This window comes from Gallinula chloropus, assembly GCF_964237585.1.
Source record: "Gallinula chloropus genome assembly, chromosome: 21".
Classification (NCBI taxonomy): Eukaryota; Metazoa; Chordata; class Aves; order Gruiformes; family Rallidae; genus Gallinula; species Gallinula chloropus.
In genome coordinates this window covers 9,976,264-10,113,568 of record NC_140106.1, presented here as the reverse complement: position 1 = coordinate 10,113,568, position 137,305 = coordinate 9,976,264, and the positions used below count along the sequence as shown (strand labels likewise).

The window sequence follows — 137,305 nt, the reverse complement described above, 5'->3', positions numbered from 1 at the left end:
TGAATATCAACAACTTTTTCCTGCAAGAGGAGGGGACTCCCAGCCAGAAGCTGTCCAACCTTACACACCAACTAAGGTTAGCTTCACCTCAATTTTCAATAAATTCAGAACACTCAAGGTGAACAACCTGACCTGCAACAGTACATCTGGAGTTTCAACACCCCCAACAGCAGATTCCAGCATCTGGCATCTCTGAACCTCAGGCACACAACGTGCCTAAATACAAATCAAGGCACCTTCTATGCCTGAGAATACATTTTTGGCAACAGAGACGTGACAGACAAGGACTTGGACTCCCTGCACATCAAGATATTTTATTGTTAAAACGTACCAAGTGTGAGCAGAGGATAAAGCCAGCTTTAAACCCCTCCTACCCAACCCTGTGAGCACTGCAGAGCTCTCTCTGGAAAGGGCACGCTGTAGACAGTGGCTACAGATAAACTCTCAGCTCCCCTGGCGCCGGACAGCTGTGAAGGGTTTATGCCAGTAGCAAACGCACCACGGTTGCTTTGTTGGGTTTAAGGAAGTGCCTTTAGGCCAAGCAGCTGATACCACTCCACAGCACTAGGGAGGACCTCTTAAAGAGAATCCCACAGGCTGCAGGACAGAGCTGCTTAGCTTGGTGGCCAAATGATGTTCACACCAAGAGACACGGGGAAGGGGTCGGGCAGACACCCAGCTTGGATCCGCACGGGAGTATCCAGGGAGGTGCAGATGGCTGCAGGATGGATGCCAAGAGATGAGGGAAGTTCTGAAAGAAACTCCTCGCTCAACCCCTGTACCAAACTGATTAGGGAAGCAGGAGTGCTGCTTCTGTGCTTTCAGGACAATTAAGGAATTTTGTGGAGGCTCCAATTAGAGAAGTTTACTTACAGGGTGCAACTACCCCTGGCCAGACACACAGTTCAGTACAAAAGCAAGGCAATTCCCAGTTAATTATGGAACAGCAGCTTCCTCCAAATTGCTCAGGGCTCTAGTTAAGCCCACTGCACAGAATTTCTGCACTGATTTTGTGCCACTGAGGTATTAAATAACAAAGATTCCTCTTCCTATTAGACACACCTTGCCCTCTGTGCATCAGGTGGGAGCTACAGGCACTGTGGTTTGTATTTGAATGTGTCCTCACTTTTACAAGTCCTGAGTTATGCTATTTTTAATACTAGAAGATAACTTTGAACAAGATTTCCCCCTTTCTCTCTCCAGCCTGCCTGCTGTAGCTGTTTATATCTGCTATTTAGCAGCAGAAACACGGAAAGCCTGACAAACTTATTCCTGGGAAACTGTTAGAAATGAAACAGTACATTACCAAGGGAGTTTAAAATAGTCGGACCAAGTTACAAAAGATCAAGAGAGGAGCAACTTTGTTATTCAAAGTTATCTCAACACGTTGCTTGACTTTTTTCCTACAAAGCACAAAGACCCTCCCGGTTTCAAAGGGTTCATCAACAAGTACCATCGGCGAGGCTAATAAAGCCCGACAAGTACTTCACATGATGCAATCTAAGTACTGTCTGCAGACCCGCAACCACAAGTTCAATTGCCTCACAAGCGCTGGTCACGAGTATTACATCTCCAGATCAGGGCTTGGATACCAGGTTCTCTACCCCACAGCCTGTTCCAGATACATTAATGTGCCCAAAGGGCATTTTTTTTTTCAATCTTCCAGGGGGTTTTGATCATCTTACAGACATGAAAAAAGCAGCACAGCACCCACGCTTCATCTTCTGTTGCTACATGTAAAAACCATCCTCCTGCTTTAGTTGTAAGTAGAGCTTTTCCTCAGGCTATTTTGACATCGAGCCTTTTTCATCTGAAAAATACTTGTGATTTGTCTTCACCAGGCATCTCTTGGACCCGGAGCTCCTTCCCATGGAATGAAATCAGACTGAGATGCTTACCATGCCCTTAAATGCTACAGAGAAGCTTTTCCCCCTCCACCCAAGAGCAAACTACATCCACACTTAAAGAAAACTACACATCGAATTCCTAATGCAACAAAAGGCCATCATATTTCCCTTTACCTGCTGTAGAAACAGATGAAGCACTGATTATTTTTTAAATGCCCAAACTTCCTAACTTCAAGGTTTTAATAAACAGGCACTTAAAGAAGTTTTGGTCCTCAGTCAACTTCTCACTTCACTTCAAAGTACATCTTCAAAGCGCAAACATATTCTTTCATTGTAGACACTAATGAATTTTTAAGTGGTTGGTATTTTGACTGCCATCCAGAATAGTATGTCTTAACAACTGACCAGCATTATTAGGGCATGCCTACACAAAGACACGCAGGAAAGTTATGCTGGGCTCAAACCTTCCGTTGATTTAAAGCACATTAACTAAATCTCATTAACTTCCTGTGTGAATGAGCCCGTTGAAAAGCAGACTTAAATCCAGCTGAATGAGATGTTTAACAAAGGATCACACAGCTTTCAAAAAAAACTACATCTGCTTACTCAAAGTGTTGAAAAAACAGCTTACTTAGGCTGTGATTCTGAACAAAAATAGCTGGAATATGGGTATTTCCAGTATTATAGGTCAGCCTGAAGGTGCCTTTAGTCAAAACCATCATTGGCCACGCTGTTCCTCACTCGTCTTTCACCCCATTACTGTCTCATTTTGTTGTTCAAATAAGCAACAGCTTTGCCCAATTTCTGTGCAGCATGTGCACCACCCTCTGTAAGAGAACCCATCGTCCCATACGCAGTGGTCTGCATTAACAGGTCCTAAGGAAAGGCCAAGAAAGCATGCAGAAGCAGCCAGAAGATTACATTTCAAAGGAATGCAAGCAAAATCTAGGAGATAAGAATTTTACAGCTTGACATCCAGTGACTGATATGGAATGACACCTACAGTGTTCTCCAGATAGCAATGACGCTCACGGTAAATGAAATGAGACAGCGTATCGCTGTTCTTCATAAAACCCATCACTACTTTATAGATTAACTTGCAGCCCAGTACACCCCTCTCAATGTTTGTGGTAGGCATTAACTTGGTTTATAATAGCACACAGTCCTCACAGCCTCCCCGTGGAGCATTAATAATCTAAGAATTCAGATACCTCCAGATTATTATGGATGTTAATACACAGTTCATTAAGCTCCTTCACGGCACTCAGAAAGCAACCTGAGCACACACTGGTTCTGTTCTCAGCTTTCTTTGTACTTCTAACTTGGCACTTTGATGAAAGCAGACTTTTTTTTCCAAGACCTTAATCACATTAAAACAAAGGTGAAGTTAGAGACTCATCTAACAAAAATTCCATTTATTAAGCAAATCAGGGTAATGTGCCAACTTTTCAACTCTGAATGCGAAGCTCCTTTCCAAAGGCTTAGGCATTCCTATGTCTATGTTTGAAATGGATACTCACTCCTTGCTGAAAGAGAACAATTTCAGTCCAGTAAGCAATCTAAAACCAGCAGCTGTCTATACACTTGAACAAGTTACTACTGAGTTGATCTGTTAGGCTTGTCTTGAAAGAAGTATTTCATTTCCATTTAAGATAACTTAATAAAAGATCAGGCATTCAAGAAACTTTCATAAGCAAGATGCTGTACTTTTGGGGTCAAGCATTCTTAGAACCTTTTTAGTACACAAACCTCATATAAATTCCTCCCAATTTAAAAATTAAAAGGAAGCTGAAGTTTACAGGTGGAAAGGAAAAAGGGTAAATATTTTTAAGCATCTCTTTAAAGTGGTAATTTTTAAATCAAAGCAATCAAGCTCAAAACTTTAAGGTACTGAATCTTATTAAAAACCTGAGTTTGTCAGGTGTAAGCTTAATGATGCCCACAGTGAAACAGTAGAATTTTTGTAATCATCCCCATTCCCATCTGAATTCCAAGCAGCTCTTACCTCCACAAACCTGCACCGACTTCTAGAGAGCGTCTCAGGCAATTCCCCCACCGCCTGCCTTCCAGCCTACGCTGGGTGCAACAGCCCGAGCTGCAAGCTGCAGCCTGAGAGGATGCAGACATAGCAAAGGAGGATTTTTATAATCTGGTTGGGCTCCCTACATTGTATAACTGTACCGTGTCCAATCAGAGTCTCTGTGCGTTACACAACGGCTGAGACGCAGGAAGGCACCACACGGTCATCAACTGTTACTACACCACACGCCTCTGCCATGGCCAGGAGGAGCGAGTGAAGGGCCGGGCTGAGGAACAGGCAGAGTGCCTCTGGATCGACCAGAAAAAACAAGGAGGCTCAAGTGCTTTACATAACCTGCCACACAACAGGGAGGAAAAAAAAACCAGCCTGGGTCCCCAGATTTAAGTTGCATAAATATTTACATGCCTGACTCCAACAACTGTTGGAGTTTGGGGTTGGGGTTTTCTCCACCAAGTTTGCATTTTCCTATAAGGCTCCGTTGTGCAACTTGCATGGAAATATTTTTTATTAGCAATTAAGCAGTTTTCAGGAAGTCCCAAGTCTCAAAGCTCTGTTCCATAAGACAAGATTTAGCAACCATAACCTCACCAAGCACTGAAAATACACAACATAACCAGCACGTGGCTTGCTCATTTGCCTAATGGAAAATGCTGCGTAAAAGTGATGTTAAGGGCTGGAGAGCAAAGTAAGCTGGAAAAGGAGGCAGGGGTAGAAGTGAGATACCAGAAACAACCACAAAAAGACAATTAACATGCAATCTTTCCACATGAATTCATTCTTCCCTCCTTGACCTACCTCTCTTTCTGCAAGAGGACATCACTGCCTTAAGGCTGCCCTTAATAAACATCACTTTAGAATTCATTACGTCACAGCTCCTGGCTCAAGTTACTGCTTGCCATCAAGTCTGTACACTGTCCCCTTGCCCCATGAGGTAAGCAATTACACAGCAGCCTCTCCAGATACATCCTATGCTTGTGGTATTAACAAGACACCATCATTTCTTCTACAATTGATACCCTAAGTGATAATTAAAATAGGGCACCAGAAAGTAGCACTCAACTACCAGACACTGCCACTTGGGTGCAGCTGAAAGGCAGCCAAGAGCATGGGGCTCCAGGACAGAACAATGAGCTTGCTTTACCTGAAAAGCACCTTCTGAACCCAAATTTGTGACAGCAAAAGACAGGCTGGTGGCGCCATCTAGCTCCCTTTGCTTAAGGAACAAAGTCAGCACCACGATGCCAGCTTAAGAGTTTGTCATAAACTCACTTAATTGTCAGGACCTGAAAGCTGCAGCTCATCAGCAGATCAGAAATCTGCTTGTTCCTGCATCAAAGAACAGAGCACTGAATAGGGCACATTGAGCCGACACTTGCTATGTGCAGGGCTCTTTACTCTCCATTTGCTAGGAATGCATGGAAGAAAGCCAATCATCTCCACTGCTTGTTTTATGCAATGTGTGCATATATAAAGCCACATTATAAAACCAGCATTTAATTTCCACAGCAAAGAGATGTTGAGAAGTTTCTTCTGCCACTTGCTCCTTTTCTAATTTTTCTTTCCTTTGTTCCTTATGTCTGATTTCCAAATGCTTTCACAAACAGCAGTACAGTCTGATTTCAATAAAGAGGAGGCTTAAAGCAAGCATCACTGTGTCTTGAGACCATAAAACATAAACTGCTGTACCACAGGTCCACAGACTACCTGTAAGATTAGTCATCCTCAATACTTCCCAGGAATATACACTGGAAATTATTTTAGATTGAAGGCATCTAATGTTCTCACAAGGAGCTGCAGGACTAGGTAATGATGGCAAGAAAAAGGTTTTGAATTAATTAAACCACTGTCTTTTTTTTTACTCAAATGTCCAGAACTATTTTATTTATTTGGGGTTTTTTTTTACATAGTTGCATGAAAATATTGCCAGGGACTCAAAGGCTGCTTGCCCAGCTTATCAAAGTTCAAAACTCAATGCAGGTTAGCATTACTTAAGTATCCAATTAAACAAGACTTGTCTCTTTACCTTACAATTAAGACTAATCACTCCAAAGTTCATTGCTGGTGACGGGAGAATTTCATCATTCAAAAGATTTATTTCTGATTACTTAGTATTTACACTCAATAATTTAGCTCAAATAAACCACCAACTAATCTGGATGCCTCCACTTAAGCTCCAGCTCCCGTGACTGACAGCCTGGACAGATCTAATCACAGGTTGTTTGGTTAAAACTCCTCGCAGTGAATAGGTACTTAATCACTGCCACACCTGAGATGAAGGTTAATTCAAGATATAACTCTTGTGACTAACTGAAGCCAGTGGAATATTTCACAGTGCATCTTCAAACTCCATCAGACTGTGAAAGCCAGGTGGGAATAAAGAGATGAGCTCTGCTATGTGTAGCTGCACTTTATAGATGCAAGTGAAATCACAGCAGACAATTATTTTGCTCTTTCAGTGCATGAAGCATTGTCATGATGATCCTACACAGCTACTCATCATTTTTATTACCTGCTTAATATCTGAAATTTAAACTGATGGGAGCATTTCTCTTGTTTGAGAATGATACTCCTAGGAGGAGTTTCTGATCATTAGGAGAAAATGCAGTTTTTTGCTGTCTTCTCAGACATAAAGCATTCAGTTTCAGGAGGAAGCAAATACATCAGAGTCAAATCACAAATGTTTGCTGCTAAACACACACTGGTAAACAGACAATTTACAGGCGAGGGTCAGAACCTGAATCTTTATTCTGAAGCCATCAGGTTTTACAGCACAAAATTCTACTTTGAAGTCACTGATTTTCACGCTGTCCTGAAAACAGTGTCTTTGTGCACAGGGCTGGCACACAATGGTTCTCTCATGATCAAAATCAGTAATAATGTGACTCGGTGACCACAAACACCTGGTAACTAAATCCCTCCCTTCTTCAACCTTCAGATGTTGCCAGGAAACAAGAAAAAACATACAACATAAAAAGGCAAGTCTGATGCAGTCACTGAAAAACTGTTCTGAGGTTCTGTTCCACAACTTCTCTAAAAAATATTGAAAAAAAATGCAGCTCTAGCAAGGCACCCTTCTCTGAGCAACACTGGCAGGAAAAGGCTCATCCTGGTTCATCTAGAGGGTGATGTGCAGGATGCCTCATTCACAACAGTCAAATGAGAGCCCCAACTACACTTTAGTAATAATTTCTATCTAAATATTCTTCCTACCAAGTTGATAATGTGGTGTTCCCCAGGGGCTGGTACTAGGGCCAGTGCTGTTCAACATCTTGATCAGATGGGATTGAGAGCACCTTCAGCAAGTTGCCAACACCACCAAGCTGTGTCATGAATGGATGGAGAGCAGCCCTGAGGAAGACTTGACTCTCTACTCTGGGGAGACCCCCCCCCCCAACCCTGCAGTGCTGCATCCCACTTGGGGGGTCCCCAGGACAAGGACATGGAGATGTTGGGGAGAGTCCAGAGGAGGCCACAGAGATGACCAGAGGGCTGGAGCACCTCTTCTCTGGAGACAGGCTGGGAGACTTGGGGTCGCTCAGCCTGGAGAAGAAAAGGCTCTGGGGACTTCTAAGCTTCTTCTGGTCCCTCAAGGGGCTCCAGGAGAGCTGGAGAGGGGCTGGTGCTGAGGGCAGGGAGGGCCAGGCCCAGGGGAATGGCCTTCAGCAGCTGGAGAGGGGCTGGGAGGCAAAAATCCTTCCCAGGGAGGGTGGGGAGGCCCTGGCACAGGGTACCCAGAGAAGTTGGGGCTGCCCCGGGATCCTGGCAGGGCTCAAGGCCAGGGTTTTGGGCACCCTGGGCTGGTGGGGGTTATCCCTGCCTATGGCAGAGGATTGGAACAAGATGGGCTTTAAGGTCCCTTCAACACAAACCAGTTTATCATTCTATGAAATCTGTCATCTTTTATATCAGTGAAGAGATTCAATTTATACAGCAGACTCCCATGAACATCTTCCAGAATACACTTAACATAATATAGCAAACACAAGAAAATAACATCATATATTAGTAGAATAAATAGATCCACTTCCACCCACAACTTGGAACAGCAGAAAGGCTAAGCCATTAAGTTTGATCTTATAGAGACATTCATAAAACCATTGAATTATAAATTCTTTGAAAAAGCACTTACCAGAAGATATGCTTTAATATGAAAACATCTACTTTCTCAGCCCTAATGCTATATCCAATCTACACAAAGCATTACTGAAATGGCTTTGAAAGCTTACCATTTAATGCAATGAGCAATGCACATGCCCTGGTAGTACCTACATGTACCCCTTGTATGTGACTCAGCCCATTAGAATGAACATCCCTCTCACAAGCAGAAAGGATACCCAGAGGCATCCACGCTGAGTGAATTCCACTTTACTAGTTAGACAATGCACTGCTTTGTGCCCAACTTCTGTTGTTCTGAACTCAGTTGCAGTTTGTATTGCAGTGTTTCTTAGAATTTGCCTTGCAAGTGTGCATTTTTAAATAGTTGTAAGAAAAATTTAGGGTCAGAGATACACATCCAAGCAGACCAATAGTTGCTCAACATAAAGATGTGATTGCAAGTTGGGAGTGCTTTTAAACACACCTATGCTTGATTTCTAGGTAAGAAATCAGAAATCATTTTCAAGGAAAACCTACAAGAGAGTAGTGAAATCAAAGCCATATACTCCACAGGCACAGTGATCAAAGTGCTTCAAAAATTAATGGAGAAGGAATGTGCTTTTTGTGACCTGCTATTATATTCACCATGTCCATAAACTCAGTCAGATGCCTATGTCTTGCCTTTAGAACAAGCATACCTGGTGGTCCAGGAAAAAGCTCAAATCCTTTTTTCTTCTAAGGACTGACAAAAGAAAGGTGTGTTTATTGGTCAACATAGCACAGTGTGAGATCTCTACTCTTAAAGCACCATTACCCTTCATGTATTCCCAGATGCCCAGGGAAACACCAACAGCTTCAACATAGGCTCAGTCCACAGTATGGAGTAACTCAGCCTGGGGAACACACCACAGGCGACCTAATAAGCCCGAGTCTCTAATGTCCCTACACCTAATAAACTACAAAGAGGAACTCTGCAGTTAACACTTCATGTGTACAACATCAGTCTCTTCATTTCTCTAGTATCACACCACAGAAGCATGTTGTGGGTGCACTCATGGGTTCTAGCCACAAATGAAAATCCATCAGCAGCCCAACAACTCTGCCCTACCCAATACCACAGATCCCAAAGCAGAGTGAATATGCAAATTCACATCCAAGTCTAGGCTTGAAACATCTGCTGGTGCTGTCTGCCACAGTTGCAATTTTTTGGTATTACTTTGGCATTATTTTGTGCTTGCCATTTAGTTAGCACACTGGTGTTTTAGCTTTACCTCTCTCTGTGTATCTCTAACATGGAAAGTTCTAACTTTGAGTTGAACTTGGTGTTATTTTAATTTTCTAAAGGCAAAACATGTTTATACAACAACTGTTCAGACAGTTTTGCATTCAATATGCTGTCTGCTCACCCCTAAAAAGCTACCTGCACTAAAGAGCAAAAAGCCAGGATGAAAACTCCAGTTACAAGGCTAAAATAGGAGGACAAAAAGCACAGGCAGCCCTACTTCTTCTGTTCAGGGATCCCAGTATCTCGTTTGCAGTTCAGTAAGCAAATGGCAAGTGCAGCTTCACATACATCACTGCCCAACTGCTCCAGCAGCTGCAACTCCTCCTCCCACCAATCCCAACCTCCACCATCTGAAAAAAAAAAAAAAAGCCCTTTTAATCTTCAAAGCATAGCCACAAGTCAATCTCAAACTTAGCACACTTTAATTTTCTTTTTAATTATCCAGTTGGGAGAGTGATGCCCTCCTTGCTCAGCGACCTTTCATTCCTTCAAGATTATTTCAATCAATCTTTCCTGGGAATATTCAACAAATGTATATACCACTTGGAGAGGAAATGTTTCAAGGCTTCTGAGCACTGAGGGGGGAAACAGTGTGGTTCTGAACAGGCTGGACTCATGGGCTGAGACCAACGGGATGAAGTTTAACACAGCCAAGGGCAGAGTGCTGCACATGGGACACAACAACCCCCTGCAGCTCTACAGGCTGGGGGAGACTGGCTGGAGAGCTGTCAGGCAGAGAAGGACCTGGGGGTGTTTGGTGACTGCAACTGAACATGAGCCAGCAGTGTGCCCAGGCAGCCAGGAAGGCCAATGGCATCCTGGCTTGTGTCAGAAATAGTGTGGCCAGTAGGGCTGGGGAGGGGATTGTACCCCTGGACTGGGCACTGGGGAGGCTGCAGCTGGAGTGCTGGGTCCAGTTCTGGGCTCCTCAGCATCAGAAGGACATTGAGGTCCTGGAGCAAGTCCAGAGAAGGGCAACCAGGCTGGGGAAGGGGCTGGAGGGCAAATCCTCTGAGGAGCAGCTGAGGGAGCTGGGGGTGTTGAGCCTGGAGAAGAGGAGGCTGAGGGGAGACCTTCTCCCCACCTCCCCTGCCCTGGCAGGAGGGTGCATAGAGGTGGGTGATGGTCTCTTCAGCCAGGGGACAGGAGTTGGGACAAGGGGCAATGGGCTCAAGCTGCCCCAGGGCAGGTTTAGATTGGACATTAGAAAAAAAATAAATTACTAAAAGAGTTGTCAAGGCCTGGAACAGGCTGCCCAGGGAGGTGGTTGAGTTACCCTCCTTGGATGTGTTTAAAAAAAGGGTAGATGAGGTAATTTGGGATCTGTTTTAGCTTAGGATGGGAATGGTTGGACTTGATGATATTCAAAGGTCTTTTCCAACCTTGTGATTCTGTGATTCTTCACATGGGCAGTCTTTGCTGAGTTACACAGTACCCTCAGTTCTGCTGGCCAAGGATCTTCAGGCTTCAGACTGCTGGGTGCAAAATCCCAACACATCTGCTCAAATACCTTCCCAGGAGGAAGCTGTCACTGTGCTGGGTTTTAGAGCCCCTGAGCCCTGATGTGGAGCCAACCCCTAAAATGGCAAAAGAATTTCTTTCTGCTGGAACTGGCAAAAAGCAGGGCACGACTACATCATCTATTTGGCACCATAAAGCAGTAACAGATGCTATTATTAATGATATTAGCAATAATAGATGCTATTATTGCTACCAATAACTGTTGACCAACTGCTTGTCCCATGAGTCTTGGTCAACAAGCACAGCTTGGTTTCCCATAGCCATTGTCACAGGGAAAAATTAAGTCATTGCTGCCATTAATGATTTGAAAGTTGCATTACTTACTCTCTGCTCACACAGTAAAGTAACTGCATGCAACCCTGCATTTGCTTTCCACATATTAAGCCAACCAATTACTAGTTTATTAATTTCACAAGAAGCCTGGAAGTGTTTATAGAGACGGGCTTGTGTTTAACCAGACTTGCTGGTTCACTTCCCACACTGGTGTTTCACAGGCAGGCTGAGGTGAAAGTGTTTACACACACAGAGCAGCTGTGATCTGCTTCCTTATGAACGTGCATCTGCACATCTTGCCTGGGGCTGGAGAAGGCAGCGTGACGCCCCCGGTTCAGCCCTCTGACTCCACAGGGACAATTAGCAGAGACAGGAGGGTAGCTGGGACCTGTTGAAACCCAGCTGACATCTAACCTGGACGTCATAAAACATGCTGCCCTGGAGAGATGTAAGATGTAATTTAGTCCAATAAGCTTTGAAGATTTTTTTTTTCTTCATGCATAAGCTGTTAATTAAGAATGCATTAGCTATATATTAATGCATTAAACAGCCCTGCAAGCAACACCACTGCTAAGGAGGGCTACGTGAATTCTTCTTCCACTGAAGTGACAGGAATGGAACAGTCCATCTCACACAGAACCTCAGGAGAGGCATCAAAAAAGAGAATATTCTGACAGAGTTCACATTACTTGTAATAATATTTATACCAGTTGTAGTTCAGGGAGGGAAAACTTCAACTTCTCAGCAAGATATGCCTTTTACAAGAAAGTATCCTGGCAACATTTAGTGGAATACTTTGTTGTGATTTTTGCCAGCAAAACAACCCTTTTTGGCCACACATACTGTGGTTTCAATATTGCACCTTGCTGGTTCCTTCAAGGCTCTTTTGCAGATGTCTGTACAGCATTAAAGAAAAAAAAAATCTCAATTATTCTTTCTTAATTGGCATCACTTAACATGCAAGAATTCTTTGCCACGACTATTTGGAGTAACATCATTTAGGCATACATTTTGCCCTCAAACAAAATTTTCCATTTGAATAATTAAGAGGAGAAAAGACCAATACTGACAGAGTCTCCTTTGAAGGTACCCACATGCTGTGTGTCTCCACAATAAATCTATTACCTGCCATTCAACAAAACATTATCTGTCACAACAGCCTCCAGAACAAAAACAGTAATTAGGCTCGGATCTTAATAGGCTCGGCACTCTGTTCTGTGGGCTACAATTCAGCCAGGTTTAGAAAGCAAGGAACATCACACCTAAGAGAGATTAAACACTGGGCTAATACTGATCACAAAATCTTTACCAAAACCAAACAGCCAAGGAGGAGAGCTCAGATAATGTTTCAGGTTTAGGCTCATTTGTATTAAGAAATTAACAGAAAGCTTAATTGACAGCTTTGCTTGATTTGATTGTGCTTTATTAGTCATCTTCATGAAAAGCATTAAACGTGTTTGATCCTTCCAAAGAAGAGGAAGGCTCATTAGCAATGGATGTTTACAAGTACCCAGGGCTGGAGATTACAGGAGTTCTTCCCCTTCTGCAGAAGGGGTTTTTATAGATCTATGTTTTTAGGAGAAGGATCACAAATTGTCTCTGAGAGCACTCAGGCTTCCATCCTTTGCTGCTTCTGATACTTGCAAACAAGGCAGAGGGACAGTGAGAATGTCAGCTCCTTCGTACAAGCTGACTGGGTTTATAGACCTTGGGACATGGCAAGCCAGCCAGGAAAACCCAGGACAATCAAACACTGAAAATTATCATTTACACCAAGGCAGATTTCATATTTTCTGTGTTCTGAAATGAAAACACCACCAATTGAGCTGTTCTCATTCATTTTTTTTTTCAGTTTCTGGCTAGAGCAAATCACTAGATACACTATCCTACCACAACAAAACCAGAACACTGGGGCATTAGAGATAAAAGCAGCCACCCCCTCCTCCATCCCTCATTTTATTGGTGTGAGTTTTAAAAGCAACTACCAGGAAGTCAAAAGAAAGGTAACTGAGTGTCTAACAGCCTGACAAAACCAGAACACAGCCCTGTAACATTATTTTGGTAATAAATTTTTATGTTCTGTACAATCTCCCAAAACTCTGCCCACAAAATTGAACAATGTCCCTGCACATACCCACAATGAGATGCTCATCAGGTAACCATACTCTCTACACAGTTATCCAAAGCTCCCATCTGTTAAAATATGACCAAGCAAACACTTCTTGCATCAGCAACATCTACCCCAACTTGCAGAAACAATTCACTTTGCTGCTTTTTTTTTAATACAAAGGGAAATGAAAATAAAGCTGCTCTAACATCTGAAGCAGCTGGTGCTTTAGAGTACATCCTCTGCAGGAAGGAGGATGTTGTTTTCTTCATTTAGGTGTGGTAAGGGCCTGAATATGGGATTCTCCACACAAAGGGCAATTAATAAACAGATGAAAAAATACAGAACTTGTGAATTCATTTTCCTGTCTTTGGGATTCAGAGACTCTGTGGGAATTCAAACCCCACCACAGCACAGTCCATTAAGCACTATTAACTCTGGGACAGTTTGGTGTTACCCAACACACAAAGCAAGAGGTTGCTAACTTTGAGGGCCAGCACTTTATTTCTATTCCAAGCTTCTAATTAAGAAGTTAGTCCTGATGTGGGGTCACACACCTGTTTTTGAGGCATTCTGTATGACCCTGAATGAGAACATATAGACACTTTTTCTTTAAAAGCATGACAAAACAGCAACACTGAGCTATATGCTTAAATACAAGATAATACAGGTAAGTGATAAAGGGAACAAGTCCAGGAAGAAAAAAAACCAGCAAAAAAGCCCCAACAAAACCCCTTTTGGATTGCTACTCCTGTGCTAGAAAATTAAGCCTGCTCAATAAAGATGTGTTTAAGATATGTTTAATTGCAGGCTCCAGTGGTCAAAGATTCCCAGCATTTCCTTCCCTTTGCTAATGCCAGGTGAAAAACAAGAACCAGAGCATTGAAAGACTGGGATGAATTCACCAACTGGGATGAATTCATGTGCTATTAACCGCCTCATCCTACAAACACAGTGAAGAGCACACTTGGTAGACTCAGTGTTTAAGGTACCTTCCTATTAAAGCTTCCAAACTGCACTTTGTTCTCTTAACTTTTCCAGTCTTACAAGCACATTAATAGCCAGCACAGCACTAAACAGGCCTCACTGCCCTCTGCTGACATGGTAGCACCATGCAAAATAAGACTAACTCCAATTAAAATGTGTTGCTCCACTTAAAAGACAGAACCACTCAAAGCATCCACACATAGCCCCTTGCTTGTAAGGAGATCCTGGTGTGACCAGCTGTGGTTGTGGCATTTATATTACTTCTACCTGAGTTTGATTCAACTGATTAAATACAGGCCCATATCTTAGCAAGGGGCTTATTGCAACTTCTGCTGATGGTGTGTATGGGTTGTCCTGCTGTCCTTATTGAAGATGATGAAGGGACCAGAGCATCTCTCACACAGAGAGGCTGAGGGTCTTGGGACTTTTTAGTCCAGAGGAGACTGAGGAGGGGGCGGGAAATCTTATCAATGCTGATAAACCCCTGAGGGGTGGGCTCAGGAGGATGGGTCAGTCTGTGTTCAGGGTGCCCAGGGCCAGGATAAGGGACCATGGGCACAAACTGGAGCAGAGGAAGTCCCACTTAACCCTGAGAAGGAACTTCTTTGCTGGGAGGGTGGTAGAGCTCTGGGCCAGGCTGCCCAGAGAGGTTGGGGAGTCTCCAACTCTGGAGACATTCGCACCCCATGATCCTGGGTGCTGCCCTGTGCAGCCTGCTGGAGGGGACCCTGCTCTGGGGGATCTCCAGAGGTCCTTTCCAACCCCAATGATCCTGTGACATGAGGTTAATGCCCAGGGCTGTAAGTGCATAACCAACCCCCAAAGTCACTTTTTACTTACTTCCCTGCTATGCCAGCTCTGCTGTCTACCATGAATTCTCAAGATGCTTCAGCCAACTGTTCGAATGACACAAGCACTGCAATAATTCGACTCAAAAATAAATTCAGACAACAAATTTAGAGGACGTGCAGCCATTCAAAATCTGTTTGGTGAGTCATTACATTTCAAAACAGTCAAAACCAAAATAATGGTGAGTCAATCTCTCCACCACCTATACTAATTTGAGCCCGTTCTTCAAGCAATTCTAATGTAAAGCAAGCGTAAAGGAAACGAGTGCAGAGTTAAACCAGCCTCTTTTATCACAAAGGAGATAACAAGCAAATGGTGGTTAAATCCAAGCACTGGTAAGCAAGTTCAGTTATTGCTTTCATAGCATGTCAGGCCCACAAGTTGAAATACTCACAGGTACCGTGCTGCTACTTCCAGCTCCTCAAACACAACTACAGCTGGATTAATCTGCTCCCATCTGCTCCTAAAAATACAACTCTCAGACAGAGCTTGTTTTCTCAGGCATTTTGCTGACGTAAGTACAGGAGCAAAACATCACTCAGAGAGAATGATGTACCAGTCTGCAGCTAAAATCCAGCTATGCCATCGTTCTAAGGAACACATGACACACTCTTACTGATACAGGCTGGTTTTGTTACATGCTTAGTAATAGGCTGTGGGGGAAGAATAAAAGACCCTGGCTGCCTGCACACGATGAGAAGAAATCCCAGAAATTCCCTGTCCCCAGAATAGCACAAAGTTTATTCTCACACAAGGCTTTTTTTTCAAATTTGAAAAGTAACACCAGGCATCTGGATGGTAAGTGCACTCCCACCGCCTCCATAACCTGCACTTTCATCTTCTGGCCTGAGAACTGAGACACAAGGAGACTGAGATCATTGAATTTCTAATTATAAAACCCGTTAAAAGACTAGTTTTACAATTACCTGGAGCCCAACCATTCCTCTGCAAAGAATAAAATGGTGTTGTTGCACAGGAACAAAGAGTATTTCCATAAGTCTCTGTCCCAGCTGTGCAGGGGGTTTTCCCCTCTTGTTTCCTTTCCCCACCAAGTGTTGGCAATGTTTTGCCACCCCAATTCCCTTTCCCAAGGAGGTAGTTCTCCTTTCATGGCCAAGTTACCATGGTAAGAAATCCACATTTAGACCAATCTCTAATAGAAGAACATTCAAGTAACAGCCATTTCCTTCCCACAACATGAAAATGGCCAAATATCGTCAGATTTCTTGTCTGCCTTCAAATAAACATTGACAAAAGGTGGCTCATAACAACTAGAAATACTTAAGTCATAAAGAGAACGTGCTCCCCAGCACTGATAAAAGTATTATGTGCAGCACCACGTAGTGAGCTGAATGTCTCCATGCATTTCACCCCTGGGAATGGCTAGAGAACATGGAAATATCTTTCACTTTAAATGATTTATTTTATTCCTGCCTTACACTACATCATGATGCATCTCTCTCTGCTCAGCCCAACTGTCAATATTTTCTTCTTTCTGCAGCTTTTAAGCAAAACTAAACACACTGGAACTGCTGTCAGACCATTTCACGACCACTAAGGTTTCAGAAATACAAATGCTTGACATTTTTTCCCAGCAATACAGGAACCATCATCTTCAATGGAAGGAAAACTCTTCTGCACAGCCATCTGCATCTTCCCTTGTAAGGATAAATACATAAAGAAGTGTGCAAAAGGAAAACCTACCAAAGAAATGACCCTAGAGAATCTTTTCAGGCTTGAGTTGTCTGACTGTTTTTCTTAGATGGTCACACAAAGACGCTGATGGAACAACAACAGTAGACTGAGATCTGAAAAATCACCTTGTGTGGGACACTGATTTGTAATCTGTGTGCCAGCTGATTTGCCCCTGAGCATGGGAGGATCAGAAGAGGTTAACTGCTGCGGGTCAGATGAGGTCATTAGAGCAGTTTAACAGCCACTTCTGGAGGAATTCCTACTGAAGATGGGGCAAGTTTCACTCATTTAGTTTTCTACCCTCTCCAACCAACCTGAACAGCACAACAAAGCCACTGCACAGCACTGCAAAAAAAAGTTCATTAAATTGAGGAAGTTAACAGATTTGGTTATACCAGGAAGAAAAAAACAACCACCCCAAACACATTGACATAATCAAAGGAAGAAAATGAAACTTGGTTTAATTTAAAAACCTTTGGAATTGTAATTGCATACAAATGCAGCATCTTCTACAGAGTGGAAAACCCACAGTCATTTAAGTTTTCTGTTGGGAAAAAAAAATAATCGTCCAACACTGGCAGGATCTTAACCTCCCCCTAAAGAAAACTGTCTCCAACCGAGTAATACCAACAACTCCACGATTTTTATTTGTCTGCTGAATTACCTTCAGCTACAGAAGGCAGAGAAATCTTCACACCAGCAGTCTTTAAACACCTCCCTCCCCATGCACACACCTCACCCAGCACAGTTCTAGGGATGCCCACACAGGTTTACCCGTGGCTCGGGGAGGGTAAGGAGCAGGTAAAAAGCCTCCAAACACATCTGGCTTCAGTATAAAAGACTTTAGTGGGCTAATCCAAACGCAGCTCCCTGCTCTCAATGCATGAGAACCCATCCGTACCGGGTACCAGCACCACCGAGGGGTCACTGCAAGGCTGGGAGCGCCCAGCCAGTGATGGATGGGGGCTGCTTACATCGGTGCTGCCACCAAAGGAAACATTCATCAACCTGCAGTCCAAATTATCCTATTATTTGAAAAGTTAGATGGTTATTTTCCCCTTCAGATCTGTTTTTGTAGTGAAGATGCAGAATGAACAAGAGGCCCGCACCCAGGGAACCCGATTTGCATCCAGCACCTCACAATCTACTCAAGGTGAGAGCCAGGGCCCCCAGAAAGCACTTTGCTAAATCTAAGCCTAGCTAAGAGCAGGGTTTACAGACAAATGACAGATTGGGATGGATTTGAAACCATATGAATGCGGCCCATTAAGGAACAGCAGGAGCATAACCCACCCTTGAGAGCAGCAGTCCTTACCTCCTTCCCTTACCCCCAGGGCACTGACGAGGCATTTTCAATTCCCATTTGCATCTTCGCTAAAGCCAAAGGCTTGTTTAAATCCATGATAAAAATCTCAGGCCTCGTTTAACCTCCTGGCTAGCCCAAGGTTGAATTTGTTCCAGTGCATCTCCATGTTAATACTGCTCTAATTTCAAGCTATCTGGATCGTGACTTGAAGCTAGGAGTAGGGTTGAAAGAGCTCATCAGCTACTAATCCAATTGTTCTACAGATCTCAAGGATTATTTTCCAGTTTACTAACCTGAGCTACTTGTTGCAATAATCCTTTATCTATAAGGAAATCACTAGGCAGATCAAGGTGTGCAGCACATCAGTAGCTAATTGCTCCAGTATTTCTTGGCTTCTGCAGAGTTTTACAGCCTGCATCAAACTCCAGCTGCCTGTAAAACCACTACCCAAACCAGCTTTTATTTTTAAGCTTAAACTGGGTACTTTAAAGCTTGTTCAAGTATGGCAACACTGCGCTGCAGTGAAGATACAGAGAGGTATTAAGGTCTCTGCAAAAACAGAGCATGTGGTATTTTTATTTCAGCTGGTCAAGTTCAACAGCAACAGGGAGCCTAACATTACCTGGCACTGAAACTCCTACTACAAGTCAGCTGCATGGGGGCAAACGGTAAGCCTGAAAAAATTAACACACGAGGTCTTTACCTTGTCTTAAAGATTCCTGCCAGAATCTTCTACTGGTTCTGTCTGCTGCTCCCTTTGGGGGTCAGTCAGCCCCTGCCCCTGCACTGACCTGGCCAGTTAAGGGACACGCTGCACAGGTCCCCAAACCATTTGTGTCTTCCCAGGCTACAAAATGACAACGACAGCCCCGAAATTAAATGGAATGATGGAAACAAAACTGTACAAGCCTCTGCCTGCATTCCCACCTTGTATGGGAAAAGGAAAAGGCTCTAACAAGAGAAATGTATGATGTAGGTAGGCAGTCGATAAGTAAGGAAACCTAATCGATGGCTTTGGTGGGGCATTTTTCAGCACTATCTACATCACTTCTACCCAAATAAATATACCTTAAAACAAAAGAAAACCACAGGCGATACAGAACGGAGCTTGCAAGTCAACAGCAGAAAACAGAAATATTTAATGCCTGGATTTGCACTGGCGGGGAAAAAAAAGAATTAAAAATCCCAGCCAACCCCCCCAAAAAAGCCCAAACAAATAAATAAAAAGGGAAAAAGGGGAAAAAAAACCACCCCCAACCCAACCTCAAAGCTTATCACGAGAACGGGATCAGACAAGAAAGCGAGGGCCACCCCTTCAGGACCGGGAGAGAATTAACCTGCATTTCTCCATCCCATTTACAGGCTTCCGACTCTGCCACCCATTTTGTGTCAGATTAAAGGAAAAATAAGAGTAATTAAGGAACGGATCAGCTCAAGGGAACGGAGGCAGGATCCCCTACACACACACCCTCACGGATAGATGCCCACCGGTGCCTGTGCCTCGCAGGGCAGGTGATCCCGCCGCAGGTGCCCGCCTCAGGCAGCCCTTCTCCCGCGGCCGCCCAGGCCATGCCCCGGGTCCCTTCCCCTGCGCCCAGCACGGGCTGGAGGCGATACCGAGCCGGAAGAGGCGAGCATAGAGAATACGGAGGGGTTAAAAATATAAACGTGAAATAAAAAGGGAGAAGAGGGAAAAGTATGGGCGGCGGAGGAGGGGTAAAAACCGCGCGGCCAAGGTGAACCGCGGCCGGACAACATGGTGGAGGCTGCGGGGGAGCCCCGACCCACCTCCCCGGAGAAGGAAGGGGCAAGCCCCGGGTGTCTGGGGATGGAGGGCGGCTCTGAGGCAGCGGCAGGGGGCCGGGATGGAGATGACAGCGAGCGGGAGACGAGAGCAATGACCGCGGCGGGCTGAAGGGAAAGCGCCACGGGGGAGGCGCCGACGAGGCTTCTCCCCTTAGCGTGGACGGACGGGCGGGCGAGCGGCGGCGCCTTGCCCGAGGGAGAAGGACGATGGGCTCACCTGCCATAGCGGGCTGAAGGCGGCAATGGCGCTAAGGGCTGCGGCACAGCACGACGCGACGCGACTCGTCTGGGCTCCGCTCCGCTCCGTCGGCAGCGGCGAGTGCGGAGGGGCCGGGGCCGCCCCGGCAGGCAGAGCACGGGGCGGGCCGGGCCCTGCTCCGCCCCCGACAAGATGGCGCCCGCCGCCCGGTTGCCCGCCCTTCTCCCCCTCAGGGCCCGGCCGCTGTGGCGGCCCTGGGTGGCCCGGTGGTGGGGTTGGTGCGGAGGATGAGGAGAGCTCCCGGCCCTGCGGTGGGGCTCGGTATCCCGCGGCGAGGCTCGATATCCCGCAGCGGGGCTCGCCCCCCGCTCCACACGCCTCATCTGGAGGTGGGGGGGGGTGTCCTTCCTCAGGAAAATGGCGCTCAGCTGGTGTCACCGCAGGCAAACCCTCAGCCCTGGCGTCACCGCAGGCAAACCCTCAGCCCTGGCCCTTCCTGGGGTTTAGGTTATTTTAGGAAAAAGAAACAGCTCTTATAATAGGCAAATGGGCTGAGGGCGGAGAGGTGGAAGAGGAAGTCAAAGGAAGTTGAGCCTCCCAAAAGATTCCACCTCCACTACGTGTACATCCCTCTACTTAAAATGTCATTTTTTTCTGAGATTTCCAGTTTCCTGGCGGGGCCAAACCCATCCTGCCCCCCAGCAGCACACAGAGGTGGGTGTTTTCAGACATCCCGTTGACATCCGCCCCTTGGATACCCCATCCCAAAGATGGGCATGGCCTCCCTCCATCCCTTGCCAAAACCCGAGGTTCCTAGTGAGTTTTGATAACATTAACTCGCTTCAATTTAGCTTCTGCCCTTTCCAACATGTCCAGTTTTTGGACCTGACGAGAGCCAGCTGACTCACGAAACCTTTTGCTGCTCCATGCTTTCCTGGGAAGCTGGAGCTGAGCTCCCACAGGCACCTCCAGTCACGTCTACCATTTCTTCCCTACAATGAATCCACGTTATGCCCATCAGCCTGCTAATTTACAGTAGGTGTCCTTCAGATCTATTGACTGATGTGAGCTTTCTCCCCCACCAGCCCCCTTTCGTTATTTGATTAAGGTGCTTTGTAGCTCTAAGTCAATAGGGAAGCCTGTGCTCCCCAGACCAGTGACACTAATTATAACCCATTGCATCATTTTACCCAGACCTGCAATTCTTTGTTGATCTTTCAGGTCTTTGCCTTAATAGTTACTGTTTACACAGAGTCCAGCTACCAGGAATGTTTATCAAGTATCTGATCACCAGCTGTCCAACCCCTTCCATCCTGCTGCCCCTATAAAGAGGGTTTCATTAGATCCCATTAAAACCCAGGAGCTTATTTTAAGGTCTCTGGAGCATTTGTGCTTCTTATCCTCGTGCATCATTTTTTCCACATTCACTGCAATAAGTCTCCTGGTTAAGCTCCTAAAAGGCTTTCAAATGAACCATATGGAGAACTATATAGGGCACAGATAAGTCACAGCACACTTTCTGCTGCTGCTCCACATTATCGATCCCTTCACGTTAGTCACTACCTGGCCTTATCCCAAACATATCCATCTAGTACAGCCTTTGAACATCACTAGCCTTTGTTTGTTAGGTAGAGGAGCACAGAGCTGTGACGTAAGGGACATTTAGTAATGCAAGATTGATTGAGACTGCAGCAGTTTCCCTGTTGACAGGAGTTTGTAACGGGAAGATGGATCATATGTATTCAGTGATGCAGTCTCCCTACGAGGACTTCTTCTGTTCAGAAATCGTTGGCAGAGGCACAGCTCCACGTTTATTTTCATTTTTTTAAAGCACTATAATTTTCTCACCTGCCTTCCCCTGGTGGAAGATGGCAGAGTGAAATACAGGTAACATGGCAAGAGGGCTGCAAGTGGGAAGTTCAGACATGTGCATCACCCAGAGTGAAATTTAACACATAAAGAGACCTCTGGGTCATGATAATCCCAAGGAGAACCAGGGGAAAGATGATAAAGGTGGATTTAGTGCTCCAATAATTGAATTTGATAGAGCTGGACCCCTTGGAACCAGGGACTCAAACCCAGCAAAGCATTTTTCAGGCCTTTGTTCCTCTTAAATAGATAAATTACCTTCCAGGTGCTCTTCCCTGCTGTAAAGTTTCAGAAAATACCCCAGCATTTCACTTGATGAGGAAGCCAGAGCCCATTTTATGCTGTCACCCTGTTCTGTTCTGCTGTAGAAGCAAAAATAACTTTATTGGGATTACTGGCATATATAATTTCTGTTATTAAAATGTAATGAAGAACCATGAGGTATTTATAAAAACAGTCAGTCACTTTCTGCCCGAATGACTCACAGGGACCATAAAAAGGTTTGGAAGAATCAGAGAGACAGGATGTGCATGTGCATGTCCTTCATAGCAATGCTATCAAGAGAAATTAGCAGTCATTAATCATTTAGCCTGCAGACCTTTGAGGGCCTGCAGCAGACACCTTCCCTTTGTTTGCCTTGTCTCTGCTACTTTCTGTGATTGAATCTAGGAGATGATCTGGGCTGCTGAGAGCTTATTTAGGGATTTACCTGAACAGGTGAGGTGTTGCTGCATCCAGACTAGTCACAACAGAAGGCTTATGCCAATCTTCCCAGTTCAACCAGCGTAAAATACTTGTCCATCAAAAATACATAGATCAAATTCCTCCTGTAATTACCATAACTGGCCCAAATTCCTGCAGTGCTGACTTTCTTCAGCCAACACCCGGAGTCCCAATTCCTCCCTCTGTTCTTTGTACTAATCAGTTATTATGCTTGCAGGATAAATATTATAGTATTAATGTAATCACAGTAGTAACAGTTAGGGAGAGCATGAGCAAACACTGCTTGGTGATACTTGCCAGTGTGAATCACCACAACCATCCCCACGACAGCGTGCAAGCAGGGACTTGATTTTGTGGTGAGGCTGTGCCCATGTAGAGCTAAAAGCCTCCCTAGGGAAATATCACTGTAGGACAGTGAATCCCACACTACAAGAAAGATGTGGGGCTGTTGGAGAGGGGTCAGAGGAGCCACGGAGATGCTCAGAGGGCTGGAGCAGCTCCCCTATGGAGAGAGGCTGAGGGAGCTGGGCTGGGTCAGCCTGGAGAAGAGAAGGCTGTGGGGGGAGCTCATTGCAGCCTTCCAGTCCCTGAAGGGAGCAGAGGAACAGGAGGGGAATCAGCTTGTTAAAGGGCAGAGACTGGCAGGACAAGGGGGATGGAGTGAAGCTGGAGGAGGGAAGGGGAAATTAGATATTGGGGGGAAGTTCTTTGCAAAGAGAGTGGTGAGGGGCTGGAACAGGCTGCCCAGAGAGGAGGTGGGTGCCCCATCCCTGGGGGTGTCCAAGGCCAGGTTGGCTGGGGCCCTGGGCAACCTTGTGTAGCTCCAGGCGTGGAGGTTGGTGTCCCTGCCTGTGGCAGGGGTGTTGGAGCTCTGTGACCCTTGGAGTTCCTCCTAACCCATGCCATACTATGATTCCATGATCCTTTCTCCCAGGCTGTGTGTCCTTCTCTGCAGCCAGAGTACGCAGGAGTATTGCGATAGTAACACTTCAGAAGCACGTCCCAAGCACGCCAGCTTGTGTTCTGTTTGTTTCTTCATGACTTTGTGTAAATAAAATGGCAAGGACAGGACTACAGAAGGTCAGGGTTTTCCTGAGCTGTAGCATGTGCGTTACTGGCATAAATTTAACTGCTGAAGTCTTTTTGGCTGGCATCTCTTCTGTTTACTCAAAATTTCCATTTTAAACGAAAGCCTTGCCTCAGCTGGGAGGTGAATCATTGATCTGAGGCACAGGATCTCCAAAAGACCAAAGCAAAACTTCACACCCAGTTACATCCAGGGATGACTGTTTTGGGTCTGGGATTCACAGCTTATAGCCAATACCCTGGGCTCCATCAGCAGAGGGGTGGCAGCAGGGACAGGGAGGGGATTGTCCCTCTCTGCTCTGCCCTCCCCAGCTGGAGTCCTGTGTCCAGAGCTGGGGCCCAACACAAGGAAGAGGTGGGGCTGTTGGAGAGGGGTCAGAGGAGCCACGGAGATGCTCAGAGGGCTGGAGCAGCTCCCCTATGGAGAGAGGCTGAGGGAGCTGGGCTGGGTCAGCCTGGAGAAGAGAAGGCTGTGGGGGGACCTCATTGCAGCCTCCCAGTGCCTGAAGGGAGCAGAGGAACAGGAGGGGAATCAGCTTGTTAAAGGGCAGAGACTGGCAGGACAAGGGGGATGGAGTGAAGCTGGAGGAGGGAAGGGTGAGATTAGCTATCAGGGGGAAGGAAGTTCTTTGCAGAGAGAGTGGTGAGGGGCTGGAACAGGCTGCCCAGAGAGGGGGTGGGTGCCCCATCCCTGGGGGTGTTCAAGGCCAGGTTGGCTGGGGCCCTGGGCAACCTTGTGTAGCTCCAGGCCTGGAGGTTGGTGTCCCTGCCTGTGGCAGGGGGGTTGGAGCTCTGTGGGGTCCTTTCCAATCCAGACCAGTCTGTGATTCTATGATCCCAGCTTGTTTTCTTGGTGTGGTGGTTTGTTGGGGTTTTTTTTAACAGCATAAATCAAAGAAATAAAAAATAAGAAAAAAAAATTGCCCAACATGAGATTAACAATATTTTACATGAATCCCACAGAGAGTGTCCAGGAGTTAAGAACTACCCCAGGCACATGTATATGGATAACAGGAATAGCTTTTACTTGATTACACAAACTAAAAACAAACCCCTTGGTATATCAGCTGCTTAGGTGAGAGAAAACTCCCCAAGAAAAGGTAAAACCAAACATCAGCAACTCAACCAGCAGTGAGCTTCTCATTTTGCTCCTCCCTGTGGAACACAGAGTAATAACTGCAGGGAGAAGAGAATACTCAACTAGGCAGACCCTGGGTTTCTCTTCTAGGAGGGGGAGTAAAGCAAGAGTGAACACCACTTCCAAAACGCTGTCTTACCACCATCTAGTGGGAAACCCCACTTCAGGTCCCTTGACCTCCATAAATTTATAGTTTATTTAAGGGACTTGCTTGCTGCTTCCCCACCTCCATGTTATAAAGAAGTAGAGTAAGCAAAATCAAATTAAAAATGAAAAAAAAACCCTTTAAAACCTAAGAACTACTTCTGAAACTGAACATCATACTCCCTGCTCTGTCCTGGGAGCTAAATCCTCGTTTTTCTCATCAGCAAACTGGAGGTAATAAGACCCAGGAAGAATTTTATGAAGTTTAATTAGTGCAAAGTGCTCCTAATAGGAAATAGGGCTTTCAGGCCAAGGATCTCAGATGGTCCAAGTACTCAAATTGCCAAGGCTTCAGCCTGCAATCCAAGAGGCAGATGTACTGCTGTGCTTGCTGTATGGAAGGATAAATAGCAGTGGTTGCAAAGTTACATTGCCTGAATTCCCATAATCAATCAATAGGGGAGCAGGAGGGAAAAAGAAATGTGCATATAGTTGCAGAATTGTTGGATCCCTGTTGTGTTATCAAGGTGATTTTTACTCCTGGTGGCTTTTGGAGAGGGGAGACCTTCCTTCAACCTTTATATCTGCAAAATATTTTGTAAATGGAGAGCAGATTCTGGCAGCAGCACAACAGAAACAACCCAGAGCAGGTTCCTGTGCTGAAGGGCTGCTCAGACCACGGGGTATTAATGTGAATGGCACCAGTGAATAGAGGGAAGGAAGAGGAATAAAAAAGCCCTGACAGTAACACTGACTCATCTGGTCAGCTCGTGCTTTGGGCATGAAGCTGGTTTTCTTGATGCTGTTCTGTCTGGTAGCTCAGGAGCTGTACCAGATAGAGGAGATGTAGCTTGCTGAGTCAGGAGAGAGGGCTGGGCTTGGCAGAGGGAGGAGGAGAGGGGCTTGGTCACCTCCCAAGGTTGGTTCCCAGTCCTCTTTTCACAGCACAGCCCCTGGAACTAGCCAAAGGGAGAGAGAGAGTCCTTACATCCTGGGAAGAGGGGCAGCAGGAGGGGGCCAGGACAGCAGCACACATGTATCCTCTCCCTCTTTTTCTGCCAGGTTCTGGTTGCCAACACTGCTGAATCGCTGGGGCCACATCTCCAGGCTCTGAGATGTCCTGGCAGCAGAAAAGGCACCGTAAGAGCCCGTGTCTGACAGCTCCTGCCATCTGTGCTTTGTGGTGCAAATTCACAGGGGTGTTTTGCTTGCAGCTACCCATCAGATGGAGCTGATGGCACCTTCAGAGATGTCTCCACACAGGACACAAGCCGGGCTGTGCCACCACATATCAACTTCACAGGTGGCTGTTCAAAGCTGGGGCAGTAACAGCAGCTTCTGATGGGTACAGGCAGGACCAAAGCACCTTGTTTCTGCTTCATCTACTCCCAGAAGGGTGCAGACACAGTACACAAAGTCATCTGAAGCCCAGCATTTTGTAGCACGGAGTAAGACAGGTTTTCCTGAGCCCCCTGTGCTGGGAGTTGGAATGCAGGTCCTTCCCTGCCCAAAGCACAGGCAGCACCCCCCTCGTGGGTGTTTACTCACAGCTCAGCAGACAGGCAGTAGCAGTGAGGATCCTTGTTTTAACCTTCCATCGCTTGAACCTGCTTGCCAGCAGTGCTGCAACAGCTCCCAGGGTCTGTTCAGAGAGAGGATGGTCTTGGATGTCATCCTTACTTCTGCCTGCTCTCATTTCATTCCCCATGTGAACTTAATCATAGAATGGGCTGGGTTGGAAGGGACCCCAAGGATCACAGAGCTCCAACCCCCTAACACAGGCAGGGACACCAACCTCCAGCCCTGGAGCTACACAAGGTTGCCCAGGGCCCCATCCACCCTGGCCTTGAACACCCCCAGGGATGGGGCACCCACCCCCTCTCTGGGCAGCCCGTTCCAGCCCCTCACCACTCTCTCTGCAAAGAACTTCCCCCTAATATCTCCTCTCCCCCTTCCCTCCTCCAGCTTCACTCCATCCCCCTTGTCCTGCCAGTCTCTGCCCTTTAACAAGCTGATTCCCCTCATGTTCCTCTGCTCCCTTCAGGCACTGGGAGGCTGCAATGAGGTCCCCCCACAGCCTTCTCTTCTCCAGGCTGACCCAGCCCAGCTCCCTCAGCCTCTCTCCGTAGGGGAGCTGCTTCAGCCCTCTGAGCATCTCCGTGGCTCCTCTGACCCCTCTCCAACTTCAGAGTAACAACAGCCAGTGATGTCAGGAGTGACAGGAAAACAAGGATTCCTGCAGAATCAACCTCCTCTAGCAAGAGGATAAAGACAAAAACCCAAGAGCGTGGTGCTGAGGCACAAGGCAAAGCCTGAAATAGGCAGCACCACGACAGCAGAGCTGCTGCTGGAATCCAACCATCCCAACCACACCAGGAATCTTCATTCCCACACAGCTGGAGCAGGAACAGCTCCAAGGTGGGAGGCAGAACAGGGCCCAAACTGAAGCTGGACAGACAAATTGGGAGCTGGGAAGTGTGGGAATGCTTTTCAGTTCATTCTTTCCCTGGCAGCTGAACCACTGCTTGTCACAGGAGTGCAAACCAGGCAATTATAGCAAGCACAGATGCCACTGGGCTGGACAGGCCCACTATTTATAGTTCTCTACCAACAGAGCTGTCCCCTCGTGCTGCTGCACACAGGTTGAGGTACAGGCCATGCCTGGGAGGGCTCAGAGTCTCAATAAAAATAGGAAGAGGAAGGCATAGCAACCCCTTCTGTGAAAAGAGCCAAGGCTCAGAGATGAAAGGATGAAAAGGAAATCCAGGGCAGAGCCTGGAACAGCAACTCCAACATCTCCCCTTGCAAACTGCCCTTTATTTTGTTAACCCCTTCCCTGCCTGAACTGTCACCTCTCCACTGCTCCTGACTCCTGCCAAACAGTGGGGATATGGTGCTTTCCCTAGAGCTGAGGAGGGAGCAAGGATGTGCTCCCTCCCCAGACCTGTGCCCCATGGACAGGGTAGGGAAGCATGAGGCCAGGACAGCATCCCAGTGGCCTGACCCTGCTCAAGGGATGACAGAATCCCAGGAGCTGAGCAGGCTGCTGGCTTTTCAAGCATTCAGTGTTTCAGCTGCCTGTGGATGCAAGTCACAGAGCATCTCCTTTGTTTCACAGGGAGGATTAAACACAGGCTGGTTGTGAGTTGAACTTTGAAGTGGTCCCCCTCACAAAGAAACCTTCACAAACACATTTTTTTGTATGTGAAGTTGGAGATCATCCACTGGCCTATTTTTAACCCTGCATTTGAACTGGCCACATCACAATCCTGCCTCTGTTCTCTGGCAATAAAAGGCAGAGAGGCTTTGCTTGACCTGCAGCATCAAGTACAGAGAAAAAGGAGGCATTTGTCTGGAAAAGAACCACCCAAAATAGCAGTGACAAAGCCAACCTGAGCTCTTAGTGGTGCAGGACAGGAAAGATGAGCATGGGAGGAGCTGACAGACTTTTTCTAATGACTTATGAATGGAAACAGCTGCTAGAAAATGGTGCTGTGATGCTAGTTAGCAGCTGTGGGTTTAAGGACCTGAGATCTTTCCCTTCTACACTAAATACACTCCAGGCCTAAGAGTAAGAAATAATCCTTGCTGAGGTGAGATCTCAGTGTTCTTCAAATCATAGAATCCCAGACTGGGCTGGGTTGGGAGGGACCCCAAGGGTCACAGAGCTCCAACACCCCTGCCACAGGCAGGGACACCAACCTCCAGGCCTGGAGCTACACAAGGTTGCCCAGGGCCCCAGCCAACCTGGCCCTGAACACCCCCAGGGATGGGGCACCCACCCCCTCTCTGGGCAGCCTGTTCCAGCCCCTCACCACTCTCTCTGGAAAAAACATCCCCCCAATATCTCATCTAAACCTTCCCTCCTTTAGTTTTAATCCATCCCCCTTGTCCTGCCAGTCTCTGCCCTTTAACAAGCTGATTCCCCTCCTGTTTCTCTGCTCCCTTCAGGCACTGGAAGGCTGCAATGAGGTCCCCCCACAGCCTTCTCTTCTCCAGGCTGACCCAGCCCAGCTCCCTCAGCCTCTCTCCATAGGGTTGCTGCTCCAGCCCTCTATCTCCATGGCCCTTCAAAGACTCTTTCTAGCTCCACCTGATGCTTCCTCTACTTCTTCTGGCTCAGGACCTGATGCTCCTGCACGAGTGAACCCTCCCCTGGCAGCTGGGTTTGGGTCAGTGGGTTGGACCACTCACATTGAGCAGGATGCAGCAGGGTGTGACCATCAGGATGGAGAGCAGTGGAAGTGCTGGATCCTACCTGGCAGGGAGGGAGAGGAATTATTTATCCTGGTAACAGCACATGGAAAAGCTCAGGAGGGGGGTAGGATGCATTTGCAAATAGATCCCATTCCTTAAATTTTACAGCCCCAACACCTTAAACCAGACAGTTATTACCATGTTCATTTTCTGCCTTCCCCCTCCTTCAAGAAGCTGGGGGAAGAAACCAGTAGAGCTGACTGCAGATGTTTTAACTCCCCATCATCACATCAGCAAGCCCATGTGTACCACGCTTCTCCCACTGCCCAGCAAAGGAAGGTTAAAGCCCTGCACACCAGGGTACCAGCAGGATTTGCAGCAGCAGCTTAAATAAGTGGTTGCAGGCACAAAAGACTAGCAGGCAGCTAATCCTTTATAGACTGAAGGGCTAGGTACTACTTCAGTCCAAGTAAAGATTTCAAAATCAAGTTCATTAGTGGTGACTAGTGGATTTTTCTCTCCTTCCTTCTAACAGCCCAGGCTGGAATGGCAATTCTGCCATGGAGGTGAGACTTTCAGTGCCAAAGCTGGAGCAGAAAGAGCCCTCTCAAAGAAGATTTTGTTCCTTACTGGGATTGCAGGAGTGGGAAGGCTCCCTGTGAGTGCCACAAGCCTGTGTGCCTCTCAGAGGGAAGCTCCTTTGGCTGCTCCAGGGGTGGAGGCTCAGTGTCCATCAGAAGAAGGAGGAAGGAAACGTTTGCTTCCCGATTCTCATCTTCAGCTCTGTCCCCACAAGGCCACAACAAAGACCTCCTAGTAACTGCCTTACTTCCAGTTACAAGAAGTCTCCTAACCCTCCCTACACATGTGTGGAAGCCCTGAAAGAAAGTCCCCAAGGTAACACAGACCTGACTGAAGTCTGCCTGAGCCTGGAAAAGCAAAGCAGCCCCTGAACTGCTTGGGAAACGATCACTTCTCATTCACAATTAGGCTTTTTCCTTTCCCCTAGAGATGTTTTTCCCCCCTTGAACCTTGGCTCCATGTCGGAACAAAGCTGATTCTCTTGGGAGGAAGGAATCTTGCAGGCTGCTGAACTGTCTGGGTTATTTTTAGTTAAATTCAGCATTCCTAAAAACCTTGTGAGGAAGGAGAGAGGAAACCCCCCCACTGAATGTGAGCACCCACATCCCATGGGGAATGCAGAACACAGCATGCCAGCTGCTTTCCAGCATGAAAGCATAGCTGGGCTGAACACAGAGCTCTGGAAAAAGGCAGAGAACAGTTCATCTCCTGCCTTCTCTACCTGCTGAGGGCAGGATTGCCAGCTTCTCCAAGCTGGAAAGAGCCAAACCCAAAGTCTCTGCCTGTGGTGGTGGGGGGGATCAGAGAGCAATTTGCACTTACCCACTAAACTGATGAGCTGCAGCTCCAGTGAACAGCAGTGAGAGGTCTGAGTGGAAAGGCAGGATCAGCCCAGGAGTCCCAGAGGTGCTCAGCAGGTAGAGATCTTGCTGGGAAGAGTAGGACAAACAGCCCTAGGGAAGGGCCAGGAGAAAGCTTAAGGAGTGGTTTTGGGAGAGGCAGGTGATGCCCTGGGTGGTTGTAGGAATGAGCTGATGCTTGGGACTTGAAAGGACTGGGTGTGAGTGGGAGGGGTGTGGAGAGAGCCTGGAGAAACTCAGGCCACAGAGTAAGCAGAGTGCAGCACAGACCTGGTGAGAAGGGACAGAGCTGGTGTGCAGAGTCATTTCTTCCTGCCCTGGGGGGGTTATGTCATCTTTCATGCTGAGCAAAATCCCTGGCACTGTAAGGGGAGCACAGCCCCAGCCCCTCACAGCACCCCCCAGCCCCTCTCAGCAGCCCCCAGCCCCTCACAGCAGCCCCCAGCCCCTCACAGCAGCCCCCAGCACCTCTTAGCACCCAGCCCCTCTCAGCAGCAGCCAGCACCTCACAGACCCAGACCCTTACAGCAGCCCCCAGCCCTTCTCAGAAGCCCCCAGCCCCTCTCAGCAGCCCCCAGCCCCCAGCCCCTCACAGCAGCCCCCAGCCTCTCACAGCAGCCCCCAGCCCCTCTCAGCTGTGAATCCCAGGGGTTGGAAGGCACCTCCAGAGCTCATCCTGTCCAACCCCCTGCCAAAGCAGCTCCCTAGGACAGGGCACACAGGTCAGTGTCCAGAAGGGGCTGGAATCTCTCCAGAGAAGGAGACTCCACACCCCCTGGGCAGCCTGTCCCAGGGCTCCCTCACCCTCACTGGGGAAAAGTTCTTCCCCATGTTGGTGCAGAACTCCCTGTGCTCCAACTTGCAGCCACTGCCCCTTGTCCTGTCCCCACAGACACTGAGAAGGGGCTGCCCATGTCCCCCTGCATCCCATACTCTCAGCTGGTGGCACGAGCACAACCAACAGCAGTGAGGAGGAGCCTCCTGGAGAGGAGAGGAAGAGGAATGTGATGTGCTGCTAACAGTGAGGAGCAGAGGAGGAGCTGGTTCAGATCTAACATCAGTTCCCAGGCCTTGCAGTCAATGTCTGCAGATACCCAAGGCTGTCCCCACTGCTGCCTTGGTTGTTCCTCACCCAGTTCATCCACACAGACCTTTCAAACAGCTCTGCTGCCCAAGAGAAGTCTCCTCTCATGTGGTGATGCTTGGGAACCTTCACAAGCTTTGTTCACTCCAGACACTCAGAAATAAATCCTTAAGAACAAGTCTTGGTGTTCAGAAGTAACACACCAGGGAGTTTCTCCAGCACTGCTGGCAGCTCAGGCCAGGGGACTCTCAAATCACATCACCAAACATCTTCCCAGCAGTTTCATGGCATCAAATTGAATATGTGAGGATATAAATACACTGTGCAACAGCAGCAGAACACAGAGTCATAGAATGGCATGGGTTGGAAGGGACCCCAAGGATCACAGAGCCCTGAGGACACCTGAATTCAAACACTCCTAGAGAAACCCCCCCAAATCTGGGGGCCTCCAGAGCTTCTGTGCACAACACCACCCCATCACACTGACTGGTTGTTCCCTCCCAGACAGCTGCCTTGCCCAGTGCCCAGAACAGATGATGCTCACTAAAGGAAACAGGGATTCAGTGTTGCCCTCCCCCAGCAGCGTTCAGCAGGTGTCTGCTTTGCCACTGGAGCCCTGCTCTAGAACCCAACAGCTCTTCACCCTTACCCATGTGGCTGTACTGAGGCAGCTGGTTCTCCCCAAGCCCACTCCACTGTGGAGTGAGGAGCAGAGCCATTGACTGGGGGTTTGGCAGCAGCAGCTGGCACCCAGGGTGAAGGGAAGGATACAGTGATGCACACAGGGACTCAGGGAAGACAGTGGAGGAGCCAAGCCCTGGCCACACAAACCAGGGATGAAGGGCCACAGGGTGGGAAGAAGAGGTGCTGAACCAACAGCACGTGGGCAACAGCCCCATTTGGAAGGCAAACTGCATCCTGACACAGTGTTTTAGCAAATAAAGGGGCTGACAGCACTGATTCCACTCAAAGCCACACCAGAGGAGCTGCTCTGGCTTCTCAGAGAAACAAACTGGTTGCAGAACGAGTTTTCAAGCCCCTTGACACCAAGAGAGACTCAGGCTGGTTTGCAAGAGAGAAATGAAAGCCTGGCTGTTAGCTACACCACAGCTGGCCAATGCATGGACATCTGAGCCCCCAGAGACTTACACATGCTGGAGGAAACCCACAGGTAGGAGGCAGCGTGGTGTCTGGATCACATTTCTCCAGTGGTCACTCTCCTTTTCTCCCAGTCAGCTGTGAGCCAGCCTCTGTAGAGGGGAATATTTCCCTGTGCCATCCCTCCTACAGCCAGCCCTGGGGCAGGGACTGTTCTTAGCTACACACTGTGCTGCCTGAGGACTTTGCTTCTGCCAAACCAAAAATAAAGCAGTGAATTGCCTTTCCTCCCCAACTGTCAGCATGTCCTTCTGTCCCTTACTTACTCTGAGCCCACCCAGACTTCCTGACTTGCTGCATCTTCTGCCCCCACCCCTCCTTTTCCCATCTAAACTTCCACTTCCTCTCCCCTTTCCCAAAACCCAAACAAACCCACATTCCTGTCCCCTAACAGAGCCTGATCTGTAGGTTTGCATCAGCAGCTGCTCTCCTGGCCAGACCCAGCTTTAACTGACACATTTCAGCTGCTGCCAAGCAGCAGATGACATCTGGGAAGCAGGGCTGCCCTTGGCCCTGAAGACTGTGAGGTGGGTGAGGGCTGGTGTGACACAGCACAGAGGGGAAGCACATGCATAGCTGTGGCCTTCAGAGCTGGAGAGGGAGAGCCTGAGGTCAGTCATTCCTCAGGGTACAACACAAACCAGTTAAGTCAAACCAGGGATGTGGGTTAGAAAGGTCTTGGCTCAGGCTTTGGGTTTAATGTGCTACATGGGGGGGGAGGACAAAAGGCAATTTTCAAAGCACTGTCAGAGCAGGGTGCTTTGCCCAGCACTGATCTCATCTCAGCATCCCTCCATGGACCTGCTCTGCACTAAGAGACACCTGCCCCCCTCCCCTGCAGAGGATTCCAGTCCCTGTGGGGCACACAGGACAATCCTGGAGCATCAGCACCAGCCTGCAGCTGGTCTCAGGGAGAGGAACAGGGTGTTTGGGTCCTGACATGAAGCAATTACAAGTCTGGGCCTCTCTGCACAGCCTGTGAGGTTCAAAAAGCAAATCCTGACCTTCTGGAGAAGCACCCAGGGCACTCTGGGTTGCTGCACCACAGAGGACAAATCCCAGGTTCCCTGCCCCAAAGCCAGCCAGGGGTTGGGAAGAGCAGATGGAGCTGTTCCAAAGCTGCTGGCTCAGCAAAGCCTAATGCTGATTGAGTGACTACATTACCAACTGGAGGCAGGAGGCAACAGCAGATTCAGCTAAAGCCTTAATCTAGTTGCCCACAACAGTTTTTACTGCACACTGAGATCTGTGAACACAAGAATAAGACAAGCTTAAGGTCTGTACATGGAATAGAGTGAACTTTATTCATACTAAATACACTGGCTTGCACCACCACTTGTCATCTACTTGTTCCCCAGGACACCAAGTTCATTCCCACTTCAGGAGACAGACAGCTTTTGCTTGACATAAACTCAGCTACCACTCTGGCTTCCCAACTAATGCATCACTGAAGCTGGCAAAACAATACAAATGGGATTTATTCCAGAACTATACAGAGATTTGGGTTTTTACTGGGTCTAGGGTGTTATGCACAAGGACAAAATGATTCTAAATACACACACAGCTGGAATCCAATAGTCTCCAATACCCACATGGGTCAAACCCAACAATTTTGGCATTTAGACTCTCCAGATTCCAATTCTTCTCCCTGTGTCCATTCAGTTTGTTAAAAAGAAGTGAAATCCAAACCCACTCCTTTTAAAGGAGAAGCAGAGTTTGCCAAAAGTAACAGTGGTGTGGGAAACAGCTTGCTGCTCATGAGTGTGTCTGCTGAGTAAAGCAGCCCAGTCAGTGTGGCAAGAGGAGTTTGTGTGGCAAGTTACTACCTCTAAGTTATTCCATGCAAGTGCAGTGCTCCCCCTGTCTCACTTCCATTACTCCACACAAGCACAGGACAAGCAGACTGGAAGCAAGAGTTTAACCACAGTGTCTGTCTGCAAAGGTAAACCCAACAATAAAATCCACAATCCCACTGAAAATGACAATAAAACTCTATAAAACAGCTGGAAAAAAAAAAAACAACAAAACAAAACCCAAATCTCTTTGCTGCTGAAACTGGCTCATCTATTTTAGGAAAATGGCCAGAATTGCCTTGCCCAAGAATTTCTTCCAAGTAACCAGCCTTATGCAACCAAAAGAGGAAAAATACAATAGATCACATGTGCTTCCCACCTAGTGTTGCAATCCTTTTAGTCCATTCTGTGCTCAAACACCCACCCACCCCCCATGAAACACTTCAAAACTGGCAGCTCCTGACCAATCTACTTCACCTGCAAGCTTACAGTTCTCCCCACTATCCAAGGTTAACAGCCAGCTCTTACCACAAGCCTAATGATAATGCAATTAACTACATCCTTCAGTCATCAAAATCTGGAATGTCATCGTAGGAGTAGCCCCTGTAGCCCTTGGAGGCGTAGTAGGCGATGCGCAGGTGGTAGAAGCCTGGGAGAAACACCAGGATCCCAATGATGAGCACGGGGATAGCACGGTCTGTTCCCTGCAGCACAGAGGAGAGACATGCAAGGGGAGTGAGGAAGGTGTGTCAGCACAGCTCTGCCTTCCTCTCAAGTCTCACAGAATCACAGGATAACCTTTAAGATCATCCAGTCCAACCGTTCCCATCCTGAGCTGAACCAGATCCCTGAGCACCTCATCTGCCCTTGTTTTAAACACCCCCAGGGGGTGACTCAGCCCCTCCCTGGGCAGCCTGTGCCACAGCCCCACAACTCTGCCAGGGAAGAACTTTCCCCTCCCAGCTGCTCTGCCCCTGCCCTGGGGCAGCTTAAGCCCATTGCCCCTTGTCCCAGCTCCTGTCCCCTGGCTGGAGAGACCATCCCCCACCTCTCTGCACCCTCCTTTCAGGTAGTTGTAGGTGGGGAGAAGGTCTCCCCTCAGCCTCCTCTTCTCCAGGCTCAACACCCCCAGCTCCCTCAGCTGGATTCCCCCTCCAGCCCCTTCCCCAGCCTGGTTGCCCTTCTCTGCACTCACTCCAGGACCTCAATGTCCTTCTGATGGTGAGGAGCCCAGAACTGGACCCAGCACTCGAGGTGCAGCCTCACCAGTGCCCAGTCCAGGGGCACAATCCCCTCCCCAGACCTTCTGACCACACTGTTTCTGACACAAGCCAGGATGCCATTGGCTTTCCTGGTCTCCTGGGCACACTGCTGGCTCCTGTTCAGCCTGCAGCCACCCAACACCCCCAGGTCCTTCTCTCCTGACAGCTCTCCAGCCAGTCTCCCCCAGCCTGTAGAGCTGCAGGGGGTTGTTGTGTCCCATGGGCAGGACTCTGCCCTTTGCCATGTTAAACCTCATCCTGTTGGGCTCAGCCCATGGGTCCAACCTGTTCAGACCCCTCTGAAGAGCCTCCCCACCCTCAGGCAGATCAACACTTCTTCCCAGCTCAGTGTCATCTGCAAACTCACTGAGGGTTCATTGAATCCCTTCACCCAGATCATTGATAAAGATGTTGAACAAGACTGGACCCAGGACTGAGCCCTGGGGGTGCCACTGGTGACCGGCCTCCAGCTGGATTTGGCTCCATTCACCCATTGGGCCCATCCATCCAGCCAGTTTTTAACCCAGCAGAGGGTCCCCCTGTCCAGGCCAGTGGCAGCCAGTTTCTCAGTCAGAATGCTTCCTCACCTCCCCAAGCAAACTGTCACAATTATTCATCCCCAAGGAATGGCTAAAGTGGGGAAAAACTAACCCAGAGATCTCTCAGGGTCTTTTCAGGCCTCTCCCTGGTTTGACATCTGGCTGCAGGAAACCCTCAACTGAACATCTTTGGATGAGGGGTGGCTCCTCCTAACTGTCACTGTGTTATGAAACCACCAGCCACAGGGCTGGGTGCAGAGTGCTTGGCCAAAAGTGAGCTCTCCTATCTGTGCCTGGACTGCTTCTGATAGAGCCCAAATGCTGCTGCTTCCACCACGATAAGCAGCAGCTGCCAACTGTAGGGCAACTCACAGAACCACCAGGTTGGAAAAGACCTTTAAAGATCAAGTCCAACCATTCCCATCCTGAGCTAAACCAGATCCCAAAGTACCTCATCTGCCCTTTTCCTAAACACACCCAGGGGTGGGGACTCAGCCCCTCCCTGGGCAGCCTGTGCCACAGCCCCACAACTCTGCCAGGGAAGAACTTTCCCCTCCCAGCTGCTCTGCCCCTGCCCTGGGGCAGCTTGAGCCCATTGCCCCTTGTCCCATCTCCTGTCCCCTGGCTGAAGAGACCATCACCCACCTCTCTGCACCCTCCTGGCAGGGCAGGGGAGGTGGGGAGAAGGTCTCCCCTCAGCCTCCTCTGCTCCAGGCTGAACACCCCCAGCTCCCTCAGCCACTCCTCAGAGGATTCACCCTCCAGCCCCTTCCCCAACCTGGTTGCCCTTCTCTGGACTCACTCCAGGACCTCAGTGTCCTTCTGATGGTGAGGAGCCCAGAACTGGACCCAGCACTTGAGCTGCAGCCTCCCCAGTGCCCAGTCCAGGGGCACAATCCCCTCCCCAGACCTACTGGCCACACTATTTCTGACACAAGCCAGGATGCCATTGGCCTTCCTGGCCTCCTGGGCACACTGCTGGCTCCTGTTCAGCCTGCAGCCACCCAACACCCCCAGGTCCTTCTCTGCCTGACAGCTCTCCAGCCAGTCTCCCCCAGCCTGTAGAGCTGCAGGGGGTTGTTCTGTCCCATGTGCAGCTCTCTGCACTTGGCCATATGGCTCAAGGTAAAAGAGCCACAAAAGAGAAACACCACATCTGGTATGAGCAGCAGATCCCCTTTCAGTGGATCATAAGCATGAGAGAAAAGTGGTTCTGAGTCCTGTACAGGGGCTGGTTGTCTCCTGGAGAAGATCACCTGGTAACTTCTGCAGGAGAGTGATGATCCCAGGGTGGAGCTTTTCCAAGACAGGAAACTGATCTCTGCAGGGATGGAGTGTTAAAGAGAAACTGTACCCTAGAGAAGATACTCAGCCCTCCCTGGCAGATCTCCAATCCAGCTCTGAACCAGCCCCAGACCTACTAACTGAAGGGAGGGGGTTCTGTGGCAGAGTAACAGGGCTGTCAGCAAACCCCAGCCAGGCAGAGAGGGGATTTACTTCCTCACAGGCCTTGTGCTCTGAATTTCTACACCTGGAACACAAGTGGTCACAGCAGCCTGAGGAAGGAAGGGGGCAAGCAATGCAAAGCTCCTAACAGCAGTGTGGCTGAAGCACTTACACCTTTGCTGATGTATCCTGCCAGGAGAAGGGCTCCGATGACAATGAGGAAGGTCCCGATCATGAAGAGCACGACAGCCAGTGCAATTGCCTTGTAGGGGATTTTGGGGGGGCTCTTCTTGAACTGGAGGGAGGAAAGGAAATGTTAAACAGCTTTCACTTGGCAGAGATGCTGATCCCACAGCTAGCAGAGATGATGTGGGACTAACTGCTGCAGCAGCTCTGCCCATGGAGACCCTGGCTGAGCCAGAGTTTACACCTCCCTCCAAAGAAATCCAGCTGACCCATTAAAACAAGCAATCTTGCTTCTGGTTGAGCTCTGCAGACTTTCTGGAGGAGAAAAAGCTCACACAGTGGCTTTGTGCCTTTGAGCTGAGGCTGCTCTACCAGAGATGGACAAATAAGCAGCTTTCCCCTCACCACACAAAGCCACAGCAGCCTTTCCTAGCAGGGTGCAGTCAGAGCAGCAGCAGCAAAAGGTTTTCTCCCCCACTTTTTACCTGCAGGTCAATATAACCATCATCAGTGCTGGAGAGCTTGGAATATTTGACTTTGCTACTGGGAATCCCAGCAGTCAGATTGGTACGTGACGACATCATTACAGGGGAGCCTCAAGCTAGAACCTGGAAAACAAAGAGAAGAGCCAAAAAAACACAGAGCAAGCTGGAGGATGGAGTCAGACACACGCTGTGAGTTTAAGAGAAAGGAAAGTGTCAAGCCTGCACTACTCCTCCTTTTGCAGCAGTTAAGTATTTTCAAACAAAACTTGGTATTTAAGCCCAGAACACAAACCCAGGAATACAGCTGGAGCAGGGTTTGCCAGTATTTGAAAGCAAAGACAAGCTAAGGTAGAATTTGTGTTTAAAACCAGAGAGAAATTCCAGTCTAACACACAGGGTATAAACCAGCTCTCATTGAGCAAGATCAGGCTTCCAGCAGGAAGATGCCTGAGGCTCAGCTATTTCTGAACAGGGACACTTAAACAGGAACCCAAACCAGACCTAAACAAAGCAGCTTTTCAACCAGCTGGATGTTTTGCAAGAGCCCCATTTTTGGAGCAAAATAAAACAGCAAAACCATCCAAAGCCAACCCCAGCCACCCTCTGTAAAGCAGAGTGAAACAGAGACGTCAGTCCCAAGGCAGCTCGAGTCATGACTCAGAGGGAACATGACATGGGGATGGAGTGGTTGGTTGATGAGGTAACTGAGAAACCAGCAAGGAGCTGAAAGAATAGGTCACTGGTCTGCTGGGCCATGAGGGAGGAGGCAGGGAGGGCAGAGCTGTATTTAGTTAGGCCTGAGCTGTACCCTGCAATCCCACAGTGCCACAGAGCCAAGCGCTGCGGGTCTGCTGCTGGCAGTGACAGTGCTGGGCAGAGGGGCAGAGCTGGGCTGGTTCTGTGTCTCAGTGCCCAGGAGCTGAGGCTGGGTCTGGCCTGGCAGCACATCCCTGCTTGGGTGCAGAGCCATCTAACAGGGCCTGAGTGTTGAGGGGGGTGTCTCTGCTCACCCACAGCCTGGAACCTGCACTGCAGCCCAGGGCTGTGATTCCTGCAATCAAGGAGAAAATTGGCTTCCCAAAACTTCCAACTTGAGTAGCTTTGTTTTCTGAGGAAGAATAGAAAAGGGAAAACAAAGTCCAACTGCCCCACCAGGAAGGGACAAAGATGCTTTTTCTGTAACACTGTTTAGCATCCCCCTCAAAATACTGAGATTAAACCCTTTGCCTCCCTCTTGCTGACAGCTGGCACATTCCCCATCCATCAGGTTTGTTCCTCCTGCAGTAAAAGTGGCTTTTATAAAAACCCCAACACCCTCTGATCTCACACTCACACACAACCCCAGTTGTACCATTAACTTGACCTGACTGGAGCAAAAAGCCAAGCACAGAGAAAACATCCCTGGCCCCACTGATAAAGGAAGCATCACCCACCAGTGGGGTGGAAACACATCCTCAGCTCCTCATATATCCACCTTCTCAGGGTCATGGAACTCAAACACCCCCAAGACTCCCACATGCTGGGGTAGGTGTGCAGGAGGGGAAGAAGCCAGAAGAAATGAGCACATCTGAAACCTGGAGGATTCCCTGCCTGCCCTGTTTCAGCCTCAGGCACCACAACAACTCTTGCTTCCTGTCCCATTATTTACCAGGCTGTTCCCAGTAGCTTCCCAGGAATTCTTTCCCATTTCCAGTGGCACAAGCTGCCCTGTGCTGCCCATTACCTTCCTCCCAGCAGGAAAGCAGTTGAATCAAGAAATGCAAAACCCCCCCCACACCCCAAACCCTCAGACCTCACGTTTTAGGGCCAGGTTCAAGTTCACTAAACTCCACTCTCCTCCTGCTTTCCATCGGTTCAAGATCATCAAGCAGCTCAGTTCTGTGCTCTTTAAGAAGCAAATAACTTGAGTTACAGGCAGGATTCACTGTTTACCTAACGTGATGTGTGTCTTAAACCCAGTCAGCCCCCACACCGCCCAGGGAAAGCTTCCAGGGCAGAGCGCAGGCTCACAAGAGGAATTTCCCTGTAAACACAAACGTCAGGATCTTTGTTTCTCTCTTAAATAACAGCTAAATGTTTTCCTAGCCTCCCTGCCCAGGGATAAGGGAGGAAGGGGAAGGGAACCCCTTGTCTTTTGGAGCCTCACACCTAAGCCAGGAACACACCCGCACCCCCCCATCACCTCCAGACATGAAATGGTGTCTCTGCCACCAGACAGGAAGCACCCAGTACACCCCAGAGCTCCCCCAAACCCCACACAGCCCCCAGACATTAACAAACACACCTAAAAAGAGAGTTACCTGCTACTTGTGCAGCTGCTCAACCCCATCTCTCCCGCTGCCGCGTCGCTTCTGCGCTGCCCCAGGCGCAGCTCGACCCAGGAAGTTTATCCCCCATGACACCAGTTTCCTTCCAGGTCATGGCGGGGCCTGGTGCTGGCTCAGCCCCCCTGCTCCTTTCAGCCCCATGCAGGGGATTTAGCAGCTGGAATCAGGGTGTCCTTGGGCAGGGGGGACAGGGCCTGTGGGCTGCTCAGCCAGGCCCACGTCAGGCGTGAGCCCGCCTGAGGTAATCCGCCATTTTAGGGTGGCGTTTGCAGAGGGTGAGTGGAACAGAGGGTCTGGTCACATCACCCCCCACACAGAGCTTGAAACGATGCTCGTGAGGAGATCCAGGCACAGGGACACTGCCAGGCACAGGGACACTGCCAGGCACAGCCCAGCCCTCCAGCAGGACCAGGAACAAGGACTATATCTGTCACCTGGAGCAGCGTTTAACCCATCAGATCAAACACAGCTGGGGCTCTGCCTCCTCCAAACAAGGGAGCAGGAGGAATTGCTGTGCTTTAACTTCATACAACACACACAGGCTTTAAATCCTGAAAACCCCCAACCTCCTTCAGTTGCAAAGAATTCTCCCTCCCCCTTTTTTTTTGCCCCCTCCTGCTAAGAGAGTCTAAATAACCCCCCTCAACAGCTTACTCAAACAGGGAGAGGCACACACAGCATTTACTAACCCTCCCCAGGTTTTCTTTTTAAAGGGAACATCTGAAATTTGAGTGTTTGTAAACTGTGGGCTTTAGGGATCTGTCCAGGCAGCAAAACAATCCTTAAGGATTTATCCAGCACACAAGAGCAGAGACACTAATGTCAGAGGATGTTTCTTACAACATGAGGCTGCTCAGTGCTGTCATTACAGCCATAAAAATAAGCAACTAAAGCATTTGGTTTATTTTTACAGGATTAAGTGTTGCAATCCCTAATGCAGATGGGACCAAGAATAATTTGCTCCAAACACTAGCCCAGCTATATGCACATCACTAAACCCAGAATCCTTCCCTGTTTCACCATCACTCAGCTTTTGGTTCTTTGCTGAAGCGTGTGTGTACTTGTGGGCACACCAACCAGCTGAGAAGTATCAGGTTTGGGGTGAAAGAAGCCAACTTGGGGTGTCTGGGGTATCCACTGCTCCTGTTCTGGGCAGGAACTGCCATTGCTGATAAACTTCAGGGCAGCTGAATGTGTCAGGTTTGAGGTGTTTTCTTAAAGGTACCAAATTAACCAGCAAGGTGAGGCAGTGTGAGAGCCAAGAGGGTGTGTTCTGGAGCCAAAGCTTAGCTGAAAACAAAGTGGGGAGCTACCTGCAGCAGAGCTGCTGCTTCTGCCATGTCTACTCACACAACAGAAGCTCTAACAGCAGCAAAGAATCAAGGGCAGGGGCATTAAGAAACCCTGTCCCCCAGCTCCAAGCTGGGTAAGTGGAAATCCCCGCAGCCACATCACTCTGACAGAGCAGAATGTGTTTACCAGCACTGCCACCTTGTGACACTGTTCTGCTAAACCAGCTGGGTTTCCCAGCGCCCAGTTTGGGTGCTTTGCAAAGCAACCAGCCTCCTGAAACACCAGCATCCCCCTCGTAGGGGCAACCTACCACCCTCACCCCCTGCAAGGGCAACTTACCACAGCACAGACCAAGCCAACTGAATTGCTGTTCAGTGTTTCACTCAGGGCAGAGCCAAGGGGCTCAGATCCTGGAGGACAAGGATTCACAGCTCCCTGGCAGCCATACAGCCCAGCAGCTGCCTCACTGTTTTACAAGATCAGCCTTTTCATCAACACTAAATACAGACGCAATCACAGACACCCTGGCTTGAGAGGAGCTGCTGGTGGGCCAGGGGAGTGCATCACACTTGTCAGAGGTGTGGGAGGAGCACAACATGCAGAGGCCTGAGAAGTAGCTCAGCATCCCTAAGCCAGAAACAGCAGAGCCCAAAACAAGAAGGGGGGTCACAGCAGCCCCAGGAGCTCAGTCACCACACCACAGCTCGAGCCTACAAGCACTAAAGACTCCAGTGACAGCTACAGGCAGTGCTGGGCAGCATTAAGCAAAACCTTTCACAAACCTCTTCTGCTTCAAGGAGACAGCACCATGGAGCCATTAATTAGCTCTTCACTGTAATCACCCCCCTTTCAAGACAAAAGGAACAAAGCACAAGCTGGAAACTCCTGCACAGAAAAAGCAGCAGCTCATCTTTACATCAGCAGAGTTTTGACACAGCACTGACTCATCCATCCACATTTAAACAGGGTAAAATCCATGAAATTAAGATTCTTTATTTCCAAGTTTCAGTTAGAATCCCAGTTTCAAAAGCAAACAGGAATTAAGGGCAAACAGAGGGCAATCCTGGGCTACAGCAGCTCCACTGGGGAACCTCCAGGAAGCATCATCTTTACTCAGGTTAAATACTGCACCCCTTCTCTAATACAAGCTGAAAAGGAGTAAGATATTTCACCTTAAAGACAGAGTCTGAGATGTTCTGGGAAGTACAGGAACAGACTAAAGAATATTTCCTATTTCCAATGACATCAGTATAGCAAAAGAGGAAGTTGAGAAAAATATTTACAGAGTTATCTACACAACATGCCTAACAGTGTTCAGATGATGCTCCAGCGCACTGTAACTGCAGCCACCACCCTCCTCTGGGTCAGGTGTCCCCTGAAAAAAGCTGACCAAGGACCAAATCTCCCCCCCTCAGTCCTACTCCAGTTAAGAACCTTCTTGTTGATCTTCAATCTTGGGAGCCAGGTAGTATTTCAAGTGTCCCATGTCAGCAATCTTGTACTCCACAACTAGGAAAGGAAAAAAAGAAGAATAAAGAGTGTTCAAAGAAGGTCCTTCAGAACAGAAATTCAATCCTGAGCTCTTCACACAGTTCTCCAAGGGCACTGCCAGGGAGAGCTGCTGCTCCCACTTACCGAGCGGAACGTCTGCGGACATGCTGAGCGTTACTGTGGGTGACAGGGGAGTGGCTTTGGTAAAGAAGTTCAGGTACCTCAGAGCAAAGGTCAGCTGGACTGGCTCGTTCATCTCTATTGTAACCTAGAAAACCATCAGCCAGGTCAGACCTTGATAAACCCAAGGAGTACCCCTCACAGAATTCAGACACCCCACATGAAGGCAGGGAGAGCTGCCTGCTCTGTTCAGGGGGCACAGGCCTGAAGAGCCCACAGCAACCTGGACTGCTCAACTTACAGCTTCTTCCTCTTTATCCACGTTACTGGTCTGTGAGAGCTTGATGTTCCCATTGCCCAGCTCTCCATTAGCTGAAAACTTCACCCCATCCTTGGCACAGGAGATGACAACAGCGTCACCGATGTGGCTGAGATCTCTGCAGATCCGTGCGAATTCAGCAGAAGGCATCTTCACTACACAGCTGTACTCCTGTTCCTGAGAGGGAAGAGGCACAATGAAGCTTCTACCAAGAAGCCTGGTGCAGTCACTGCACTTGAGCATGTGTGGCCCTTCCAAAGGAAGCTCCATTGCAAGCTCAAGACCCCAAAGCTGATGTCAACACAGGAAAACACAAACATGTTTTTTTAAGACACAGTGAAGTGAGGCATTGAAGCCACTTACTGGGATCCCAAGCTGCTCCACATCGAGATCCATGAGCTTCATTTCATAGTCAGAAACCTTTTCCTGATCTAAAGGAAACAAAGCACACATTAAGCAAATGTTTCGGAGAAGTTATCAGCCTGAAATAAAGTTCTTCCCCTATCCCTTCCCCAAGTAAACCCACCCTGATTGTGATATGATCCAATGCTGTTTAATTACAGCTAGAAATCTGAAAGTCACCCAAACAGCCTTTTGTGGGCTCGAAGAGGCCAGCAGCCCACCAAGAGCACACATGTGTGGCCTGGAGAGCCTTCCCCTTGCTAAGAAACCATCAGATGAGCCGACTTGAGCTTCCACCTCAGGTTTTTTGGGGGGTTCCCATGCCTATTGCCATCTCCTTGCCCCGCTGCCCCTGTGTGCTTTAGGAAGGCTACTGAGAACCCCACGGAAACGAGCACCTTTGGGGTCCAACACTCACTGGGAGCTTCAAACACCAGAGCCAAAGTATCTGCATTGTCTTCTGCTCGGAGGGTGATGATGTCTTCGTTCCCGGCACACTTCAGTATCTTGGACATGCTGGTGGGTGGGGAGGGAGGGGGAAGGAAAGCGGGGGGGTTAAGGAGGGGTGTCAGTGCCCGGGCTGCAAGCAGCCAGCGGCAACACGTGCCCGCTGCCCACTCCTCCACCCAGAAACCCGGGCTGCCAGCGGCGGGCGCAGCACACGGGGCTGGGAGCCGCCTCCAGCCCCCGTGGCGAAGGGCGAGGCGCCATGGCGGGCAGCGCTGGGCCTCTCTCTCTCCTCCCCCCGGTTCCCCGCCAAGCTTTCCCGCCACGGCGCGCCGGCAGTGACGTCACGGCCGCCGCCGGGCCCCGCGCGCGCGCTGCGAAAAACGGCGCGAGAGCTCTGAGGGGAAAAGGGGGGAGGGAGGGGCGGCGGGGAAAGGCCTCCGGGCGACCCCCCCCCCCAACCCCCCCGGGCGTCGCTCCCCAGTGTCTCCCACTCACGCAGACCCCTCACCCTCCCCCCCCCTTCCCCTGGGCCCGACGGCCCCGCTCCCTTCAGCGCCTCAGGCCCCCGGCCCCCAGCGCCCCCCCCCCCCCAGGCCCCCAGCCTCCCCCCCCCCCCAGGCCCCCAGCCTCCCCCCCACCCCAGGCCCCCAGCCTCCCCTCCCCCCCCCGGCCCCCAGCGCCCCCCCCCCCCCACACAGGCCCCCAGCGCCCCCCCAGGCCCCAGCGTCCCCCCAGGCCCCGCCGCCGCCACCTGTTGAGGTTGACGCCCATGGCGATGTTGCGGTCGCAGCGGTACGTGTCGAAGCCCTCGGAGCGCAGCGTGAGCTGCACCAGGGAGACGTGCGAGGAGTCCATGCTCTGCAGGCTGATGCCGCCCGAGCCCAGGTCCCAGCAGGCCTCGGTGATGAGGTCCTTGAGGGCCTCCAGCACCCGCTTCAGCACCGAGCCCTGCACCAACCGCGCCTCGAACATCCTGGCGGCAGCGAGCGGCTCCCCACACGGCAGGACGGAACTCAGCCGCCCGCGGCCCGCCAAGCCCCTTTTATACCCTTCCCCGCCCCGCCCACCGTGGCGCCGCAGCCAATCGCCAGCGGCCGCCCCCTCACTAACGACACCCTATCTACGCTGATTGACGGGTGTCCCCCCTCTTTCCGTCCAATCGCGACGCCGTTCTTCTCCTTAATCCCGCCCACTCGCCCAGCGACAGCCAATCACCACGCAGACTACACACGCACCCGGGGGTGCGACCATTTGTCCCGCCTCCACCGAGCGCGGGGGACCGGGAGGGGATGTGTGTGGGGGGGGAGCCCTGTCTGATCCCTGCGCCTCTCCTCGGACGCCTGTTCCTGACAGGAAACCCAGCGGTAACCCTCTCCGCAGGCCAAACCCGCGCGCGGGGCCTCCCGCACCCTCTCCCGCCTCCCAACCCCGCCGTCACTACGCACTTGTGCCCGCCCATCATGGAGCCGGCGGGCGCACATCCGGGTACACCTGGGCGGAGCCAGCGTCGGAGTGTGTGTGTGTGGTGCTAAGCCCCGCCCCCGAGCCCATCCCGCTCCTCTGATTGGCCCGCGGCGCCGCGCTGCCCTCGCCCGCCCCCTGGCGTTGGCGGGAGGTGCGGCGGAGCGGGCGGCGGACGCGGGGCCGGTAGCGGGGCCGCTATGAGCGAGCTGCGGCAGCGCCTCGGCCGGGAGCCCGACGGGGCGCAGGAGCCCGAGGAGAAGGTGGGACGCGGGTCGGGGACGGGAGGGAGGAAGGAGAGAGGGAGGGAGGGAGGGAGGCCGGGGGGATCGGCGGCGGGGCGCGGGGCCTGCGGCGGGCGGGCTGCGCGGGGCCTGTGGGGCGGGGGGGGGGGGCACGACCCCCGCCTCAGCTCACCGGGCCCTGCCCCGTCTCACCGGGCCCTGCCCCGCCTCACCGGGCCCTGCCCCGCAGCCCGGCCGTGTGCCGGGGGCTGTTGCAGCGCCTGGTCCGCCCGCCGCTTCGTTTATTCACCCCCCTCCCCCCCTCCCACCCCCCACTTCCCCTCCGCAGCCCCAAAACCTCCCGAGCTCGGCCCCCGGGGTGGGGGGGGGCGCAGTTTGTGGCCGCGGCTGGGCCACCGGCGCCGGGTCTCACCGTGTGGGAGAGGCGAGGTGCGGCCCGAACCCCGGTGGGGGGTTACAGAGCCCCGCAGCTTCCCTCAGGGAGGGTTGGGGTGTCTACCGAGGCACCCCCGGGTACATCCGCTGCTCGCTGAGGCCTCGGAGCTGCGTTTTCAGCGGGGAAGAGCCGTGAAAAGAGAAGCCGGCTCCTGTTTTCCCCCCCCCCAGCCCCTCTTCCTTGCCGAGCTGTGTTGCTCCCAGCTCGGCCGCCGCGCGTCATGTCGCCGCCGTTGTCATCTCCAGCCCGGCGCCTCTCCCCACACAAGGGGGGGGGGGGAGGAACGAGAGGGAGAAGCCGGTGAGGAGAACTTTGTAAATGGTAATTCCAGGGGCAAAAAGGAAGGGGAAGAGGTTCTACTCACTGTGTCGGTGTTTAATTCGTCTGTCTTGGGAGCCACTCCTCTGTTTGTAGCATCCTTATGGCTGCTCCCCTCTCCTCCTGCCCTGGGACAGGCTGCCCAGGGGGTGTGGAGTCTCCTTCTCTGGAGAGATTCCAGCCCCATCTGGACACCGACCTGTGTGCCCTGTCCTAGGGAGGTGCTTTGGCAGGGGGTTGGACCCCATGGGCTCTGGAGGTGCCTTCCAGCCCCTGTGACTCTGTGATTCTATGAAGCACACGATCCTGAGGAGCACAAAGCCGTCAGGCAAAAGGTGTTTCACGATTTAAATGTCACTTTTCCAGCTGTTCAGAGTGGCAGTTGAACCCCTGCTAGGAGCTGCACAGCCAGGTTGGAGGAAGTTTTACAGTTCTGATGTGATCAGGGGGAGAACTGGGACAGAACTGGGACCAGTGCTGAGAACTGGTCGTCTCCATGTCGGTGTGAAGCTTCAGCCTTTCTGCCTTGGGGTGGTTTGGGGTTGGTTTTTTTTTTGCTCTTGCAATTCCTTTGAGCCACTTTGGGATGAGCAGTACAATATACATGTTCCTTCTCTCTAGTGAGGTCACTTCAAGTCGTCTCAACTCAAAAGCAACATCAGAGGAGCCCTTCAGAAGGCTGGTTGTATGTATAAAGTAGTAGCTGTTGTAGCCATCCTACATCCCAATTTACTGACCTCCAGTAGCAGTATGATGGCTCCTGTTTTGCTGTTATGGTGCTCAGGGCAAAGCTGTTATTCTCTGGATAATTAACCTTTCTCTCAGTTGGAGTTTACTTCCAGCAGAAAACCTTCAGGGACTTTTCTATTCCAGGACTTTTGTGGGAGTTGGAAGACGTCCCTCAGCAGCCTGGAAGGACCAGTGCTGTGTAACTGGTATGCAAACAAACTCCCCCAGCCACGCTGCAATCTTGCTTGAGCTCCTTGTGATGTGTTCCTAAAGAAGGTCAGAGGGCCTCTATTTTGAGTGCAATCTTGTTATCTCCAGGCCAAGTGTGTTTTTTTCCATATAACCAGCTTCTGAAGGGCTCCTCTGATGCTGCTTTTGAGTCGAGATGACTTGAAGAAGGGCAGAGACTGGCAGGACAAGGGGGATGGAGTGAAGCTGAAGGAGGGAAGGTTCAGGTTAGATATTGGGGGGAAGTTTTTTCCAGAGAGAGTGGTGAGGGGCTGGAACAGGCTGCCCAGAGAGGGGGTGGGTGCCCCATCCCTGGGGGTGTTCAAGGCCAGGTTGGCTGGGGCCCTGGGCAACCTTGTGTAGCTCCAGGCCTGGAGGTTGGTGTCCCTGCCTGTGGCAGGGGGGTTGGAGCTCTGTGACCCTTGGGGTCCCTTCCAAGCCAGACCAGTCTGGGATTCTATGATTCTAGGATACTAGAGAGAGGGAACGCTTCTGTTGTACTGTTCATCCCAAAGTGGCTCAAAGGAATTGCAAGAGCAAAATAAAAACACCCCCAAACCACCCTGAAACCCAACAAAAAGACAAGATGTTTCCAACCATTGAGGAACAGCTCCTCTGAGGTCTCCTAACAAGAGGAGGCAGTGAAAGGAGGCAGAGAATTTCCCCAAACCCTTTAGATCAGGCATGGTGGGAGGTTACCTGGTAACAGTAACCCTGCTGTTAGTAAAACCCAGCATCCTGCTTTCTGTGGCAGAAGATCTCAGCAGCAGATTTTCTCTTTCCTCCCCCGAGCTGGAGCCGTGAGCTGGAGCCGTGATGTTGTTTCAGTGCTGAGGGAATTGCCTGGCAGAGCCTGGGAGTAACAGCAGCATCAAGCCAGCACAGCAGGATCACTCCTGTGCATCCTGCCCATCAGGGGTGTGAGCCTGCCCAGCGCTGCTTGAGAGGGGAGATTCCCCTTTCTGCTTTGTCATTCCTCTGCTTTGCCAAGAGAAGTGATTTAGCCACATGTTTTGTGTTGTAGAGAAACCCTCATGACTTCTGGAAGGAGCTCGTGCTGTGGCCAGCAGGGACAGGGAGGGGATTGTCCCTCTCTGCTCTGCCCTCCCCAGCTGGAGTCCTGTGGCCAGAGCTGGGGCCCAACACAAGGAAGATGTGAGGCTGTTGGAGAGGGGTCAGAGGAGCCACGGAGATGCTCAGAGGGCTGGAGCAGCTCCCCTATGGAGAGAGGCTGAGGGAGCTGGGCTGGGTCAGCCTGGAGAAGAGAAGGCTGTGGGGGGACCTCATTGCAGCCTCCCAGTGCCTGAAGGGAGCAGAGGAACAGGAGGGGAATCAGCTTGTTAAAGGGCAGAGACTGGCAGGACAAGGGGGATGGAGTGAAGCTGAAGGAGGGAAGGGGGAGATGAGATATTGGGGGGAAGTTCTTTGCAGAGAGAGTGGTGAGGGGCTGGAACAGGCTGCCCAGAGAGGGGGTGGGTGCCCCATCCCTGGGGGTGTTCAAGGCCAGGTTGGCTGGGGCCCTGGGCAACCTTGTGTAGCTCCAGGCTGGAGGTTGGTGTCCCTGCCTGTGGCAGGGGGTTGGAGCTCTGTGACCCTTGGGGTCCCTCCCAACCCAGCCCAGTCTGTGATTCTATTGAAAGAAACAGGTTAAGAGGAGGTGTAAACATCTCGTCTGGTTTTAAGATTAGACCCAGCCAGTTGTATTTCAGACTCGTTTGCACTTTGCTGCTTTGATAAAGGGCAGCAAGAGGCTGGTTTCACTTTCTGGTCCTCCCACCCTTGCACAATGCTGCAGCTTTGGTGCTTTGATGTTTCCCTCCCTGCTGGCACAGGGTGATGCTGGGCTGGGACCGCTCGGGGCCCCGGAACACTTCCCGATCGATCTGTGTGGAAACCCTTGTGCAACGCAGAGGCTGCATCACAGAAGGGACAAAGCCACATCTGTTTGGCCTGTGAGGTCCCTCTGATCCCCTCCAGGGAAGCTTGCTTGGTTGCTTGTGCTCAGCACCCCTTTTCTTGCCCAGAGGATGAACCGTTAGGTGTTTGTGTGTCGATACCTCCGATCTGATGACGGAAACACCTTCTGGTGTGTCGTTACCTCCCAGATCCCACTCCCCCTGGGTCTTTGCAACCCCATCCCTTTGCTTTGTGGGCTCATCTGTTAAACCAGAGGTCAGTACCACTTCTCCTGCGTTGCATGCATCCCATTCTATCCCCTTTTGTCTTCCAGCTTCCAAAGAGAATGGGCAAAGTGCAAGAGAAGGTGGTTTCGTTGTGTTTGCAGAGCTTTGTGTGACTCAGCATTGAGGACAGAGGAGATCTTCCCTTTTCAGGCCTTCTTTTGCTGGGATCTTGTCTGAAATCAGGGTGGGGGCACCTCAGTGGTGTGGGTTTGCATGGCTGGGTTCTGGTGTAAGTGGGGGGGGGGTTTGCAGGGGGGGCTTCTGCAAGGAGCAGCTAGAAGCTTCCCCCAGGCCCCACAGAGCCAACACCAGGTGGCTCAAGGCTGGAGTCGTTGCTGCCCAAGGCTGAGCCCATCAGTGAAACCCCAACCAGCCCCTTTGTGCCCCAGAGAAGGAGTGAGAAGATGTGAGGAGCTGTGCAGGGACGAAGGGCAGGGAAGAGGGGGAGGAGGCACCCCAGGTACCAGCAGAAAGATGCCCCTGAGCCCCTGGAGAAACCCATGGGGGAGCGGGTGTCCCCCCACAGCCCATGGACAAGGCCCAGACCCCCCCTGCAGCCCCTGGAGAGGCCCCAAGCTGGAGCAGGGGGAGACAGACAGGAGCTGCTGTGACCCAGGTTGGAGCAAACCCCTGGCAGCACTTGCAGCCCGTGGGGAGAGACAGAGAGATGAGAGAGACCCACAGCAGAGCCAGTTTGCTGGGGCAGGGGCACTGGTGACCCCCCAGGGACCCACGCTGGGGCAGCTGGGGAAGAGCTGAAGCAGGGGAAGGGGGTGAGGAATGACCCCCCTGGCTAAGAAGGAAACCAACTTGTGAGGAACTGACCCAAACCCCCATTCTCCCAGTCCCTGCCCCTCCCCATGCCACTGTGTCCTGGATAAAGTGAAGTCTGGGAAGCAGGGAGGGGTGTGGGGAGGTGCTTTAAGCTCTGGTTGCACTTCTCACTCGACTCTAGTGTCCCTGGGGGTGCAGGGCAGGGTCATCAATGAGGTGGGATTCTTTTATTCCTTGTTGAGTCTGTTCTGCCCTTGCTGCTGATTGCAGAATGATCTCTCCCTGTTCTCATCTCCTAAGCCTCTCAATAGATATTTTCTCCCCTGTCCAGCAGAGAAGGGCAGTGACAGAGCAGCTTTGGTGGGTGTCTGGCCTCCAGCCAGGGTCAAACCACCACACTCAGGCATCCCATGTCCCATGGAGGGGAGGAGGGCACTTCTATTTCCAGGCAGGCTTATCTGGGCTGCAAATCACACCCCTACGTCACTTGTGGCTTTGTTTACCTACCCCTTTGTCCCTGGCAGTCGGTGTCATGCTGGAAAACACTCTCCCTTTTAAAAGAGGAGGCAGCTGCAAGAGCAAATGGAAGCAGTCCCTGCAGCCACTGTGCTGCCAGTGGCCCATGCAGGTGACTTGTTCCACCCTGCAGCACTCAGCACCTCGTTGGATGCCCATTTTTTGGGGGGGAAAAGGGGTGGTGGTGAGTTGCAAGGAGCATGGCTTCACTGATGCAAGGGGGCAAATGTACCTGTGCTATCCACAGGGTTTGGATGAGGACTCTGGTTCCTTCCAGCCTGGCTGTGCAGCTGACTGATGATGTGACTGGTTGTCTGGCTACACCTGGTGCAGAAAGGGAAAACCCCTGGAGTCTAAGCTTGGGATTCTTGTGCTTCCAGGCATTTTGCAAGGCTTCCCTAGTGACCTGAAGTGCTTTGAAGATGCTGAGCTAAGTAGTGAATGCCAGTGCTTACAAAGGAACTGTCCCTTAGGTCTGCTCAGGAGGGTGAAAGCTGCCTGGTGTGCACTGGAAAGGATGCAGCAGCTCCAGTGTTGGTGTTTAGCTTGGGAGAGGGTGAAGGACATCCAGAAATAACAGTGCAGGTGCCCTGAAGGTTGAGGCAATTTTAAATCCTGCCCCTCCCCAGGTCACAGGGATGCTCCCATTAGTTGGGAGTTGGTGATAACAAGAGCTTCTTGGAGGACCAAGGCAAATAAACCACTGCAGGGATGCCTCTCTTCATCACCCTCCACAATTAAGAGAGGCAGAAGTACAAGCCTGCTTCCAGACCCACCCCAAAGGCTTAATTATTTCAATATATCTGACTGTTAGTTCAGGCTTGATGCCAGGCATCAGTTTGCTGGGCTTCTGCTGAAGCTCCAGCCTTGTTTCTTCTCCACAGAAAGCACAGGTCTGGTGTGAGGATACATTGAAATCTTCCTTGCAGGTTGGTGCTGAGCTCTGTGTGTGTTACACCAACCAGCCTGGACCTGTTACTGGTGTTTCTAAACCTGCTGAGTACCATCACCAGCTCTGGGTCCACACTGGAGCTGAGGGAGCTGCAGGCAGCTCAGTGTTTGCTTTGGATAGTGTTCAGCTGGTGCTCCTTTGAGCTGCCCTATCCCTTGTTTGGGATGAGGAGTTCCATCCCAGGAAGGTTTTTGTCATCTGAAGGGTTGGATGAGGCTGCCTTGGGCTGTGAGGAGGTCTTTTCCTTCCCAGTCTGCACAGAGACTCCCAAAGCTCAGGTTAACCCCCCCCAAATGCACATTGCCTTCTGCTGCTCAGCCCTTTGGACAGTTCAGAGCTGGCTCCTGGTTCCTGTCCCAGTTTACTGACTGGGGGATTTATTTCTGCCTGGGCTGGAGGGGCCACGTTCCACCAGCTTGTGTCTCTCTTGGTGGTATCTGAAAGGTGGCTGATACCTCCAGGCTGATGTGCTCTCTGAAGTGCTCTCACTGGCTCTGGGAGGATCTGGGAGCTTCTTTCCAGCTTCCCTCTTGCTGCTCCAGCCGTCTGTCCTTGCTCCTGATGGTGATCTGTTCCTGTGGGTGATAAGGGCTGTACAGTGCAGGGTGATGGAGGGTGGCTGTGGTTCATCTGAGGGGTGTCAGACACACAGTCCAGGAGACACTCAGGTCATAGAATCCCAGACTGGTCTGGGTTGGGAGGGACCCCAAGGATCACAGAGCTCCAACCCCCCTGCCACAGGCAGGGACACCAACCTCCAGGCCTGGAGCTACACAAGGTTGCCCAGGGCCCCAGCCAACCTGGCCTTGAACACCCCCAGGGATGGGGCACCCACCCCCTCTCTGGGCAGCCTGTTCCAGCCCCTCACCACTCTCTCTGGAAAGAACTTCCCCCTAATATCTAATCTCCCCCTTCCCTCCTCCAGCTTCACTCCATCCCCCTTGTCCTGCCAGTCTCTGCCCTTTAACAAGCTGATTCCCCTCCTGTTCCTCTGCTCCCTTCAGGCACTGGAAGGCTGCAGTGAGGTCCCCCCACAGCCTTCTCTTCTCCAGGCTGACCCAGCCCAGCTCCCTCAGCCTCTCTCCATAGGGGAGCTGCTCCAGCCCTCTGAGCATCCCCGTGGCTCCTCTGACCCCTCTCCAACAGCCCCACATCTTCCTTGTGTTGGGCCCCAGCTCTGGACACAGGACTCCAGCTGGGGAGGGCAGAGCAGAGAGGGACAATCCCCTCCCTGTCCCTGCTGCCACCCCTCTGCTGATGGAGCCCAGGATCCCATCGCCCTTCCCAGCTGCCAGAGCCACTGCTGGCTCAGGGGAAGTTTCTCACCATCAGAACCCCCAGGTCCTTCTCCTCAGGGCTGCTCTCAAGGCTGCTCTCAAGGTCCTTTCCCTTCTCATTCCTCCAGGTTTGTCTGCAGGCACAGCAAGGTCTCCAGCTCAGTAAGTGCCACAGTCACAGAGGGATGCCAGTTAGATCCAGGAGAGCCCAGCACTGAAACCTGTCTCCAAAACCTCTCCATCACGGGTTTCAGAGGGGGGGGGAAGCATGTTCCTTCCTCAAGCAGTAGGAAATTCTGGGGGAATGCCAGAACCAGCAACCTATTTTTGCTCACTCTTGTATACAACAGCTTCTCAAAAAGGACTCAGAGCCCAAAGCATTTACCTTCTTGATTTCCTGGAATAAACAGAGCCTGGAGTGGGTGCTGTGTGTGTGTTGGGGGCCAGGCAGAGGATGAACTTGTGCTGAGTGAATCATCTTTGCTGACACTGAGGTCAGGCTCTTGTCTCAGACACTCGTTCTGCTGATGCAAAGTGCACGTTCCTCCCATCGCATCCCGCTGGTGGCTGCAGGAACATGAGCTGTCCATGGGAGTTTTCTGGAGTTATTTCAGTCCCTGTGCAAGCAAACATGCTTTTTGGGATGTTATCTGCTCATGGTCTCCCTTTTTAGGCATGCCCTGATTCCTGTGAGTGCTTCAAAGGGGAGTATGTTATTTCTTGGATGTGGAAAGGAGTCCTAAATAAACATGAATGGAAACCAGAGCTTGGGGTTTTTTTGAGGCAGGGAATTAAGTGAGATGCCAGCTTGGTGGGCTGTCTTGATGAAGTGACACAAGGAACTTGAATTTAATTGCCCTGTTGATAACTTCACAGCCCAAGAAATTCAGGCATTTCCCTCCAGACCAGCACAGGACATCAGCTCCTTCGTGTCCACCCATGGAAAGCCAATGCTTTGTTGAGACCTGGGCACAAATCAAGCCTGGGCACTTCTTTGCTTCTCCCTTGGAGTGTTTAAAGTCCACAAACTTCTTCTCTTTCACCCTTCTGAGTGTGTACACTTCTAAAAGAGAATATCCCATAACTGGGGAGTAAGGGGAGGGGTTTTGCCTTGATGTCACCTCGAGGATGGAGGTTCTGGGGGATCTGTCAGAGGTAGATCTGGCTGTGGCAAAAGTTCTTTCCAATGTTGGTGCAGAACTCCCTGTGCTCCAACTTGCAGCCATTGCCCCTTGTCCTGTCTTCAGGACATTGGCTTTGATCCTGCAACTGTGGGACACGGGGGGAAATGGCCTGAAGTTGGAGCACAGGGAGTTCCCCACCAACATGGGGAAGAACTTTTCCCCAGTGAGGGTGAGGGAGCCCTGGGACAGGTCTGCCCAGGGGGTGTGGAGTCTCCTTCTCTGGAGAGATTCCAGTCCCATCTGGACACCGACCTGTGTGCCCTGTCCTAGGGACCCTGCTTGGGCAGGGGGTTGGACCCCATGAGCTCTTGAAGTCCCTTCCAACCTCTCTGATCCTGTAACTCTGTCATTCTGTGCTCAGAGATGAGAAGAGCAGAGGCTGTAGTACAGTTGGTCCCTGTTGTTCCAGCTGTCAGTTTAATTGCCTGAAAAGGCAGCTGTGTTTCCCTCTGTAACAGTGTATTAGCATTCTCCATCACTGCTTTTTGTTAAAATCTGGCAGGAAGGCAAAAGAAACCAGCACCAAGAAAGGTGCACAAATCGTGGCATTTCTTGAACTCATTTAATCCACCACCCAGCACCCAATACTCTGTATCAGGCAGCAGATTTTTGGCAGGGAGATAGCTGCCTTGTTTCCATGGCAACTGAGATCAAGTCATAGATACTTGGGCAAAAAAACCACCCCAGTGCTCAGAGCTTCTGCTGTGAGAAAACCCCTTGAAACATGAGCACAGCCTGCTTACTGCATGCCCACAGGGGAGAGCTGGTTGAGGAAGACTATGACAACTCATTCCCTGTGTGTCTTTCCTTAGGGTGATAAAATACCTGTTCACAGATGTAGTGTAACTGGGCTCATTTCACAGGTCACAGGTTGGTACCCAGTTTGCTTTCCTCTGGTTCATCAGGAGAAACAAACCTTGCAGAGCTCAGTGGGGTTTACTCTTCTCATCATGATTTGGGTGGAAATTAATGACTTGGGGCCTCCTTATCTTGAATTTATTCCTGTGTTACTTATTCCTTGGATTCTTAAAGGAGCCTTCAGGATTGAGGTGATGATTTGAAGGAGAGCTGGGCTTGCCTACGGTGCTGACCAGGCAGATTTGCCTGGAGAAAAAGCCCTTCTATTTAATAACTCCATGTTGGTAACAAAAAGCCAGTAAAAGCTGCTGCATCTGATTGTGTTTTAATAGACTTAATGCTTCCACCATAAATGAAATGGAAAAATAAAGGCAGATTCCATGGTCACTGGAGGGGAAGTTTGCTTTGCTCTTCCTAATGGGTGTTAATCACTTCCTGGCTCTGTATCCCACACATGGATTTCTAACAGCCTGGCACCTGTTGGTGCTGGGTGCCCAGCCCTCCTGCCTGGGAGGGGAGAGGCAGGGGGGATATCCATGCCTGAACTAGCAGGAAAAATTGAGGCAGGAGTTGTATGCTGAGAGAATATGGAATAAATAAGAGAATGTGGAATAAATGCAGCTGGAGAGAGTTTACATCCCAGTGTGGGATTGCTGAGAGGTGATGGGGATGTGTTTTTTGGGTGGGCTCTGGTTCAATGAGACCCCAGTGCAAGATTGAAGCTTGTAGGTACCAGTGTTGTGCTGGGTTAGCTGCAGTCTCAAGGTCATAGTTGGTTCAGGTGTGATCAGATGGGTGTGAGGATCAGCCTGTGGCCGAATAGCTTTGGATTCAGGAAGAGCCTGGGCAGCAAGCAAGAAAAGGCAGGAAGAAGGTCCATGGAAGAAAGGTCTGGTGGCTGGGGAAGGGAGATGAGTTGTGATTTCTGTGGTAACTTGCTGCAAGCCTGAGTCTCTCCAGGCTTTTGTTTCAAGAGCAGAAATAGGAGAGACATCACAGAAGAGAAACCAGAAACGGGTTTCTTGGGGGACCAGCAGAACTGATGGCAGATCCCATCTGTTAGCCCCAGCTTCCCTGTTTGTGCTGGCATTGTGGACACCCTGTGAGCAGCCCAAACCCACCCCCTGCAGTCACAGGCTCTTTGCTAAAAGCTCTGCCTCTGTTCCTCAGCTCCCATTTTCACCAGCAGCATCCCTCTGTGAGCATCACTCCCCAAGTCCTGCGCCGGTTCCCACCCTTCGCTTGCTGCTCCAAGCTGCTTTGCAGGAAACAGTGCCATCTGATGATTTTCCTTTGGGAACAGGGATCTGGCTGGCTGGGACTGTGGGGATAGCAGTGCAAATGTGAGGGAGGGTGTTCCTGAGGCAATGCTGCAAGCTGGATTAAGAAGCCCAGGCCAGGGTGCATCACCTTTAGGCTTAAACAAGTTGTTCAGCATCCCGCTCCCTGCTCAAACTGGTGATTTGTAGGCTGATGGTTGCTGCAATTTGCATGAAAGGTATAAAAATAGTGTCAATTAGTCCTCTCCATAGCCTATATCTGGCACAGTGTCCTATATAATCACAACTCTCTGCTTCAGGGAGAGATCTAAGGAGGGAGAAGAGCAGATTCCTGATGCTCTGGGTTGTTTTCAAAGCAAAGCTATTAAGATGTGTGTTAGCCCTGACTCAGGTGAGTTCTTCCATCAGGGAAAGTGCTTTCTGCCACTTCCCATCAGGCTGGAATTGAGCAAGACGTGGTGGGAATGAGTTCAACACTTAATGTTGAACCTTGACAACATCCCTTTATCTTGACAAACCTCTTGATTGCCCTCTTTGTGCTCCCTGGAAGTAACGTGGTGATGTTTGGTGGAGCCCTGGGTATTGCGTGTCTCTTGCACAACCTCTCCCATTCCCAGGGCTGATGGGCTGAGGTGGGGGAACAGTGGGATGCCTGTGCTGTCAGACTGATCCAGAGAAGCTTCTCTCCTACTCTTGGGAGACCAAAACACAAGGTTTGGATTGGTGTCACACTGGGGATGTGGTTGGCATCGATTTAGCTGCACCCTCCTGTCAACACAGGATCATGGGCTGGGCTGTGGCAGGGATGGTGACTGCCCCTTCCAGCAGCTGTTGGATTTGCTCTGTTACAACATCAGGCTCCTCAGTCTCTTGAGCTGGGCACTTGCTTTTATCCTTGCTGTTCTTGGCCAGGGGAAGGAGGGAGGGAAGGAGGCAGGGAGGAAGCCATCAGCACTCTTTCCCTTTCTTTTCATCTAAGAGCACTTTGCGAAACTTCTGGTCCCCTGGGCTACAGGGGGAGGAATAATTTGCCTGCTTTGCACTTAGCCTTGCAGTGTTAGTGCTTTGGGGGATAGAAAGCAGGGACACTGCCTTGGATCTGCTCCCTGCTTTCAGTGCCCAGGCCTTTTACTGCACGGCTGGCGAGCTGGGGACGTGCAGGAGATGATGGAGGTTTGGGCTTGCATCTGAAATCAGCCTGAGGTTTTGGGTTTTAGCCTGTGCAGAGGATGGTGCCCTGGGTACCTGAGCACCTCCTTGCTCCTTTGGTTGGAATCAGTCACGTTAATTTGGGGGTTTTAGAGATGTGCAACAAGAGAAGAAACACCCCCCATACCCCCATTTCCTAAAGGTAATCCAGGAAACCAGGAGGGGAAGACTGAGCCAGGCTGGAATTGAAGCTTTTTTTCTGTTGTCTAGTTTGCTCCCAGGGGAATTGTGCAGAGAAACCTCTCCTTGGAAAAAGCACAGCAAGAGCTCTGCTGTGGGAAACAGACTGTAGCTCAGTACAAAACACTGATGTCTCTCCAGAGAAGGAGACTCCACACCCCCTGGGCAGCCTGTCCCAGGGCTCCCTCACCCTCACTGGGGAAAAGTTCTTCCCCAGATTGGTGTGGAACTCCCTGTGCTCCAGCTTGAGGCCATCACCCCTTGTCCTGTCCCCACAGACACTGAAAAGGGGCTGCCCATTTCCCCTGCATCCCACCCTTCAGATATTGATAAACATTAATAAGATCCCCCCTTAGTCTTCTTTTCTCCAGGCTGAACAGCCCCAGCTCCCTCAGCCTTTCCTCACAGGGGAGATGCTCCAGGCCCTTCAGCATCTGTGTGTCCCTCCTCTGGACTCTCTCCAGGAGATCCCTGTCTGTTTGATCCCAGGGAGCCCAGCACTGGACACAACACTCCAGGTGGGACCTGGCCAGGGCAGAGTAGAGGTGGAGGATCCCCTCCTGTGACCTGCTGGCCACACTCCTCCTGATGCCCCCAGGATCCCATTGTCTCTCTCAGCCCCCAGGGCACACTGCTGGCTCATGGTCACCCTGTCACCCAGCAAGATCCCCAGGTCCTTCTCCACAGAGCTCCTCTCCAGCAGGTCACCCCCAGCCTGTCCTGATTCCAGCGGTTATTCCTCCCCAGGTGCCAGACTCTCCACTTGCTTTTGTTGATCCTCATCTGGTTTCTCCCTGCCCAGCCTGTCCAGGTCTCTCTGGATGGCAGCACAATGAAGGGATGAAGCTGCTTTGTTTGCAGAGCTCCCAGTGTTTGTCAGCTTGGCTCCCTCCTTCCAAACACGCTCTCTTTTCCGGGAGGTTTAAAATAGCCCATGGTGTGAGGCCAGGCACACAGGCTGTGCCTTGCCTGATGCACCAGCCCTTCCCCTGGAGTGATGTTTTCCTTCCTTGCTTCAAGGAGCAGGGCGAAGCTCTGCCACCGAAATGAGGGGTGAAACGTGGAGCTTTGGATTTGTTCTACTCAGGAGCTGCACCAGAGGGAAAAATGCTGCTGGGGAGAGAGTACAGGACTGTCTGGAAGCTGGGAGGGTGTTTGTAACCCCACCTCAGCAACTTCCTGGAGTTATTTACCCCCAAGGGCAGGACTTTGCTCAGGGCTGAGTGCTGGAGCAGTCCAAGGGGCAGGAAAGCACGTGTGGTTCTTTCCAGGACGTGGGGTTTCTTCTGCAGCCTGAGAGGATGGTTGGGCTGGAGCGATAAGCCGTGCTCTTCCTCTTCAGCTATTTGAGGATGGGCTCAGGGATATTTTTAGTGCCCATGTGTGAAGGCAGAACTTGAAAAGTCCATCTGGAAGCCTTGAGCCTGTCTACTTGGAGGCCTTTCTGTGTAATTCGGGCAGTGTTGCATACTTGGAGCTCTGCCTGGGGACTGGGAGGCCTTGTAAAAATTCCTGCTAACAAGCCCATGTTCCAAGGGAAGGGAATCTCCTCTGTGGCTGCTGCTGAGGCTGATAGAGGGTAAAAGCCATCGTGTGTGTCACCTAAAACACTTGCTGATGATTCTCATGGGTGTAACCCCTTGTCATACCCAGAATATTTTCTTCTTTTCTCCTGCAGAAGTTGCATGGTAGTAAGTGTTGCATCCCATGGGCTGGTCTTGTGTCTCAGCCAAGAGTGTCAGCACTGTGTTTGGTTTAGCAAAGCTCTTTGTCTCTCTTAACTTGCAGGAGTCAGAGTCTGAGAACAAGCTGGATGGAGAGACAGCGTCCGACAGCGAAAGCAAATCTGAGTTTGGAGGATCACCCCCGGTGCCCACGTCGGATGACACTCCAGAGGTCCTGAACAGAGCTCTCTCCAACCTGTCCTCAAGGTAGAGCTCACTGAGCATCATCCTGCTGCACTACCAGGGCCCCTCTTGTCCTCCCTCCCCACAGCGTTGGTGTGTGGTGGCTGCTGGGAGCTGAATCAGCAGCTCTGAGAAGCTGCTCTCTGCTTCCCCCACAGCAGGCAGGAAGGTGCCCCCGAGGCCAGGGAAAGCAGAAGATGAGGGTGATGGAGAACAGAGTGGGGTGCTCAGGGCTGCTGTGTGGGTGAGGAGTGCTGTGGGAGGGCTGCCTTGCTGTGTTGCTTCCTCTTGGCACATGAAGAGAGGTCTGGCTGGGGTAGGAGATGTGGTGTTCAGCTTTGACAGGGCTCTCAGCAGAGACCTCAGCTGCTGTGGCTGATGGAACACCACTGGTGTGATCTACTTCTGCAGGAGTGCCTGGAAAAGCCTGCTGATAAGGATGAGATCTGAGACCAAACAGAGAATGTCTTCTACAGACTGCTTTGGGGAGAAGAGGAGGAGTCTCTGCTGGGTGTCCTGGGAGGATGGGAGAGGTTCAAAGCAGGATCTCTTGGAGAGCAGTGAGGGTGTAACACACCAGGGCCCACATCTCCTCTTGAAAAGGAGTGCAGAGAGGGGTAACAGCCCCCATTTTATTTGGACTTACTGTGCAGCTTGTCCAGAAACCTGTAGCAGAGCAGGAGCAGATGCTTTCTTGTCCCATTTGAGTGCCCTTAGAGATGCTCTGTGCCTGGCTAATGCTTTCTGCATTTGGTTGAGGTTCACAGCAGGGGAGACTGAGCTGCACTTTAGCCTTGCAGCTGCTGCAAGGCAGCCTTTACCACTGGCTCAGGGTCTCTCTGCAGCACTGAGAAGAAATGTGGGGTTTCCAGGGCTCAGCCTCCTTCCCCTGATGGGCAGAGAGCAGAAGTACTGTCCCCCTTCCTTGCTTTGTTTTGACTTTCTCTTAATGTCTTTCCCTCTCTCTGGACTAGATGGAAGAATTGGTGGGTAAGAGGCATCCTCACACTGGCAATGATCACCTTCTTCTTCATCATCATCTACTTGGGACCCATGGTCTTAATGACAATAGTAAGTGCTCCAGAGAGATGCCCTGATGTTCACAGCAGCAGGGGACAAGCTTGCTGGGCCTGTTGCTGGGGTGGGAGAGCCTCCTATTTTGGAGGTCTCTAATCAGCTTGCTGGATTTCTCTCTCCATGGAGGAAACCTGGAAGGAATCTGTGACTTGGCTGCAACTGAAACCAATGCAAAGGGGTTGTTAGAAACCTCCTGCAGAGGAAAGGGGAGGGGAACACAACGTGGTGAACTTCTCATGTTGGATTAGGAGACTCCTGCCAGGCTGGGAGGGACTGCTGAAGTGTCTTCTGCTCTGCATGTGCATGATTTTTACCTCCTTGAGGAAAGAGATGTTTAACCAACATGCATTACAGCTTCTGGATGTCTTTCTGTGCAGGTGATGTGTGTCCAGATCAAATGTTTCCATGAGATTATCACTATTGGCTATAATGTGTACCACTCATATGACCTACCCTGGTTCAGGACACTCAGCTGGTGAGTAAGGGGCTGCTCCTGATAGATCAGTATCTTGAAAGAACCCGTATTGCTGAAGTTTCTCCTGTTATTGATGAAGTTTCTCCTGTTATTAATGAAGTGCAGAGATTTGAAGCCCATGATCTGTGCAGGGGGCTCAGGCATCACCCCTTGGAGAAGCCCCATGACGCCTTGGGTGGGATGGGAGATTTTAGGTGATTGTGAAGCAGGACTGGGACGTAAGGGCTGGGGAGAGGGCAGGAGCAAAGGCTTGCTCAAAGCACAGAGCAGCTGCTTTTAGGGTGCACAAGCCTGTTGAGGAGTGCCATCTAAAGGCAGAAAACCCTTGGAATCAGAGGGCCAAAGCCAGACCCTGGTGGTGTGCTCCATCACAGGGTGGAGCAGTTGTCTCCAGCCTGTTTGCAGTGTCCCAGAGCAACGTTAAAGACCCTCAGGGATCAGCTGTTTTCTGTGTTTCTCCAGAAGGCTTTTAGGGTTCCTGCTAACGAGCTTCTGCCTCTGGCACAGGTACTTCCTGCTCTGTGTAAACTACTTTTTCTACGGCGAGACGGTGACGGATTATTTCTTCACCCTGGTTCAGAGAGAGGAGCCCCTGAGAATCCTCAGCAAATACCACCGCTTCATCTCTTTCACCTTATACTTGACAGGTAGAGATGGGGTTTTCTGTTGGGTTCTCTTGTTTTGGCTGGTGGGAAAAACCTCCTTGAACTCCTCTTGTCCTGAGCACTGTGTCCAGTGGAGTATCCACAGCAAGTTATCTCCATTAGACCTGTGGTTGGGTGTGTTGTGAATCAAGAAATGACATTGAACAGAGTCTATAAATTTGACACCATCCATGGTTTCTATTCCTGGTCTAGTGGAGAGTGTCCCCATCCATGGCAGGGGTTTGGAACTTGATGGTCCCTTCCAACCCAAACCATTCTATGATCTCTGCTCTTCAGAGACTTGGCTGTGTGTTTAGAGTAGTGGTGGCAAATCTGTTACATGAGGCTGTGTAGAAGGAAACTCTGTAGTATGAGACAACCAGGCTCAACTGTTCATCTATCCAGGTGTTACTTGTAGGCAGTGGTATTTTGGGACCAAAGATAGTGTGTTTTCCCACTCCTCACATGAAATCCTAAGTAGCTGTGCTGTGGTAAAAAAAACTGGTAAATTAGACTTTCTTATTTCTTACTGTTGAAGACACTTTCTCACCATTTACTTTTCTTCTGTCTCCCCTCAGGTTTCTGCATGTTTGTCTTGAGCCTGGTGAAGAAACACTACCGCCTCCAGTTCTACATGGTAAGGTTCAGTGCAGGGCCTGGCTGCTCCTGGTTGGAGGCAAGGAGGAGGGATGGTGTAGGCTGCTTGAAAACGTTGTGTAGAGCAGGACGTGTCAGCAGATGCTTCTGTGCTGGTTGTGCATTGTAATGCTGCCTGGGAGAAAAGTCATTGAGCCAGACGGGTTTTAGGAAGCTGGCTCTCACCACATTGCCCTGCAGCTGTATTCTTCTCTCTCTGCACCTGTGGATGCTGTTAAAAAAACTTCCTGCAAGCTGAGAGGACTGCACTGGGTTGCCACCAGTGAACTGGCAGTGTCCCCCTTTCCCCTGATGTCGGGAAGGTGTTGTTCAGGTTTGAGCAGCTAGTTTTGCTTTTCAATATATTGAGCATGCAGGGAGACATCTATCAGCTGTCAATCAGCCTCTTCTGATACAGTTAGAAGGCTGAGTGAGGTGTGTGGGGTAAGGGTGAGCATTTGGACCAGCAGAAGTCTCCCCAATGAAGGTCCAGAGGAGGCCACGGAGATGCTCAGAGGGCTGGAGCAGCTCCCCTATGGAGAGAGGCTGAGGGAGCTGGGCTGGGTCAGCCTGGAGAAGAGAAGGCTGTGGGGGGACCTCATTGCAGCCTTCCAGGCCCTGAAGGGAGCAGAGGAACAGGAGGGGAATCAGCTTGTTAAAGGGCAGAGACTGGCAGGACAAGGGGGATGGAGGGAAGCTGAAGGAGGGAAGGGGGAGAGGAGATATTAGGGGGAAGTTCTTTGCAGAGAGAGTGGTGAGGGGCTGGAACAGGCTGCCCAGAGAGGGGGTGGGTGCCCCATCCCTGGGGGTGTTCAAGGCCAGGTTGGCTGGGGCCCTGGGCAACCTTGTGCAGCTCCAGGCCTGGAGGTTGGTGTCCCTGCCTGTGGCAGGGGGTTGGAGCTCTGTGATCCTTGGGGTCCCTCCCAACCCAGACCAGTCTGGGATTCTATGATTCCATGAAGGTCACCTTTGGGCTTTGCTGAAGAACATGCCCATAAATTACTGTGGGTGACTGTGCTCTGCTCTTCCTGACTTGCTGTCTGTCCTGGTGGAGCTGCATGCCAGCAGTGCACACGTGCATGAGGGGAGCTAACAGCATCTGATCCCTGCCAGCCATGGGGGGTGGGCAGTGTCTCTCAGCAGGCTGGACTGCATGCTGTCTTCTCTTCCAGTTTGGATGGACCCATGTGACGTTGCTAATTGTTGTCACCCAGTCACACCTCATCATTCACAACCTGTTTGAGGGGATGATATGGTGAGTTGCCGGGCGTTCGGAGTCGCTTCGTTTCCCACAGCCTGACATGAATGACCATGGCTTGAGTTAAAACTGTTCTTAACAAAGAATGGCCCAGGAGAAGGTGCTTCTTGTGAGGGACCGACCTGGTTGCAATAGAAAAGCAAAAGATCACAGGATCCCTCAGCTGAAGGTGGCTGTGGGGGTGCAGGGACCTTTCAGGTGGCATCGGGGCCGTGTAGGTGTTTTCTGTTCATACCCACGTGGAGCAAAGGGATGGGAAAGTGTTGGGGGGCAGTGCTGTCAGCCTCATGTTAGAAGCAGCTCTGTGAAAGGAAGGGGAGTGCAACCTGCCACCTTACCCCACGCAGAGCTGAAGCCCCTTTGGTGGTCTCCCCAAACCAGCAGTGCCAGGAGCTCAGCTTGGCTGCTTTAAACTCACATGTTCCTCTGCACCCCACGACCGGCCCCGGGTGCTTTGGGAGCCTCCTGCTAACACACCACCTCTCTGGGGGACAAGGGACCGTGGTCTAACAGCATGTCATGTGTGGCCAAAGGAGATGTGGGTCCACCACCTGCTTTGGAGTCTGGAGAGCCAGAGGAAGCTCCCCAAGGTTTCCTTAGGAGCTTCAAGTCGTTGCACCTTGCGTTGCGCTGGAGTGGGAGGTGTTGATGTGGTGGCACTGCAAAGCATCTGAGGAAGCAACTGCTCATATGTTTAGGTCTTGGAGTTGTCTGATCTTGGTTTGATCCTTCTCCCACCCAGGTTCATCGTGCCCATCTCCTGTGTGATCTGCAATGACATCATGGCCTATATGTTTGGGTTCTTCTTCGGCCGCACACCGCTCATCAAGGTTCGTGATGCTTTGGTGGATGAATGGTGCATCTTGGCTTCTCAGGCTCTTAGTCCTATGTTCCCTTGTTTCATGGCTTCTTGTGGCTCTGAAGCCAAGGTTAACTGGGTTAAACTGGGGTGCATCCAGCCTTTGAGGCTGTGGAGTAACGCAAAGCCCTTTCAGACCGAGGTGTTAGTGTCACCTTCAGACCAAACTCTCCTTTGTTGTTTGTTGGCACCTGTTTGTGTTGGCCTCAGCACCTCACAAGCCAGGCAGGGCTGTGGAGATGCACGGTGTGTAACTGCCTCCTGCTCTCTCTCTCTGACAGCTCTCCCCAAAGAAGACCTGGGAGGGTTTTATTGGAGGATTTTTTGCCACCGTTCTGTTTGGGTTGCTGGTGAGTAGCAGTCACTGTGCTCTTTCATTGCTCTTTTGCCTTCCTAGGGTGTCAGTGTTTTATCTCAAAAAAGCAGTGAAGCTTTAAGATCTCCCAGCTCTTGTCCAGGGCTTCATGTTTCCCTTAACACCAGGGCTTGCCCAGGTCCATGGCTGTGGTCTGTTCCTTGTGCAGCTCTTGGAGTACTGGAGGAGGTTTTTAGTCCCTGGTAGAGCCCGGGACATGTTCATTACCCTTGAAACCTTCTCCTGCTGCTGTTGGATGAATGCTGTGTGTCGTTGCAAGGACTGTGCAGGGAAAGGACTCCTGGAATATTATGATGATCCCTGTGTCTGGGTGCTGATTCCAGCCCCTCAGCCGAGTGGTGTGGCCCATCTCAGCCCCTTCCTCCAAGGCTCTGTTCCTCCAAGGCTCTGTTCCTCACTGCCTGCTGAACAGAGGCACCTACTCAACGAACATGCTTACTCTGCCTTTAGCCACTTAGTGCTCCTCAGCAGAGTAATCTTCTTAATGAAGCCAGCAGGGTGGCTCCCTCCATGCCATGTCTCCTCGAGTGCCCTTTTCCCCTGAGACCAGCTCTGCTCAGCACGATGTTAATCCTGGTTTGTCTTGCTGTGTCTGTTTTCCCCTCTCTCCTTGAAGCTGTCCTATGTGATGTCTGGGTACCGGTGCTTCACCTGTCCAGTGGAGTTCAACAACGACACCAACAGCTTCACAGTGGACTGTGAGCCATCCGAGCTGTTCCAGCTGCAGGAGTACAACATCCCCTTGGTGCTGCAGTCCGTGGTGGGCTGGGTAGGACTCTCTCTGTTTATTTTGGATCTTATTTATTGGGATAGGAACTCCCAGTGAAAGAGATGGGGGCTTTATTTTCATGGTCTTCAGAGGAACGTGAGGAGGGCTGATGGTGCCTCCATAATAAGGGAAGAGTTAGCTCCATGCTGCTTGAAAACCCCAAGGAACCGTCCTGAGTCTGGTGGGACATGAACCCACTTGAAAACCAACTGGTCTAAAGCCTGGAGAGCACAGCAAGTGGTGAGCAGCAGTGGTCAGTCCCATGAAAAGTCCTTCCCTGACATGGTTTCTTCTCTCTGCAGAAGACAGTCCGGATGTACCCCTTCCAGATCCACAGCATCGCGCTCTCCACTTTCGCCTCCCTCATCGGGCCCTTCGGAGGCTTCTTTGCTAGTGGCTTTAAGAGGGCCTTCAAAATCAAGGTGAGGATGCTTGGAGGTCCTTTACACTCATGACATCATCTCCAAACAGTCCCAGTGCTCTAAGGAGCAGCTGGCTGGGAGTTTTGGGAAGGGGGAGGATGTTTCTTTGGTCACAGATAAAATGCTGGGGATGGATCTGGATTTATTTTTTTGCCTGAATGGGGAGAGACCTTAAAATTTCAGCTGTGATACTCTAAACCCTGCTGCAGTGGGGTACTAGAGGTAGAGGAAGAAAGCCCCAGTCAGGAAATTTTGCAATCTGAGGCTTCCCTTGATGTCTTGCAGGCTGGTTTGATGTGTAAACAGTCCCTGCTCCGTTCAGATGCCTTGAAAGGCAATAGAGGGTTGCAAGAGATAAACACCCTTCCTTGCCCTTTGAGTGACAGATCTGAGCTAAGCCTTGATGTCCTTTGGGCACTGGTAATCTTCAGAAAGGAGAAACTTTTAAAACCAGGGAGAGATTAAACAAAACATCTTCTTAGCCTGACTTTTGCCTTCTGGGAAGAATTAGAGCAAGGGTATAGGAGTGTCATGTGCCCAGGGGGTGGGAGTTGGAGAGTGGTAAGTACAACCCCTTCTGCTTTGCACAGGACTTTGCCAACACCATCCCAGGGCACGGGGGTATCATGGACCGCTTTGACTGCCAGTACCTGATGGCCACCTTTGTTAACGTCTACATCGCCAGCTTTATCAGGTATTTCAAGCTTCATCAGCTGTTTGGGGCCCTGTCAGATGATGTACAGGCTTGTAAGAAGGGAGAGCTCTTGTCCCTGTGGTGTTAATGTCTAAAAATACAAGATAAATAAAGCAAGGAAATGGAGGCTTGAAATGGAGAAGCATCTTCCAGCTGGGCAGTGCAGAGCTGGGAACACAGCCCCTCTTTCCCAAGGGCTGTTATTCCAGTCCCTCTGAAAGTCCTGTCAGTCCCTCTGGCATCCCTGTGAGCCCTGAGAAGGCTTCCCAGAGCCCAACAAGCAGAGAAATAGCATTTTGTAGCATTAACAAGTATAGTGTTTGGCCAAGCATAGAAGTCTGTGGGTGCTTAGAAGATGTACTGCAGGAGTGGAGGAGCTGTCTGTGTGTGGCTGCTTTACAGAATCACAGAGTCACCAGGTTGGAAAAGCCCTTTAAGATCATCAAGTCCAACTGTCCCTGTCCTGTGCTAAACCAGATCCCTGAGCACCTCATCTGCCCTTGTTTTAAACACCCTCAGGGGGTCACTCAGCCCCTCCCTGGGCAGCCTGTGCCACAGCCCCACAGCTCTGCCAGGGAAGAACTTTTCCCTCCCATCTGCTCTGACCCTGCCCTGGGGCAGCTTGAGCCCATTGCCCCTTGTCCCATCTCCTGTCCCCTGGCTGAAGAGACCAACACCCACCTCTCTGCACCCTCCTGGCAGGGCAGGGGAGGTGGGGAGAAGGTCTCCCCTCAGCCTCCTCTTCTCCAGGCTGAACACCCCCAGCTCCCTCAGCTGCTCCTCAGAGGATTTGCCCTCCAGCCCCTTCCCCAGCCTGGTTGCCCTTCTCTGGACTCGCTCCAGGGCTCCAGGATCTCCATGTCCTTCTTGTAAAGCACTTTAGTTTTAGGACTTTAGACTCGTCCTTTAGTTTTGAGGGGGATCATTTGCAGATGAGGGATGGTGCAGAACACCCTTGAGACACACTGGGTTGGTTTGGGAGTTTTTTGGTGTTTCCAGCTCAGCATCCCATTTTGAATCCATTTCCACATCTCAAATAGAATCCAACTCCATGGGTAGGAATGGGCAGGAATGGGCTCTCACTTGACACATAGTTATTTAGAGGATTGCACTTGGCTTCCCAGATCACTGAGACTTAAGGATGTGACTCATTGATAATGCTGCTCTTGTCTTCCAGAGGTCCTAACCCAAGTAAACTGATCCAGCAGTTCCTGACCTTGCGGCCAGACCAGCAGCTCCACATCTTCAACACGCTCAAAGCACACCTTGTTGACAAGGGGATGCTGGGGAGCTTGGAGGACGCCTAAGACACCTGGGTGATGGGAATAGGACTGAAACCAGACAAGCCTCCTTGAGGAAATTCCTGGCTTGCCTGATTTAAGACAATAACAAGGCCTCATTTCACTGTAACTTCTCTTCCTTTCTTGGTAAATGTTTGCATTTGTGGGTTTTTTTAAGTAATATATTTATAGAGCTTTGGTTCAGATGAGCAAATCTTGGGTTTGTAGCTGAAAAGGAGGTAAAGCTTGGAAGGACTGATGGGTGAAGTAGGAGGGTTTGAGTGTCCTCCTGGTCCGTTCCAACCTGGGATGCATGTGGGCAGAGCCCAGCGCTTGCCCTGGGTGTGTTCACACAGGGAACAGGCAGAGTGTTGTCTGTACAGCCAGGAGCTGGCAGGGCAGGTGAAGCTGTGCAGCTCCTGGGCTGTTGTGCCAGGAGAAGCTGTGCAGCTCTCAGGCTGTTGTGCCAGGTGATGCTGTGCAGCTCCCAGGCTGTTGTGCCATGAGAAGCTGTGCAGCTCTCAGGCTGTTGTGCCAGGTGAAGCTGTGGAGCTCCTGGGCTGTTGTGCCAGGAGAAGCTGTGCAGCTCCCAGGCTGTTGTGCCAGGTGAAGCTGTGCAGCTCCCAGGCTGTTGTGCCAGGTGAAGCTGTGCAGCTCCCAGGCTGTTGTGCCAGGAGAAGCTGTGCAGCTCCCAGGCTGTTGTGCCAGGTGAAGCTGTGCAGCTCCCAGGCTGTTGTGCCAGGTGAAGCTGTGCAGCTCCCCGGCTGTTGTGCCAGGCTGCGTTCCCCATGGCAGCTCTGGGACCATCATGTTCCCTGGTGATAACTGTGACAGTGACATTAACTTGCCCAGGGAACCTCAGAGATGCCCATGTGTGGTCTCCTTGCCCAGTGAGCACAAGGCTCAGCTAATTGCAAGAAGGTCTTGGACTATTCCAGCCCCATTTCCTCTGCCCAGCCAGGCACATGCAGCCATTTTCACTTGCTGGTTTTTGTGATGCCTCTCACATTCCCCCTCTTCTCTTCTGGCTGATACTTTGGCAAACAAGGTGTTTATAGCCACTTCAACCAGAACTAGACTGGGCACAAGGAGTCCAGAAAGTGGTGGTTGCTTGTAGGAACGTGGGAGGTTCAAACTGCTTCAAAACTGAACCAAGTAAATAGGTTTTAAAGAATGTCAAAAGTTTCACTGAGTAATTCCTGCCAAGTAAGAACAACCCTTTAAATAATTTGGGTCATTTCCCCCCCTCATCAAATAACCTTTAAGAACCTTGGAACCACGCTTTTCCATTTCTCAGTGGTTGGAAACCCCACACTGGGATGTTTTAACTACTTGCTTTGTTTTCTGAAGTTTGCTGGTTGAGGCTCCAGCACCCTGCTGGTGCAGCCAGCTGGGTATTTTGGTTTTCTTTCAGGGATCATGTCTATCACGTGTTTTACTTGAGTTCTAGATGTCGTGCTGCTGAGTTGATCACGGTCTGTGTTGCATTTCAGTCTGGGTTCATTTGCCTGCAGGCTCCTGTCCTGCTCTGCTTACTAAATCTTGTCATCAATAGTTTGTACTTAATAGTTGCAAGTATTTTCCTTTATTTTGTCATAGGTTTTTTTTTTATTATTTAAAAACAAGAGCCCTAAAGCTTGTAAAACCTCCTTTGGGTTGGTTTTCCTTCTGGGTGATCAGCTAGTGAACACACCCCTGGTTTACACCTCAGGCAATGTTCCCAACCACGAGGTGACTCTGATTTTACTTCTTTCCATAGTTTCTGCATAGGAGAGAGAAACTTTGTCCTTATTTTAACCTGGGGAACGAGTGACAGGCAAAGAGAATACAGAAGTACATTGCTGGGTTCAAACAACTGCTGATATAAACCTTATCCACAGAGGTGTTGACCCCCATGTATGGAGACATGTACACAGGCTTGCTGAGCATCCAGGGAAGAGAAACCACCTGAAAATACTGGGTGGTTCTTCCTCCATACTCTGCTCCTGCCATTGCTGTCCCTTACCACGTGTGTAAATACATGAACAGCCACCAACCTCTCCTGTAGGATGCTTTCTGTGCCATAAGCTCTGCTTCATCTCCCTCACCAGGAACCAGGGGCCAGAAGTTTGTGCCCATCGTGCTGTGAATTCAGGTGTGTGATGGACAGCAGAGACTGAGGAGGAGGAGGAGGGGCCTATTCCACAAAGTGTTTTCAGGATGGTGCTGGTAAAGTTGCTGGTGTGTGGGAGGGAGTTCAGGATCATGTCTGGTTTGTGCTGGTGGTGTATGTAGAGGATTTCCTGCACCACTCGTGCAGACTGGTCTCTCCCAGCTTGAATTAGGGATTGATTGTCTGTTGATGTAGAGGGGAGCAGTCCAAGCCCCTAATTTGAAAATCAGAGTGGAGAATTAAGGTGCCTCCATCATGCTTTGCCCAGGCAGAAGATCTGATCTGTGTTTTCAGGACAATTTGGCTGAGTTTAGCCAGGGAAGTGGGGTACCCAGGTTGGGAATAGGTGCAGAAGGGGCAGGGTTTGTGTAGTCCCTGGAAAGTCCTTTGCCCTCTGGGGTCAGACAGGCTGGCTCTTGCCTGGATTCTCCCCAACATCTGCCAAAACCCCTGGTAGTGCACTGGTGGGCTCTCAGCCAGGCACCAGAAGCAGCTGTAGTGTCAATCGGTATTACAGAAGTGTGTGGCTCTTTATATTAAGAAACTGTTCCTATGGGTCTTTAATCTCCTGCTCGTCTTGCTTGAAGCCCTTTGTACCTCTTTAGTTGTAATTAGAGGGGTGAAAACCGACCCCAGACTTGTTTCCTGCGTGCTTGAGGGTGCAGTGCTGGATGTGGACACTGGAGGGCAAAGCAGCTGCACTCGGTGGCTTCCTGGGGCTGGGAGAAGCAGCAGCAAGAACGCACGGAGGTGCCTGTCCTGATGTGCTCGCAGCTTTAGGCTTCCTGCCTTCCCAGTTTAAGGATGGCCTTCCAAGCCCGGGCTTCTACCGAAGGGTAAAGCAGTGTGGAAGGGAGTTGGCATCCAGCACTGAAGCTCAGGGAACAGGATGAGCACATCCAGTACTCACCAGCCCTGTAGCTGATCTTGCTGGGAGGTGCTGGTGGCACCAGCATATCACCCATCAGGCTGGGAGCTGTGGCTGGCAAACCTGTTCCTACACCTCTGGTGTGAATGGATGTGATAGTGCTGAGCCTGCAGGCTCAGCCCAGTGGGGTTTCCCCCCCAGCCCAACCTGTGAGCAGCTTTAGATACTTCAAGTTAGACTTAGGAAGTTAAAGAAGATGAGAAGTTGAGATGACTGGCTCTGGCTGCCCCTAAAGGAGTTAACAGTGATGCCAGGGGACGTGTAGGCAAGACAGGTTGTACCTCTTCTGGTTGCATTAAGCCTCAGGACTTTGGTCATGTTGTGGCTCTCACAAGAAGGTAGGTTTGGAGGGTGGCAGGGATGTGTAGGTAAGGTGGGGCAGGGATGTGTAGGTAAGGTGGGGCAGGGATGCTCACGTGAGGTTTTCCCAGCTGCAGGGCTCCAGCTCAGTGCTGCACAAGAGGTTTTGTTCACAGTGGGCTCCAGGACTGGGGAAGTTCCCCCCCTGTTTGTGCCCAGCAAAAGGGAATTCACTGGGAGAGCAGACCAGCAAGGAGGGAGGTGCTGTGACAGCTGGTGTGGGTGCTTGGACTAGGAGGAAGAGAAGAGGAGGATTTGGGCAGCCTGTGAGGGTATGACTGTGCCAGGCAGGGATGGGTGGGGGCAGACACCACCTCTTCATGAGCAGTGGCTGCTTTTCCCTTTGGAGCAGACAGAGAGGGCTGTGAGTGTGTTTAATAAGCACAGGGATGACAGGAAGGGTGCTCCTGCTGAGTGTGGGAAGCTGCTGTCCCAGCAAGGTGGCTCTGAACGTGCAGGTTGGTTTGGTGGGTGCTGTAGTGACAGGGCTTGGGTGCTGGTTGGATGTGCAGCCTGAGCAGGCACAGCTGGGACAGGTCTGTGTGACAGCACTTGCCACACTCCCATGGGAATTCTCTTCTCCAGCTCTTCTTGTAGCCCAGATTAGTTTGCAGACCAGAGGCAGGGCCAGACCACAGTCTGCAGTGCTGGGTGGTGACTCATCCAAACCCAGTGTCACAGCCAGTGCCAACGGTGGGTGTTACTTCCAGCCTCATGAGGGGATGAGCCCAGGAGGCTGCTGGTGCTGACCTGAAGGGGCAGCTGGTGGTACACTGACTGTCAGCTCATGCCTGGCCCCAAGCTGTGAAACGCTGGGATCTCCTCTTCCAAGGTGTGTCTCCTGTTTCCAGCCTGTGCAGCCAGTTCCTCTAAGCATGGAAGAGATGTATCCTGGCATCTATTCCTTCCTCTGCCTCCTTCACCTGGCTCTGTATGATAGGGGGAGGGTGATGCTGTGTGGAAAGCACCTCCAGGGCCTGTCCAGACCCTCCTGGGGACAGCTGTTTGTCACAAAAAGCCTCGTGTGAAAGTTCCTGTGGTTCCTGCCCTCTGTAACCAGCCCTGGGGTTGCATCCTGTACTACTGTAATCTTTGTGTGCTCCTGTTCTCCAGACCTGATGTGTTTTTTACCATCAGCTTCTTTCTCTGTGCACTGTTCTTTTGATTAATGTTTTAGCTACACATGTAGAGTTGCCTTTCATTGACCGAATGTCCAAATGTGATATATTGTATATTTTAAAGTATTTACCCTATTTATATACTGTATGTTACTGTTAAATAAATATAAGTTCCATTATCTGTACTGGAGTTTTACTCAGCGCTGTCAGCAAGCCAGGGAGATGCTGAAAACCTCCTTTCCAAGCTCAGTAGAGTCCATCAGTCTGTTCTAAACTCAGATCCCCCTGTCCCTTGCCCTGTAATTCTGCCTCAGGGATCCTCCCCTTTGTAAAAGGATAGACAATGGCAGGACAAGGGGGATGGATTAAAGCTGAAGGAGGGAAGGTTTAGATTAGATATCAGGGGGAAGTTCTTTGCAGAGAGAGTGGTGAGGGGCTGGAACAGGCTGCCCAGAGAGGGGGTGGGTGCCCCATCCCTGGGGATGTTCAAGGCCAGGTTGGATGGGGCCCTGGGCAACCTTGTGTAGCTCCAGGCCTGGAGGTTGGTGTCCCTGCCTGTGGCAGGGGGGTTGGAGCTCTGGGACCCTTGGGGTCCCTCCCAACCCAGACCAGCCTGTGATTCTATGATCCTCCTAAGAGCAAACCCACCCATGGGAAGGCTGCAGCTGGGCTGGGTGCACAGGCAGGATTGGGCCACCCCGTGTCCTGCGTGAGACAGACAAACCGCCGGGTGTCGTGGAGCTGAGATTAGATCACATGGGCCCAGCTTGAGCAGTGAAGGGTTGGCAAGGCTGTGCCCTGCACAACCAGCTCGGTTTGCCCTAAAGATTTCATTGGGAATGGGAAAAATTGGTTGGAATTCTACTCAGCTTAAATTATGGCCTCATTTCATCTGTTTCTCCTGACTCCTGTGAGTTTGGAGAACCCCAGAATCCTTCTGTTTACCCAGCAAAAGGCTATTTTTAGCTCTGGTGTTATTGTCACTGGTCTGGATTTATCAGCTAAGCCAAATCAGCCCAGCAGCAGCCTTCTTTTCACTTCCTATCACAGTGTGGGCATTGTCAGACAAGTTAATCCTCCAATAACAACAGCATTGGATGCCCTCACTTTCTCTGCAGCAGCCTTGCAAAATCAAAGCCCCAAATTTTGCACTGCAACACATCACCCTGGGAGGAGACTGGAAGTGTTGATCTGCCTGAGGGTGGGGAGGCTCTTCAGAGGGGCCTGAACAGGCTGGACACATGGGCTGAGACCAATGGGATGAGGTTTAACACAGTCAAGGGCAGAGTCCTGCCCATGGGACACAACAACCCCCTGCAGCTACAGGCTGGGGGAGACTGGCTGGAGAGCTGTCAGGCAGAGAAGGACCTGGGGGTGTTGGGTGGCTGCAGGCTGAACATGAGCCAGCAGTGTGCCCAGGCAGCCAGGAAGGCCAATGGCATCCTGGCTTGTGTCAGAAATAGTGTGGCCAGTAGGTCTGGGGAGGGGATTGTGCCCCTGGACTGGGCACTGGTGAGGCTGCAGCTCGAGTGCTGGGTCCAGTTCTGGGCTCCTCAGCATCAGAAGGACATTGAGGTCCTGGAGTGTGTCCAGAGAAGGGCAACCAGGCTGGGGAAGGGGCTGGAGGGCAAATCCTCTGAGGAGCAGCTGAGGGAGCTGGGGGTGTTCAGCCTGGAGAAGAGGAGGCTGAGGGGAGACCTTCTCCTCCACCTCCACCTCCCCTAGCAGCAAAGCAGCTGCTGAGCAGCACCCTGGAGTATTCAGCAGTCATGTGAGGCAAAGAGCTGCTGTTATCAAGAGGCCTTGAAAGATCTCTGGGTATTAAAGCTTTTGGAGAAAGGATGACAGTCTGTGGGCAGGCTGGGCAGGGTGCATGCCAGTGCCTTGCAGTGAGTCACACACATCAGCTGACGGCCTCTGCGGTGGTGAATCTGCTGTTCTGCTGGAGATGCCACCTTGTTTCTCCCCTTCCTGAGCCACTTCAGTTAAAACCAAACTGCAAATTCCCAGGGGAAATCCTGGTGACCTAGAAAGTCTCAAACCAAGGCTGCCTTTGTGTAGGCTGCCTCCTGCAACCCTCTGTCCAGACAGGTTCCTCCATGAGATCCTGACAGAAGAGGGCTGGCAAAAGGAAGGGAACAACTCCATGGGTTGAGATTTGGCCTTTTTACGTTCCCCTGGGGTGCTCAGTTGAGGAACAGCCTGACCAGCTTGAGTGCTAAAAAAACCCCCTCCCAAACCCAACAACCAACCCCCAAACTGGGGGGTCTGTCTTTTCTCAAACATGGGAGCATCCCCCAGGTACCTGAAGGGTAGGAGGCAGCTGAAAGAGCTCTCTGGGCACACAGCTGGGCTGAATCACATGGGGTTTTGGACTGAAGATGCTGTTTCCTTCCTGAGAGAGGGGAAAGCGCCGCGTGACATCCTGTTCCCAGGCAGGTGTGGAAGGGGCTGTGCACAGACTGTTGCTGGGCTTCTGTAAACCTAAACGGGTTGAAGAGGAAAATAAATGATCAAAATACACCAAGTACAGCTCGCTGCAGGGATGAGCAAAGGAGGGACAAATGGGACTTAATTCAGGGCTCACTCTGGGCTCTCTGCTCAGGGTTTGACAGAAGTTGGTTAACTGCAGCAGTTTGGGTCCAAAGCAGGGTGTTTGGGTTAGTCTGGTTCAGGCTCGGTACGTGCTGGGCTGCTGTGTTGTGACAGCACCACCTTCCACACTGTCACGTCCCCTGAGCTTGTGGGAGTGGGATCTGTGAGCTGGGGATCTGTGAGCTGGGGAATCTGGGAGCCAGGGATCTGTTAGCCAGGGATCTGTGAGCTGGGGATCTGTTAGCCAGGGATCTGTGAGCTGGGGATCTGTGAGCTGGGGATCTGTTAACCAGGAATCTGTGAGCTGGGGATCTGGGAGCTGGGGATCTGTTAGCCAGGGATCTGTGAGTCAGGGATCTGTGAGCCAAGGAACTGTGAGCTGGGGATCTGTGAGCTGGGGATCTGTTAGCCAGGGATCTGTGAGTCAGGGATCTGTGAGCTGGGGATCTGTGAGCCAGGGATCTCTGAGCCAGGGATCTGTGAGCTGGGGATCTGTGAGATGGGGAATCTGGGAGCCAGGGATCTGTTAGCCAGGGATCTGTGAGCTGGGGATCTGTGAGCTGGGGATCTGTGAGCTGGGGATCTGTTAGCCAGGGATCTGTTAGCCAGGGATCTGTGAGCTGGGGATCTGTGAGCCAGGAATCTGTGAGCTGGGGATCTGTTAGCCAGGGATCTGTTAGCCAGGGATCTGTGAGCCAGGGATCTGTGAGCCAGGGATCTCTGAGCCAGGGATCTGTGAGCTGGGGATCTCTGAGCTGGGGATCTCTGAGCTGGGGATCTCTGAGCCAGGGATCTGTGAGCCAGGGATCTCTGAGCCAGGGATCTGTGAGCTGGGGATCTCTGAGCCAGGGATCTGTGAGCTGGGGATCTCTGAGCCAGGGATCTGTGAGCCAGGGATCTGTGAGCCAGGGATCTGTGAGCTGGGGATCTCTGAGCTGGCTTTAGGCACCGCTCAAAGCAACACATTCATCAACCCAAAGGAGCCCACCAAGGCCCACACTGGCCGTGGCCATCAGCTCCCCCAGAGGCACATCAACACCTACACCAAAAAAAGCCTGTGCAAGGGGCTGGGTGCACCCTGGGTACGAGTGTTGGGCTGCAGATCAGAACAGGAACCAGTGGCTGTGTCCTCTGCCAGCCCCCTGCTCTCCCCAGGTCGCTGTTTCTGCTTCTGTTCAGGGTGACTTCCCTCTGTGTGGGGTCTGGGCTTTCCCAGTACCGGGGGGTGGGAGGGATGGTGGGGGGAATGGTACTGGAGCCCCCTCCACACCCCCGTTGGCCCTTGGGACACACTGCCAGGTCTTGCAGCCACCGTTGCTGCTTTTTGCTCTGCTGTGAATGCAACAGCCCTTCCTTGACTGGCTTGTGGCTCACGAGCTGCATCTCAAACTGCTTTGTGGATGTGGGACTGTTTCTTTGGAGGAAACCCAACGTTAAAGGACACAGAGCAGGGTCCAGCCGCTGCTGTGAGCAGGGAAAGGGGCTCTGCTTGGCACGGTGGTCCTGGTGGGGTCTGTGCCCACATCCCCTGGCCTTCACCCCTCTAACACAGACAGCCTTTCCTCCACGAGCAGCCCCGTTTCACCCCCATTTTGCTTACACTGCTGTTACAAAGGGGTGTAGAAGCCTTAAACCCGCTGTGTGCAACAAGAAAAGGCAAAAGCCGCCCACGTTGAGCAGGAGGAGGCATTTGGACATCCAGAAACACCATCCTGCAGCCTTTGGCCACGGGCACCTGAGCCACAGCCTGCTCTGCTCTGCTGCTGAACGGAGTCTGGGCCGTGTCCTCCAGTGAGCACTTTGCTAACGGCCAACAGCACCCAGCAGGACACCCACTTCCTCAAATACAACGAGCTGCACGCAGACACAACCCCAGGGCAGCCACGTTTGGGTGCAGGCTGGGGCCAGGCTGCTGCATCTCTGCATCAAGCAAAAGGAGGAGGGGTGTGTGTGGGGGGGGGAAGCGAAGAGGGGAGCGAAAAAGGCAGCATCAGTGTCGGGGAAGCAAGAGCTTTGCAGGGAAGCAGGGCAGGAAAGTACTTTTATGGGGTTGTTCACAGCTGCTCTGGGAGGAGAGAAGAGGAAGTACGTTGGCAGACCTATCCTTGCCGAGCAGGCTGTCTTCCTGGGGGTGGGGGGTCGCACCCTGGGTGCTGGATCCCCACGGGACTCTCGGAGCTTCGTTTCAGCCCAGTTCCCTTGGGAAAGAAAAAAACCCAACTCCCTCCTGAGCCAAAATGTCTCTCAAGCTGCCACGGAACTGGGATTTCAACTTGAAAATGGATGCTTCAAAAATAGGTACTGTGTTTCTTCTGTTTCTGCTTCAGCCTTTGGGGAGCTGGCTGGGTGCACAGGGGGGGCCTGTGGACAAGCCCAGCTGTGATTTCGGCTCCAGCCCAGACCCGAACCCACTTCTGGCCTCAGTGGGGGCACCTGGCCCCCAGCTACCTCTTTCAGCAGATGATTTGCAAATGATTTGCAAGAAGTGATTTGCAAGCTTGTCACTGAGGGATGCTGTGGCACCAGGGCCAGAGCTGTGGCTTTGGGCTGGAGCAGTCACTTGTCTCAGTAAAGTGGGGAACGAGAGGACCTGGCAGCATGGGGTTGCTGCCCACCCAAAATCTGGGGAGGGTGGGGGGGTGGGGGGAGAGGGGGGAGATGGATTTAGACCACATGGGTTCATTCTGCTGGCACCAGCCTTGCAGGAGGTGAAGTGGAAGCCGAGGCAGGCAGGGCCATGCAGGCTGGAGGAAGCAGCTCAGGTTTCTTTGCCCACCCTGATGTCATTGGGTCCCTTTCACCTGTGGTAAAGAGTCAGCTCTGACTCTTTGCTGGGCTCTGTGCCATGGGACAGCTTCACTGTGTGATGTCCTCCTGCCCTACCTCTGTCCAGGCTTTGCCATGGGATCCATCTTCAGCACAAAAATCACTTGGGAATGCCTTTGGGACGGAGTGAGGGACTCCTCTGGCCAACTCAGTGGCCAAAACACTGCAGTGGTGTCTGCTTTTGGGTCACCAACAAGGGAGAGGGTCTGGGGATGAGGATGCTGCAGTTGAGGAAGGGGGGGGGGGAGGCACCAGCCTAGCCTTGTGCATGTGGTGAAGGCAAAGCCCCTCTGTGGTCCTGGCACTGGTGCCAAAACACGGCCAAGGCACCCATCAGCGACTTGTTTTCTCCCTGTGGCAGAGACCAAGCTGGTCTCTGCGTGCTGAGCTCTTCCTCCCTGCAACTTGTGTCAGCTTGCAAAGTCGTCCTGGTTGGATTTTCTTAGGAAGGCAACTTGGACTCCTCTCTGAAGCTGTTTCCTTTGGGGTGGCCAAACCATCCACCTCACACAAGGCCCCAGATGAAGCATTGCTGTCCCCTGGCAGCCACTGTTTTGGCTGGGCTCAGTGATGCAACACACAGGAGGAGACATCCAGCTGGTCCAGAAGCTCACAGGCAGAGGAAGCAGTGCCAGCCCTGCACTCAGCAGCTTGCAGGACAGTGGTGGAGAAATCCTCACCCAGTTACCACAGAAGCATCCTGCATTCCCTGCTCCTAGGATACTCCATAGGTTCTTGCAGGGAGGCTGGGGAGCAGCGTGTAAACTCGATTGGTAGCTCAGAAAATAAGGCCAGGGGACACCGAGCTACTGGCTGCTGGGAAGCAGAGGAGATAGAGATGGGACACAGGTTTGAATTGCTTCTTTTTTTCCCAAGAAAATCTGTTTGTGATGTTGCTTTTTGCAGCTTGGAAATGAGATGAGGGTTGTGTGTGTGTGTGTGTGTGCAGGGACCTGAGCATCAACTCTTGTCCTGCTTCAGGGTGTCTGGGTGTGGGACCAGCTGCTGCTGTCTTCAGGAGTGCAGCAGGGATGTGATTTGCTTGTGGAAAACGTGCCCCAACTAGTCAGTACCACCCTGGCTGGGTCCTCCTTCAGGACACTTCCCCCTCCTTGTCCTGTCGCAGCAGCATGAGCAGCTCTTGTAACCCCCAGGCCACCACACTGACTCCTGGGTGCTTCCTCTTGCTGAGAAAAAGGCTTTTTAATTCAATGCAGAAGAAAATGGCAGCTGCCATTGTCACTGCAAATCCTTCTGGGGAGCTTTTGCTTTCACTGGTCTTTATTGCAAGTACCTGACATCCCTCTGGGGCAGGAGCAAGGAGACAGCAGGGAGGGCTCTTGCCCAAGGCAACAATTTGGGGCAGGAGCCAGCATCCATGTGGATACCATGTTGGTGGCACTCAATGCAGTTTTCCCTGGAAGTCACACTTTGGCAGGGCTCCTCTTTTCAGGGAGCAGGCAGCAAGACAGGGGCACCCTGCTACAGCTGCTCCCCAGGGCTGGAAGAAGAGTGAGGATGTTTTGGAGGAAATATTCAGCTTCAGAGGCGGTTACCACAGGAAACGTTTTGGGGGTCACCACATTTTCTCTTAGTGGCTCTTTCCTGCCCTGTGAGAATGGCAAGGAGAAGCAGGGCCAAATGCAGTGGGGATGTGTTGGTGAAGGAGGAAACAGATGATTCCAAGGGCCAGGTGTGATTCCACCCTGATGAGAGCCAGGGAACAAGCTTCACCCCAACCCCACCTAAAATTCTCAGCTGGTGATGCCAGCACGTGGGCTGGGCACCTCGCTGGCCACAAAAGGTAGAAACTTGGAAAAGTGGTAAGAGAGAGAGCCACAGCCTGGCCAGTTCTGGTTTTGTGACTGTAGTGAACTTTCTTCTGGGCAAGAATATCCTCCCTGTCTGCACAGCCAAGCTCTGCACAGCAGCTCCCTCCCCACACCCCCGCGCAGGGCTTGCGGTAGGCACTGCAGGGTGGGAGCGCTCGCTCTGTGGGTAAGAAGGATCCTGCAAACTGTTATTTTGGCCTTAAATCAGGTCAAAGCACAGGGAGAGAAAATACATCTGCATGTTCAAAACATGAGACACATCCCATGGGGGAGGGAGTGTGTGCAGGGCCATGGTAAGCACTGGCCTCCAGTTGTGCCCTGAGTCTGGCACTGCAGAAGGGGTGATGCTGAAGATGGGGGTCACAAGGGGCCCCTCTGAATGCATGTTCTTTATGTTCCTTTCCTGGGAAAGGCTGAAAAGAGGGGGGAAGAGAGAGAAAATAATCCTTATTTCCAGCAAGGACCAGGCAATTGGAGCTCAGGCTGAGGGCAGGAGGAACCCCTGGGTAGCAGTGACTGCCAGGTCACTTACTTTCCGTGGTGCAGAGCCCTGATGCAGCCATGATGGGCTTAGGGAGATTAATATCTCTGATAAAAGATAGTAAACCACTATGTTTTTCATAAAAGACAGGATTTTTCCTTCCAAGTCTTGTGCTGCTGGAATATTTAGTGCTGCTGAGCTGTGCTTGAACTCTTGGAGGGAGGCTGAACAAGAAGCTGATGGATGGAAACTGGTTTGGAGCCAGGCCACTCAGGATTTGCTCTTTGGCACTGGGCTGTGGTTTCTGCAGAGCAAAGTGTTTGTGGGAGGCAGGCAGTAGCCTCCCAGAGCCTTGTCCATCCCTGTGGATCTATCCCCAAAAATCCTCACCGCCACCCCACTCCTCCAAGGAGTTGGCAGTGGCCACAAGGATCATGATGTGGGGAGAGGAATGATGCTGAGGGTGAACAGTTGGCTGAGAATCATATTAATATTTTAAAGATTTAGCAATGGGGATGCTTTGGCAAAGAGAGATGAAGCAGCCCAGAGCCTGAGGTGTGACTTGGAAACCCCATTTTGGTTTTGCATCAGGGTAATCCCCACGACCAGCAGTTTTCAGGGGAGCTGGCCAGCAAATCCCTTTCAAAGGGCCTTTCTTACAGCCACATCCTGTGCAGGGGACATCCCACACGTGCACAGGTTGAGAGCTAAGTGATATCTTCACTGCACTTTGAAAGCTGATCTTTGGATACACAGTCCTTTTTGGATTGGCAGACAGGGATCTGCAGTCCTGTGATGGGTTTCTGGGGAGAGGAGAGCTCGGAGCACCATACCCCAGCCTGGCTCTGAAGGTCAAAGGAAGAAGGCAGTGGGGTTTCTTGCTCTGGGGATTTCAGAAAGGGAAGCTGGGTCTGCTCTTGAGCTGCTGCACCTCTGACCTCTGAAGCAACTGTGAACTGCTCATCCCAGAGTGCAAAATGCTTTGTAGGCTCATGCTGCCCGTGGGTGTCTGCTGTGGGAGTGCTGGCTCAGGTGTGGGATGCCCCAGGTCTCAAACATCTCCAGGCAGTGGTGGGTGATTTTTTAATTTTTCTGCTTTTTCAAGCTTGTGGTTTGCACTCAGATCCACATCAGGATTCATCAATGATCACATATCTAACGCTGCCTTTGCAGCTCTGTGCTCCTCTGACCATCTCAGGGGAAAAGTGAGCATCTGGGGGCAGAGATATGAGGCTGCTGCAGCTTCCCCCATCCATCCCACAGCATTGCACAACACCCCCCTCAGCTCCCTCTCTGCCAGAGACCGCTGCAGACAGCAGGGGCCTGGCCCTGACCAGCAGGACCCAGCCAAGTGCCATCAGCTCCACTTCAGCAGGAAACCACCACGTGCATGAGGCTGAATTCCCCTGAAGCTGTAGAATTATTTTCACCCCACAAACACAACCATGAACTCCACGCAGCTGGGCTGGCACTGGGGTCCTGCAGTGCCCGGTCCAGAGGCTAAAATCTCTTCTGTGAATGAACCCTCCCAAGGTATTTACTGTCAGAGAAGCATTTTGAGACACCACAGGGCCACGTTGCCCATCCCTGGCATGGGTCAGTGGCACCAATGGCACATGTCTATGTGATGCAAAGAGGGGAGAAGGGACACTGCTCAGCTAGGAAATCCACACTGGCACATTTTTCCCCACTGGAGACTTTCCAATCCCATTGGAAACATCAGGCAACGCTCTCCTGGAGCTAAATTGCAAATTTCCAAACAGGTTTGTTTTTTTTTTTTCAAGCCAGGCTGGGTCATCCCACTATTGCTGCTGCAGCCTGTTTGGGCTGGGTATCAAAACACACACACACACACACTCCCATTAAAAAAAAAGAGAAACAACTAATGATTTTCTTCTCACTTGCAAGACAATTACTCCCACGCAGGAAAAGGAAGCACATACTGACAGATACTGCAGCCACTTCCTTTAAAACTCTAGCCAGCTTGCTCAGTGCAGGCAGAGGGGCAGAAAGCTGCTCTTCCTGTTGAAGCTTAAATTGGCCCTGGGCACGGCCAGTGCGGGACTGCGGGCGGTTGGTCCCTGTGTGTGTCCCTACCAGCTCATCCTTGTCTTTCCCTGGCAGCCCGCTCCAAGAGCGTGATGACTGGCGAGCTGGCAGGCACCCAGCCAGCCTCCTCCAACCCCCTGGAACGGCCCCTGAAGATTGGGTGGCTGAAGAAGCAGCGCTCCATCGTCAAGAACTGGCAGCAGCGGTACTTCGTGCTTAAGGGCCAGCAGCTTTACTACTACAAGGATGAGGACGATGTCAAACCACAGGTAGGATGAGCCACTGGGCTTTGCTGGTCCTCAGTCTCTCCCTTCTTGCAGCTTTTCTTGCAGGGAAATGGTTTGGAGGAGGATATTAAAGAGGTTTTCTAAGAGAGACGAGGTATCCTGATCAGGATCATCTATGGACTTAAATTCTGGGGGTTTGGTCCCCCAGAGTGCTGGGAAGAGACCAAGTGTTTCCCAACTGGAAAGTTGCTGTCATTCCCCACGACAACAGAAACAGGCTGGGCAGAGAAAGGGCTGGGTACACCACTGCTGTCTGTGTGATGGCAAGTGCAGCCATGGGTGCATGAGATGCTGGAAGATTGGAGAGAGGTTTCAGCTCTGCATTCGGTGGGAAAGGCATCTCACCAGGATGCTTTTAGGAGAAACCAAGCAGGATGTTCAGTGTAGCCTGGGTGTGAGGCAGATGCCCAAGACAGACCTCATGGGAGGGCTGTGGGCTGGACAGATGACAGCAAAAGGCAGCTGGAGGGGTAAGCAAGGGAAAATCTCTCTCTCCAGTTTGCAGCCCAGCCCAGCCCCATCCCTTACAGAAGGCGCAGCGGTGCGGATGCAGTTTGTGTTATTCAGCTGCTGCCCTGTGTGGCTGGAGGAAACCTGCCCCACTGACTTTTCCCCTAAAGGAAAAGGTTTGAAATCTGCTGAAAGCCCCAGGGCACGTCAGTTCAGATGCCTTTTGAGATCCCCAGGAGAGCACAATGCACACCCAACCCTCTGCACAAAACAGGAGCGTGGTCGCCCACTTGGGCATGATTTAGAAGTCTGCACCAGTGCCTGTTGTCTGCAGCCCTCTGGCACTATCACCCCATCTTCAGCTCCTCTGGGTTGTACCCAGCTCTCTGTCTCACCCATATAAACCATTTCCCTGAGGATGTATTTTAGTTACACTTGCCAGGAAGAGATCAGGTTGGCTTCCCAATTCATATGGGTAACTGTTTAGGTTTTTAACTGTTTTCTCCATACTGTAGCTTACTTCTTCTTGAATATCCACTATCTTTTCCTTGTTTTGAGGAGTTTCAGGGAAGGGTCCTCCCCTCTGCTGGAAAAGCCATTCTCTGTACAAATCATCACTGCCAGCACAACTAATCTCAGGGTAGAAAATGCTCTCAAGGGGTATGTGTGATCGGTAGATGACCAGGGTGAGAGCAGAGGGTTGAGCCCTGTAGGGTCCAGGTCCTATTGCTGGCTTTGCCCCATTCTGCAGGGGGACTGGAGGGACCAGTCTCCCCAGTTGTAAATGGGATGAAGAAACAGAAACTGCTGTAAAAAGCTTCTTGCTATTCATGGCACTTTTGGTAGTTCTTGCTGTGACCCTGATACACCATCCCAGGTCATTTTGACCAGTGAGTCGAGGGAGAGGATTCTGCCCCTCTTCTCTCTGCTTTGGGGAGACACCCCCTGCAGTGCTGTGTCCAGCTCGGGGTCAAGGACACAGAGCTGTTGGGGTGAGTCCAGAGGAGGCCACAGAGATGACCAGAGGGCTGGAGCACCTCTGCTCTGGAGACAGGCTGGGAGACTTGGGGTCGCTCAGCCTGGAGAAGAAAAGGCTCTGGGGAGAACTCTGAGCTCCTTCCAGTCCCTTGAGGGGCTCCAGGAGAGCTGGAGAGGGGCTGGTGCTGAGGGCAGGGAGGGCCAGGCCCAGGGGAACGGCCTCCAGCAGCTGGAGAGGGGCTGGGAGGCAAAAATCCTTCCCGGGGAGGGTGGGGAGGCCCTGGCACAGGGTGCCCAGAGAAGCTGGGGCTGCCCCTGGATCCCTGGCAGGGCTCAAGGCCAGGGTGGACGGGGTTTTGGGCACCCTGGGCTGCTGGGGGGTGTCCCTGCCCATGGCAGGGGGTGCCACAGGGGAACTTGGAGGTCCCTTCCAGTCTACAATTCTCTGATTTCAAGCCTCTCTGACCTCTCCACAATTCCAACTGATGCAGATGCAATTCAGGCTGTTGGAGCACTCACAGTCCCCATTGCTCAGTGGCTTTCAGGAGGCTGAAATATGAAGCCCAGTGGCTTTCAGGAGGCTGAAATATCTCAGAAACATCATTTCTGTGGCACAGCTTATTTCCTGCCCAGGGAGGCCTCCGGGGCTGACTCAGAGGCCTGGTCGGCCCCCACGTGCCTGGGCTGCTCCCCACCCATCTCCTCCAGCAGGAACCCAGCTGCCTGTGTTCATGATGACAGTTGGGGGAAGGAAGGTCCAGAAGAAAAAGCTGGTTTCCACTTTGCTTTTTTTATTTCCCCTCCCTTCTGCTTCTTTTTTCCTCTGCTCCTACAAACTTTGGGTTTGGTTTTGAGGTTTAAGTGGTGCTGAGTGAAATGAGCCTGCTCTGGTGCAGCAGAAACAGAGTAATCCAGTGTTTTCCCCAGTTCCTTCTGCTTTGTACTTTCTTCTTCCATTCCCAGCAGGGGTTAAAAAGTCATGAGAAGGGAGGTAAACAAGGAAAGAGCAAAACAACCAGTTTTCTTATTCTGAGAATCACTTCATCAGAAAAACTGGCATCCAAGAAGTGTCCCTTATTGTCTGAAATGCTATTTTTAGCATCTATATAAATATATAGATAAAAAAAAGGCCACCACCAGGTCCTTTGAAAGAAAGGCTTCGTTCCTCAGTGCTGACACATGGTGGTGTCAGCCTCTCAAAGATGGGACGTGGGTATTTGCAGCTCCTGCTCTGCTTTGTCCTAGGGCTGCCTGTCTCTCCAGGGAAGCACCATCAAGGAGGTGGCCAGCAACCCAGAGGAAGGAGGAAAATTTATCTTTGAAATCATCCCAGGTGAGGATGCTTCACTCCTCTTTGTTGCACGCTTTTTTGGGCTGAACTTTTCACCCCAAATTGTCTGGCTAAGCCATTTTGCTCCCACTTCTTTTCAAGGTCCCCATTGCACATGAAAACTTAGGTTTTGCTTTAAGGATTAACCCCTCAGGGCTGGAGGAGGGCCCTGCCTCAGTGCCCACCCCATTGCTAAGCTGCAATGTGAAGCAGTTTCTATTCCTTTCTCTCAGACTTTTCAGCAAGGCACTGCTTGATTTCACAGCCAAGTGGACATCAATGGGGAAACTCAGAGCCAAAAGCATTTAGCAAAGAAAACAACCAGAATGTGACTTGTCTCCTCCAAACCTCTCTGTGAATGACACCCACACATGTCTCTTTGCAGGGGTCTGTGGAGACCAGAACAGGACAGGGCAGGACACCTGCGTGCTCATGGCTAATTCCCAGTCTGAGATGGAGGAATGGGTTAAATCCATCCGACGAGTGCTGGGCTCAGCATCAGGAGGTAATGGGGAGCAGGGACAGCTCTTGGGAGAGGTGATTTCCTACCACCTCGTGCTCCTCAGGACTTTTGCACAAGGATTTCAAAGCTGGGTTCATAACTACTTGGAACTGGAGCTGGAACGTGGCTGTGAGTTGGAATGCCTTAGAAACCTGCTCCCAGAGCAGACCCTGCTGTGATGGGTCTGCAGCAAACATGGGCAGTGGTAGGGAAATGGCAGCCAAGCATGAATGAGCATTTCTGGGCTGGTTTCAATTTCTCTTGCAAGCTTCCTCATTGACTTACAGGCCCCTGGAACTGTTGTTCTTTAAAACAAATCATATTCAGGGATAAAGCATTGAAAAACCTTGCCTTTCACCTGCCAGTTTCCTTGCTTTCCTTGTCTTCCAGCTTTTCTTGCTTGGCCCAGTCCTTCTGCCCCCATTTTCTCTGTGGCCTTGGCCACTCAGTCACCCTCCCCATGCTCAGACAAGGCTTGCAGCAGTAGGAGCCCTGCTTCCAGCCCCCTCAGGCACACAGTTATGCCATTACAATTCTGTGGTCAGGGAGGTGTAAACCATGAATCAAACAGAAAGGAGCACATTGTAATTTTGCCATCACACGTGAAGCCTGGAAAGGAAGCAGCAAAGGCCACTCCAGCCACATAAGGATGAACTCCAGACTTTCCTATAAGGAGGAACTCCTATATGGAAGATCCACCAGTGAGGCTGAGCTGGGAGTCTCTTTAGCTCTCTTCCAAAAGAGCATTAACCTTGATGCTCATCCTGAGCCTCTCCTCTCCATGCTTTGCCCTAACTATACCATTTTTTACAGGGTCCATGCCCTTCAGCTGTAAAGACAAGCACGATGGAGCTCTGGTCTCCCATAGCTCCTGTGCATAGATCAGGGTGCAGAGGGAGGCAGAGGGCTAAGCAGGCACTGCCCATCAGAGCTTCTTCACCCCAGCCCTGCTATAGGAACCGATAAGCTTCACTGAAACCACGACACAGCTGGGTTTTGTCTGCAACCCTGGTGTTTTCTGCCTCTGAACTGAAACATACTGTGCCCCAGGGGAGGCAGCATTATTCCTCTGAAATTAGGGCTGCATGAGCCTGAAATGTGTAGGGCATTGCCCTACCTGGCTCTAGTCACAAAATCACAGAATCCCAATGTTGGAAAAGACCTTTAAGATCATCAAGTCCAACAAGAGTACTTAATATCAACACTACATCTGGTCCTGGCTGAAATTTAGGAGACTGACAGATTTTCTAGCTAGATAAAGTGACTTTATATGATAGAAAATGTATATTTATAGTAGCATGGAGAGCCCTGAGGGGAGCAGAGAAGTCAGGTACCATGGAGCCACGTTTCATGTCAATACACAGGGCTCATTTCATGTCAACAGACCCTGAACCATCACACTTGAGGTTTTTGGCTTCAGTGCAAGTTGATGCAACATGCTTTTAAAGCAACCCACTGCACTGGGGAGGTTTTAGCAAGAGCCCACCTGGAAGCAGCCCCATGTGACCCAGCTAGTGGTGAAGTTCTCACACCCCAAAAAGCAGAGCAGTTGCAAAGTGTGAAACAACAGCAAAAGCATCTCCAAAATCTCAGGGGTCTGGCTGTCACCCTACAACAACAGCTGCCTGGGCTCCCCTGGGCAATACATTGGTCCTGGAGAGGTACCACCAAATTAACTATCTGCCAGCTTGCAGTTAAATAAGAAATTCATTATCAGCTACCAAAGCAGAGAGGCAGAAAAAAAGTTCTTTGTCTTTAGTGTGCCCAGTGACAGGTTTGTATTCGTTACTTAAGTGTGTAAGCAAGTCATAAATGAAACCCCCCCACAACTGGGCAAGTGCTGACAAGCCTGGTGGTTCCAGTGAGAGTGTTTAGATCATTTCCTGATCTGGAAGATGTGTAGAAATTATTTCAGCCTTCAGTCCATGAGGTGAACACATCACAGGCACCACCACGGCAAAAATATGGTGAAGGACCATAGGACCCTTTGCCATTAATATCCCAGAGCCAGTTCAAATTGGGATTTGTCTGCTCTTACCATGCCCCAGGCTCCAAGGAGGAAGAGCTGGGAGGATGCAAGCTGCTGCTGTCCCACCTTTGAGTTCTTTTGCTGTGAGTTCAGGAGGAAAAATCCATTGCTGCGATGGAAAGGTACTGCCTGGTGCAGAACACTGCTGCCCTTTGCACAGGGGAGTCTCTGGAGGGTGAGAAGAGGAAGGAGTGGGAGAAAGAAATGAAATCAGTAAGACTTCCAGCCTCAAATCTCTGCAAGGATGCTTTTCTTATTTCTCAGAGGCCTCCTGTGCTTTCTAAACCATTCAGAGTTACATGATGAGCTTGCCTTCTCTCCTCAGCCTTTCTGCTGTTCCTGTCTCCTCTGCACCAATGCCCTGCTGCAAGGCACTCAAGCAGCACGGCCAAACCAAAGCCCACTGCTTGGTTTTAATAAATTTGAGAACTCTTGATTATTTGGAGAAAGAAGAAGGTTTCATTTTGCTATTATTTCTGTGGAAAATGTCCTGCTTTCCCCCAGTTTGCACCCTTCTTGTAGCTCCCATGCTACCAGAAAAGCAGGTCCTGCTGTCAGGTTTGCACCTGATGCACTTTGGCAGGTAACGTGCCTTTAGCAAAGTTGCTTCTTGGGCTCATCTAACCTCTCTGTCCTTTCCCTAGCTGTATTTGGCCAGCACTTGGCAGAGACCATGGCCTATGAGCAGAAATTTGGGCAGCATCAGGTCCCCATCCTGGTGCAGAAGTGTGCTGAGTTCATCCGGGAGCATGGTGTGCATGAGGAGGGCATCTTTCGCCTCCCTGGCCAGGACAACCTGGTGAAACAACTCAGAGAAGCCTTTGATGCTGGGGAAAGACCATCATTTGACAGGTAAGGCTGGATTTCCTCTTTCCTAATCAACTAGGTCTCATACATCTTAAAATCTGGGGAAGAGCAGCATGTATAACCCCACCACCACCACCACCTCCTCCCCCCAGCCCCGCAGAGACCCCAGCAGGAAACTTGGACCCACAGAAGGGCTTGAGAGCAGAAACACCAAATGGAGGCAAAAGCAGAATCAGAGGGGGCTGAGATGAGATTCATGGCAATAAAGGAAAGAATGTAGGACAATCCTGGCCCCACACAGCAATTATTACTTGCAGGAGTAGCCAAAGAAGGAGGCAAAAGGAAGAGCATACATAGCCATCAGCTAAGGGTAGAGGTTTAGAGAAAGGAGAGCAAGTAGAGGATGACAAATAAGCTCAGAGAGCAACCTAGTGCACACAGAAGTTCTTTTTTCCCCTGCCAGCCCATAGCCATAGTGTTTTCCTCCTGTTGCTTTTCCCTACAACACCACATAGAGATGAGAGAGAGATTTTGGCTGCTACAAGGCTGTACCCTCCCAGTGTCCTTCCTCTGGAGGACTAAAAGGTGCCTGTCCCTGCTTGTAGGTCTCAGAGAGGCTTTGGAGAGAGCCATTTGCTACTGCCACCTCTGTCATGTGCTATGCAAAATGGGAGAAGAAAGGTAAACCCTTGGTGCATCTTCTCTCCCTTGATAGCTCCACTGCAGGTGCCTCATTATGCCTAAACCCCAAATCAGGGTGTAATCCCTTGTTTTCAGCATAAGGCCTTGTCAGGTGTCCCCTGCTCACTCGTGCAGGCTGCCCTGGGGCCATGACCCCTGTGCTGAGATGAAGGAAAAGTGGGTCCTGCTTTTCAGTGGCATCTAAAGTGAGGGCTTTTGGTGTAATCCCTGCCCTGGCCTGTCCACCATGTGGGGACAAGGAGTGTCCAGGCTGCTGCTCCATACTGTCCATGGCGATGCCCCATCCATGCAGACCCAGCCCCACCCCATGTGGCATCCCCCAAGCTCTGCGAGCCACTGGCAAAATCTGGGGTGCTTGTGGGAGGGGAACACCCACACCCAGGGCTGTCCCTGGCCTTTTGTGCAAAACTCTTTGCTTAAGCAGAGCTCAAGGGCCTCATGGCCTATTGCAGTCCTGTCCCTAACCACAGCCCAGCACTGTGCAGCTTTGTTAGGATAAACCACAGCCCTTTTACCCAAATAATCCCTGTGCTGGGCAAGGCAGGGTCGGGGCTGCTCTGGGAGAGGAACTGTTGACTTTGCAGCTGAATATTTCTTAGTTTCTGGGTGCCAGAGTCCTGCTGGGAGCTTTCCTGTTGTAACCTGTGTAGGGTCATATGAAGGTGAAGCCATTTAATATTTTTTGCCCAACTCTGTTTTGCATGGAGAGGGAGTTTGGCTCTTTCCCCAGCACCCTGTACTGTTAACCCTAGCATTGCTGCAGTGATCTCAGGGTGACTGCAACCCTCTGCACTTCACTGGAAAGATTTTCTTAGTCTGGAGGAAGGCAAATAATAGGGTTTCCAGTGACCTGAACACTGTGGTTTAACCTTCAGTGCCACCTTTGCAGCCTGTTTGGGGTTGCACAGGCACACTTGCATGCACCATCAGGGCAGGATTGGATGGGGAGTTTTAGAAAACTGCTATTTCAGCCCAGGCATCCAGGGTGCCCAGTGGTGTGTATTGGTAGGCCCTACAAAAATGCAGCTCTGAGAAAACCCTTCTATAGTTACATGGTGTTTGTGAAAAACAAGAGTGTTTTTTAAACCTTAACCAAGCCTAAAAATAAATGACCTGGGGGATTTTTGCTAGTAGTTTATAACAGTTTAGCAACTTCAAGGTAGGTCAAATTAGAGGCTTAACGATCTTGACAGTGTCCTTTTGACATAATGTAAACTATATGGTATGCAAAGCTGCAAACATCTGTCCCAGCAGAACATCTTCAGTAATTGCTGTTAATGTTAAAAAACCCCAGGCAAGGCTCTCCAGCTCCACACAGAGCAGGGAGTGCCTGCCAAGCACGTGAACACCAGACAATATTTGCATGCAAAGCCTCATGAGTCACATGCAGGCTGGAAAAGCTCAGCCTGGGTATGAACACTGAGGACCTGCCAGCCCCACAGTGGGGAAAATCTCCACCAAGCATTTATCTTCCTGCCAGCTGGGGCCATTCCCTGTCTTGGGGTGCCCTATGGATCCCCCTTCCCTCCTCCAGCTGGCTTTGGCTTCTGTCTTCTCCATCTATGCACAGAGTTTAAGTACAAGCTCATGGGGTGGGGGCTGGTCCCCAGCTGGGTGCAGGGTTCACAGGAGTGGCTCTTGGTGTGTTTCAGGGATACAGATGTGCACACTGTGGCCTCTCTGTTCAAACTCTACCTGCGGGAGCTCCCTGAGCCGGTCGTCCCCTGGACACAGTATGAGGATTTCCTGCTGTGTGGTCAGGCTCTGGATGCAGATGAGAAAAAGGTAGAAATGTGTTTCTTTCTCTCCTTCTGGCTTTAAATTAGCTGTGTTTCAGCACCAGGGGTTTGTGAGCTGGAGATGCTGGGTGTGTATTTAGCTGTGTCTTATAAGCTGTGTAATTCCTGAGCCTCAAAATCTGGGGGAGGGAAAGAAAATAAGAATTAAAAAGGTAACATCTCCAAAAGCCACAGTGGGGAGGGGGGGAGGTTGTCCCACCTTGACAACATGTGTTAATCCATTTTAAAGCTTAAATTTCTGGAGCAGATCTAAGAGCTGCTTAGCACCTCTTTGCATTGACCCTGTGCAGCAATCAGCCAGTGTGAAAACCCAGAGAGAGGAAGGAAACATCACCTTTCACAGCCTACATCAGCCTGGGCTGAGAGTGGAGCTGCTGGAGGGCTCTGGGTGAGACCAGGGAAGTAACTGGGGTTTTGAGAGAGGGAGAAGTGAGAAACAGATGGGAACTGTCTTTTCCTAACTATATATTTTGGTGGAAAAGACACCCAACTTCACCCCACACCCAAAAAACCCCATTTATGGATGCTGTTCCTGTACATACCCACACACAAAGAGCAGATATCCTCAGCAGCATGAGCTGTTTGAACTGCAGTGTTCAGCCCTCTATTTCAAGGACAAATATTTCTTGTAGGTTGTTTCATTTGGGGTTAAAAACATTCTAAATGTTTATATCCATGGAAATGCCAGGAGATGAGGCATGATGAGCTCTTTCTGAAGAGCTCATCACAGCAGTGCTGGGCTGGAGGAGCCCCTGCTCTTCCCTTCCCAGCAGTGCTGGGCAATGAGCTGCCCCTTCTTGCTGAGAATCATAGAATCACAGACTGGTCTGGGTTGGGAGGGACCCCATGGATCACAGAGCTCCAACCCCCCTGCCACAGGCAGGGACACCAACCTCCAGCCTGGGTCTACACAAGGTTGCCCAGGGCCCCATCCATCCTGCCCTGAGCACTGTGCTAAACCTTCTCCCTGTTCATGCATGGTCTGCCAGAGAAATGTCATTTCCAAGAGGAGCAAATGCCAAGAGGTGAGACCATACAAGGATGGATGGAGTGAGCAAGAGCCATTTTTGAGTCTGTATATATCTGAGTCTTTATGGAGCTGTTTCTTGACTTGCCTTTAGGGCCATCAGGAACTCGTGAAGCAACTGTCCCTCCTTCCCAGAGACAGCTACAACCTCCTCAGCTATATCTGCAGGTCAGTCTTCTGCAAAGGTGTAAACAGCTCAGCTTTGGTGTTGGTGAGTAGAAATACCACCCCAAAGGCTGAGGCTGATTCCTCTGGAGAGAGCCCTCTGAAGCTGTGTTCCTGCTCCACTCAGGATACCAGATCCTGGCTTTTGTAAAGGGACAGTTTCAGCCATGGGGATAAACACCTTGATGATGCCTGAGCATAAATGCCTACCCTCAAACTCACTGTGAATCCCTGGGAATTACAGTCTAGTGTAGTTTTCCTAGACAAAGCCTTGTGCAACAAAACTGTCAGATTCCACCCAGTGATTTTTCTCTGGTTATTAAATATTAGATGGGTTTTCCCTTCCTTTTTGATTTTTTTGGGGTGAGCAGCTCATCACATGGTGGTTTTTCTACTGGTACCAGTAAGACCCAACTCCACTTTGCAGTTGTAAGTCGACTGTATGTTTCTGTTGTTGGGACTTAGAGGAAGAGCTGGCTGAATCAATCAGGACTTTACACCAGTGGGTGTAGAAGACTTTTTACTGACTTGAATTATTGGATTCTGGCAGGTTTCTACATGAAATACAGTTGAACTCCAGTGTCAACAAGATGAGTGTGGATAACTTGGCAACAGTGATTGGAGTGAACCTCATCAGACCCAAGATAGAGGATCCTGCAATTATTATGAGAGGTAAAATGGGCTCCTGGGATAATTGGCATAGGAGCAGCTGATATGCTGAAATACACAGTTCCATCCACAGCCCTGAAATGAAACATTTTCTATGGTAGATCACTGAATATAAGCCAGACACGTGCCTGGGCATGCTAAGTACAGTATGGTAGAATAAAGCCACATGGTAGTTAGGCAATCGATGTATTTATGGTGACAAAAACCCCTCAGGACTTGGGCTGTGTGTTCCCTCCATAGATTTCAAACTTTACAGGGATCTGGTGAAGTCACCTTTCTCTTGCTTGGAGCAGGAAGGTGTGAAATTCTTTTAGAAACAGAGGAAACTCAATGAAGTGACTGTTTAGCTAAGCCAAACTGCAATGCCATGGGCAAGGACAGAGGGGGCAAAACCAAGAGAAGAATTATTTTAAAGCCAAAGGCTGCTCTGCTCTACTGCTTTCACATGCCAGTGGTCCAGATATTCATACCCACAGTTTGTGTGTCAAACCAAAGCAGCACAGTGCGTGGCTTGGTGCAGATCAGCAGGCTCCAGTCTTTGTTGCTCTGCTGTTCTGGAGGGAAATAAACATCCCTCCCTTTATTTGGTTTGATGATCCTGCTCCTGTATTTCTATTTGCATCTCCCATGTGGACACCAGAAAGAGCAACCAGAAACTGCAAGTTTGGGTGGAACAAAGCCTGTCACACTGGGTTTGCCACTGACAGATCTCTGATTTCTTCCAGGCACTCCACAGATCCAGAAAGTAATGACTGTGATGATAAGTGACCATGCAGAACTTTTTCCTCCATCCAAGGATGTGCCACCTTCCCCACCTGCCCAAAAAAATGACAAGAAGGCCCCCATCCCACGCAGCTCTGTGGGCTGGGATGCTGCAGAGGACCCTGTGGTGCACAGGGCAGAGAGTCTGACTGAAAGACAAACGGTAAAGCTTAGATCCTCAGAGAAAGAATAGAGCATAAATGTCATAAATGTGTGATTAATTATTGTGGGATCTAACAGGCTAGCCAATGGCTAAGAGCACTTGCTATTAATAGGGTAGAGAGCTGTAACTGTCATCCCTGGAATATCTATATCAGGGAAATGATGTAGATAAAGTTTCCACTTTTCTGTGGAAAATCTACTGTTCTGAGAAAAAAGAAAACTCAAGTTTTTTAGCTAAAAGGGAGAAGAGATGAAACCTTTTCAGTTCAGGCTGGGGAAGTGAGCACATTGAGGACTGAAGGCTTTTCTCAGATGGGGGGCGGGTCTCTGCAAAAGAGTTCTTTTCAAAAAGGGAGACATGGTGTATCCCAAAAGCAGGTTATGTGGGAAGCTTGTGGCCATTCCTGTTAGCATGTTAAACTCACCTTTTGTAAACACTGCAGTCCCAGCAGTGCTGCAAACCTGTCACTGCTCTCAGAGCAGGACGAGGCTGTCCTAATGCCATGGGTTTATCTTACAGAGAGACAACCCAAGTTGCAGCAATGCCCCTGGACCAGCTGCAAGCTCAAGTGAAGATACTTTGGGAATGTGGGCAACACAGTCAAGGAAAAGAACTCAGACCCTCCCAAACAGGACATCTTTCCTGACAGCTGCTTCTCTGGGGGAGCAAAGCAGCAATGACAAAAACCACATATCTGGCAGTGACTTTTGGAAAAGCCCCCCTGGGGGCAGCGTGCGCTCTGTGGTCTCTGATGGACATAAGAGAACGTTGTCTCATGATCTTTTTAAGCTGCTTGACCTTCACCGGGCTTCAACCTACGACAACGTTCCTGCCTCCCAGGCAGAGAGCTCCAGCCCCAGCCCCTCGGGCACCAGCTCTGATAAGGAATTTCTAGCCTGCCACAGTCCCAGCCATCAGTCAAAGGAAATAGGCAGTCCTACCAGCAGCACTGCTGAGGTCTCCAAGCCCGATCAGGAGAGCAAGGAGTTCCTGCAAAACATGATCCTGAAGCTGGAAAAAGAAATGGCAGAACAGAAGAACAAGTACGAGGAGCAAATTAAAAGGTAACACACTGCAGGGTGCTGCTTCTGGAGAGTGTGAAGTCCTCAGCTCATGTTATTCCAACACTGATTTAGTTATCAGTAACACTGTACCTAGGTTAACAGGAATGGCTAATGATCAAGTACAGTATTGCAGGAGGCTATCTGAAAGTCTGTGCTCTCATGACATAGTTGCTAATGTTATATTACTACAATATTACTACTCCATAGTTCTTGTTACATCACTGTATGGCTCTGTGATGTTTCTGCAATAATGACACTGTCATAACTCCTGTTATTACTACAATATCATACCATTATCCTCCCCAGAATTCAGTAGTAGCATTATTATGTTGTTAGTTGTAAGCATCAGTGGTATATAGCTTCACATATTCCTATATGATGATATATCATATGTATTGATGTATCACAGCAGGCTGTGCAGCCATTGAGGGCCAGGGGATCAGGACAGCACCTCTTTCTTCTCTTGTTGGTTAATAAATAGACTTCTTAAAAGCCAGATGCTGACATCCCAGCTCTATTCTGATCTAATCCTTTCATGCTGCTTCCCCTTTGCAGTCTCGAGAAGGAAAACTATGAAGTCTGGACCAAAGTGGTGAGGCTGAATCAGGACATTAAGAGTGAGAAGGATAAGAATGAGGAACTGGAGCAGAAGTTGGTGAAGGTGGAGCGCTCACGGGAGGACATGGAGAAGAAAAACAAGATGCTTGAGGAGGAGATTAAAAACTTATCTAAATCCACAAGCAAAACTGATAGCAAAAGCAATTAGAAACCACCCAGTCGTGCACAGATACAAAATGCAGCTGCATGAATCCACAGGAATTGGCAAGCAGGTTCTGCCAGGGACTTGTATCATCTGGTGTTCTGCTACTGACCGTGGGCTGGTTTGGAGGAGGGAGCCCAGAAGTTAGAGGTTGGTTTATACCATGAAACAGAAAACTTCAAAAATATTCTTTAGCTCTTTTGGTTTGTTTTTTTTCAACTCCTCTTTCAGCTGCTCCAGTTACCTGTAGAACAGGCCAATACTTCTTGCTGCTCAGTCAGAGTATCTTGCACTTGGATTCAGGTTAAGGACACCTGTGGCAGGGGGTTGGAGCTCTATGATCCTTGGGGTCCCTTCCAACCCATGCCATTCTATGATTCTATAATTCTATGACACCTTATGCCTTTACAAAAACAAACCAGCAAGTGTCCCTCCTGCCAGCCAGCTGGCTCCTTGCTGGAGATGTACCTACAGTGCTTCTGAGTGGAACAAAAAGTCCACAAATCCTGGATCTGGGGAGAAAGAAAAGCCCCAAGGCCTGGGGCACAACCCTGTTGTGCAGTGTGCTTGGGCAGTGGGCTGCAAATGCTGTCAGCATGGTTGAGATGTTCACAAAAACATGTACAGTTGGTTATTGCTCTTATAGAGCAAGAGAAGCCCAGAGTGCCTGTTGGGTCTGCTGAGAAGAGCTCTCATACAGCAGCACTCCCTGTGCTGTGCCAGACCCATTGATATCAAGGCTCCAGGTATAAAATCACAATATCACAAAACCCTCTTTAGTTAAAGTTTAGTTAAAGCTGTTTGGTTGCTATAAATCACTGCTCCTGATAGCAGTGTGTGCATGAACCCAGCACAGCTGCTGCAGAGGCTTTGGAAAGCACTTTGATGCATCCCTCTTTGTGCAGAGGGAGCCCATCAGCAGCTTCACCTGCTACAGGAAACATTCTTTCAAAGACTTATCTGGACTTATTTACCACCTCAGCTTTTGTCTGTCATCATTTTATCAGCACAGAACAGGATTTCCACAGCCAGCTTCACAGAAACCTGGGTTTGCACCCCAACAATGATGCTGTGTCTCTCCCTGTCACTTGCTGCCATCAGAATAACTGGACCCAAAGTTCTCATGGTGCCAGTGTTGCTATTTGTAAGCCTGTCTGCTTGTGTCCCTGCTGCCTGCCAGCAAGTAACTGGATGGTGCTGAAGGTTTTGGTGTTGGAAAGAAAGTAGCAGGACTCTGCAAGAAAACTTTTCACTCTTCTTTTGTGCTGAGAAGGGGCCTCAGCCCAACACAAAGCCTCAGCCCAGCCTAGAGCCTTCATGGGAACAGAAAAGGGAAAACCAGAGAGATCTGCAGGAGTTTTCAAGCAAGATGTCTAGGACCAAATGTGTGCCTCTGTGCTAAGCATGGTGAAGTTAATGCAACACTGGATACTGAGGATTGGGCCTTGGGGACACCAAAGTTCAGCTCCAGGAGAGCTGAGACCTGCTTGGCAGAGCCTGTGAAGAGAAATGAACTGGGGAGAGGAAGGAACAGCTCCTCTGGTGGGACACAGAGGAAACTATGGGAAAGAATGGAAGATGGGAGCAGGGAAATGTTAGGGAATAGGTCAATAATGGGTATACAGCACTTGCTGTGCTCAGCCTTGCTGGGGGGTGGGACTTGTCTAGCCTTCAAACTGAGCTCAGACTCTTTAGTCTCAGGAGTCTCCAGATTCAGTTTGACATATTGAACCCACCTTTGCTCAGATGTATAGTATAGAAAAAGGAAAGGTTTGTAGAAGTTGACTTGCATTTAAGAATCTGACCTGTAAATTGCTCATTTGACCTATAGACTCTGACTCCAGGTGGTTTTCCCTTCCACAGGAGCCCCAAAGACTACACAGCTCCTCCCTGGGCTGCCCACAAACCTTCATGCCAGAAAATGAATTTTTTCTGGAGGCCAGCATGGGGCTACACAGGGTCACCTCTCAGGGCCACTGCAAAGTCACTGTGCCTTCCAGAGCACCCATAGACAACCTTCTGTGCTCTTGCAATGATCAAATCTGATTAAAATGTTTCAAAACTGATTAAAATGTTTCAAAACTGATTAAAATGTTTCAAATCTGAAACTTGGTGATTCAAATAGCAGGGAGGAGTGTACTACCCCTCTGTTTGTGGTCCTGAACCTGCTGGTGCAGAGCTCCACAGCCCACAGCCTTGCAGGGGGATGGGTGCAGAGAAGACCCCCAAGGCAGAGTGTGAGGCCTCCACCAGGCCAACCACCTTCACAGCTGAGCTATCCAAACCTCACTTTCCCCATCACCTGCATGTCCCCCACGCTCTGGCATCCTGCGACGGCACGTATCTTGCCTCCTAAAGTCTCTTTCGAGCACCACTAACGCCACTGGTCAAAGTTCCCATTTGAGATGACCCTGACAGAGCAGCTTCAGTGCTTATTTAATTCTTCACCTTTACCAGGGACTCGTTACTAAGCTGCTCACGAGGCTCAGGAGCCATTTAGGGAGAGGCTTCTCCATTGAGCTTAGAAGAGACGTGAACATCTGGGCTGGAAATGCCACAGGCTCCTTTCTGCAAAGATCAAAAGTGTGAAGAGGCAAATAATTCCCTCAGAGCCCACAGGAGCCTGGGATGACGTGAAGAGGCCTGGCTGAGGCCCAGAAGCCTCTGTGATTGGGACAAGTGCACGTTATTTTAGTATAAACTGTGCATTCCTCCACTTCCGCTGCAGATAGGCAGAGCAAACCTCTATCAAAACCAGGACTGCTTCTGAAGATCAGAGCCACTGCTTTGAAGATAGCCTGCCCATTAAAATTTGGAGTGATTATAGTGTTTATATTTGAAAGATAGACTTTCCAATAGAGGTCAGGTGGGCTGGAAATTCCTAAGGGCATGGGGGGAGTGAACAGCCTCCGAGCGTGACGTGGGCATCTTATGAGCTGGGTTTGCTGGTTGGTGTTGAGAAGGAGAATTTTCCCTTTTTTTTTTTTTAAAAAAAAGTGAACTTTTCCCCAGAGACAGAGAAGCATGGATCTGCCCAGACATGTGGAAACTTTGCATCTTTTTCAGCCCTGAGGTTATATGCTCTCTGCTCAGATGTGGCACAGGAATACTGGCAATGCTCCTACCGTAGGTTTAATGCGCTTTCAGAGCTCCTGTTGGAGACACCAGAATATGAGATGCCCAAAATCTGACTGATACATTTCCTTCCTCCCTTGTTTTTGTAGCCAAGCCACAAAGCTTTTTGGGAAGGAGTAGCAGAGAAAGTCTCTCCTGGTCCTGAAGCAGGGGTGCTGTTCCTCTCTAATGCCCTCTATGGGGCATTATAAACTCACTGTGGGTTCTTTGGTGGCTGATTTTCACCTCAGTATATCTCTGACTCTGGATATCCTAGGGAGTGTGAAACTACTATTATTATATAAAGGTACAACAGACTATTATGGAGAATAAAGAATAATGCCCATAGAGAGATATTTTTCAACACTGTCCTGGGCACTGTTGGCTCAAAAATTGCCAAAAGTGCTGGGTTTTACCCCCTTTAACTCTCAAACTTCACAGCCAGAGGGCACAAGAGGGTCCCCTTCAAGGTGGTGGGAGAGTAAATGTAGGATAACTCACCAAACACACAGAGGGTTTTCCTCTGCCTTTAAATGTGATAGGGCTTTCAATCTGGAGCAATTAAACCCAAAGATCTAAACCTGTTAAACTATTCATTATGGGGCAAACATATGGTATCTTTTAGGATATAATTTTAGTCCTGCTCTCACTCCTACCATCCTTTGCATTAGAGTAAAAAGATCTGTTCTGCTCTCCTTAGGTACTCACTGCTTTCATTCAGGAACTCACTTCATTGTGCCCAGGCGTTTGGCAGGCGTGAGAGAGCAAGAAAATAACATGATCCTTCCCACATGATTCCCTTTGGATCCCAAGCCAGTCACACTTAGGCTGACTTATCCCCCCATATTTTATCAAAGTTGCATTTTTGGCATGGTAGGAAGTTTCCTTTTTTAGCTTGGCTACTGCAAAAAATAGCCAGTTGTTGTGGGAGGCGAGGTGGACGTGCAGGAAAAGTGTTCAGCTATTATTTAGGATGGCTTATAGAGATGAAAGAAAAGCAGTGAGAACATGTTGTTCCCCCAGGGAAGGACAGAGTAATGCAATCCATCCTTCCTTTACATGGGAGTGGAAAGATCATAGAATCATAGAATCACAGAATCACAGGGGTTGGAAGGCACCTCCTGCCCAAGCAGGGTCCCTAGGACAGGGCACACAGGTTGGTGTCCAGATGGGGCTGGAATCTCTCCAGAGAAGGAGACTCCACACCCCCTGGGCAGCCTGTCCCAGGGCTCCCTCACCCTCACTGGGGAAAAGTTCTGCTACATGTTAGTGCAGAACTTCCTGTGCTCCAACTTGCAGCCATTGCCCCTTGTCCTGTCCCCACAGACACTGAGAAGGGGCTGCCCATTTCCCCCTGCATCCCACCCTTCAGATATTGATAAACATTAATAAGATCCCCCCTTAGTCTTCTTCTCTCCAGGCTGAACCCTGGCTGAACCCCAGCTCACTCAGCCTTTCCTCACAGGGGAGATGCTCCAGGCCCTTCAGCATCTCTGTGTCCCTCCTCTGGACTCTCTCCAGGAGATCCCTGTCTGTTTGATCCCAGGGAGCCCAGAACTGGCCACAACACTCCAGGTGGGGCCTGACCAGGGCAGAGCAGAGGGGGAGGATCCCCTCCTGTGACCTGCTGGCCACACTCCTCCTGATGCCCCCAGGATCCCATTGTGTCTCTCAGCCCCCAGGGCACACTGCTGGCTCATGGCCACCCTGTCACCCACCAGCACCCCCAGGTCCTTCTCCACAGAGCTCCTCTCCAGCAGGTCACCCCCAGCCTGTCCTGATCCCAGCAGTTATTCCTTCCCAGGTGCCAGACTCTCCACTTGCTTTTGTTGATCCTCATCTGGTTTCTCCCTGCCCAGCTCTCCAGCCTGTCCAGGTCTTGCTGGATGGCAGCGCAGTGTCCTGCCTGTCAGCCACTGCTTTTAAGATAAAAAGACTCCAAAATTGAGATTCTTGTATGAATAACTGTTCACCAGGTTGGAGAGAAAAAAATAATCCCCAGATTTACAGCCAAACCCTCCCTGGAACCAGTCCCACTGTTGAGCTTTCTCGGTGTTTTCCTGCCACCTTGCTGCAGCACAGGGATGCTACCAAGCCACAGTGCCAAACTAGCCAGGAGGAAAAATAGCCTGGGAAAAAAGGAGCATCCTGTTAAACTGAGTTCCATCATGGGGGTAGGAGGAAGCAGCCAGGGTAGGAGGGACAGGACTTGTCTGAATAAGCACTCCTTGGCTGAAATGCTCGTCTATCCTAGCACAAAACCCCTGCAGGTTTGGGAATTTGGAGTTATTCAAGCAGATAAATGTCCTGAGCATGGTGAACACTGCACAGAGGCTCCAGCTGGGACACCTTCTTCCTCAAATAACTCGCATTGTCCACAGCTCACCCAAAGCATGGTCTCCAGCAAGAGTAGTTTACCCTTCTAAGCTGTTTTCCTTTACAAGGGTTTTCTCAGTAGGTAATTTGCATGGACAGAAGTGCTCAGCTGTTAATTGGGAACTTGGTTTCTTAGGAAATGAAGTTTAGAAGTCCAGCTGAGTACAGCACTGATAGGATTTTGGGTGCAATTTTCCCACCTGTGAGGCTGTGGGGTAGAGGAGAGACCTTGGTGGTGCTGCCACTGCAATACTCCAGGGTGTGCTCAACCTTTAGCAACCAGCAGAGAGTTGAGAGCTGGGTGAGGATGAAATGTCCTGTTCACCCTTCCAGCCCATGGTGTAAGGAAGCTGCACAAAAAGCCACTCACTTTTCATGCATCATCCTGTCTGAAAGGTGTCCCCCCACTGCACCCCCCTTGCCCAGCCAGCCCTGGTGAGCCCTGTATGGTTAAGGGGGGGGGGGATGACACTCCCAGTGCCCTCAGCAGCCACTGGTGTGGGCTGTGCAAATTTGCTTTATCACGCGTAAAAACACGACGTGATATTTCATCCCTCTCAACACAGTGTCCTGATAACAGGAACTGGGAACAGGGGAACGCTCCTTTAATCTCATCAGCTGGCTGAAAGGCTGTTTGCTGGTTTAAAACCAGCCACTGAGGGTAAGCATCAGCTCAGCATCTGCTTTCTGACCACAGGAGAGGTGAATTTTTCCTTTTCCCAGCTGCATTTGCTTTGTTTCCTTCCTCATCTCCTCAATAAAGGGCAGCACAGGCTGCCAGCCAGCCAGAGGGGCTTGCCTTGTGTCCTGCATTCTCTGGATGAGGTCCACACTCAAACCCTAGGGCCAGGGCAGGTTTTGAGCCTTTTTTCAGGGACACCTTAACCCTGTGTGTCCCTTCCTGGGGGACAGAGGATGGATTTTCTAATGCTGCCAAGTGTTCCTTTTCCATGCATCCACCTCTGATGCAACTAAAAATCTGGTGCCTGTTTTAAGTGCTGAACTCTATGGAAATGCCATCCAAAAGGAGTTAGGAGGTCAGCCAAGCATCCCAAGGACAGTTGTTCCCAACAGAACAACTACAGGCAGTGCAGAGGAGTGAAAGGTCAAATGTCCATTGGAAACTGAAGTGTTGTCACACTCTGGGAAGTGATGTTTCCACTGGAGGAGTGGGAACATACCGCTCCCTCACTACCTTCCTTCTACCCAGTGTATTGAAGCCTGAAATGGGGATGAATCACATTTACAGATTGCAGAAGACCTGAGATATGCATTTAGAAGCTCATCAGCTCCATAAGACTGGATCTTTCCCCTAGCTGGCAGTGGATGGGCATTGGCTTAGGGTCAAGGACAGCACAAGAAGTTATGGAAAAGCAACAGCAGATTAAATTGCTGTCATCCACTCTGACACGTGAATATAAAGTCTCACTGATAATCACAAGCAGGATGGCTTTTAAAAATAAAATGGCAGCAGAGTCTTTCTTCCATTTTGTAAGGCTGATAAGAAATCCCACACAGGAACACCAGCCAGGGCAAAGCACCCCAGCACCCCAGCACAATATGGAGATGGGACTTCACTGTGGTTTGTGTCTGTGGTGGCTTTTTGTGACCCTGGTGCAGGGCTCAGACAATCAGACTGCTTTTTGCTTGACCTGCCCTGTATCTTTGCTTGCCATCCTCTTTTTGCCTTCAGTTCCAGCAAAGCAAGGAGCCCACTGCTGATGGAGGTGAGACTGCACCAGTGCAATCCTTGCAGTGCCTTGGCCAGTCAAGGCAAAGGAGTTTGCAGCAGGGTGCTCAGCACTCACCATTCCAGCCAAACTAATCAGGTCTTCTTCAGTCCCATTGAAAGTCAAACCCTGACAGATTCTTGCTCTCTAAAACTCCACACAAAAGTAGTGAAGAAACTTTTTGCAGAGCACATATGAATCAGAGCCAGACAAAGACTTGGGGGTCCTGTATCCCAATCTACACTATCAATATTTGTGATAATAACTAGATTTCTGGGCTCACCAGCTAACTTTTCCTTTTCCTAACTTTAGGCTAGGGTTTTTAGGCCAGAAGTGTTGACAACATTGGTGTAAGTGGTGAAGGCACTGGTTTCATCCCTGACAAGAATGTGGCAAGAATGAGAGAATGATGTGGAAGTGGGATTGTTACTGAGAAGAACAGCTGAGAGTGGATACAGAGATATACCACAGAGATACCATTGATTTCTAGTGGATGCCCAGTCCCCTGAAAGCTGCTGTGTTCCCACGTGCGTGCAGCAGGGTCTGGTTTTGCAAACAGCTCTTGTCTGAAAAGTTCCTGCTTTCTCTTGCAATAAGTACAGGGGTTAATGCAGCTCTGGGGAGCTCACTGAGGCCCTTGTCTCAATTGTTTGCCTGTCTTGGAGCTCATTAGTGTTGCACACAGTGCCGTGAGCAGCGTCACGGAGGAACGCGTGTGGCAGCCCCTGTCAGGAGGGACACATGCCCCACGAAGCACAGCCTGCTCCCTCTGCCATTAGCTCACTGCTCAGGGCACGTAGCTTATCTCTAATGCACTAATTAGGGGTGACAGAGGAAGTGCATGATGTGCAATCAGTATTGTTGGGGCAGATTTGCAGCTGGTTTGTCGACTGGCAGAGGAGCGCAAAAGAACAAGGAGCTCTGTGAACTGGAGAAATCCCAAGGGAGAAGGAGGCAGCTCAGCAGGGAAAGTCACTGTGGTTGAGTTTTTCCTCTGCTTTTCCTGCAGGGATGACTTCAAAACTGGTACAAAGCTGTAAGTGAAGTTTTGGCTAGCAGGTTGTGTTTGCATGATGTCATGCTCATTTGTGTCTGCCTCCCAAATGACATCACCTAAACTGTGTCAGCAGCTGGTGAGTCCAGTAGCCTCCTACCTGTGGAGGTCTCAGTTACCTGTGGGTCCTCACTGTTATTTTAACCCATGGAGGAATTCAGGCTGGGATCAGAGGGCTGGAGCAGCTCCCCTATGGAGAGAGGCTGAGGGAGCTGGGCTGGTTCAGCCTGGAGAAGAGAAGGCTGTAGGGGGACCTCATTGCAGCCTTCCAGTGCCTGAAGGGAGCAGAGGAACAGGAGGGGAATCAGCTTGTTAAAGGGCAGAGACTGGCAGGACAAGGGGGTGGATTAAAGCTGAAAGAGGGAAGGTTTAGATTAGATATTGGGGAAAGTTCTTTACAGAGAGAGTGGTGAGGGGCTGGAACGGGCTGCCCAGAGAGGGGGTGGGTGCCCCATCCCCGGGGGTGTTCCAGGCCAGGTTGGCTGGGGCCCTGGGCAACCTTGTGTAGCTCCAGGCCTGGAGGTTGGTGTCCCTGCCTGTGGCAGGGGGGTTGGAGCTCTGTGGGGTCCCTTCCAACCCATGCCATTCTATGATTCTATGATCTGGTAATGATAAAGCAAATAGAGCACGTTCCATACTGTGGGATAACGGGTTTTGCTTTCCCACTCTCCCAAAGCTTTGCATTTCGCCTGCCCGATTAGCCGGCGGTGACAGCTCAGGAAGTGGATGCCACCAAATCTCACAACAACTGATCTAAAATGCTCTAATCTCTGGAAAGATAAGGAGTTGCTACAGCAAAGCCAACATAAACCTGAGAGCTCTGGAAGTTTGGCTTGTTGTTTAGCCCCTGTTGCTAGTTAGCTACTGTACTTGATTTCAGAGACCACCCTGTATTTAAACCTTCTCACTTAACTCGACACGTATCTTTTCAACACCACGGGAAGCTCACACCCTGCGTAGCCTCAGCCACACGGAGCTGAAGGACATTGTTTGGGGAGCTCTAGCACTGCAGTGAGCATCCCCTCATCCTAAAGTTGCTGCAGATAGGGCAGGCAGTGGCTTCTGAGAAATATACTTGTGCTAATACCAAACTAACACCACAGCTGCCCATTTAAAACACAGTCTGTTATCTTTGTTGGCCCATATCTTGGGCCATCACAGCAAATGTAATATTTAGAGCTAGGAAGAAAGGCATCCTCTTTTCAGGAAGCATTGCTCTATGTCACGGAAATCCATTCCTCTCCTATCATTTCCTTTATTATAGTGACATTGATTGCTTTTATCCCTCATGTTTCCTTTGTTTACTTAAAAAATGCAATCAAAGGTCCTGCTAAGCAGGAGGCTGATCAATTTGCGTTGTGAGCAGAGTCTCATTGGGCATGAATCCAACAGTGGCTAACAAGGAAGCAAACTTACTATAGAAGAGCAACACACACTTATATTTTCTGGCATTATCCACTCTAAAAAGTAACTGCTGGAATAATGCAGCCATATCCTATGGAGTGTTGCCAGCAGTGTTGTGTGGTGAGATGGGCTTGGAAGCAGAAGTTTTTACAGCCGATTGCTAGCACAGCTTCTGCTCTTACTGAGGTCTGAAGTGACTCCTTGAGAGGCAGGAGAGTAAATTGGCATTTACTAGCACACATCTGAAAGCAAATGTTACCAAGACCTCAGCAGGGAGAGCTGGACCCCCTTCCACTATTAATCTTCTTGACAAGGGTATCAAAAGGTGGACTTTCCCCTCCACTTTTATCTGGGAAAAGAAGCAGTAATTCTAACAGCTGCTCCTTCTGCTGCTTTCAGCAGCCCTGCATTTCCCCAGCAAGCTGCTCCTCTGCAAGAGGGGCAGACACACTACGTGCCCGAGTCCTGCTCCCTGGGGAACAGCCTGCAGGGACGTGTCCTGCCTGAGTGCAAGCGGATGGGGAGAGATAGAGGAATGAAGGAGACCAAGGATGGGACAAAGGGGTGAAGGAGAGTAAGACAAGATGCCTCCAGCCAGATTTGTTCCCTAAATGTGCCCAGGGTTCTGAGGTCTGCCTGCCCCTGTAGTGGGATGTGCAAATGAGATGGTAACTCTCTTGAAATTACTGGCTTTATGGGTTTTTAGAGAGTTGGGGAGAGTTTTGAGTTGGAGAGTCTTTTTGATGAATGCCTCTGTTACAGTGGGTTTGTAGTGTACAGCTCCACTTTTTCTTCTTATTGAGGATTTTAAAGAAGTCAATTTGCATTACCTAGCAGTAGGTTTGACAGTCTGTTTTCATTAGGAAACATGTGGGGGTACTCAGCCATAAACTCAGGTCCTCTTTGGGTTACAGCTGTGCCAACTGAATGCATGACCAGACCTGGCTGCTTTGCACTGCCAGGTAAACTGGCTTACTAACAGGTTGTCACAAACCTGCTGCAGTTTATCTGGAAGATGTTCAGGGTAGGCTTCCATCCATTCTCATTCAGGCATCTAGACTCTAGAAATCCAACTGTGTGAGTGTTGTCTCTTTGCTTGTAGGTAAGAGAAAGGGGTATGGCCTCACACTCCTTATCTGGTGCCAGTGCCAGAGACAGCTTGGGTGATGTCTATACCATGTCAAGGCTTATCCTCAAATCTGTCCCTTTTCACACCTAGGGAAACCCCACCCTGTTACCTTGTGCAGGTCAGTACAGGAGGAAAACCACATTATTTCTCCCTTAGACTTTGAAACAGAAGTTTAGAGTAAAACGTGGGTCACACTTTGTGACTGGTTTCTGCTTTCTGTGACATAGGCAGCTCCCTGACTGCTCCTCACTCCTGATGCTGCCTGTGCTAGAAATACACAGCTCTGGCTGAAATGCCTAGTCCTAATGTTCAACACTAATAATGTTCAACAATAATATACTCCATGTAATAAACCTCTTCTTCCAAGGGGTGTTGATAAGAATTTCCATTTTTAGCCGAGGGCAAATGAACCATTCAGCCTTTATTCGTTGCTGTTGCAATTGAAGAAGGAGCAGAAGCTATTTTTTTAACTTTTCCTGTAAATATTGCATTAATGAAGACAGATGGGTCAGCAGTATAAACAAAAACTCTCTCTCAGGCTAGTTTTCTTCTGGCTTTGTTTCCCAATATAGTAAGCAAAGCACCACTATCCCATCCTATTACCGTTCCCATCCTATTAACAGCGTTTCAACTCCAAATCTTGAACTGGGTTATAAGGAAGTTTAAACTAACATGGGCTGTAGATTTTCAAATGCTTGGAGCAGATGTTTAAGTGCCAGGAAATCTTCCTTGTTTTTTTCCCCCCCTTAAAAAAAAAAACCCAGTATTTTGCTGGGATTTGGCTCAGTGTGCTCCAGAGAAACTACTTAACTGACCCTCTCCCATTGTGCTGTAGGTAAACCAGGCATCAAACTGGCTGTTAAAAAATGTGGGAGCCATTGGTATTACTGAAGTGCTGGGAGTTCTGCTTTGCTTTGCTCTCTGAGCTGTGTAAGAAGTGCAGTGCAGTCACTGGAGCTTGGGAGAAGGTGGGAATAGGTTTTGACTGCTGCTTTGGCTGATGGCTGCTTTGGGAGGTGATTTTTCCTCGGTTTTAGGGAGGCTGATCTTCATGCCTTTAGCTCCAGATTTGCTGCTCTCCTGGCAAGGCCCACTGGCTTTGGAAAGAGGTCTGTGTCCACAACAGTCAGGAATTATTTTTCCCATGAGGAGTGACATTCAGAACCCTCCAGACAAGCCAGCACCAGGCACTGCTAGGGAGAGGGGTGCCCTGCTTTCCTGCCAGAACAGCTCTGCCCCTGGTGCCCAGGTTCCACAGACCACCCCAAATAGCCAGTCTGCCCAGAGTAAGGGGACTGGCATAGCTGGGGCAACAGTGGCAGAAAAAGCCACACTGAGCTGGCAAGCTTTAATGCTCAAAAAGCTGGGATCAGCTATACAGAGCACCATAGTGTGAGCCTGGACTTCAGGGATCACACCCAAGACAGAGCAAGAAAGCTTTGGGGAGAAATCTATTGAGAGGAATTCCAGCCCATGAGCAGAGAGCTGAGAGATACTGATCGTTAGGGGAACCTCAAACTCCAAGTGCTTTGTGAAATCTGGCATTGGTGCTGAGTGTTTGCACAGGAGACTCAGCTGTCAGGATTCCTTCAAAGGCCAAGAAATGAGTAAGGTGTCTGAAGCTCATGCTCTTCTGGAGAAGCAATCCAAGACCAAAGCCCTTCCCTCAACTCCCTCACTGATATGTTATGCAGGTTTTCCCTCTGTTTGTATCATCTGTTTCTGCTCCCACCCCTTTGCCCACCCTCCCTATTGAGGCTGCAAGCACTGCTTGCCCAGCAAAAAAGGGGCTTCACATCTGCTTATGCTGCTTCTACATATTCAGAGAGCAACAGGTGACCCCCCCAAGATCCAACTGATAGTGATGGTGAGACAGGGTTGCTGCCTCCTTTAGTTTCATGCAGTAATTCAGAGACAGATGGATAGGTGAACGGATGGACAGATGGAAGCTGCCATACCAAAGCCATATTTCCCCAAACCTTTCTAAAATTGGTTTGTGCTTTTAAGATTTGGCACACATGTGCTAACATGTTGATACAAAATAGATCAGAAATGAAAGGAAAATCAATGCACACTACTATTTAATGTGAAAAATAAATTCTTTTAGAAACAGAAGTCACAGTACTAATGGGAAGGAAGGAAGGAAGGAGGGAGGAAAGGAAAGGAAAGGAAAGGAAAGGAAAGGAAAGGAAAGGAAAGGAAAGGAAAGGAAAGGAAAGGAAAGGAAAGGAAAGGAAAGGAAAGGAAAGGAAAGGAAAGGAAAGGAAAGGAAAGGAAAGGAAAGGAAAGGAAAGGAAAGGAAAGGAAAGGAAAGGAAAGGAAAGGAAAGGAAAGGAAAGGAAAGGAAAGGAAAGGAAAGGAAAGGAGGAAGGAAGATTAAAACATGCAGTGAAATACTTTTTCAGGGACTTGTTGCTGACATTACTAGCACTTACAGCTTGGTAGCCCTGGCTCTTGTTATGCACTCACCATATTATTTGTGTCATATCTCTACAGACAAGTGTATTTAAAACCAAGTACTTCTGAGTTTGCAGAAACAACCACAATTTGCTACTCAAGGAAAGCAATTTATAAAATAACTGCCCTACTATTTTTTTGGTGCTATTTTGCCTGATCTCTGCCATCTAACTCCAGGAACATTCAGCCAATGTCTCTGCATAATTATATTCTAAAGCTAAGGTAAAAGTAAGGTAAGCTTTCTCATAAAGCAAGCATGCAATCCTTGCAGACACACGTTAGGAAAGGAAATCCCATTCTCAATAGTTTGAATCTCAGGTTATGAACAGCATAGGTGCAGCTGAAGGAATTGGGAAATGCTGAATTTTCTCCCAGCACATCTCATGTTTTACAGGTTTGAACCCCAAATTCTGCCTGAAATCCTCTTCAACAAGCAATACAGTCCTTGTTTCTTTATAAAGAAAAGTTACTAATAGCCAGAGACTGGCTGCCCACTAATTCTAAAAAGCTAGCATTGCTATTTTTTCTGATCTTGTAAAAATTCACACGTGCAGGTTTCCTAACTGATGAGAGAGACATGCCTACTCACATTGCATCAGGCTGTGACACACTCCACACTATCTGCTCTATTACAACAAATCTCTGGCAATAAGAGAGTGCAAAGGCAGCCACTCTGCTTTGCTGTGTGGTCACTTGAACATTTGTAGTGATTATGGGCGATTAGAGTTGGTTGTTTATTATTTTTAAGGCTGTTGAGCAATGTTAACACCGTTCAGTGAAGGGCAGTGGTGCAAAAGGCACGCTGGTCAGATCACTGCCACGGGACCGGTCGCAGAAAAGACATGATAAAAGCCAATGTCAGATTATCTCCCTAATGCTGGATTATCACTCCTAACAAGGTGAATGGTTTGTCTTGGCAAATGGCTTCATAAGAATTGTGGATAGTTTTGAAAGGGTCTGTGTGGTCACACTTCAACCGTTGGCTGCTGCAGTTCATGTCAGCAGAGAGAAATATCACACCTCTTATGAATTCTTCTAACGTGCCATTGAGCACAGATTGCAGTGCAGCTCAAGGGAAAGGTCTGAGCACGGTGTCAGTCACTCCCAGGGGGAGATCTGCAACAGAGCCCCATGTGCACCCACTATCTGGAAACACACAGCACGAGTGGAGACTGCACAGCTCTGCAATAAACTACATGGCTGACCACTTACAGCAAGAGCAGCTGTACATTGGACAAGACCAGAATGCTGTTAAAATCACTGCACTGAGCAAACAGTTCCACAAGCAAGCCAGGTACCTGTGGTATACAGTATTTACAGATATCTAGAGGAGGAAAAAATCAGCAACCTCAGTCTGTGCAGCACAAGTCAACAGAGAGATTCCATGTAAAATAGGATCGGTACAAGGTTTTATCCAAGTGGGATTACACACAACCACAAAAATAAACCATTCTGTATTCTACATTATTTTACAAAGGCAGGCAGTCAATAAATAGGTCAATAAATTATGGGAAGCACAGAAGAGTATGTGTGAAAATAAGTGAAAACAGCCTTAGTTGGTGCACAATAAAGTCTGTTGTGTTCGTTCCCATGAAGTGTTGGAGTGATTCTTTCAAAGACCCTTATCACTCCCAGGGAAGATAACTTTCCCTTAAAAGTGTAAAGCAGATGCAGGGGCAGTAGGCTCTGGGTACAGGCTCTGGTACAGGCTAAAAGAATCAACGTCACTTACACTTTCCCAAGAATCTGACAAATTTGCAGCTTAGTATAAATAAAGTGACGGGTCTATTGTTTCTCAGCTCTGACACCTTCTTATCATCAGGACTTGCTGCAGAAGAGTGGAGAAAACAAGGCATGTGACTCCATCGTGTATAGTTTAAGTGGGGAGGCAATATCTTTATGAATTGACAACTTCAGCACATATATAAAGGCAAGATCCTCTCTACCTAGCTGGCACAAAGGGGTTTCCTTTTCTGTCTAGCTCTAAGCAGACTAAATGCAATACTACCTATACTACCTGGCCACTGGAACTGATTATGTAGCTGTATTGCATGTCATTTACTGGACTGGGGAGGGGGACTGGTTTTGTAGTTGGTATAAACAGGTACAGTTTCTAAGGTTAAGAAAATTCACTGCACTGATTTCTGCCACCTAAAGCTCTGGCCCTTGGGAGACAACACAAGGCTATTGCAACAAAGCCAGCGCTGCTTTACACAGGGTGATAACCATGCACAGGGGGAATTTCTTGCTGTGCACGTCAGAGCACTGGAAAGACTGGCACTGCTCCTGGGCCCACTGCTTTCCTAAGAAAGATGGGAAAGGGAATGGGTCCTTCCTGCTCCAGAAATCATCCCTGTCAGTTACCTTTAACTGAGTCAGGGAAAGATTAAAGAAAGGATTAAGAAAGAAAAATGTCTCACACCTTGTTGTGCCTTAGTGATTTAGGAGCTTGAGGATTATCAGGACCAAATATCCACAAAGGTAAAAAAAATCATCAGAGCATGTAAATGTTTTACAAAAAAAGCCCCAAACCCCTAAACAATCTAGGTGTGTATTGCCCATGGTTCCCCTATCTTGAATAGCTCTGGAAATCCCTATAGATGCCAATCAGCATTTATAAAGTACAAAAATATGCCTTTATTTCTGGGAATTTGGGTGTGCCCCTGTGGCATGAAGAGTCCTCCCAAGCAATCCAGTGATCTACTATGCCCTGATAGGAAGAGAGCCTCGGGCAGCAGCGAAGAACAGCAAGAAGCAAGCAACAGAACAAAATATACATTCCCTACAGTCGCACGACTTGCCCATTCCCCATTACAGGAAACACACAATTATCTGTACATGCCTCATTAAATAACCTTATTAAATAGGAAATCTGAAATGTACAAATTTACAGACTGAATCATTAAATACCTCCCCTGCGCATTCCCCTGTGCATGCGTTCCCTGCTACTATCTGCATCCACACTCTGATACCACCATGCCTTCGTATTTGAACTTGTAGGTGACCACCCCTGCATCTAAGTAGAGAATAGAGATGGGATCAAGTTTGGTGGGCACACAGCAGGCCTTGGAGGCTTTCTGGGGATTCTTCAGGTGAACCAAAGTCTGGACAATGGCATGTTTAGTTGGCGTGACGTGCTCCGTTAAGGGGTAGGCACACACTCCGTGGCACTCATAGGCTTCGTAGCCTGCCGGGGCGATGATCCAGGAATCCCAGCCAATCTCCTTGAAATCTATGTAGAGTGGGGTCTTTTTGCAGTAGTTGCCTTTGGCATTCCTCCGGATCCGGGCAGTAGAGTCGTAAATGATGTTGGAACGCATCTGGAGCAAGGCCTCCTCACCAGGCTGGCCGTGGAAATTGCCAACCTCCAGGTTCTCCAAGTCCAGGAGCTGCTCATGATCTATCATTTCATTCAGCTCTTGCTTCTCCTCTTTTTTGTCATTGCTTTGGTCATCAGAGAACACAATCAACAGGGGCACATGCTTAGCCTCAGAGTTGATGTCGATGTCGAGTTTTCCCTCTCCGTTCTGCTCCTCCCCTTCCCTGCTCTCTATGTGAACTTCCAGCCGGTGGGTGGTCAGCCCTGCCCTCCGCCAACGCCTGATGGCTTCGGTGACCTCGAAGCTCTCCCACTCACTGCTGGTGCCATAGATCTGCCTGGATGCCAGTGCCACCATCTTTCTCTCTTCTCCTACCCCCATATGGTCATTTTCTAGCACTTCAAAAATAGTGACCTTACGGTCAAGCCCATCATAGAGCATTTGGTCCCGCTCCACCAAGGTGTAGAGCCTCAGCTCTGCCATGGTGATTTCTTCATGGTGAGGGATGGAAACATTGAACAGAAGAGGGTATTTCCGAATTCCTGTAACACCAATAGGGTGGGAAGCCAAGTCTGGAAAGGACAAAGATCACATATTTTAGAAGGGTCAATACATCCAACAACACATGCACTGAAGTTTGTCTCACATGCTTTGCATTGCATGGTTTCAGTCAAACAGTTCCAGGAGAGGGTTGTCTCTCTGGCATCATTGCCCAAAGTTGTACTTGTTAAAATGGCACAACTTTATCTTAGATGTCTAAGGACAGCAAGATCCTAGACATGATAACAACCATAAACCTGGATTTATAGCTGCTTCTTCTATCCCCACACCTTCCAGGGACTTCTGTGTCACCTGGCAGGATTACAGCATAAAAATACCTTGCCTACTACCAAAACAAGATCATCTCTAGGTTGCTGAAAAGCAACTATTTAAGAAATGAGGGAAAAGATTCATCAGTGTAGGAAAGGAATGGTATGGCACTGGGGGGAACATGGGATGAACGACATATAAACTGCATGTGCAAGACCAGCAGGCTGTATCAATGCTTGCTTAGTGTTTCTGTGCTAGCAAGTATTCCCTGCTGCTGAAACATCCCTCAGAATCTGAAAGGGCCAAACACTTTGGGAGGAAAAGTTGCTTCAGAAGATGTAAAGACTCCTGGTTAGGAAGAGCAGGTGGTGAACATCCAGCATGAACCACCAGTCACCAGAGATCCTGCCACAGGCTCAACGGGCTTCAAGGGAGCAAACAGCTGTACTCAGCCAGGCACTTTTGGCAGCTTTAGTCAATAAAACATAAGAAGTACATAATATCTGCTTGTCAGTCAGGCTGTCTGTCCTATCTGCATTGTTTGTTTATACACAGGCAATATGCATCTCTTCACACAATGCAGGGATCTTAGCTAAGGGCTGTGTATTTGCTGCTGAATGGCTGCACCATTTCCTTGTAACCCCAAAGACAGATGAGGACATGGGGACTGCAGGTAACATTTCTGCAAAGGGAAACTACTTGCACCCAATTACCATCTCCATCTTTGACTTCTCCAATTCTGTAGCAAAATGACACTGATAAAGCTGCAAGTATTGGCCATGCTCCACCAGTGCACTTAAGCAAGCAGTTAACCTCAGCACAAGACTTCTCCTACTTAATTTCAGCTTTGAGGTTGAGGCAGCTGCCTTTTTCTTTCTTTTTTTTCTTTCCCATTTTGCACTTCCATCTGTTCATAAATTTAAAAAAAGGGGAAAAAAAAAGGGGGAAAAAAAAAACCCAAAGAGGGGTGACTCTGCTTTTATTTCTCTGCCTGCCAGTTGATACAAAGGTGGGAGCTGAATATGCTCCGCACAGCGCAGGGGTAGGAGCAGACTTTGTAAGCTGAAAGACAAGCTCATGATGATAATGAAACCATGGTTAGTACCCATTCTCAGCAGGTAGGTGAACAAAAAAGTTCCCTGATCTGTTTCTGCAGTGCTGATCATTGCAAGTAATTAATTTCTGTATCAAAGGAGCTCTTTGTTTTGAAACGCATGGGTCTCAGTCACACAGAAGTTCAAGGTGCAGAACATATTAATCTCACTGCCTGCATTTATGAAACTGTCTTAATACCAACAGTCTCACTCCTGCTGTTTTGGATGGGGAGAGGTGAAAGAAACACTGCAACAACAGAAAGTTAAGCCAAGTTTACCCCATCTGGTGCAGAACTGCAGTGATGTAACAGGGATCGAACATCACGGTTACGGAAAGGCTCAGAACTGCAAACACTGCTGTATCACTGGCAAAAGGTCTGTCTGTTCCATTTTCAATGCTGCAAACCTCAAATAATTTTGCTGTTGCCAGTGGAATGATTTCATATTTATGCCACTAAGCCACACTGCATTTTATTCTTCAATATACTGTATTTGGCAATTTTTACCCCATTATTTTTTCCTTAATAGTGCAAAATTTATGCTGATGAGCAGTGACAGGCAGGACGGTTCAGCTGTTCACCAGTGGGTGCAACTGCTTTGCCATCAACCTTTCAATAAACTTCTCCACACTGGAGAAAAGAACATGTTAAGAAGCTTTAAGCCACAGTTTAGTGCCTTTTCAAACTAGAAATACATTGCTGGTAAAGAGTGCCCAGGCCTGGCAGAAGCACAGAGAACAGAGCTTTTGGATTCTCGCATCGTACTGCGTTGCAAATCTGGAATACCTTGGATGAGCCTCTCCTTAAAGTTCATCACTTTGAAATTGCAAATCTTAGGAAAAAGTAAAAGTTACTTCTATACTTCATTAATTAGAATAACAAAGGTGAGAGAAGCCCCATGGCAGTTTGAATAGCTGAGTGTATTCCCGAGTAGTTAAAAGGAATCAAGGCACTTGCGTTTGGCAAGTGGAACAATCGGTATTTGGAAACAATTAGTTGAAAACCATTTTTGTCATAAAACCTGTCTTGGTACAAATAGGTATTGACAAAATATTGAGTGTTGGCACTGAAACAGTATCTTGTCCTCACAGAACCAAAAGGAAATGCTGAAGCAGATACTTATAGGGAAGCTCCCGGTAAGTTAGAAGTTAGGCTTCTTCAGCTTTATGTTTTATCCTATTTTTAAAATAGGAAATATTCTAGTCCTGCAAAGGGAAATCTAAGAGTGCAAGAATTCTGCTTCACATAGTTCCGGGTATTTGCCAGACTACGCTCAGACAGCAGAGGAAGAAAACGTTGCAGAAAGCCATCTCTGATTAAGCTCAGAATAGGGAAATACTGCACCCTTGCATAGCGAGTACAAACGTTTCTTGCCTTAGTTTAAATATTACTTCAGGTATTAATTTGAAAGACCAATCATGTAATTGCCAATGATGCGCATCATTATGGGGGTAATGAAAATGCCGCACCCGAATTATACTTGGTGTTGCCCACGCATTAAAGAAACATCTTCTTCCCCCAAAACTTTACAGTCTCAACTCTTTACAGCCAGGACAAGGGATCGATCCCACAGGAAGCGGGACCTGGGTAACGCTGGTACAAGCAGTGTCACTGCCTATTTCTAACTCCATCCTCACTGAGAGGCCTCTGTTGCCCTCGTGCAGCCCACGCTCCGCACCTGGTAAATACATTTCACATTGACTATAGGTGTGCTCATTCCTATTTTCTTCTCCTAGTGACACACATATCTTACCTTCATTTTTGAAGCTCCTAATTATGTTTGCGGATGGCATGGATGTCCTATCAGTGGCAAACCTGTTGTACAGCTCTAGCATGTACTCTGGTGGATCCACCTTGGCCGTTTCATGCAGGGGAATGTCAGAGAGGTTCAGTGTCTTCAAAAACTCGTTTTTCATATTCTGAAGCAGCGTGTTGAAATCAACACCATCCTGCTCGGAGAAAATCTCGTCGAAAAGAGGCATGTCTTCCTCCAAGGAAGAGTGCTCCAAGCTCAGGATGGGACTGCAAGTGGCAAGGTGAACCAAGAGACAGAGGACAGCCCACAGCTGGATGACTACAGAATCCATGGCTTCGCTCTAGACTCCAACCACACTCAACAAGCTCTAGCTCTCCTGTGGGCTAAGTGGCGGTTTTATCCGCTGGGTTGTATGCGGCTTGTGTCACAGAGAGTTGACAAGTTTGGAAGCTCTTGTCTTGAAACTTGTGATTTGCTCTGTCTGCTTCCCCCTTCCCCCTCCCCAAAAGCAGGTCTCGGTAATTGGATATGGGTTGCTCTCTTCTATAGTTGCCTTGCCTCTCTTATCTTGTGTCGTGTAAGCAGTTCACCAGATTTGCTGCTATCTCACAATCCCCTTTCTCTTAATGAGCATTTTGTAAACATTCTGCTCTTGGTCACTTGATGATCGGACAATTTTCTCCTCTGAGTTGAACTGTCCTTTCTTTCTGCCTCCTGGTAACTGACTTCTTTTGACGTGCGTGAGCAACTTCCATCCACGCAGATTTCAAGCTAATATGTAAAGTTGACAGACCCTCTCTCCAAACCTATCGATTTTGCTCCAAAGAACGGCTCCCGCTAAGGTAACAACTCTGCCCTTTTCAAAGTTATTTGAGAGCCAAGCCTTTACATCACACTTACAAAGGAGGTTCTTTCACAGAATCACAGAATCACAAGGTTGGAAGAGACCTTTGAAGATCATCGAGTCCAACCAATCCCATCCTAAGCTAAACCAGATCCCTGAGTACCTCATCAACCCTTTTTTTGAACACATCCAGGGAAGGTGACTCAACCACCTCCCTGGGCAGCCTGTTCCAGCCCTGACAACTCTTTCAGTAAAAAATTTTTTTCTAATATCCAATCTAAACCTACCCTGGCACAGCTTAGTGCCATTTCCCCTTGTTCTATCTTCTGTCACCTGGCTGCAGAGACCATCACCCACCTCTCTACAACCTCCCTTCAGGTACATGTAGGTGGTGATAAGGTCTCCCCTCAGCCTCCTCTTCTCCAGGCTGAACACCCCCAGCTCCCTCAGCCGTTCCTCATATGATTTGCCCTCCAGCCCCTTCCCCAGCCTGGTTGCCCTTCTCTGAACTTGTTCAAGGACCTCAATGTCCTTTTTAAGGTGGGGAGCCCAGAACTGAACACAGTACTCAAGGTGTGGCCTCACCAATGCCGAGTACAGGGGGAAAATTACCTCCCTAGATCTACCTTCTTTGGGCAAGTCCATTCTTCTATGCTTACACAGCACAGGAGTAGAGCTCTAGGTAAAGCTGGAAAGTACACTTTGGAGACAGAGAGACAGAACACAAGCCAGAGAGTGTGGCCTTTAAAGCTGGACCTCAGTATTATTTTAATGCAGGCACCATATGCCCACATCAGCACCACACAGTAGTGCTAAAGGCCTTTTTTTTTTTTTTGCAGTGCTTATTTTTCCTATAAGCCACTCTTTCCTGACCCAAACATCAACACTAATTGAATGCTAATGCTCAGTACCACGTGCCATATAGATGGTCAGAAACACAAAGAGGACTGGAGCATTTGAAAATGGTTCAGAAAATCTTTCCTTCCTTATCTATGCGTTTTGGCAGGTTATAGTTATTCATGATTTAGTCCCAGCACAGCCAAAGAGGTTCTCCAGGAATTACTGAAAACACACAAAGACCAACAGACAACTCTGACTTCACATCAATTCAAATAGCTCAGAGGTACAACGGGGGGAATTTGGAAAAGATTTGCCAGAAAGATTTTGCTAAAATGACCAAGTGTCCCTTTTTGCTCAAGCGTGCGCATCTCAACACAGCCTGAGCCTTGCTTTGGCAAAAGGGCCAGAGCTCAGCTCCTGTGAGTGGTTCAACACTCAGGATAAAGAGGTATTTCTTCTCATGCTGCAGAGTTTCTCATTGCAAGCACCAAGAACTTTACCTAAAGACTAAACCACTGCTGCTTTTCCATTGTGGCTAAACACATTCATTACCCCATCTTTGCAACTTTCATCCTTCTTCAATAGCCCAAATCCATCACTGGCTCAAATGGCCACCACTCAGCTAAGTTCATTAGAATGATACTCAAGTCATGCCTGTTTTAAATTAACCCTCTATTTTTTTTCATAAACCTCAGTGTCTTTGTGAAAATCATGTGCAGTATTGATGCCAGGGAGCCAGACCTCAGCAGGACCTTTTAACCTCATCTTATTCATCTTTTCTTCATCTCAATGTGGGGATTTTGACACTAAAAGCTAAGTACATAATCAAAGTCCCTGTTATTGCTACACTAAATTAGAAAATAGTTGAGCTTGGGAAAACTAATTTAGATCTCATTGCAGAGTTCACGGTTATCAGTGCAAGTTTATGTATGAATCCTCTGCACCCCTGTCAAAGGCTCATCTCTGAATACTGTGGCTTTCCAGAAATAAGCATTGAAAACTTAGGGAAATTCTGGAGAAGATTTCAGGTCACTTGTGTTAATCAACTTTAAAAGGAAAGCACAATCTTCTTTTTGTTGGTGATTCATCAGCTGACTATGAAGATCCTCACAGGCACAGGAAGTGAGATTATCATTAAAACCAATGAGAACAGACTTCATCTTAACTCTTTCATACAACATGATACTGGCTGCTGTAAAGGAGCAGTTGTCCTGTCTTCAGGACAACTTGTGACAGCCAGCTGCAGAGGCAGATTTGTTATGAGAGCATGGTTTCCTTTTTTTATGTTCAAACATTCATTTCAGAAATGCACCAATTTCATATATATAAATACAGAGATTGTTAAATGAAAGAGGTAAGCACAGTGTAGGGGCTACAGCTTCTGGAAGGCTGCAGGTGCTGAACCTTCTCAGCACTTCACAGCATATGGCCTTGTCTTCAGTCTTTGCAGGTTTTCCTTCTCAGGCATGAGAAATGGTTTGCCTGCAGGGGCAACAGGGCACACATATGCCTTGCAGAGTTTGTACACACTGGGATCCTCAGGATTACATGGCTCCTTTCTGGGGGTTTGGGGTTTTCTATGAGATTGAATTCAAAAGGATTTCTTTAGCATTTATATCTGTCTCAGGTTTTTAGCTGAATATCCTCTCTCATTATGACACATTGGCTATTTCAAGGACTGCACCCACCCCTTGAATCAGATTTGAGTGCAACCTGCTCTCTGTTATTCTGTTAATCCAGAAAAACAGTTCTAGAGCCAGAGGCTCTTGTCTAGGTTCACTCTGCTTCCCTATGAATTAAAACTTTGTCTGTTCTGCAAATCTGGCTCGCGGGGTGATAAAGCAAACAGCATTTCACTGCTCCTTTAACTGCTCCAGCAGTGACCTAACAGCACTGACACTGCCTCTGAGCAGAGGTTAGGCTACTGACCTATCTAAACCCTGCTAAATCTAGACATACTTTCTTTAAATCTGTAATTTCACACCCTGCAGATATAAATATGTTAAGTAGTGTGCACACAGCACAGACTTCCTAACCCACAAATACATCATCCCGATTCAGTGGCTCATTAAGAACACAATTACTGCTCAGAAATTCCAACTGTTTTGGTGTTTCCATTCTTGTTTTGATAACTCCTTGAACAATAGCATACTGCAGCACAATGCAGCCTGCTGCATTATATTCAAACCAGCTTTTGCTGAGTTTCCTAGCTGATTCAATTGAGACCCTGCTGGCGATTTACCAGGTGAGGAATACCCAGAGTACATTTGATATAAAAGCAGCTTCCTGTTTCCTTAGATTTCAGGCTGATGAATTTAACACATGACTCTCTTTTTTAAAAAAAAACTGAATTAAAATGTTTAACAAAAGGGCTTTATTTTATGTCACTGAAATGAAGAGGTTTAGCCTTTTTTTTTTTCACATGCAATGAAATTCACATGCACAATAAGTATCCTAGAAAGGAAATTGCCCTCAAAAATAAAATCTATGCTAAATAGATTAACTGAGGTAGCTGGAGAAGGAACATTAATGAGGATCACTGTGTAATTATTATTCAATCTGTAGCATAAACAATGATCACATTTAAGGCACATCAGGCAGGCAGATTGAGAGAAAGGTCTCTTGGCCCTCACTCCTAGGAAGTTTGTGTTCATTTCCCCAGTGAAGCTGCAGTTGTACGTGGGAAAACACAGCTAATGAAAGCCTGAGCCTGTGCACCGAGCCTGGCAGTGTCAGGGAACAACACTCAGCGTGTATATAGCACTGTTTAATTAATGCTTTGCCCATCCTGTTGGAGCTGGCACGATGGGGTGGACACTCTCCATTCTTATGCCATGGTAAGAACCAGAGGTGTAACCAGCCCAGAGAGCAAGGAGAGCTGAGCCTTTCCTCTCACAGTGCTGAGCAGATGGGGCATGAATCTGAGTGGAGCTGACAGAGTGGGAGCCAAGGCTACGCAGCAACTCCCGAGACCAGCTCAGCTGTCGAAAGGGTCAGTCCTGAAGATTGTGGGGCTCCAAAATAGACTCTAATCTCAGGCACCCCACAACTTCCTCCAAGCTGATGCCTCCACGGCTTCTTCTGTCAAGAGGGAGCAGAAGAGCACGGGTTTGAGGAGGAATGTGTGAAGCAAGCTGGGTGCTGAAAGGCTAGAAAGTGAAGGAGGGCTGTACGAAGTGTCAAGGTCGACGATATACAAGATGGAAAGGGTGTGATGCTCCTCTGGGTAAGAGGAAGTGGGGGGAAAAAAAGAATGTGAAGTGTTTTTCAAGCATCCTCACCCTTACTCTGATTTTTAGAACAGAGGAACACCTGCTCTCACTAACACAGAGTAGATGGGGATGTGGAACCTTTCCCAGGAGAAAGGGATCTATGTTTGCTTGCCTGTCCTGGGCTTTCTGGGTATGAACAGCTACACACAGAATAAAGTTTGCCAATCAGTTACAATGTCACATGTAATTTCTCCACATGTAAACTCAGGTGGATTTTGGTTCAGTAGTCCATACCTTAACAAATTTAATGAAAATTTAAAAATTAGAATATTACATACTAGACCATAACAAAACGGTTTGGAGGTTGGGGTTGTTTTCCATTTTTCTCTGTTTTTTTAATGGGTTCTATTAAAGGACTGTCTTACAAAACACCATCAAGCAAAACCAAAGAGATTAAGGTTTCAGTAGAGGAATATAGAACTGTTCTTGGTTAAATACAGAAGCATTACTGAAAAGCAAATGTTTCTGAGTTCGTCTTTTTAAAAAAAAAATTGAAGATACATTTGATGAAAAAACATCCAATTAAATAATCTGTTGGAGGGGGAGAAGACACTGATTTTGCCTCCCTGCCTATATACAAATGTAAATATCACAGGTAAAACTGTGGCTGGAATGTGGAGGTAAGAGCATTCATTTCAGATTTCACAAGGGAAGGACTTTCATGCACTACATGGTTCTGGGAACGTTCCTTATAGACATTCAAACTGTAATTCCAAATTCCCACATTTAGGGTAGGAACATGAAACCTAAGAAGAATCAAACATTTCCAGTGCCCTATGATTTCAGAAAGCTTTACAGTTTTCATTTAAATGTTATGCTTGTTTGTCAGCAGCACAGTTAGATGCTTATATGTGCAATAGATAAGAAAGAAATGCTGTCCCTCCAAGAAGCTACACTGTGTGTGAAGAGACACACAGGATAGCAAAGGAAAGCAGATCTGTTTCACAGAAGAACATTTATCAAACCACTTGCCCGAGGTAGCACAGCCAGCAATCCTGCCCTAATTTCCAGAGCTCAAGATGCAATGTCCTGCTTCCCCACAAGAACATACCCTATCCCATCCTGCTCTGGCACGGGATTTGCCTTATAGCAAACAAGGGAACATCTGTTTCTGTGCTAAAGCACTGGAGAAAAATATATAATGTCAAGCCTGAGAGTTTACTATACAAGGCAGAGAGGTGCTGCTCTCAGCCACACCACTGCTTTTCCCATAAGCAATACAGCATTACTGAAGAAAAGGGTGTGTTTTAATGGAAGAATGGGAGTGCCTTTAGTGATGTTAACCAGCCCTCAAAAACACTGAGGTCTCTGAAATAATTCCACATATTTTTCCACTGCACAGCATAGGGCTGTATAAGACACATCTCTACTGCAGGACTTTGAGCACATCTCAACATTCAGACTAAATCAACAGCAAGATAGCTTGTTTTTAAAATCCATACTGGGCAAACCCAAAATCCTTTTCAAAAGCTGTGCAAATGCAGGGATTTAAATTCAAGGCTGCTCTCTAATCAGGACACCATGATTGTATGTGTTGTTTCAGGGACGTAGGAGTGATGCAAGTTAATGTGCTCTAGCAACCATCACAGCATGTGATTTAAAGTTTTCCAAAATACATGGATGAAATTATTACAAAAACGCCCTACAATGGTCTCTGTCAGGAGATAGCTGTGGCATGAGGTAACTGTTGGATGTGATATGGGAGATAAAGAAGAGTGTGACACTGACAGTGTGATGAGCTTGCAATGGAATAACTAAAATTAGTTTCCATTCCTGCATCTGCCTAACTCCTTATTCCTGTATGCCTCAGTTCATGGCTGCTCTGGATTTCCTTTCCATAAATGGGCTGTTCCCAGCAGCTCTCTGTTCTGATTTTGGATGTCGCTGGAAAATGAAAAGATAGTATTCAATGGCAGAGTGGGGACAAAGAAATGTAGCAATGCCTTACAGCCAGCAGGATTGGGAAAGAGAAAACTGGGAGAAGGGAAGTCACTGTGCAGCCAACGACAACTGAAATGGGCATCAGTAGCTTTATATGGGAAGACAGCAGCACATCTTCATCAGCTATTTCCAGGCAAGTAAAAGGCTGGGGACATACTAATGAGCAGGGCAACAAGTCTGCCTGCACTACTACAGGCAATTCCCTTTCTTCTCTCTTTTTTTCCTGCTGAGGTGGCACAAGCTCCAGGCTCTAGGAAAGAGTCCTGAAGCATGCATGTGTGTGAGTGCAACCTGGTCTCAGCTGCAGGTCACTGGCCATGCAGCAGTACAGATAAATAATGATAAGGCAAAGCTGACACAGAAAGAGCTGGAAATAGTTGGACATCACCTTCCTGTCAGTGTCCTGTCAGTCACATGCAGCAGATCTGCTGCAAGCACACAGCCCCATTGTTACTGTGAGTCGCAGCTCCTGGTGTGCACCCCCCAAGCCCCCAAGCAGTTATTTGGAAGAGCTGCTGTTCTCTAGTGTGACTGAGCTGGCTTTGCATTACATTGAGAAGTTTCTAGCACACACTCAAGTACACAGTGCTGCAGGCAGAGAACAACACACAGGAAAGTCTTAGATCCTTACAGGAGAAAGGCAGAGCAGGCCCCTGCTTCTGCATCTGCTTCTGCACATTCCAGCATTTAATGTTCTTCCTCTCAAGGCCTCAAAATGAACTAACACAGGCAATCCAAATGCTTACAGTTAGCACAAGTATTGCCAGGAGCAGTAAGCTAAATATTTGCTTATATCGTTCATGGGGTGAGTGATGTCTCAATAAATCTATTGATTTGTCACCACTTCTATTATCACAGTGTACGTCTCCATGTGAGACCCTAATTAATGTTAAAAGGTCATTTAAGATTTAGTACCTTTGCAGGTCCCACAAATTATTAATTCAGCCTGACAATTCAAACCTGGTGAGCCATGGGGAAAAACTAAATCAATTACTATTTGAGCTCTTCACACAAAGTGATTGCACTGCAGTGCTAATGACCAGCAGAGCAGGCACACAGTTCAATACCAGTTTTGTCTCTGCAGGCTTTTATACTTGCTTCACAGAACAGTTTCACAGAAAAAGGTCAAGAGAAAGTTTTAATTTTACATTTTTGAAATTCATTCTCTCATCATCTAGTTATTTTATAGAGTTTGGTATTCCTGGGGGTGTTAAAACTGCAGGCAGCGCTGAGCAGCTCCGGTGACACTGACAAAAGCAAGGCGCCTGACCAAAACCCAACAGAAATCTCCCAAATTCTTCCTCTCTGTCAGCCACATCCAAGTGGGCTGTTTGAGGAATACCATTCTTTCCCTTAATGAGAACTCAGTTTAAATACTCCCATAGCCCTAAAAGAACAAAGCTCTTGGGAACAATTACTAAATGTATCTTGTCTTTGGCTTTTAGAACAATCTTGAAGAACGGGGTGGAAGAAAACAGGCTCTGTTCACCAGAAATTATTTTGTTGGCAATTTTGATTAATATCTTGAAATTCTTTAATTGACAACTTGAGGACTAAGCAGAGATGGAATGCTTTCTGGCAGTATTAGCTGATGTCTCAGCAAGAAATAGTAATTACAAAGCCAACAGCTTGCACTCACATCAACAAAACATGAGGAAAAATTAGACAAGCATGTCTAGTATTTGCTCTGTTTATTTGATGTCAGGGTTGGGATCAAAAAGGGAAAGCAAGATTGACTAAGAAAAAAATACTAGCTTATTACAGCCTTAAAAATTCAAAGACTAAAATGTATTACATTTCAGTTTCTGTAACTTGATGATTGGAATTATACTGGATAAATTAGGGTTGTCATCAGCCTCTCTCATTTATGTTTTCCATACAACTGAACATGAAATTTTGCCTCTTCTATCTTTTTTTTAAGGGGAAGTGTACAGAACTCATAATTAATTTTGGCTTTGATTACAGAAAAAAAATCCAAATATGGTCTGGCCCTCTTAGTCTGGCTCCTGCAACTTTATTGTTTAGGAAGTTGTGTTTAGCATTGATCAAATGCTGTTAATAGTGCATTTCACAAGGCAACTGCTGAATTCTTACCTGAAAAAGTCTTACACATCTCCAAGACCAAACTGAAGGATTAATTGCTCTCCAAATTTAACTAGCACTTCAAAACTGTGATTATCATGGATGATTTTAGAAAGAAATAATCACAATAGGCAGGGAAAAATCAGGGTCCACAGGTAATAGTTCCACGCAGCCAGGAAACACCTCACTGACAGATTGTTTTCTGATTAGCTGTCACTTCAGTTTGAGCTGTAGCATACAGAGAGACTACTGTCTCTCAGGGATGACTTACACTGTATTAATGCTTGTGAGGCTCAGGAGCATGAAAATACATTTTAATTGGAGAATTTTTAATCAATCTCCCACTTCTTAGACTCTAGTAGCATTAGCTCTATCATTCTTTTCGTGTTGTTGTTATCTCCTTCACAGCTGTTTAACACCTGTAAGTTATGCATAAACACTCCCCTATCTGAAGGATCCCATCCCTCTGGAAGTTCCTCAGTTTTAATTAGCAAGACACCTCCCCCCCCCCCCCCCATATAGGATGGGGGCTCAGGGGAGCCTGTAACGTGAGCTACATCATGCTGCACATCTCCCAGTTTTTCTCAGAGCAGTTTGGCAGATAGGAGTGTCTTGTGAAGCGCGGATGGCAGCTTATCTCATTGAGAGCATGGAACAAGCCCCTCGCAGTCCCTGGTGTTAAAGGGCTCGACTTATCTGGAATGAGTGGCAGCATGCCCTGGCTCAGCTCTCATATATTGCACCCAGGGACATTGCTTAATGTGCTGCTGTCAAACACCTCCCAGTGTGCTCGGGGCAAATTTCTCAATTGGGGAACTTCTTTAGGTGGAAACAGCCCCTGTTTCATATCACAGGGGATGGAAAAGGTTACTGGCTACCAATGTTGGCTGAAGCGTTAATGATCTTGTGTCTCAGCTTGAACATACTTCTAAATGCTTAACAATCCTTATATGACCAATTGTACAATAGTGCCAGCAGGAGAAAAGGGAAATTCCCCAGCAGCTGGCATCATGACTTATCGTGGTGTGTATGGGAAGGATGGATGGACTGTGTCCTACCTGGGAACTGCTGGGTAGGATTTACAGGCTGCAAGCAGGTAAGGGCTTTAGCTACCTTTACAGTCTAGGCTGTCCTGGAAGCTCTCTGAATTACAAGCTCCTCCTCAGAAAAATTTATTGTACTGCTTCACCTTTCTACCCTCTTTTATATCCCCACATCAGCTCTCAGCCTAGCACCAGCAATTACAAAATGCCTTCTGCAATCTCAGCATAGCCACCAAAGGGGCTACTTTAGGCTCTATCTGCTTTTCTATCCAACAAGATGAGGCTGGAGTAACTGAAGGACCCCATTCAATAGGTCTGAATCACCTGCCTCTCTTTATACACACCCTCAGAAAATGAAATGTGGTGGGAACTGCCAAGTCTGGCTGCATCTACGTGAGCTGAGAGAAAAAGCAAAGAACTTGCAGAATAGGAAGGGAGATGCTAAAACCAGCAGAGGTCGTGATGAGAAGTAAGAACACAAGGACCTGTCTGAAAGGATCAGAGACCTGGGTACAAAACTCTAGCCAGCTTGCCAGCCCCTTCCTCCCCTGGTCCCCTCAAAAAAACCCCAACCAACCCACCCAAAACCCAACACAATCCCAAAACAATCCAGACCAAACAATAAGCCAGGAGTAAATAATTCCTCTGTGGGTTATTAATGCCTGAGGGAGGAGCCTGGCTAAACAGGACTGGGCAGAGATAGATGAGGCTGGTTAGATTTGACTTGGTGGCAACAGAGTTGTGACAAAGAGATAAGAATGCAGGAGTGCTGGGGCTTCCCCCCTTACCTGTGCTCATGGTCCATGTGTGATTGGCTCTTGACAGATTTATCTTTCATCTGCAGCTCCATTCCTCTTTTGAAAGAGAAAGAGAACAGGCTTCCCTCATTCTTACTAGGTCTTGGGAATCTTGGTGACTTACATTTCTGGAACATTTAAAAATCTTTGATTAATAAGCGTTGTAGAAATGCAATACCTTACTAGATAACAGAAGATATATATGCATATGGCAAACAGAAAAAAGTGACAAGTATGGAAGGATCAAGAAAGAGTTCAGTTAGCCACCAAATGGGGTGCAATTACATGTAAAGACAAAGGTTTGGAAACCTTAAAGCATTCTAATCCTCTGCATCCTGACTCTGCTTTTACTTTCTGGGGAACAGGTCTCAGGTTGACAGGGATTCATTTTACTTTCGTTTTGAGTTACAGTTTGTTCCAAATCACTGTTTTTGCTAGTCTAATGACAGCAAAAACTCACAACCGCGGATTCAGAACGCAATGACCCCCTTAGCTGTAGAGATTGCTGTAACGATTTGCCATCTAGTGGTCACTCAAAGCAAACACGTACCACCAGCAATGGATGAAATGCCTTGGAAAATCTGGTACAGCTCACTGGCCCAGGCATTTATGTATTTTAAACGAGTATCCGTGCAAAGCCTAGCTCACCTCCTCTCCAGGAGGTAATTTTGAATTTCAGCATTTAATAGGATTCAAACTGAGTGCATATTTTACCCTGTATTTGGTGTATATTTTCTTGCACATAGATCTTGCCCTGTTTTTCAGAACAGCAACTTGCTCCAGAGGGGTTAGTGGTTGTAGACACACATACAAGAGGCAGAGGCAAGTTTTTGTGTTCTAAAACCAAGGGATGACTTCCCCTCCTCACCCCCAAACACACCAGAACACCTTGTTAAGCACAAAAAGGGTGGGAAGACCTAGCAAATGAGGAAAACTCATTCACATCTTTGACTTGTGAGCCCAGACCTGCACAATTTTTGTTTCAAATAGCAGGCTTGATTCTCCATTGTTCTCTGGCAGTGGAAATGCAGCCCTATCAGGGAAATTTTTCTTGTGTCTTTTGTAACTTGATGGCCACTGGAGAACTTCTTTTCACATATCAGACAGAATATGTGAAAATCTACCAGTCCTCCTAACTTAAGTAAGTGTCTTTCTTTTAAATAGCATTGCTCACCAGGGCAGGAGTTTCTGGGTTAATCTCTGCTTTTCAAATGATCACAAGTGGCAAAGGTGTCATACCTTGGCCTTGGTAATGAGCCCTGTACACTATGAGACATGGGGGGGTGGAGGCAGGGGAGGTTTTCAGTGGAATGGATTCAGTAGCAAAAAGATCTTGGTTTACTGTGCAGCACAGGTGACCTGATAAATTGGTGTCCTTGGCAGTGAGGGACCAAAGAGGCTTCCTGCCCACTGATATGTATAAGGATCAAGAAAGGTTAATTGCAGAAGAGTTGGAGATGTGACTGGAATGTGTGCTAATTCTGCCCTCCCCAAATACTTGACATATTTCAGCTGCCTGTCAGTGTACATCCGATGATACCATTGCTTGGATTCCAGGCATGCCTTTAAACACCTTTCAGGCTTTTTTAGAAGAGCTGGGAGCAAATAATCAGCATTATTCTGATATCCAAGCCTAGGATAAGCATTGTATTAACTTACAAAAGTTGCCAACACACACTCACTCAGGCACACCCAGATACCCTCCCAGTGTGCTCTGATCCATGTAAAACAAATTCCCCACTGTTTATAGAACAAGCTTAGCTGAGATCTTAGCTAAACTTCCAGAACATGCATACTACTTTGATAGAAGCTCTTGGACAAATCAGGTCACTATCAAGGTAACAAGAACCACATCCTGATACTTCCTTCCTCCCTAGACTTTCTGCCAGTATGTCTTTAGAATATAAGCTTGTGCACTAGTTCCTTTCTTCGTTTTTGTGATAGGTCTGGACTCCAGTCCTGGTAGGATCGCCACAGCCCTGCCCCTCTCCTGATGTAGATATATCAATTGCCTGTGCTATTTTCAAGGTGTTAATCTTACTCTGCACATTAACCTTCGGCAGCTGTTACTAGGATAAGCACTCTGCTTTGTTGACCATGAACGTAACTCTCCCCATTGTTTCTGAGATTGTTGCTGGCTGCTCTCCACTTAGGAAGTGGCTGCAATCCCCTGTGGGTCCCTGCCCTGGAAATCAGTGGGAATTTTCCATCCATTTCAGTAGGAAATCTCATGGATCACAGTGTTAATAGATCCTTACTGAGAGATGACCTATAAAGCTACTGACAAATAATGAGCTCTGGGACAGCAGGTATTTCATATTTTATATAAAGCATGCCAAAGGTAAGTCCTAAATAAAAGGAAAGCTACGTATTCCCTTCAGCCTGTGAACATTCAATTCAGACCCTTTGCTAACAGGCTTAAAGATTGAAAACCTTTTCAGACTGCAGTTATTTAAGGCAACAGATGGAATATATCTTCAGGGACACTTTACCTGTTGTTGCTGCTTTTGACTTCCTTGTTTTTTCCCCCTGCAGTCCAGTATGACATCCATCACCTTGCCAGATAAGAAAAATAGATTAATTATAGCCTAAGACAGGTACGTAAAACATATGGTGAACTGTGGCACAGTCAGCAAAGGAAACAGTGCTGGCCAACTACAGTATCAAACAGATAAAATATCATAATTCTTTCTCCTGCATAGGTCCTTTTCTCAGAGCTGGATGTATGTTCCTGTTTGCCCTGTATTTAGTTACTAAATTCACTATAAATTTATTTAGCTCTGCAGCCATTTCTAGCAAGAGCTTTGAAATCAACAACTTGTCAGTACACCAACAAGCCTGGGTTCAAGGTCTGTACATTCTGAACTGTAACACACCCATCCATGTGCTGATGTGAAAAGAGACCATCCTCTCCCAAAAAGAGGGAAGAAGAAGGTGGGCATATGGGTCATGTGGTATATATTCTTCTCCCCATACTTTGTTTTCTCTTTGTTGCAAGCTGCACTCCAAAAGGTACAGCAAGATCCTAACAGATTTGCCTCTGGGGCACTGGAGTAAATGGCTAGCCACAGCATTATTTATCAAACAATACACACAGAGTCATAATGCAAATACATTGCCAGCAGGCCTAACTGATACAATGAGATTGTGAACTGAAATGAAAGCCAAAAACAATCTTCTGTGTTTGAGTACTTAAAGGGCAGAAATACTACCTCCCTAACTCAAACAAAATTAAACAGTAGATAATAAGGTATTGAGGCTTGTTTGAGAATTCTTTGTAGAACTATTTGCTCTAGGACCGAGTGCAAACCTACCAAGCTTGTAGCTGTTTACTACCTTCAAAATTAGCAGGTAGTAAACAGTAAAAGCTTATTGGGAAGCTTTTAGATCTATACTTTCTAAACAAAAAAAGAGTAAGACTTCAAATATACTTTAAATGAAATTCAGTCAAATCACTGAAAGGGATTTTTTTAAAGCCATCAGTGAAGGCAGAAGAGTTGGGATTGAATTCCTGCCTTGTTCACAGCCCATTCCATGACAGCAGTCCAACCACACAGAGCAGATTGTACTTCAGGTTTCCATTCATAGTACCAAGGCAGCAATGCACTCTGTATTTTGTCCATTCAGAATAGCCCTCATGATCTGTAAGCAACTACACAAGAGGAGAATAGGAACTCTCTTCACATGTGTAATGCTTGTTATCCCTGGGTCAGTGGAAGAGTTTAGCCCTGCATCTTTTGCAACCATGCATAACAACTCAGTTGTTTTATTCAGATCTCACTCACATGTCTCAGAACACTCTTCCATTAATAGGTTATGTAGTATGTAGAGAGTTACTTTAAAGTAACTAATTTTGATTAAAACTAGTAGCAACAGGAAGAGAGTCTCAAAGGATCAGTATTAACATTGTACACACAGTAAAGGTTCAGATTCACCTGTAGTGCAATTAGACAGAAAACCAGATTGCATAGGCTAATTATGTTTAAATAACTTTGAACTAAATAATTATCTTAGAATAGTAAGACTGAGCTTTGTTCATACATCCAGTCTGCCTCTCTGGAAGCTCTATCAGTTTGATCCTTTTTGATCACTTCAGCCTCTGGTCTTCAAACATTCACTGGATCGTTGATGTCAGGTCAGCATCCCTAAAGAAATAATCCAAGGTTATCCTGAGATAGTTAAGGCAGTGTTTTTTAGGTTTTTAAAAGCTTCTCTGACTCAGGGCAGGGCTTGTTGTGACACAAAATACATGGTTGAAACATGATAGCTGTCACATGAAAACTAGATAAGGGCTTCCAACTGAGTTCTGAGGGTCTTGAAACAGCAGCCTTTTTGGACACTGCACCTACAAAAGCTTTCAAAGTCACAACACACAGGAGTACTCTTGCCAAGCAGTGCTTTGAGGTGTTTCAGGTTCCCCGGGCATCAGACAAAACCATTACAACCACAAATCCTAATTTCTCTTCCCATCAGTGAGCTTCACTTCAAAAATACAGCTAAACAAGCTAAATAAGCTATCTTGTGTCTTGCAGACACTCACAAATATTCCTGGATTTAATTACCAGAGTCTGACTCTCCAGAAACATTCTTTGGATCACCAAGAACCTGCAGCCTGTTGTGAATACAATTAATCTAAAATAAGAGCTTGACCATGTGATAAAATGCTCTTTTAACAAATAGCAGATGGTTTGACCAGGAGTCTCATTTGAAAACAAACTGCAGAACTGGGGCCAGCTTCCTGGACTCCAAAGGAATGCCTTGCCCTCTGGCAGCTATTCAGGGCTCCAATAAACATTTTGTCTTCAGCCCCAAAATACACACTCCTTCCAAGCAGTGAGGGAAAGGATGTGTGAATTCAGCTATTCACTCCAGCAGAACAGGCAAACAGCACCAATGCTGCCTCGTCCTGTGTTTCAATCAGCTCTTGACACTCTCTCCAGCATGTGCTGGACACTCAGTAAGCAGTCACAGCTCACAGCTCTTTTTACACTACAGGTGTATGAAAGGACAGTTTTGTCCTGGGTTACAAAATTTGAGGACTGTGTCTCCTCTATCCTGGTTTGAAAAATGCCTACAACAAAAAGCTCTGACCCATCACACCTATTCAAATTCCTATACAGTTTCACTGGCCACTCAGAATTCAAGCTTCTCTGCAAGTACTGATAACATAGATCTGCTCCCTCCCACTATCTACCCACTAACTGGTTTTCTCCCTCCCTCCAGCAATCATACAGCAGGTGAGTCAGCACCTGAAGTAGCTCGGTACTAATACCAAATGCAAGTTCTCCACTGAAAAAACCCTAAGCTGTTACTGTTTCTTCATTTGCATGAAGTGTAGACCAGTGCCTATGTCACGTTGTAGCCTGGACATAGTAATGGACCAGAGGGAAAGTTATCTCTTCTGTAGCAAGGGCTACTTTATTTGTTTTGCTTTTGGACAGAGAAATAAAAAGACAAAGCATTTTAATTATGGCATTACCTTTATTTGTATATCATAGGCTTGTTGCACTTAAAGCTTAGGATAGACAAGTCGAGTCTAACATTGAGTGTTGTTCTAGTTGGAGATCATAGGTACCATCACAAAGGCATGCAAAGAAACGAGCTGTTTCCATGCAGCAGAGTTGTCAAGGTTGACCCTCACGTAGTTTTTCACAGATTTTAACGCCCAAAATGCTTGGAATTCCTGCACTGGCACAGCTACGAAGACTCAGTGTCGCTAAAAGAAAGAGGATAATGAAGATATTATCAGCAACAAGATCCCTGTCTCCAGGAAGGAAATATATGTTAAATACAAAAATTTCAAATCCCCATTTGTGGTCCTAGGAAGGTCCTGCAGGTCTCAAGGGGTACTGCAGGAAACATGTATGGTGTAGCTCAAAGGGAGGAAATGTCCATATGGCTTTACATCACCCTTGTGCTCCTCCTTCCCCAGAAGTTGCATCCATTGGTAGCACACTGACATGCAGTAGATGCCTTGTGGGACCATTGCATCATAAGCTGGGTACAGCTCCTACACAGTGGCTTCCCCCCTGACACCAGGCAAAACACTTTGGAACAGCAGTTCCAGATATTTGGATGCCTAGAGATGAAAAACCCTGCTTTTCCAGATTTTTTTAAAGCATCCCAGAGCCTTACACTTTCAGTCCCACCAGGCAGTTTACTCCTCCTTTCTAAAATAGGTTCCTGCCTCAAGGTCCCACATGGACGTAGGTTGAAAGGACTGAAAAGTGCTTGTGTACTGTAACAGAAGTGTAGTGTTCTTGATCTTTTAACTTACGTGGAGTGTCTGCAAGCTGGTAGAGAGGCAGACCTGAGCAGAGCTTTTCAATGGCTTTACCATAGAGAATCCAGTCTTTGAGATTCCCAAGCACGGAATGGCCGGAGCGAAACTGTACCCACACAATATCTGGAGAGTATACTTTCTTCATGGTCTAAGAAGAGAATGTTAGGCATGATCAGTAACGTAGCTTTGGTTTCATTCTACTAGGATGCCCTTTGAGAAAATCCCAAGATTAAAAGTCACCTTTGTCTCACATGAAGTATGTGCTGAAAGCAACCACATGCTTTTAAAGAAAATTTTCAATCTCTTCAGAAACAAAGCCCACTAGATACTAGTTCTGTCAACACAGTAAAATTGAGCTGCATTATTATCATAATAAATTCTATTAACTGGCAGTACGTTTTGCTGCAAGTGTACTTCTGTTAGGCTGTCATAAAGCAGGACAGAACTCAAGTTCATCTCCAGGCAATATTTCCAGTCACCTTCATAAAAATGTTGCCTGAATAGAAGAGTTGAAGTCTAGTCAAAATAAATTAATCTCAAAATTCTGTTCTGCAAACAAATTGTTTCAAGTTAAGTGAAGCTCAAAATACCAGTGTGAAAGAGGAAAAGCCTGTCTGAACTCACATTGCCATCACCTCAAAATAGTCAAATTACACTAATTCCAAGGATACGGGATCTCACAGTTCTAGTTGCAATGACACTCCAGTGTAAAGCCAGAAGGAGGGGGCGTGATTGCTCATTGCTTAAAGCAATGTTCTATATTATATCCCCTTGAACTTCTGTCTTGTCAGATCTGATTCATCATCACTGCTAACTCAGTGAGAGCCATTCCTAAGAACAGCTGTTTTAAAGGCAGGGCTCCCACCACACCGTGCAACTCTTGCAAAGAGCCTTTCTTGTATGCAGTGTGGGGTTTGCTACAAATTCACCTCTCTCTCGAAAGCCAGGCGTCCGAGTTCTCGCAGCTCTGGGAGGCGTTGCTTATTTATTTTCATGATAAAGCAGGCGTTCCGTGAAAATAACCTTGTTGCAGTATATCCCTGTGATTAAAAAAATATATAATATAGTTAATTCCAAATAGCTATCACTAAATGTAGTTGATTTCTGCTATTCTTCAGGTCAATCCAGAAAAACCACAGTCACAGGCTACTGTTGTGGAGTGACTTCTGCATTTCCATTGTCACCTCTGGGGAATGGAAGCAGCCTCCTCACACTAATGTCTGTCCTCAAGACTAGAATTATCTTTTCCAACAGACTTCTGCTGCACTTGCTATACATGAGTGATGGGAGCCCATCCTCAACTCTGACCTCACTGAGGTCAATGACATTCCTCTCACTTTCATTAACTGCCACCACAGGTTTTATTACCAATCTTCTAAATTCCACCATCCTATGAGTGAAGCAAAGAGATGGCCTAAGAGGTGGAAGGTGATAGGAGTCTTCAAAGAAACAAATAAGTTTCAGGGCAGCTTATGGTGAGAATACACTAAAATAATTTCTGAATTTAAAAACTTGCTGAGATATTAAGTCTAGTCAGATTCTTAGATTTACTTACATGGGAGTAGTCAAAAATGGTATCAGAGGAATACACGCCAGAACGGACATGGACTTCAACAATGTGGTGATCATCGTGAATAGTCATAGTGCCAGTGACATAGTCCTTGCCATGTTCTCGCAGGACAAAGGTCTTTGGTAAAAACAAAATCATTGTTCATCATCTGGCTTAAAAGGTGCAATACAAACAAATGTTTTCTCTTAACTAAGCAGCTATGATTGCTTTATGTAAATACTAAATCCCTTAACAACCTCTAGCAGTTTCAAGAGGCCTTGAGGTGGAGATTAATTAAGCAAGAGTGAGTCAGGCTGAGAAAGGAGGGGACGGGCCCTGAACTGCAGGCTAAGGAAAAACAGCATGGGACATGCCAGTCATTTTACATGGCTGCAGGGACTGGCAGGACACTGTGACAGTCTCCAAATTCTAGCTTGAGCTAAGGGGACCTATGCACCTGCACAGAAGTGTCTCTCACTTATATGACCACCACCTTTGCCAAATGCTATTTACCTCTATGGTTCAGAATAAACATCCGTTACTTTCTTCTGTGCTTTTCTTCCTACTATATTCACCCCCCTGCCTTGGAATCTAAGGCATATTAGAAAAGTACCTGAAGTAGAAGGCTTATCAGTCTACTTACGTTCAATGCCGAAGTCTGAGTCCAAAAGACTCCCAGCAAAACGAGAACTGCAGCCTGTAAAAGGAATAAACATTCTCACTCAACAGGAACACCAGTCAGTGCCACAAAAAAAGCCCAAACAATTCATTAACTGAAGGAAGCAGCTGTAGCATCAGTTTGAAAAATTACCCACTTAACACATGTCTTAGTTGACAACAATTACAATTCTTCATTGTAAAATTCTTGCTATTAGGGTCTCTTTTCCCTGTAACTGAAAAAGCAGAATGACAACTTAAACAACTACAGAAGTCCATCCTTGATTTGCCTCTACAACTGTAATTATTAAATCATAACTAAATCCCCCTTCTGAATTGTAATCAAGTGCCACACTCTGCTCAATCAATGTTTACACCGACTCCAAGGGAATTATTGTACACCCAAGAAACGTGTGTTTCCCACTGAACACCCCAAAGAAACAATACACAGATCATATTAGTCCTGGCACTGTACTACTTGGCACCTTCTTGTCGATCCTTTTGTTTTTTAAAAATAAGGAGCTTTTTATAATACAAGTTCAACAGAAATGGATATACTCACAAATCCGTTCATTTTTCTTTCAGATAAGAACAAGAGGCTGCAGAAAGTAAGAATGCAAGAAAATCCCAGAGACCTTCAACTTTTATATCTTGCTGGAGGTGTGGGAAACACTTGACAGAACTTTTCTTCATGACCTGAACAAGTCCATATCTACATGCCACACCG

The 137,305-nt window shown here is 48.9% G+C and overlaps 6 protein-coding genes and 1 long non-coding RNA gene across 7 annotated transcripts; 2 read left to right on the top strand and 5 right to left on the bottom strand.

Annotated features, from left to right (window-relative positions):
- Positions 1-26,281: 26,281 nt before the first annotated feature.
- On the bottom strand, positions 26,282-30,679 carry LOC311199800. The gene is made up of 3 exons (XR_014617777.1): positions 30,573-30,679; positions 29,166-29,229; positions 26,282-26,613 (listed from the first exon to the last, which is right to left on the bottom strand). It is a non-coding gene; the product is annotated as an uncharacterized lncRNA (long non-coding RNA).
- A 3,458-nt stretch (positions 30,680-34,137) lies between these two features.
- TMEM230 (transmembrane protein 230) lies at positions 34,138-40,939 on the bottom strand. The gene is made up of 4 exons (XM_084273813.1): positions 40,864-40,939; positions 38,564-38,686; positions 38,065-38,187; positions 34,138-35,349 (listed from the first exon to the last, which is right to left on the bottom strand). The coding sequence occupies exons 2-4, from the start codon at positions 38,660-38,662 to the stop codon at positions 35,209-35,211; spliced, it is 363 nt and encodes a 120-aa protein (XP_084129939.1). The 5' UTR covers positions 38,663-38,686; positions 40,864-40,939; the 3' UTR covers positions 34,138-35,208.
- Positions 40,940-43,162: 2,223 nt separating this feature from the next.
- Positions 43,163-45,964, bottom strand: PCNA (proliferating cell nuclear antigen). The gene is made up of 6 exons (XM_084274029.1): positions 45,717-45,964; positions 44,934-45,031; positions 44,477-44,544; positions 44,096-44,290; positions 43,819-43,942; positions 43,163-43,692 (listed from the first exon to the last, which is right to left on the bottom strand). The coding sequence occupies exons 1-6, from the start codon at positions 45,935-45,937 to the stop codon at positions 43,610-43,612; spliced, it is 789 nt and encodes a 262-aa protein (XP_084130155.1). The 5' UTR covers positions 45,938-45,964; the 3' UTR covers positions 43,163-43,609.
- Positions 45,965-46,590: 626 nt separating this feature from the next.
- CDS2 (CDP-diacylglycerol synthase 2) lies at positions 46,591-69,311 on the top strand. The gene is made up of 13 exons (XM_084274030.1): positions 46,591-46,689; positions 60,584-60,726; positions 61,677-61,773; positions 62,157-62,254; positions 62,762-62,901; positions 63,477-63,535; positions 64,707-64,789; positions 65,535-65,622; positions 65,933-66,001; positions 66,644-66,796; positions 67,099-67,218; positions 67,809-67,912; positions 69,090-69,311. The coding sequence occupies exons 1-13, from the start codon at positions 46,627-46,629 to the stop codon at positions 69,217-69,219; spliced, it is 1,347 nt and encodes a 448-aa protein (XP_084130156.1). The 5' UTR covers positions 46,591-46,626; the 3' UTR covers positions 69,220-69,311.
- Positions 69,312-78,536: 9,225 nt separating this feature from the next.
- On the top strand, positions 78,537-97,163 carry ARHGAP25 (Rho GTPase activating protein 25). The gene is made up of 11 exons (XM_084273825.1): positions 78,537-78,643; positions 83,609-83,802; positions 86,494-86,581; positions 86,964-87,083; positions 89,754-89,961; positions 92,271-92,403; positions 93,539-93,612; positions 94,160-94,281; positions 95,004-95,203; positions 95,723-96,267; positions 96,823-97,163. Exons 1-11 carry the CDS (start codon positions 78,583-78,585, stop codon positions 97,031-97,033), a joined length of 1,956 nt encoding a protein of 651 aa, XP_084129951.1. The 5' UTR covers positions 78,537-78,582; the 3' UTR covers positions 97,034-97,163.
- Positions 97,164-113,239: 16,076 nt separating this feature from the next.
- On the bottom strand, positions 113,240-117,601 carry BMP10 (bone morphogenetic protein 10; the record flags this gene model as incomplete). Its single annotated transcript, XM_084273960.1, has 2 exons — positions 113,240-114,183; positions 117,268-117,601. The coding sequence occupies 2 exons, from the start codon at positions 117,599-117,601 to the stop codon at positions 113,240-113,242; spliced, it is 1,278 nt and encodes a 425-aa protein (XP_084130086.1).
- Positions 117,602-133,564: 15,963 nt separating this feature from the next.
- Positions 133,565-137,235, bottom strand: GKN2 (gastrokine 2). Its single transcript, XM_084273795.1, has 6 exons — positions 137,141-137,235; positions 136,565-136,618; positions 135,928-136,059; positions 135,302-135,412; positions 134,367-134,520; positions 133,565-133,805 (listed from the first exon to the last, which is right to left on the bottom strand). Exons 1-6 carry the CDS (start codon positions 137,150-137,152, stop codon positions 133,714-133,716), a joined length of 555 nt encoding a protein of 184 aa, XP_084129921.1. The 5' UTR covers positions 137,153-137,235; the 3' UTR covers positions 133,565-133,713.
- Positions 137,236-137,305: the final 70 nt, after the last annotated feature.

Excerpts from the sequence above, each read along its gene's own strand:
- TMEM230 (XM_084273813.1), bottom strand. The coding sequence starts at position 38,662 with ATGATGTCGTCACGTACCAATCTGACTGCTGGGATTCCCAGTAGCAAA. Across the intron at positions 38,188-38,563 it reads ATGGTTATATTGACCTGCAG|TTCAAGAAGAGCCCCCCCAA; the intron begins GTAAAAAGTGGG and ends TCCTCCCTCCAG. Across the intron at positions 35,350-38,064 it reads CAGGATACATCAGCAAAGGT|GGAACAGACCGTGCTATCCC; the intron begins GTAAGTGCTTCA and ends TCTGTGCTGCAG.
- PCNA (XM_084274029.1), bottom strand. The coding sequence starts at position 45,937 with ATGTTCGAGGCGCGGTTGGTGCAGGGCTCGGTGCTGAAGCGGGTGCTG. Across the intron at positions 44,291-44,476 it reads TGGAGCAGCTTGGGATCCCA|GAACAGGAGTACAGCTGTGT; the intron begins GTAAGTGGCTTC and ends CTTCCCTCTCAG. Across the intron at positions 43,693-43,818 it reads GTCCGCAGACGTTCCGCTCG|TTGTGGAGTACAAGATTGCT; the intron begins GTAAGTGGGAGC and ends TTCCTTTCCTAG.
- CDS2 (XM_084274030.1), top strand. The coding sequence starts at position 46,627 with ATGAGCGAGCTGCGGCAGCGCCTCGGCCGGGAGCCCGACGGGGCGCAG. Across the intron at positions 63,536-64,706 it reads ACCGCCTCCAGTTCTACATG|TTTGGATGGACCCATGTGAC; the intron begins GTAAGGTTCAGT and ends CTTCTCTTCCAG. Across the intron at positions 66,002-66,643 it reads CCGTTCTGTTTGGGTTGCTG|CTGTCCTATGTGATGTCTGG; the intron begins GTGAGTAGCAGT and ends CTCTCCTTGAAG.
- ARHGAP25 (XM_084273825.1), top strand. The coding sequence starts at position 78,583 with ATGTCTCTCAAGCTGCCACGGAACTGGGATTTCAACTTGAAAATGGAT. Across the intron at positions 93,613-94,159 it reads CTCCTCAGCTATATCTGCAG|GTTTCTACATGAAATACAGT; the intron begins GTCAGTCTTCTG and ends GGATTCTGGCAG. Across the intron at positions 96,268-96,822 it reads TACGAGGAGCAAATTAAAAG|TCTCGAGAAGGAAAACTATG; the intron begins GTAACACACTGC and ends TCCCCTTTGCAG.
- GKN2 (XM_084273795.1), bottom strand. Across the intron at positions 135,413-135,927 it reads CCATTTTTGACTACTCCCAT|GGATATACTGCAACAAGGTT; the intron begins GTAAGTAAATCT and ends TTTTAATCACAG. Across the intron at positions 134,521-135,301 it reads GCCTGGCTTTCGAGAGAGAG|ACCATGAAGAAAGTATACTC; the intron begins GTGAATTTGTAG and ends TTCTCTTCTTAG.